The sequence below is a fragment of the Mustela putorius genome, unplaced genomic scaffold (assembly GCF_011764305.1).
Source record: "Mustela putorius furo isolate JIRA1106 unplaced genomic scaffold, ASM1176430v1.1 tig00000129_pilon_pilon_pilon, whole genome shotgun sequence".
NCBI lineage: Eukaryota > Metazoa > Chordata > Mammalia > Carnivora > Mustelidae > Mustela > Mustela putorius.
In genome coordinates, this window is record NW_025421290.1 from 22305988 (window position 1) to 22446145 (window position 140158).

General features: G+C 45.8%; 1 protein-coding gene and 1 pseudogene across 3 annotated transcripts; one reads left to right on the plus strand and one right to left on the minus strand.

Annotated features, from left to right (window-relative positions):
• The first annotated feature begins 8063 nt into the window (after positions 1 to 8063).
• SUSD6 (sushi domain containing 6) lies at positions 8064 to 102526 on the plus strand. 3 transcript variants are annotated; one of them, XM_004739019.3, is made up of 6 exons: positions 8064 to 8374; positions 51857 to 52059; positions 91258 to 91455; positions 92449 to 92587; positions 95911 to 96338; positions 98453 to 102526. In XM_004739019.3, exons 2-6 carry the CDS (start codon positions 51939 to 51941, stop codon positions 98476 to 98478), a joined length of 912 nt encoding a protein of 303 aa, XP_004739076.1. In that variant the 5' UTR covers positions 8064 to 8374; positions 51857 to 51938; the 3' UTR covers positions 98479 to 102526. The 3 variants fall into 3 exon arrangements, with proteins under 3 accessions (XP_004739076.1, XP_044926933.1, XP_044926940.1); XM_045070998.1 differs by lacking the exon at positions 8064 to 8374 and adding an exon at positions 47845 to 47910; XM_045071005.1 differs by lacking the exons at positions 8064 to 8374; positions 51857 to 52059 and adding an exon at positions 79396 to 82850.
• LOC123390531 lies at positions 40727 to 40788 on the minus strand (annotated as a pseudogene).
• Positions 102527 to 140158: the final 37632 nt, after the last annotated feature.

Here is a 140158-nt window from a genome sequence, read left to right on the forward strand (position 1 = left end):
TGTCATAGTGTGCTGTTGTCTTTTGTGGACATCTTTGTCTCCCCACTCAGCCTGGTGGCAACTGGAGGTCGAGCCTGGAAGAAAGCCGTCCTCAGCACAGACTCGGTGAAGGAATGAACACATGAACGGGTGAGTGAGTAAAGGAATGGTATTGCATAAGCTTTGGTCCAGCAGGGTCTCAAACCACGGCTCGCAATGGCAGGGTCACTCCCTAGGGGTTGTCTGGACACCTGTGGGAGTATTTTTGGTTGTTACAATGACTGACAGACCCACCGGCATTTAACGGTAGGCAGTCAGGGTGATAACAACACTGATTTTGTGCTCACTGTATGCAAGACTCTGTTCTAAGAACTTTATTGAAGTGAACTCCATGACAGTCTTACAAGATGGATACTGCCATCATCCCCATAGCACAGGCAGGGGCAGGGGCCACTGGTCAGTCTGCAATGGACAGGACAGCTCTGCAGGGCAGGAACCACCCTGTGCTCTGCACACTCTTGTATGCCCTACTGGATGTCTATGCAGGAAAAACAACCTGTTCCTAATGATCCAAATTACAACTATCATGCAAATTGCTAAAAGGGTATGTTTTATTTTTCAGCATTTTACCAAGAGCTCATCATTTCACAAGAGTCATGCACCAGGCAGATATACTACACAAGGCACTTGAGTTTCTAAAACTGCATACCTATATCCATCTGCATGTAGAGTTGCCAAAGCCATGAGGATTCTAGGTGCAAGCGTTAAACTAATGAGCTGATTTTGCTGGGTATACTTTTAAAAGAAATATTTATTTATTTATTTATTTTAGAGAGAGAGAGAAAGCACGAGCAAGGGGAGGGGCAGAAGGAGAGGAAGAGAGAATCCCAAGCAGACTCTGTTCTGGGTGTGGAGCCCAGTACAGGATCCCAGGATCATGCGATCACAATGTGAGCTGAAATCAAGAGTCAGCTGCTTAACTGACTGAACCACCCAGGTGCCCTGCTCGGTAAGTCTTTTATTGAATAACTACGTACTGCAAAAAAAGTGAGCTAATCATAATTATGTACTCTATGAACTTTTGCAAAATGAACACACCTGTGTAACCCGTACTCAGATCAAGAACCAGAACATTCTCAGTATCCTGGGAGTCCCTTCCTGCTGCCTGCCTGCATGGTTTCCCCTAAAGGTAACACCATTCTGACTTCTAACACCCTGTCCATTAATTTTGCCTCTCTTGGAACTTTATATAAGTGGAATCATATGGTGTATACTTTCTTTGTGTCTTGCTTCTTTCGATCACAATCACATTTGTGAGATTCGTCAGTGTTGTGCCTGAATTGGAAGCTTGTTCTTTCTCATGCCTCCATAGTGGTCCGCTGTACGCCTCTACCACGATGTATTTATCTGTCCTACTGTAGGTGGACTTTGGGGTTGCTTCCAGCTTCTTGCTATTGTGAATAATGGTGCTGTGAACATTCGTGCTGATGTCTTTTGGTGAACATATGCATGCATTTAGTTTTTACAGTTAATGTATTATCTGTAACTGTTATCTGTAACTGACAGTAAGGGGTGCTATAAAATATTTGCTATCCAAAGAGGCCTAAATTCTGAGCGAGTAATTGAAATCCTCTGGTCTGACGCAGGTGCCTCTTTCCATGGTCCATTTGTCTGTTCCACAAGGACTGTGCCAGTGCCTGGTGCTGGCAAGCATCAGGGCTGTGCTTGGTGGGAGGGAGAGAACCTTGTCATAAGGTAACAAAGCAGAAGCCTGCATTCTCATTCCCACCAGTAGAGGTCAGCATTCACAAGAGACTCTGATCTGCCTCTCCTAACTTCCAGGCAGGCTTCTTAGGTTCCTGCCCCTTCTTCTCCCTTGGTAAATGGAGATCCAGCTCTACCTGGGGAAATCTAAAAAAAGAAAAAAGAAATCTTCACAGTGCACCTCGGTGGAGGCAGATGGAACTGACACACTGGGGTCTGGCTGTCTCCTCAAGGTACCCACATGTTCCCTATCCTCACTCACCCTACTGGCTTTGCTGGTGAGTGTGTCTAGCCCTGGGCCACCTATGCTGGATTCTGCATTTCCACACAGTGGCTTCTGCAGACACAGGGGCTGGTTAAATGTTTAACAACTTGTTCTGGGCTGGGGGTGGTCTGATTGGTAGCTTGGCTAATTTCTGTGATGTAAAAAATTCTACCCGGTGTGATTTCAAGCTGTCAAGGAGGTGTTATTGAACATGGATTTGGGAAGAGATCCTAAGTAGCACAGTACATGGCATTCCCACCCTAAGTATATAATTGATGTAAATAAACTTGGAAACATTATTAGATAAGGATATAATGTAGTAAAGTTATTGGAAAGTGGTAAGTTTTGAGTATTTATTACTTAAGATATAATTTATTTAATTTTACATATATAATTTTATTTTTAATAAAGTCTGTATTTAATAGTTGGCTCACAAAAATCTTGGCAAGTTCGCAGTTGGTTCTTGAAAGACAGTCCAGGGAGGTTCCAGCACTGCAGGGAATGGGCTGTGGTACCTCTTTAAAAATCACATTTGGGGGCGTCTGGGTGGCTCAGTTGTTAAGCGTCTGCCTTCGACTCAGAGCATGATCCCAGGGGCCTGGGCTCAAGCCCCGCATCGGGATCCCTGCTCTTCTGGAAGCCTGCTTTTTCCTCTCTCATTCCTGCTTGTGTTTCCTCTCTTGCTGTGTCTCTGTCAAATAAAAAAATAAATAAAATCTTTTTTAAAAAATTAAAAAATTAAAAACATAAAAATCACATTTGTCTTTCCCACTGCAAATTGCGGTTGTATTCCCAAAGAGGTTAGGTAGGCCTTTCCTCCTCAGTAACTATGGTCTCGGCCTTATCTTTCCCTCTCTGTACCTCAGTTTCCTAATCCGTAAAATGGAGATCATAGAATTCATACCTCCTTTACAGGTTCCTGCAAGGATTGCATGAAATCACAGATGGAAAGCCATTCACACAGTGCCTGGCAGACGGTCTGATGTAAGTTGGCCAGAACTTTACAGCTCAGCCTCTGTCTCTTCAGAAAGTCTGAAGGAGGGGGTGCCTCCTAGTCCTTCATCCCCCTGCAGCTGGCTGAGCCAACTCACCTTGAAGTCACCTGAGAGTGGAATGCCCGGGCAGTCTGGAGGAAGAAAGTCCTGAAGGGAAGGCAGTGTCAAATGACCAGGAGCCATGTGTATGTGGTTTGTGTCTGCCAGAGCCTCAGGCCCTGGGGCTGCCCCCACTGCCTCCTTTCTTCCCAGCTGGTTGACTCCCAGAGTCACTGCCCAGCCCCGGGGCAAAGGGCAGAAAGTAGAAACAGGGAAACAGGGTGACTAGACTAGAATCTGTTGAGGGGGGAGCTGGACAGTTATCATCTGAAGACAGAGCAGGTAGACACATTCTTTGCCATATTGGCTTTTGCTTGAGTGTATAACCCAGCCAACGCTTTCATCCAGTTCACCTGATTTTTACCAGATAAAAATGTCAAAGACTTGTCAGTGCTTCAGAAAAACAGGAGGGGTTTTGGTCACTCTCTTAGACTTACTGATTGGGCAGTATTAGATGCGCACTGCCTCAGGTGTCCTTTTTCCCAGGACAGGGACTCCTTGCTTGAGCAGCCCTGCTCTGACCTCTGACCTCTGACCTCTGCAAAGCTCCATGACTAATGGCCACCAGGGCCGGGGTCACCGAGCCTGGTCACTGAGAATGACATGTCTGGGGTCATAGGCTCCCGAATATCTGAGGAAGGATGATGGCACAGGCCTATGTATTCAGACAACCAACCGCCTGACCTTAGGATCTTCCTCCCCAGGGTGGGAACTGCCCCTCAGATCTGCTGGTTCAGCCCTGTCTGGCCCACCCATCGTGGACTCTGACTCCCTGCGTGAAGATAGCTGGAAGAGTCCAGGTCCTCTGAGGTCAGGTGCGTTTACTTATTCACCGTCACGGGGCTTTGGAGACTACTCAAGGAATCTTGAATCAAAACAAGAAACCCCAAGCTAACTCCCGCGTGAGGTCAGACAAGCTGGTAACCGCTTGGTGTCTCAACTTCCTTGTCCTTCAAAATAGGGGGTTAATTAATGTCTCGTTTTATGGGAATGTTGTGCAGATAACATAAACTGGTACGCAAGAAAGCACTTTCAAAAAGATCAAGAAATATGTGAGGACAATTTCTGGCATTATTTGCTATTTTTATTGGGGGTAGAAAGGGCCATATATACATATGACGTATTTGGATAAGTACAACTTTTGGACAGACAAGAACGAATTCTTGTTTTGCAACATACATGCTTTGGAGGTTTTTTTTTTTTTTAAAAGATTTATTTATGTATTTCAGAGAAGCAGCGGGGAGGGCGTGGGGCAGAGGGAGAGAGAATCTCAAGCAGACTCCGAACTGAGTGCAGAGCCCGACACAGGGCTTGATCTCACAACACTGAGATCACAACCTGAGCAGAAACCAAGAGGGTGCTCAACCGACTATGCCACCCAGAAGACCCATGTAGTTTTTAATGTTACAAAAATCTCCATGAGACTGTTTCCTCATGTGTAAAATGGTGATGATATACTTAATTTGAAAGATTGTTGTCAAAATTAGTGGCTACATGTATAAAGTTGTGCTTACCAAGTACTTAGCACACAGTAGGTCCTAATAAATGGTAGCTGTCATTCCTGTTGTTAAACATAACAACAACAGCAACACAGATACCAAGTATTAATTCCCAACCTTTTCTCTCCTTTACTTCTTGCCCTTTCAGTAATGAAAGGGAAGCTCCTCGTTGCATTCCTGAAAGAGGGAGAAAGAAAACCATGCCCTGTGACTCATACGAGTGACCAACTCATTCCAGTTTGCTAGAACTCTCCTAGTTTTAGCACCAGAAGTCCCAAGTCCCAGGGACCCCACAGCCCCATACAAACTGGCATGATTGACTCTTCACCACCAACCTGGGTCCAACTCTAAGCCATCTTCCAATATCCAGGCTTAGAATGTTAAGATTTATACTGGAAATCTGGGAGGCCCCAGGAATACTACCAACTCCAAGAGCCAGTTTAAGTCCTTTTAGGAAAGGTAGGGTCTCGATAAATATGAAAATAAAAAATTAACTCTGGCCTTAAAAGTCATTATGGTAGCCAGAAGATACAAAAAATTAATTCTGAAGTCCACATACTATATGAGACATTTATACGAAATGTTTAGAATGGGCAAATCTCTGGATAGTAGCTTATTGGTTGTGTTTGGGGGGAGTGGGGGGGGGTAGGATGTGCCTGCATGCGTTTAGAGTTTCTTTTGGGGATCATGAAGATGTTGATTGTGGTAATGCTTGCACAACTCTGTAAATATACTAAAACTTTAAATATATAATTAGACATTTAAATTGTGATTATATGGTATGTGAACTGGACCTCAATAAAGCTGTCAAATTTTTTTTTTTAAGATTTTATTTATTTATTTGAGGGAGAATGAGTGAGAGAGAGCATGAGAAAGGAGGAGGTCAGAGGGAGAAGCAGACTCCCCAAGGAGCTGGGAGCCCAATGTGGGACTCGATCCTGGAAGTCCAGGATCATGACCTGAGCTGAAGGCAGTTGCTCAACCAACTGAGCCACACTGGCGCCTCTAAAGCTGTCAAATTTTTAAAAATTGAGAGTTTTTAATTAAAAAAAAAGACTCTTCCCAAATTAGAATTTCTACTTCTAAATGATTCTTAACCCTCATTTTAAGAATTATCTTTTCAATGGCATAAAAATATTTAACCTCGGCCAGGAAATATCACCCCAATGTTGCAGAAAAAATGAGCAAGACCCATAGCAGAATGTAAAGAGCCTTTTGCTCAGTTCTATAGGAAGCCAGTGGAATTCAGGCAGGTAGGGAAATGGGAAGAGAGGAGAGGCTGGGGAGCCAGTATTTATAAAAGGAGAAAAGTGACTCACCCCTGACCCTGCAATATAACACAGAAGGAAATAGAAGCTAAACTGAGACTTGTCCAAAATGCCACAGAAAGGAAGGAGAGCTCTGGAGAGGTTGCAAAGGGTTGTTGTTGGAGAGGACATTCCAGGCATAGGGAACAGTGTGGGCACAAGCTCTGAGATGTAAAAGTAGGTGGCATGCGAGAGGTTAGGACACAGGTGGTATGTGGGGTGTGTGGAAGGATGGAGGGGACTTGGGACAGATTTTGGAGAGCACTGGACACAGCCCTGGCTTGGGAGTTGGATTTCATTCAGTGGACACTGGGAGATCCCAGGCGAGGATTTCCAGGAAGTGAGTTGCAGACCTGCAGTGAGAGATGGTGGGTCTTGCATGAGGTCACTAAGCTGCTCAGTGACCAAACTGACTGTAGTACAAAGCCAGGGGCTCAGATACCCAGCCTAACCCCTATTCCACTACACCAACCTGCCTTTGTGGGTAATCTGCCCACCTTTTCTTCTCTCCATTTGTTTTCTTTACCCTTTCCCTTGTCCCCTTCCAGGCATTGGGTATGCCTGGGGTGTTCCTGCAGCCCACATAGGGTTACTGAGCTCTGTTGCAGACCCAGGCCAATCTAATACTTGCTTTCCAACCCCCTGGTGATCTGGGCTGTGCAGCCCCAACAGAGAGGGGAAATGAGCAGCATGGGAGGCATGCCCAACAGGAAGCCAAGGAAGAAAGAAGGCAGAGCAAGGACATACATATGGAAAAGGTAGCTAAAGCCACAGTTTCTGTGGGGTCCATGAGGGGAAGGTTCTCTTGGAGATGAATGCCTGAGCATGGGCTCTGGTTTTAGCTACCTTAAGGACATACCCTGTTAATTCACAGCACTTTTCCAAGGAACCTACTAGAACTAGGTTAGGTGAGAGGCCCTGAGAGGGGAGTATCCTGTCCGAAGGGCATCTGGGAGGAGGGGCCTGCCTGGCCTAAGCTGCAGGAAGACGAAGTCTGTGGGTCCAAGGGCAAACTCGGGCACTGATTCTCAAATAGGAGCACTTCTGAATAGGCACTGTGCAAGGTTCCTGGGCCACAAAGATAAAGTCACCATCATCGCCATCAATGGGCCACAAGCCCTGTAAATACAGAAACGGAGGACTACCTCCGAGGGCTGCAGTGAGATCACCAACAGACGGTGTAGCGATATGCTGCACAAACCATTCGCATAGTATATCCTGGAAAAACAGCCCAAAGAGGCAAGGCTCAGGATGGGAGATAAAGTTAGGAGTATGGTGTGGTCCTAGCCCCCACTCTGCCGATCCTTGCTCTTTTGCTCTTTACTATAGTTTTCTCAACCTTGAGATCAGTCCAGTGCTTTCGGTGTGCTGAAAAATCACTTTGGGGAATGCTTCTTCTTTTCTTTTTCCTTTCTTTCTTTTTCTTTTCTTCTTCTTCTTCTTTTTTTTTTTTAAGATTTTATTTATTTGACAGAGAGGGAGACAGCGAGAAATGCTTCTTAAAATAGATCCCTGAGTCCAATCCTAGTTCTCCTAAATCAGAATGGCTGGAGGCGGGATCCCGAATGTGCTTTTTTACACGCACCCACCCCCGTGGGGCAATTTCAAGCTCGGTAAACTACACTACACAGTTTGAGTACTCCTTAAAAGGGAGATGATGACCTGCATCAGTCCTAGGTCTGGCAAGCGATTCAAGAGCTAATACGGCAACATGGGTGAAAGCGCCCTGTAAACCTGAGAACAAACCAATTATTTGCAAATAATAGTAATCCCATAACCCAAAAAACATCCAAAAAATCCACAAAATAATAATAGTAAAAGAACTAGAGAGCGCACGGCAAACGCGGCGCAGGTTGAGCTGGTGCCACAGCCCGGGCCACTCAAGCGTAGTAGGCGTGACTGTCCCTTTAAACAGCCCCCCCACACACACCCCCCCGCCCCACCCTGCCCGGCCCCGCCCCGCCCCGCCCCCTCCGGGCTCCGGGCTCGCCTCCCGCGGGGCCTGCGGCCTCTCCGGCGGCGCGTGCGTGCTGGCCGCCGTCGACCGGCAGGGCCTCCCAGAGGGGCGGTCCCGGCGGCGCGACGCCGGCGCTTGTTGCGTGCGCGCCTGACCCCGCCCCTTGCCCGCCCCTTCCCCTCCCCCCTCCGCGGTTCTCCCCCGCCCGCGCGGTACAGCTGGGCCAGTGACGCGGAAGCCGCTGTTGCTGCCGCCGCCACCGCCGCCGCCGTCGCCGCTACCGCCGCCGCAGCCGCCGCCGCGTTCCATTCTCTAAGCCGGCGACAGCCTCGCCCCCCGCCTCCCGCCGCTTCCTCCCGCAGCACTAGCCAGCGCCAGCCAGACAAGGGCACTCAGGGCCTCGCCTAGACCCGAGAGGGTTGCGGGCGCGCGCAGGCGGCAGAGCGGATCCCAGCGCCGCGGAAGCTTCGAGCGCCCCCCCTCGCGGAGGTCGCCGCGCGGTTCCCCGGGTGAGTTGTCACCGCGGCTGGGGGGCGGCGAGGCCGGGCATTGTGTCACTGGCGCGGCCGACAGGCTGTCAGGGGCGCGGGGTCCGCGCGCACCTCCAGGGACTGACGCCGGGGAGCCCCGGCCGGCCGCCCAGCGTCGGCTGCTGAGTGCGCCGGCCCCGCTGTCACCCAGCCCGCAGCGCGCGGGGCCGGGAGGGCGGCCGGGGAGGCTGAGCGGGCAGCGGCGTGGGCTGTGCGCAGGCCGGGAAGAGGACCGGACGGCCGGTCTGCGGCCGCGAGCTGGTGGCCGAGACCGAGGCGCGCCGCCTGGCCTCGCCCGGCGTATGGGGTCGCGCTCCCTGGCCGGGAGTCAGAGCGGAAACCAGACTGTGCGGGTCGCGGGGGAACATGAAGGCGGAGGCCCCTTTCTTCTTACTGTTACTTTCCCCATCCGGCCGATCAAAGCTGCGGGTGCTGCGCGGGGCAGGGTGGCTTGGCGACGGTGGATTTCCTGAGGAGAGCTTGGAGTCCGTGTGTGGGAGCAGTCGGAGCTTTCTGGAGCCCCTGCGCCTCATCTGCTCTTTAATCGCAAAAACTTTACTTATTATCCGGGCTGAGACTCACCGAAATCACTTCCTGTTTATATATGTAGACTTTCTTTTTTGCTTCTGGTTTTTAGGGACTCCAAATAATAGTGTAGGTGTGACCCTCTCTCCTGGTTTGGCTGTGGGGCTGCAGAAGTGGAAAGTTACCTGTAACGAGATTAGCCGGCGGTGGGGGTGGGACTGTTAAGACCCGAGACGAAAACGACGTCAAAATCAAGTCTTGGACTCCTTAGGGGGGGAGTTCATGTCCTGGCCCGCAGGCCTAGTACTGCTGTTCCCACAGAATGTACTCTTAGTGGTCGGGAGCTCGCTGCTTTGTTGCTCTTGCTTACTGGGCTTGTGTGTGCTTTGTACAGAGGTGCAGTAGAACTACCCAGTTCAATTAACTGTGGGCCTTTCTAGATGGGCAGAGGTGGAAGTGTGTCTTTCCATCCTTTGCAGTGGTTAATTCATTTTTGCTCTTTTCATTCCTCTGGTGTAAAATGTGTGTATGAATGATACACACACACACACACACACACACACACACCTTTTCTGTTTTGGGAATTCCACACCCAAATAATTGTCACCATCTAGTAGAGGCTAGTACAGACATGTTCTTGGCGTTGAGTTCTGAATTTTCTGGGCTTTGCATTTTTAGCTAGATGTGTATTTAACCAGAAATGAAAATTTTCACAATTGGTTGGGTGGAGGGGCCAGGAGTAGGTCTACCTCCCCCTTAGTAAACGAGGTATTTAATAAAGCAACAATAGTAGCAATAATAGGAACAGTTCTTGGGGAATGTGTACCAAGCTTTATGCCAAGAAGTTTACTTTCTTGATCTCATTTAATAATAGACTTTTGTGGTGGATATTGTTATGATTTCCTTTTTTTTCCCCCAGTTGAAACCGAAACCAAATAACTTGCCTAGGGTCACAAAAATAGCTCATGGTGGAGACCACACTTCAACTGCTAGATTATACTATTAGCTTCTAATTTGCTTACCATTTAATAAAATTGAAGCTGGAGTCTTTCTAGAAGTTTTTCAAAGCACTACTTCTTCAAACTCTTTTTCAGATCTTGAGCATCCTTAATTCTCCAAGGTACACACTTTGGGCATGTTCACAATATTCAGTTGTTTATTCATTCTTTCATTCAGTATTCCCAAGTATTTAAGTGATGCGGAATGTATGTCAGGCACTGTGCTAGGTACTGGGGATACTGCAATGAATAAGACGGAACACAAATTAATTAAAAAAAAAAAAAAAAAAAAAGACCGAACACAGCCATGCCTTCATGGAGTTCAGTCTTTTAAGTCAGTGTATTTTGGTTTATGTTGTTAGTTTTAAGTGGTGACGATTTGCTGCTTAAGGACCTGCTGTCAAGTTAATTAAATTAGAAGACACTACTGGTATGAGGGACTGATACTTAGGACTTCCTGTCTGCATAGTGACTTGGATACTGTAGTACTGTGTTCTCAGAGTAGGGCGGTCTCCTACCCCACCCCGCAAATGTTTAAACCCTGATATCAAACCCAGTGTCAGTTGGCACAGTTCAACTTATTTTCCGAGGACTGGACTGCCTTCTCAAAGCCTAGAATTTAGGCAACAGAAAGGAGAAGAAATGTAGAGTGAGGTGTTGCAGATGTGGGCTGGTAGAGAAGAGACCTCAGCATTGTTTGGTTTCCTGGCAGGTCTCCATCCTGTGGTGACTGAACTTGTGCTCTTATGTAATGGTGCATTTCCTGGCAGGGGATTTCCTCCTTTGCTGTTGCTGGGGCCGCAATTTCTTCAGCTATCCTCCCACTCCATATACATTTATGCACCCTCCAAAGGTAATCATTCACCTGGCTTTTTAAAAGTAAGAACTTATTTCAGGTTTATTGCTACTAAGCATTATTTCATTCCCTCCATGATTCCATGCTTTTCTGTAGCCCAGAGAAAAACTTGCTTTATATTTTACATCATTCCTTATGCACTCTTCCCATGTCCTCAGCTGTTTTGACAACCAGGTAACTCCAGTTGGCTCTTAAAGAACACAGGGTTAGGGGCACTGACCCTTATGCAGTAAAAAATCCACATATAACTTGTGACTTCCCCAAAACTTGGCTAATAGCCTACTGTTGACAGGAATCCTTAGTGATAACATAAACTGCTGATTAGCACTTATTTTGTATGCTACATGTATTATATACTATATTCTTACAATAAAGTAAGCCAGAGAAAAGAAAATGTTCTTAAAATCACAAGACAGAGGAAATACATTTATAATACTGTACTGTAAAAAAATCTGTGTGGAAGTGGACCCACGCAGTTCAAACCTGTGTTGTTCAAGGTCAACTCCCCTGGTGTCTGACTGTGGGCTTAGAGGATTACAGAATCTTTAAAAAAATTAGTCACACAGGCTTCCTCATTTCTGTATCGAAAGAAGTGAACTGTGGAGAAGTCTTGAGCAGAGCTGCTTGTGGGTAGAGAAGGAAGACCAGAGAGCGTTAAGTGCTGTTTTTCCCTCTACTTCCTCATGTACAAGCAACAAGTTCACTGAGAGGCAGCAGGACTATAGTGCCCACTTAGAGGCCTGCAGTGCCCACTTGAAGGCCTGAATGTCAGCAGGTCCACTGGTAGTGTTTGTGTAACTGCCATGCATGAAGCATTTTACTGAGCTCCTGAATTGACATGTGATCTCCTAGCTGAAGCTGACAAGCAGGATTCATTTTCCCTCTTCTATCTTCCTGGACAGTAAGGAGGTCTTACTTAGAGATCTTCCCTTAAGTGGTAGGGGAAAGAACAAGGAGAGGAAGAAGCCCAGTGCCTTATTTTTTTTTAATATTTGAAAGCAGATATTGCACAGATGCAGACCTGAGTGGGGAGTGTTAGGACAGTTGGGTTAAGGGTAAACACTGGGACAAATGCATGTATGATAATAGAGACTCTATCCAGGTTTCTCCTCAAGATGGCTTCAATCTAGGGGCCACCCCATATCCCACCATAGTGAGATTTCATTTAGTGGAATGGTTTCTAAAAAATTAATATTCTTAAGTTATGTTGCCACATTGCAGAAGTCTTGGAAACTAGAGCAGTGAGAAACGATGCCTGTAGTGTGGGAGGGCTATTTTCATACCGGTGGGAATGAAGGATGCAGCTTGAAGTTTGGGGCGGGGGGTTTTGTGATGAGTATTTGAAGCTGCAGCAGCTGTGAATCTGAGACCAATGAAGCGATTCCAGGCCAGCGTTGGGGTGACTGTTCTTGAGCATCAAGATCTGTTCACTTCCACTCTCGCTGGAATTCAAGGCGACAGCCATTGTTCCCTTGCATGCTTGTAAGTTCTTGAGTGTCTGTGTAAAACCTTTATTTGAAAAAGTAGAGGCACTGGGGAAAGAGGTACCTCTTACAGGGCTTAGGTTTTAGCAGTAAAACCTATCGGGCATCTGTGGATGTTTCCTTTTTTTTGTCCTCATGTGTGTCTGTGATGGTGTCCTTTTTCTTTCCCTTTTAGTCCTTTGGCCTAGAAACCAGCAGGGTTCCTCTGTTTGCTCTCTCATCCTCTGAATCTTCTAAGGGTGGAAGCCTCCACTCTGCTGGTAGACCTCCAGTGGTGCTGAGCTGGGTCACTTTGGCTGTGAAAGTCCACCTGTGCTTCTGTCAGGGCTTGGGGACACTTGAATCTCTGAAGGTATTGGTATAGCAACAGCAGAAAATGCCCTAACTTGGGCAGATTTCACAGGCTCCCGTGTAGCCTGTAGTCTCCTTCCTGGGCCCTTATATCTCAGAAAAGGAAAATAGCACCCTTGAGACACCTGAAGGCTGCATGCCAAGAATTTATGTAGTATTCTAGAAACAGGATATTATTAAAGCCTTTTCTCAAGCAGAAACAGATGTAGTTCTCTGTTACTGTTGCCAGTGTTAGTAGATCCTTGAAATTACCTGATAGCAGTGTGCCCTTAAATGTACTCTCCCTCCCACACATATGTGTATGTGTTAGATTTTTTTTTTTTTTTTTTTTTTGAGGTCCCAGTTGCTTGATTTGGGGAAAGTTAGCCTGGGTTCCTGATGATAGTAATAGATTCTCAGGGATTTGCAGACAGCAGAGGTGGTGACTGACAATTCTTTATTACTCAGAAGAGGATCTTTTGTGGTGAAAAATTCAATGACTCAGGATTCTTTTCTCCTGTAGTTGGAGATTGGACATAAAACCTCAGAGAAGAGGTATAAATAGGGACTCTTTCTCAAACTCCTCTTTCTTACCATCCTTTCTTAAGGATGGGGGAAAGTCTCATCTTTCCAAATCCAACCTCCTGCCAGCAGTGACTTGCCTTCACCCACAGAAGTTTAAGATCAGAGCATAGAGTTGGCCAGTGTGTAGACTCTCTCCACTTAGACTTTTGGCTAGACTAGGCTTCAGCTTCTGACAAAGCCAGTAAAATGAAATTGGCTTCTGGGAATGGGATAGGACTGTTTATCCCATTCTTCCTTCTTTGGGCTCTTCTCAACTGATCTGAGTAAACTAAGTGGGTGGAAGTTTTAAAAAGGGAACTTGAAAAAGAGAACAAGGTGATTTTGATCATTTTGCATTTTAAGTGGTAGCCTGGTCTCTCAGAGGGAAGACTGGAGTTACTTTTTTTTTTTTTTTTTCCTTTACACAGTGGGGACAAGATTACAGAAAGCTTGGAGAATAGAGGGGGAGAAAAACTCACCATGTTCTACCATCCTACCACAAACATCATTTTCGTCTGTTCTGTGCTTTCTTTCAGTTGGAAATCCCTGTATATTAATTTTTACATATTTTTTTCATTTAGCATTATACCATCAATATTTTTCCATAATGACATATAGCCTTTATAATTATTTCTAATGGCTTTGTAATAGTCCATCACTAAATCAGCTGTAGCTGACAGCTATCACCATATTCTAATTTTGCTACATTTTCATCACCTCAAAAAGAAACTCCATTAGTAGTCATTCCCTGTTCCTCACAATCCTTGCAGCCTACAGCCACCACTAATCTACTCTGTCTCTGTAGTTTACCTATGTGAACATTTCATATAAACAGACTCATACAACATGTGGTCTTTAGAAGTTGTCTTCTTTTACTTAGCATAATGTTGTTGAAGTTTATCCATATTATAGCACGTGTCAGTACTTTATTCCACTTTGTTGCTAAATAATCTCTTGTATAGATATATCACATTTTGTTTATTCATCAGCTAATGGATGTTTGGATTATTTCGTTTTTTGTTATTATAAGTAATGTTGCTGTTAACACCCATGTGTAAAGTTTTGTGTAGAGATATGTTTTTATTTCTTAGGGAGGTATTTTAAAAACTGCATCCATATTTCTACTCTGGAGCTAACATTTTGGTTATGCAGTTTGTTTGGGAAAGAACAGTGTTAAGGCAAAAACTTTTCATTGTGTTTTGTTGAGGATATTGCCCTGAATTAAGAGAAGATACTACCAAGAAAAAGAACAAATGAAAGGAAGAATTATGTGTGTAAGAATACAATAGCATGGTTTCCAAATCTTTAGTGCCGAACTTTAAAGAGTAGTGGGAGTTTACAGATGCAGTAGTGCCTACATTCAGTGCCCATGTACTGCTGCTTTAAAAAAAAAAAAAAGATTTTCAGTATGAAGCCTCCGTTCTAAATCACGTCATTGTGTTTTATGGAGTGAACTTTACCATGAACCCCACAGAGCCTTCCTTATCAAATGTAATTTATAGTTCTCAGAAGCTTTTCCTTTTCTTATGAAACATTCCATGCCAGGGTTCTGTGCACCTGCTTAGAAGTTTTGCTAGGCTGCGATGGAGAGCCAACCATCAAGGTATGGGGTGGGGCACTGAGTGTGGTTTAAATGTAGGTTTGTGAAAAACTGCTCTTCAGAGCAGCTTTTATAGGGCTCTTACTGGTGGACTTCAGGTGCACCTGAGGTTAAAAATATAGATCATGCCAGACACAGAGAGGAACAGATGGTATTGCTGGGAGTGTCATTTCCTCTACAGGATATGCTCCTGGCTGGTTTCACACCATACCAGCCATATTACTGAAGTACAGAGCTGCCTCTTGCCCTTGTCCTAATTGGAACTACCTGCATTTGTGAGCAATAGCTGATCTTGTTTTTCTTACTCCTAGGTCACTTACCAAAAGCTCTTGAAAGTGTGTGTGTGCAGGCCACCTCATTCTTTTATTAGAGGATCAAGGTGGTTCCAGAGAAATGTGGGGTACAAGGCACATGGACTTTTGTCCAATAAGGCAGACAAAAATTGGGAACTTGAATTATCTTCTCCTGTACTTGTATTACTTTGTCTTGTAGCTGGAGCCAAGCCCAAGGATCAGTCCTTCCAGAAAGTTCCTGCCTCTCTGTGTGTGTGTGTGTGTGTGTTTATGTTCGTATAAATGTGTATGAATGCTGCCATAACTTCCCTGACAAAGTTTTAGAGTATTGGGGTGTGCTCTACCTGTTCATGCAAATTCTCTTCCCAAGTGCTAGAGGGGCTCAAAAGGCAAAGGGAGGTAAGATAAAATTCTTATCTGAAGATTCAAATTCTTGGGCATAATATACAGGTATTATTCAGACCAAGTATGTGATGAGAGAGACTCCAGGCTCATTAGATGCTAGAGTTGGAAGGTTGTAACTTTGGGGTAATTTCCTCCTACCTCCTTACTTTATGGAAAGTAAAGTATTCTTTAGGAAGAATGGGAAATGGACGCTCAGAGCTGACTTCCCTAAGGGGTGACAGGGCTAGTAGAGAAGCCAGGGCTCCTGATCCCTAGCCTAGCACTCTTTTTGCCAGTGTATGATCAACTTTTCTTTCCTCTGGTCTTGTCTCAGGGAAAGGGCATTGGAGCCCAGAACAGTGTATGGTTTATGTTAGGAACAAATTCATGTCCTTTCTGTGATTGTAGTTTTTGTGTGTGTGTGTGTGTGTGTGTGTGTGTGTTTTTAAAGATGTATTTATTTACTTATTTGACGGACAGAGATCACAAGTAGGCAGAGGGTGTGGGGGGAGTAGGCTCCCTGCTAGGCAGAGAGCCCGATTTGATCCCAGGACCCTGAGATCATGACCTGAGCTGAAGGCAGAGGCTTTACCCACTGAGCTACCCAGGCGCCCCTTGGTGATTGTAGTTTTGAATCTAATAGTGAAATTACAGGGAGGAATTAGTCTTTAAGTTCAGTTCTTCTGAGGAAGAACTGCTGTTAAAATGGGCACTGTTGTGCTTAGGCTGGACCTGCTTAACTTTTGTATCTCTGTATTGTGCTTCCTTGCAATTCATAAAACACCACCAGCTCCAGGCCAGTGGGATGTGTTCTCTGAGTCCTTTTCCCCATTGGGTCCCTCTTGCCCAGATGGGACAGTGACAGGTACTGGTAGCATCCTAGATGTAGTAGGACTAACTGATAATTGGAAACATGCTGTTAGGGAGGGCTGATGCTCCCTCCCCCCTACCCCATTAGCAGTCTACAACCCTTCATGGCTGCAGTGTGAACACACATCTGTAACTGTCTCTAATCAGTCCGGAAGGAACCAGGCTTCTTGGGCTGAGGTCATATGTGCTAGCTTTCTCCACCCTGGAGAGCCATTGAGCAGTTTTGTGCTCAGTGGATAGTGCTTTTCAGTTGGCCCACTCAAGACATTTTTAGAGAATTAGCAAGTGGTATGTTAGCTGGTCCACACCTTTATCAGTCCTTGATTCTTATCCACCTGCCAGGCGGAAACTGCTGTGGGAAGGCCATCCACCTCCTTGTTTCAGTCCTGTGGGGATTTTGCACGTTACACAGTGGGATGGCAAGAAAAACAGGCTCTGAGTTTCGTGAGAGTTCACTGGGCCGTCTTTTCCCCCCCTTTCCCTGCACCTTCAAGTCATAATAATTTGTAAGCTGATGCTCCTGTTGGACTGTGACATCAGGCTGGTGGGAGTTTAAATGGTTGGTGTAGAAACCAAAAGGAAGTAAATCTTACCATTTCTTTAGCGCAAGTATTTAGTGAATGCCTGTGGTCAGTGTTAGGTATACAGTTGTAAACAAAGAACAAAATGGACACAATTCTTGCCTTCATGGCCTTAACAGTCCAAGGAAATACCCATGGGTTATCTAACTTGAGAGTAGGATTAGAGGAATCTGTTGTATAAAGTAGACTTTCAGTTAGATACTCTGAAGGAGTTGCTCTGACATTTTCAGTGACGTCTGTGCTCTAGTCCAGCTATCACCCTGGAAGGGAGGTGGGCTGGAAAAATAATCTTGGAGAATTCTGGCCTTCCAGGCAAGAAAGCAAATTGCCTTTCTCAACAGAGTAGGCTAGATCTAGGAGTTTGGTCTGGTGTGAGAATTCCTGTTTACTGGCTTTATTTAACCAATCAGTTTTTATCGTAGAAATGTTTTCTGACCCTGAAATTTCTTTTCTTTTCTCTTTTCTTTGCTTTTAATTGAGAGAGGAAATTAGGTGCGGGTTCCACAGTGAGAAACTGGGAGAAGGGAAATAGGAACAGTAGTGTGAATTCTTTAGGGAATTTTTTTCTCCCATCTTCCCCAGGCTTTAATTTTAGATGTAAATGTTGATTTGTGATATCTCTTTTCTTGAACTGTCTGTGGCTTTTTAACCTGCTGGGGCAGCAAAGAACCAAAACAGTACTGGCACGCATAAGGCTCCCAATTTGCATACAGCCCCATATATTTTACTTCAGTGGGTAGCTATCTCTGTCGGACCAGGCTCCAGGCTGAGGTTGGGAGTCGCCTCAGGTCAGTCAGTGACAGTCTTGTCCACTTCTTTGTACTCAGCCCCAGGATTATTTGGTTGGTTGATTGACCAAGGATAGAGGATCAAAGTCAAAAGGGTGAGAGGGCAAGGCGACCTTGAGGCCATGAGCCGTGGATGACAAGGAATCAAAGAGTGGTATTAGTGATGAAATTCTAAAAAGAGGCATTTGGAGGAAAGGCCTGGGCTGAGTGAAAAACAAATATAAACAGGGTGAAAAAAAAGTGGTTAACATTCACCAGCTTCACTCTGTCTGGTAGCAGGAAAAGAAGACTGCTCAGAAACCATGGAGGCGGGGCGCCTGGGTGGCTCAGTGGGTTAAGCCTCTGCCTTCGTCTCTGGTCATGATCCCGGGGTCCTGGGATTGAGCCCCGCATTGGGCTCTCTGCTCAGCAGGGGAGCCTGCTTCCTCCTCTCCCTCTGCCTGCCTCTCTGCCTACTTGTGATCTCTTGGTCCAATAGATAAATAAAATCTTTAAATTAAAAAAAAAAAAAAAAAGAAACCATGGAGGCAGGAGGAGGTGAAGCAAAGAGAGGGTACTAGAGATTCTTCCACATGTTTTAGCAAGGCTGGTGAAAACCAAACTACAGGGCCCCTTAAAAATTTGGATTCAAGACCACAGTTCCCCTTGCTAATTTTCAGGTCCAGGTTTTTGCTTCTGGAACTCTGTCCATGTTTTAAAAACTTCAGGAGGCATCAGTCATACCCTAAATCCAACCTACAAGTGTGTATCTACAGTTTGACCTTATTTACTTAATATATTTTTAATATCTACTGTGAATCTGTTTGCAATCAAGAAAGTAGTAGTAGGATGGCTTGTTTCTGTTTGTTCTCCAGAACTGAGCTATTTTGGGAGTGGTTCTTTTGCTTCTGGAATTATAAAGTGTAATTGTGTGGGTCATCTCCTTTGAAGGTCTATGCATGCTTTTGAAAAATCTCATCTTTGAAAGAAGGGCAGCTCTCTACAAATGCTCACTGCTTTTCTTGGATATATGTGAGCAACAGCAGAATGAACAGATTTCAGAGCCTCTGGTGTTAGTAAAATTTTCTGTGAGTAGCAACAAGGTATGTATTTTTCAAGCAGTGCATCTGAATTCATTTATTAATTGAACAAGTATTTATTGAATGCTCTTTCCTGTTTAATCATCGCCCCACAGGGATTCTTTGCCTTGCACAGCCTAACAAATGTTCTCCAGTATTTATTTTGGTTTGTCTTTTCCACTCATGGATTTTAAAGCCCTTGAGGATGGAAGGGCTGGTTTAAGTCTCTGATGTGTTTACTATGCAGGCTGGGCATCCATATTAAAGCAGTACAGATTGCTCCATTTTACAGAGTGCTTTCATGTAAGATGTCATGTCATACTGTGAGGAAGATTTTAGTGGGAAAGCCATGGCCTTTGGTAACCAGTAGACATTTAGCAGCCACTGTGCTTGTAGATAGTAACACTGAGTCAGCCCAGGGCTGGCTGAATCAAACACTGGTACTGCATGCTGGAAATAGGAAACCTCCTGGAATTGCAGACTTGATAAATCTTAACTTTCTCATGAAAAACAATACAACAACCCTTCCTGTTTCCCCACCCCATCTCAGTGTAGGTACTCTAAAGGTCAGTACGTTTTTGTATACAGTTGGGACAGGAATGTGGAAGTGTACAAAATCTGAAAGGCAGCTTTCATCTCCTAACTGAGGAAAAGTATTCTGTCCGAGGGGCTTTTATTTTTATTTTTGGAGGAGGGGAGTGGCTGTAGGGTCAAAACCTTTGTATCTAGAAATCCATGCAGTTTGGGGATTATTAGAAGGTCCAGTTGGGGATAAGCCAGAGAAGAACTTCCAAGTTCTCTGGGTCTTAAGGACTTGGTGGTGGGGATTCAGAGCAACTCTGTAAACCCTGTTTCTAAAAGGGGACTGTCTTTGACTGAGACCTCATGAGGACTCCTTTAGGAACATCCTTCCTTTTTTTGCAGACAAGGGAACCTCGAGTCTCCTGTAGGCGAGGCTTGACCTCCTCTTCCCCATTGTCCCGCTCTTGTTTTCAGAGGAAGTTGGAAGTGAAGGTCCTGTCTCACCCACGACAGCTTAGATTTGGAGAAACATGAAGCAGTGCTGATGTTACTGGGGCAGGGTGTGCTTAGAGGGCCCTGCTTTTTCCATGTAGTTGGGAAAGTGGAGGAGTAAGATTGGCTGTGGGCCAGGCACAGTTTCCCCCTTTCCTGTGGTGAATGAAAATGGATGATTGTTTTACGAAGCCGGTACTGAGTGGGAGGCAAGTAGAAGATAGCAGGCCTTGGACTCAGATTAACTCTGCTTCCACTGTCAGCTCAGCCATTTTTCAGCTCTATGCCGTGAGCAGTTTTAACCTCTCTGGTCCTCATTTTTGTCATTTGTAAAATGGAGATGATACTTTTTAACACTGCCTGTCTCCAGAAAGGTGGCTACCAAAATATCAATGATTACTTGCTACGGGGGATTTGGGGGTGATGAAGGGTAACAGGAAAACTATAACTTCTTAAACTTTTTTTTTATGTCATTTGAATTTTTGACTGTTGGCATGTATAACTTAAAAGTACCCCCTAGTGGGATTATTATGAAGATCAAATAAAATGGAATATTTAAAACCAGGTACAGTACCTGACAACTAAAATATATGCAATTGGTAGTTTATTTGGGGAAGAAATGATATATATATATATTTTTTAATGATATATATTTTTTAAAGATTTATTTATTTGACAGACAGAGATCACAAGTAGGCAGAGAGGCAGACAGAGAGAGAGGAGGAAGCAGGCTCCCCGCTGAGCAGAGAGCCCTATGTGGGGCTAGATCCCAGGACCCTGGGATCATAACCCGAGCTGAAAGCAGGGGCTCTAACCCACCGAGCCACCCAGGCGCCCCGGAAGAAGTGATATTAATATTAATTCATGATCAGCCCTTGCTTTTGTAGTGTTAAATTTTCAGTCTGCTTTGAGTGGTTTGGGTAAGTCTCTTCATTAAGCCCCAGTTTCTTGAGCTGAAAATGGGGGTTTATGGTAGTATCTACTACATACATGGGGTTTGGAGGAGACATAGCAAGCCGTTAGCCTGGTATCTGGCATGTGGTTAGTGCTCAGTAAATAGTAACTGTTACCAGCTGTTATCCTCACAGCTATGCTGGAAGCAAGGTGGAGTTATGCCCACTTCACAGTTACAGGGAGTGAGGCACAGAGTGGTCTAGTGCCTTGTGTTGAGGCTGTGTTGAATCAGCAGCAGAAATGGCCTTCTCTGTTAACTGCCCTTCTGCAGTTCACACCAGCAGCCTCACAGCCTGGAGTCTGCTCACCTCTCCTTCCTTCATCCTGGAAGAACTGCTCAAGGATGGGCTCAGCCTCTCCAGGGGAAGGCCTCGTTCCATACCACTTTGGTACTGCCTGTGACTTCCACCTGCTCTATAAATAACTCTCTTCTGCCTGTTTGTGGGACTGAATGGTTGTGCTGAAGTTAGGCTTGGTGGGAAATAGGTTTTGAGCTTTGTGCTGTGGGCTTCTGCTCTGTATATTCACATTTCCCCCCCTTTTTTTTCAAAGATTCTATTTCACACAGAGAGATCACAAGCAGGCAGAGAAACAGGCAGAGAGAGAGGGGGAAGCAGGCTCCCTACCAAGCAGAGAGCCTGACATGGGGCTCGATCTCAGGACCCCGAGATCATGACCAGAGCCGAAGGCAGAGGCTTAACCCACTGAGCCACCCAGGCACCCCTCTGTATATTCACATTTAGCGGGGGGGGGGGGGGGAGCAGGGGAAACCCTGAGTGGTTTCTACCCAGAGTTGTTTCCAGAAAGTGGGAGATCCTCCTCATCAAACTTAAGGGGTCAGAGCTGATGCCACCAGTTTCTCCCCTTGGGTTTGTACAGTACAGGTCTCACCGTTGCCTTTTTGGTTCTCTTCATCAGACTTTACAACATTTGTCTTGCCGCCTTCTTCATAGGAGTCATGAGGTACTTACCATCTGGTGAAAAATACTGGCAATGCAATGTCAAAAGTTATACCCATCTAAATTTGCCTAGTGGCCTGGAAGGAATATAAGTATTTATACAGATTCTTGCACTCCATAGTTTTTTTTTTTTTTTTTCATGTGTTTCAAATACACCCTTTTCCAAATTTGCATTTAGTGCCGGCTGGCAAACCTTGTATTCCTTTTTTTGGGAATATATACTTGCTGTAGTATTGCATTTACATTGTACAATTCCACATCAGGATCTGAAGGGCCCTGCTATTGAGGCAGTCATTTTTCAGTACTTAATACCAGTCAAGTCTGTGCACCTCTAGACGAGTCTGCTCTGATTCCCAGCCGGCTTTCTTTTCCTTATTTGTGGCTGCCTAAAGACCTCTACTGAAGCACATCAAAGTGGTTCCTGTTGGCTTGACAAAAGGAAGATCTTGGAGGAGCTTAAAGACCTCGTGGAAAGGACCCTCTTAATCTTAGCTAATCGCAAAATGAGATTCTATAGTGGAGAAGCCACCCTTGCACCCACTTTATGGAAACTCCTCTAAAATACAAGTTGTTCAGGCTGTTTGTTATGTTTCTGTAGTATTTTTCTGGTTTTTGAAAGCAGACCTGCTTAAATTAATTCTGGCTGGTATCTGGAAGTGAGGTGACTGTATGCCCACTTCAGAGTTACAGGAAGTGAGGCACAGAGTAATTTGATGACTTATCTTAAGTCCATATGTTGAGTTAGCCAGGGTGATGCCTGGAAGATTTGAAGGAGATATTTATAAAAGAACGAAGCTCTGGGTTTATTTCAGGCCTAATTGTGAACTTGCAGGAGCAGCTTCCGAGCACTGGGGAGAGAGGAATGGCACACTGCCTTGGAGCTGTCATCTAGGATGCCACCTTTTGGGAACCATATTGTAGGCAGTCTCTGGCCTATGTGAAGTCGTGCCTGGGCCTTATCAGAAATGAACCAGATGGTGTTTCTAGTGAAACTGGCAGCTGTTCTTGCTGACAGAATTAATTAAACATTTTTACATGTAAATGTGGAATTATGGGAAGCTTTCTTTTGGAGTTTTAGTTGAATATGAGAGTGCTGTCCTTACCTTCCAGAGGCCTTAAATTTTTTTTTTTTAATTTAGATTCAATTAATTAACATATAATGCATTATTAGTTGTAGAGGTAGAGATCAGTGATTCATCAGTTGCATATAACACCCAGTGCTCATTACATCACTGGCCCTCTTTTATGTCCATCACCCTTTTACCCCATCCTCCCTGCCCCAACCCCTCCAGCAACTTTCAGTTTCTTTCCTGTGATTAAGAGTCTCTTATGGGGGATGCCTGGGTGGCTCAGTCAGTTAAGTGTCTGCCTTTGGCTCAGGTCATGATCCCAGGATCCTGGGATTGAGTCCCACATCAGGCTCCTTGCTCTGCAGGGAGCCTGCTTCTCTCCCTACTTTTGCTAGCATGCTCTGTCTCTCTCTGACAAATAAGTAAATAAAATCTTTTTTAGAAAGTTTAGAAACATTTTTTAAAAAGTCTCTTGGGGCACCTGGGTGGCTCAGTAGGTTAAAGCCTCCACCTTCGGTTCAGGTCATGATCCCAGGTCCTGGATCCCAGCCCTGCATCGGGCTCTCTGTTCGATGGGGAGCCTGCTTCCCCCTCTTTCTCTGCCTGCCTCTCTGCCTATTTGTGATCTCTGTCTGTCAAATAAATAAATAAAATCTTTTTTAAAAAAAATTAAAAGTCTCTTATTGTCTCCCTCTCTGATTTCATCTTGTTTTATTTTTTCCTCTCTTCCCCTATGGTCCTCTGTTTTGTTTGTTAAATTTCACATATGAGTGAAATCACTTGATAATTATCTTTCTCTGATTGACTTACTTTGCTTAGCATAATACCCTCTACTTCCATCCATGTCATTGCAAATGGCAAGTTACCATTTTTTCTGATGACTGAGTACTATTCCATTGTGTATGTATGTGTGTATAATACATGCACACAAATACATACACCACATCTTCTTTATCCATTCATCTGTCGACGGACATCTGGGCTCTTTCCATAGTTTGGCTATGGTGCCCCTTCGAATCACTACATTTGTACCTTTGGGATAGATACCCAGTAATGCAATTGCTGGGTCGTAGGGTAGCTCTGTGTTCAACAGAAGTCTTTATTTATACTTTGCTTCTGGCCGTAAGTGACCCTCAGCTCTGTGTCTTTCCCCTCTGGTTACTTTCTTCACCAAATGGGCCATTGATTGTGGGGAGGTATAAGGTAACCAGTCTTCTCTCTAGTGTAATTTGAAGGTTGCTGATGGGATCTTGTCCCAGAATGTACCTGCTACATGGATAACCTTGGTGACTAAAATGTTCATCATTTGAGTCCCTCCTTTGGGTTAAGACATTTGGATGTAGCACATATGATACCTGGGAACAGTGACTGAGTACGAGACCCAGAAAGGAAAGAAGAAAAATGTGGAGTCGGACAAGGCAGGAAGTACTGAGTGCGTGCTGTGCGCCAGGTTCGTTGCTAGGTGCTGTGCTAGGTGCTGTAGTCTGGTGGGCTTGTCTTTACGTCCCAGATCAGAAAAGCTCTCAGAAGTTAAGGGCTGTAAATTACTCTGTTGGGGGTAGAACCAAGGTTGGAGTGATAACAAAGCCTGTGTTTTTCAGGGCAGATGTAATATATGTGGGTTAGGAAGTTAGTTAGGGTGGAGGATGAGGTGGTGAGGGAGACAGAGAACAAATCCTCAGAGAGGAGGTCAGGGCCAGGTGGGGGCTGCAGTGGTGGGGTACACGGGAGTGGGTGGTCCTCAGGGAAGGTCTGGGAAGGAGGGGTCGGGGAGCAAAAATAAACTGAAGTGGAAAGAAAAAAACGGTTAAGGTATCACTTGGTGGGGGGTCTATACTGTTGGATGATGGCAGCTTTTCCCTCAGGGAAACTGGGGGGTTTGTTTAGGGTAGTCTCTGCATTTAGGCAGGTGGCAGTTGGCCCCACAGGAAACCTTTTAATCCATGGTATTTATAGACTGTCCTATACTCCACTGAAAGGCAATTCCCATTTCATTTAGGGAAGACAGCATTATCTGCTTTGAGATGCCACATTTATAGATCTCCCTTTGGCCCAGCAGGAGGGGCTGGGTAATTAATGCCCAGTACTATTATCCTGGTTCCCTGCTGACTCACAGGTTGTGCAGGACAGTTCTGCCATTTACCTCTAAGTGACCTCTGGCTGCTCCTTATTCTATAGTTGCTGCTTTTCTTCTCAAAGTTGAGTTGGAATCAGGACTGGGAAAGGTAGCCCTCTTGTCTCTGTGTTTAGGGTAGCCAGGAATTCCCTAGAATAGTGATTCTGACTTGTTCCCTAGCCCTTATCATAAGGCTAAGATGGCTCTGTTGATAGCATGGCCAAACCCTACATTCAGTCCAGTTCACCATTGATTTTTTGATTCGTGCTAGTATGTATGGGGGTAGAGTACAAAGATGACTGAGACAGGTCTCCAGCTGCAAATCTAGGGGGATAATGAGTAATGAACTCCCATTTGGGATCAAGCTAGTTCTTCCTTATAGTAGGAAATGCTCATACACTTGCAGTCTTGTCTGACTTAAATCATTATTGTGAGGAGTAATTGTAGCAATAATCAATTGAAATTTATATATATATATGTATATATATATATATAGATGTACATACACAAACACGTATATGTGTGTATATACATATATACCTAGATTCATGTAAAACTTTCTTAATATTACAAGGTAGACTCATAATAAAAGGTAAGGTGTATGGAGTGCTTTTTACATGGGCACTGTTCTAAGTGCTTCGTTTGTATTAGCTTATTTGATCTTCACAGCTACTTTGAAGTAGGTTGCTTATACCCATTTTATAGTTGTGAGAATTAAGGCCAAATTGGATTAAAAAAAAAAAAAAACTTTCTAGGATGGCATGGCTTGTAAGTAGCAGAACCAGCTTCTGGTCAGACCCTGAAGAAATCCAGGAAGACAGGGCTTCCCACCCCAGGGGGAGGCCATAGCCAGGGCTTAACCCTCAGAGACTAGAATGGAACAGGGTGAGGTCAGCCTGGTGCCCAAAAAATCATTAGCATTTCTATACAACTTAATTAAATTACTGAACCGTTCTGAACTTGGAGCTGTGGATCTTGTATAGTAATGCAATTGAAAAAGATAATATAAGCTAAGGAGAAAGGACAAAATTGGTAGCTTACATATTTGGATGGGCATTTAACTGACAGATTAAAACACAGAGAGGCCAACCCTAACGCCTGTATATCTTTATTCAGTTTACAAATGAGTGCAAAGACCTAGGCAACATGCTTTGTGTAGGGACTTTTAAAGAACAAACATTAAAAAAAAAAAAAAAATTCTTCCCCTCTCAGCCTTTTTCTGTTGAAGTTTCTATTGAAGATACCTGAATTTGATCACTAAGACGCACTGTATCCATCTTTGGCCATTATTTTCCAGAGAAATCAAGCTCATTTTTGAGGCATCTTCAGGCCAGTTTATCTCAGCTGTGGAAGATTGGGAACAAACATATATGCACATTGTGGAGAGGACAATCTCTCCATTAGATGCAAGTCTATAAAGGGAGCTCTGGGAGTTAATGTCTCAGAATTCCTGTTGCAGTCCACTCCACTCTTTAAACGGCTTTTTTAACGTGCGGTGGGTGCCTGTCTCATTAGCAGTTCAGGGGAATTAGCCTTCAACAACTAATGACCTAGTTCCCAAATTTGCAGCAGCTTCAGAAGTTTCTAGAATGCCCCGATGCCATGTTTCTCAAAGTGTGCTTAATTAGAATCACCTGACCCACCTTGCATGTTGGGAGTCGGCTCCTTTGTGGGTGGGGTCCTGGCATTCATGTGTAAAACTCATCCTTCTGCTCAGGTTCTGAAGTAGAGCTTCGAGGCCAAATCTAAGACCACCTTGAGAGGCTATAGAGCTGCCAGCTGCAGCGTTGAACAGTCTTCAAGGCTTCCTGTTTTCTTTTATAATGAGTGGGAATTTTGCCTCCTATTCCATAATACATCCAGGATCATTTTAACATTTAAAATGAATTACATTAATCTAATATGGAATAAATGTGAACTCCTGTGCTTTGGGATGAGACTGCTTAGTTTGTAATCTTGGTGTCATGAATTGCTAACCGTAATGACCTTGGGCAAGTTATTTATCTTCTCTATGTCTTGTCTAAAAATGGAGATAGTCATAATACCTACCTTTTAAGGTTGTTGTGAGGATTAAATCAAATATTAGATAGAAAATGCTTAGATCCGTGCACAATGCTTAAGCAGTCAAGTACCAGTTAATAATAGTGATGCTATTATTACAGTTCTGAGTGTCCATGTCACTGGGAGTCTGACTAATCCCCACCCCTCGACGTAGCTATAGAAACTGTTATTTCAGATTGACAAAACATCCCTGTCCCCATTGACACAGCCAGGCCACAGGCTTATAAAAAGGCCTTTTGCCATCCATAAGAAGCCTAAACAGAACACTGGGAAAACGCTTTGCCATAACAGATCTCAGGTCACACCCTAGTTTTATTTTAGTTGTTTGAGGTCCCTGTGTGAAGCATGACTGTGCTCAAGCTGTCAGAATCTGGTACGGGTGGGAGGGAAGTGCTTGTTTAGAAAATGTCAGAGAATCCACCAAGTTGCTTTAACCAACAAGTGTTCTTCATTCAGTTTGCACTTTACCCCTTTATTCTTGTTTAATAGGAAAGAGGACTAGATTGCACTTTTCCTTTGTAAAGTACACATCTCAGATTTCCTCTGTTAACTTACTTGTTTTTTAAAAAATTGAGAAATCTCAAGTTGTACTTGTTTCTTTTTTTTTTTTAAGATTTTATTTATTTATTTGACAGAGATCAGAAGTAGGCAGAGAGAGAGAGGAGGAAGCAGGCTCCCTGCTGAGCAGAGAGCCCGATGCGGGGCTCCATCCCAGGACCCTGCGATCATGACCTGAGCTGAAGGCAGAGGCTTAACCCACTGAACCACCCAGGCACCCCAAGCTGTACTTGTTTATTTTTTTAAATTTATTTTTATTTTTATTTATTTGTCAGAGAGAGAGAGAGCGCGCGAGCGCACAGGCAGACAGAGTGGCAGGCAGAGGGAGAAGCAGGCTCCCCGCTGAGCATGGAGCCCGATGTGGGACTCAATCCTGGGACACTGGGATCATGACTTGAGCCGAAGGCAGCTGCTTAACCAACTGAGCCACCCAGGCGTCCCTGCACTTGTTTCTTGAAGAAAGTTCATGAAGTGCTGGTCTAGCAGTCATGGAGGGAGAAAATCACCTGTGATTTCCCTTCCTCCTCTCACCGTTGTTTACCTGTTTAACTGTGCTGCTTCTATCTAGGATATCTAGGGATGGCAGAATGGCCAGCAGAGTCTTGGGGAGAAGGGCCACATTTCTGGGAGCCAAGGTGGCCCTCCCCTGGCTCATCCTTACAGTAGGCAGCCCCACTTTGGGGCAAGCACTTGGCCGCACCCTCATCCCCAAGTGTCCTCTCCCCTTCAGAGCAGTTATGTGGAAGTCCAGGTCCTTGTTTCCAGAGTGCCGTGTGTTCAGGCGTTTGTGGCCTGGTTTATGTTGATTCTGCTCTCCTGATCTTATGCTCATTTTTCACATAGCTAGGTGCTGAGGGTTCTTGGGCCTCTTTCCTTTGTAGGAACTAATATTGGCCCTCAGGGCAAATGCTTCTGTCTCATCCCTGTCTCTCACTAAATGCAGGTAGAAAGATGTGTTTTACACTTGAGTTCCTCTAGGAGGAGAACTCAGTTGGGTAAAGAGAACACTGCCCCAGGGCTTTTTTTTTTTTCTTTTCTTTTAGAGCTTCTTAAACACTAGACTTCCTCCTCCTTTTCTCCTCTTCCCAGAAGAAGAGCTGCCAGTAAAATTTTAGTGCCTGACTGTTGAGATATATTTATCACCATTGTGATGGATAAAGGACTTAACTCCTTTCCTTATTGATCCCCTTCACCTCCTTGTAAATGGGAATTACAGGAAATCACAACTAGTTTAAAAGACTGTGGGCAGATGGGAAGGATAGAATGTGTAATCCCCATTCCCAGAAATAGGAGAATAGCTGAGCTGATTGACCTTAGCATTTGGTGGTCAGGAGGAGGGTGAAAGCATGGCTTGAAATAATGTCACCATCTGGGAATTGAAACCTAAGTCTTCCTTCCTGGCTCTGACTTCTTATCATCATGATTCCCCTCTCCGATCCCTTCTTTTCTAGTCAGTAACCAGCCCCTGCCATTCTTTTTTCTGTAGGTCTTTGTCACCACCATCCTGACCAGACCCCCTCATCCTGTCTGACCTTTTAGGCTGCTTTAGTCTCTTGGGCCAGGTTCATCTCCCATGAACATTGTTCTTTTGTCGTGAGATTAGGTGAGAGAATGAAGCTCTGTGTGTGTGGGAGGTGGTATTAACCATCTCTTTCCATGGTGACAGTGCCCTTTCAGGGCAAGGAGTCAGTGTTCTGGTGCCCCTCACATAGTAGGCTTTTATTAAATACTTGTTCATTTGGCTTAGGTCATGTTTCCTGCTCAAGCAGTTACTTTCATTGGCTCCCACTACCCACTCATCAAAGCAGAATCTCTCTGCCTGTTTTTCATGGCTGTACAAACTGGCTTTACTAGAAGTATTCAGCTGAGTATACGTAACACTGTGGAATAATGAGTCTGCGAGGGATAGATCTAGGAATGCTCTAAGAATTGTCCCATGCCCTGGAGGATCTTAAACAGGGTTTTTTTTTTCCTGTTTTTCCCTGATTCTTGGCCTCTTTCCCTCTCCTTTCCCCACCTCCTCCTCCACCCCCCAATTTATATATTGCTTACTTCAGCCTTTCAGGCTGAGAAATTCCTTCTTTCTCCATACTTGTATTCAGCTCTCCAACTTTTCAGGTCACATCTCCTTACCTTTTTTCTTTCTTTTTCTCTTTGTTCCTCTCTCTCTCTTTCTCTTTCTCTCTCTTTTTTGTTTAAGATTTATTTATTTTTAGAGAGAGTACACCTGTGCAGGAGAGGCAGAAGGAGAAAAACAGACTCCCTGCTGAGTGTAGAGCCCCACGTGGGGCTCAGGGCTCCATCTCATGATCCTGAGCTCTTGACCTGAGCTGAAGTCAGAAGTTGGATGCTTAATGGACTGAGCCACCCAGGCGCCTCTCCCTTCCTTCCTTCCTCTTGAGGTCCTCTTTGACTATCTTGGTTCAGACCCTTCCTGGTTTTTGTTTGTTTTCATTATTTTGTTCTTACAAGTAGCTACTGCTTGTTCTTCCTTATTTTCTAGTTATTCATACCTTGGGATTTAGCATCTTATTGCACCCACATGGAATACTGAAATAGATACTCCTGCCTTCCTGTGTGCCCTGATTGTTTGCTGTCTGTGTTTGCAGCCTCCCCAGCTATCCTGAAGGTTTCAGGTGGGGGTGGGGCCTTGCCTCCTGTGCTTTTTGCAAGCTGTAGATGAAGGACTGACAGGAAATGATGCTGCATGGGGTAGACACTAGAGGTGTCTACCTTTAGACACCATTAGAGGTGAAAGGTGATCTGACAGTGCTTTGAGAATTCTACAGGTTCTGGAGCAGAATAGGGATTGGAGGCTCAAAGACCATCCAGTAGGTCTAGGGCTCTGGAAACCAAGACCTGGTAGGGTCAGGCTTGTCCCACAAGAGTTTGTCTCATTCTGAGATTCACTTGAAATCCTGGTTCACATGGAAAATGTGCTCATACTAGAAGGTTACTAGGGTTCTTGGGGAGTTGTGAGGCCAGATTGCCTGTGTGTTGTATCTTCCCAAAAGGAGAATGAAAGGGACCTGACTATAGGAAAGCTTATGGCTTAAGAAGACAGACGGTGAGGGGCAACAGTGAACAGACCTGTTGGACTCAGGATTTGATATATTTGTGTTAATGACACATGTATTGATTTCTCTGGGAAATTTGGAGGAGTATGAATGTATCCTGTAAGTATAAGTAAGCATTTTCTTTGCTTTGCTTTGTCACTGATGGGGCTTATAGCTTATGTTGCAGTTGTCCTTCTGACAATAGAATCTTACATGAAATTAAAGGCAGTGTTTTCCTTTTCTGCCTTTGTCAGAATTTTAAGCATCGTGCTTTCTCTCTTCTCAATCCCCCTTTTATTTCTCAGACCCACCTAGGACTCTGAAACAGTTAGTTACTAATATGGCTGTGGGCTGGGACCAGTTTTAGCCAGTTGAATGCCCTGCAATCCAGTTTAAGTCTATGGGACACATCTAAACTTACTGGAATTCGAGGTAGGAAGTGCGGTTGCAAAGGCAACGCCATTTAATTGTAGCTTGTATGAAAATAAAACGAGTTTGAATTTTCTTCTCACAAACTTTCTCTGAAACACCTCTTTAGAGCTTTTATTTTTGGCAAATGGGTTTCAAGGTGACAGCCTCATTACTGTTGGGTGGAGGGATATAATAAGCCAGTGGGTGATTTCCCAGAATTCTGAGCCTTTGAAAAATGCTATTCTTTTTGGAAAGTAATAAGTGCAGAAGCCAGGATGCCTGTTTCAGATTTATTCCTTCTTATCCTGTTCTCAGCTAGTAAATACTGTGGTCTCGGTATGCCTAAAAACAATGGCTTACATTTGCTTAAATTTCTCTAGCAGCTTGGAAACGAAGTTTAGCCCTTTGATGATGACAGTGACGATGATGATGGTGATGATGATAGGCTCTTAAGAGTGGATACACTGAATTGTGAGCTAGTTCTTTCCAAGATCCTGGGAAGAAAATCACTAACCCATTTTATATGTGAAGGTTATGGCGTTGGTGGAGGAAGAAACAGCTTTGGAGTACAGAGAAATCATCCGCCCAAAGGTTATACTTTAGAGAAATACTTTGAACAAAGTTGTTTGTTTTCTATTTGGATTGGGTGTTTTTTTTGTTTTTTGTTTTTGTTTTTGAGAACGCTTTTTACAATGGTATAAATGGTTCCTCTGGAACTCATAGCAGGATTCTTTTTCTATCCTCTCCTGTATTTACAGCTGCTTTTTCCCTAGGGGAACATTCATCTGTTTTAAAAAGCAGAGAGAGAAAACAAGAAGTTCTCTCAGTGATGTTTGGAAATGAACTGCATTTGTCTTTCAGGAAGGCAAGTTCTTAAGGGTTGCTGTTTGGATGAAAGAAAAGGAAGTCTGGCTACAGTGTTATCCCCCAGTACACCAAGCGCATGGGCATGCACACACACATGCATAGAAACCCCTCCTCTCAGAGGCTCCTTGTGGCAGGTACTAAGGGATTTAGGATGCAAGGTCCCCATTATGGTCCCTTTGTTATATTAGACGAAAACATTGCTTTTCAGCCCCTGAGTAAGTCAGTTTTTCTGGCAGGCCACTTCTTTGCCCTGAGTATCCTTGTGTAGGGTCCTGGGCTGGCACTGGCACTCAAGCCCGGGACTGTACTTGGATGTGAGGTCAGAGGCAGTATCCAAGGGCATTTAGGACAGGAAAGGGTTCTGATGTTGAGGATGTTTTCATCATACTGATGTTTTAACGCCTTGGAGTAGAGGTTTTCCGGGCATCTAGATGAAGTTTAGTAAATGGGCTTAACTAAGTGCCCCTTAGCCCTTTTCCACAGTTTCTACCAGCTAGCTGGTTGTTGGCATGCACCTTTGTTTTGTTATGAGAAGAAGAGGAATTCTGTTTTGCAAATAAGTTACTGTGCCTTCCATTCGGATTCTGTGGATGGTTACACTAGAAAAGCGGCACACACTGATGCAGAGTGGGTGGATGGCAGGCTGGAGGCTGGGTGACCTTCATAGAGCACTGTGCTGTTGAAGGCAGATACTGAGATGACACTAAGGTCAGATGTGCCCTGAAGTTCCGGTGGCTTGGCCCCCTGTCTGCTGGTGCATTCCCCAAGGCTAAGCCAACAGAGTCCTTTAGCTTTTCTGAAATGACTGCTTCTCACAGCTCCTTTAGTGTCATCAGCCAGAGGAGGGACGTTAAAGGTAGGACAGTCTTAATTAAGCTTGCCTGGTTTGGCAGTCACTCAGACTCATCTCCTGTTTCTGTGTTGACTGATAGTCCCCTCCAGTTTTCCAAACAACTCTTCCTTATTTCCAAGGGGGGAGGCATTTTTCCTAAACCTTCCTTCAAAAAAACACAAAACACAAAAAACAAAAAACCCACAAAAAAGCTATAGCCTACCTTGATTATTGGTGTGTGTGTGCCTTCTGTCTCTTTCTGGCAGTGGCGGGTGGCCACTCTTGCTTTTTCATGAGTTGCTTCTACCCCCTTGGAGTTCCTGGAGGTTAATGCTATGCTGAACTTCCTTGTCAGGCAGAGGCCTGGACATGAGCCCATTCTTGGGTTCTCCGAATGGACAGAGCACAGTGGAGAACAGGGCTGGGGCTGGCACTAGGTCTGAGGGAGCTCAGTGGTTAGATTCTGATTGGGGGATATTTGAGGGAACTCTGTTTAGTGAAGAGGTGGGAAAACTGAGTTCTGGTTCAGCCACCAGCAAGCCATGTCCTTGGGCAAGTCATGGCCCCTTTCTGGACCTTTGTTCCCCTCTAAAATGGGTAGATTGGACTTTACAAGATGACCCAAGACCCAAAGTTCCTTTAGACAGTAATGTGTTAACGATCCCCACACAGATCCCTGAGTCTGCTTGTGGTCAGGGTGACCAGAGGCTAAAAAGGCAGAAAAACTTGCTCTTTCCAGTTCTCTTTTGCCTCCAGGCTTTTTGCACAGGCTGCTCCTCTCCCTGGAATGCCTCTTCTTACAGTCAGTGTCCATTTAGATCACTCCTTGCCCTCGTGCTGATGGGGTGCCCCTGCTCTGTGCTGCTGTATCACTCAGTGCTCAGCACTTATTCCACTGTGTTAATGTCTGTTAACTTGTGCTTCCTGAGGACAGAGACTGTCTGCTGTCACCACTGTACCCCCAGTTGGCCGGTGCTGTGTCTGGAATGTGGTATATGCCCGCGAATGACCCCTCCTGGGCCACCACACCCAGTGCTCTCAGAGTTGTTCTGGGTTTTCCTCGCCTTACCAAGCAAGCCCTCTTTCTGATGAGTTATATGTGGGTGCAGGAGAACTTTGGATAATGCTGAGAATTGTTTTCAAGGTTCAACTCAGAGTGCTAAAGTGTGGAGTGACGTTGCCACCCCGCCCTGGGGGTGCTCTTTCTAGGTGTTGCTTTGACCTGGGAAGAATCTGGACTTTGCCCTGCTCTTCCCCATCTGCAGCTGTGAGGGAGGAGCAGGCTGGCACCTGCAGATTACTTTTCCTGCCAGGTGTCTGGGGCTGGGCCATCTGCTGCTGGTGACAGTGGGTAGGGTGAGGGGTGAGCAGCAACCTAATCTCCTTCACTGCACAGACTACTCAGCAGAGTCCAGACCCCTTTCTCCCCACATTTTCTCTTCTGTTCCAGTGCTCTGTAATGCTACTCTTCATTTCTGTCTTGCTTTTGTTCCACTGCTGCTCCCCCACCACTCTGCTAGGAGAACCCTTGCTGCGGTTTTGTTTACTCTGTGTGTGTGCCTTGCCCTTTAGCCTGAGCTCCCAAGAATCTTGATGTGATGTAAGACAGCAGCAGCAAAAAGAAAAAAGCAAAAAAAGCAAAAACCAAACTTCAGAAATGAAACTTTGGACCCCTGTTGGTCTCTGTCTGGATGTTAATGATGAGACTCTTCCCATCAGAGTTTGTACCTTTGGGTTCACCACTCCATTTTCTATTCCTCCTCCCAGGGAATCTTTGAACAGCAGGGGTGGGCTGAGTCACTTACAAAAGCTCTAATTTTGCTTGTGTTTTAAGTCTTGCCTTTTTTCTGGCCTTGTGAGGACACAGGAAAGAGCCAAAGAGAAAGTAAGTAACCTTTCCCGTCACTCTTGATGACTCTGGGTTTGGAGGTTTTGAACTGGGGTGTGTGCATGCACATTCGTATGTGCTCCTGTGTGTGTGTGTGTGTGTGTGTGTGTGTACATGTGCACAAGCTATGCCAGGAGGTGGGATTAGGGGGGAATGCAGACAGAGTCGTAAAGTCATCTTTACCAAGTGAAGTCATGACAGTGCAGAGAACAGAAGGGCAGGACTTCTCAAACTTTAACAAACATAGGATTCACCGGTGGAATTTTATTATGATGCAGATTATGATTCAGGAGATCAGGGATTCCATGCAAGTTTGTAATAAGCTCCCAGCTGATTGCTGGTGCTGCTGTTCAATGATCCATAGTTTGAATAGTAAGAACAGTAAGCCTCCTTCTTCCTCCTCCTCCTCCTCTTAAAACTGATTAAAGATTGACCTGGGGAGGGCAGGAGGGAGACTAGTAAAGGACTTTCATATTTTAAACCTGAGAGCCTGGCCTGGCCTTTCAGCCAGTGTTTACAAAGCCCTTTCTCATGTCCCTTCCTCCTGCCTGAGTTCCTGGCTTTTCTGGAGCTCCCCTTGGCCCAGTTTGGTTTCCATAATATAAGAACCTCTGTCCTTCAGATGTGGGTGTGCATACAGTAAGACTGGATCTTTCCCCTTTCTCTTTGACTTACTGTAAATAGATAAGGCCAAAACTAGTGTTTAAAATAGAACTTTTAGAACTGGAGGAATTCTTAAATTATCTTTTCTAATCCCTCTAGTTTACTGAGGAGAAAACGGGCCCAGAAAAGTTTTGTAACATGTTCAAAATTAGTGGCAGAGCTGGAGTTAAAAGCCAGATGCCTGAAAGCCCAAGTTCTTCTCTCAAAGGGACTCTAAGGGACTCTAGCCCTATTTAGGGACTATGGGAGGATCAGTGTTGTTTTGGGGTCAGGTGTTAGGACAACAGGCCTTCTAGTAGTAGTGTGAGGGAATTGTACACAACATGGGACACTCCGGTGGATCTGCTGTAGCTCAGCAGCCATTCACTTATGCCAGGGTTCTCAACTGCAGCACTATTGACATTTGGGGCCAAATAATTCTTTGTTACGAATTCTTTGCTTTCTTTAATTCTTTGTGAAACATCATAGGGTGTTTAGTGGCCTCCCAGCCTCTTCCTACTAGATTTCAGTAGCATCCCCTCCCCTGATGTTATAGCAATTAAAATCACTCTAGCCATTGTCAGATACCAGGGGAGAGGATAAAATTGCCTCTGGTTTAGAACCTGTAGTTCAGGCAAAAAGTATTTTGGGGAAGAAGGTTGCTCTTGGGTACCTGTGCTGGGGTTTTTTTATGTGTGATTTGGTTTTTTTTGTTGTTGTTGTTTTTAGTGTACTTCAGTCTCAGGGTTACAAAGAAAGCATATGGCCGATGAGGGGGCCCCAGCCTTCCTGGGCACTTACAGTTTTGTTTACAGTTGAGTGGGGAGACCCGAGCAGCCAGTGCATGGGACAGACAAATTGCCATCTTAATGGTCCTTCCAGGATGCAGAGCTGCAGGATGGACTCTGAAGAATGTGGTGCCAGCCCAGGGTACTTAATGAGGAGGTTTTGCTACCTGGGCTGGATTGCATGGCTAAGAATTGAGTAATTCTCATTAATATCTTTAGGTATTCTTACCTACTTACCTACTTCTGTGCAAGCTGCACTCTTTCATTCTGAAAAAACATTTCATCTGAATCAGGTACATTAACCAGCAGATATGTATGCTTGAAGGTAGGGGAACCTACTCAGGCCTGATGCTGGTAAGGCTAATTCATTCCTTAATGAGATTTACTTTTTACTTCTAACTTGATTTTTTTTTTTTTTTTTTTGCTATGGGTGAATCCTTAGATAGACCTTTCTTATCTCTTTACCATCGTGTTCAGCAATATTGACATAAGACTACAAAAGAACTACAGACTGAAATGTTCTGAATATATAGATACAAAAAACATGGTTAAGTGCCCCTCTGTGTGAACCTAAGAAAGGGTCCTTTACTTCTTTTTATTCTTCACAGGATACCCTCTCCATCTTATGCTCAACACAGGCCTCCATGACAAATGTTACTTCAGAGCACAAAAAGCAGTAGTGATGGGAGCTTCATAGTTCTTGTCAATTTTTCCTTAACCAGTGCCAGACTGTCGCCTTTCCCCAAGACTTCCAACATGATGCTCCATTGCCTCCTGGGTTGCATTGTTTCTAATAATAAGCCCACTGTAACCCTTTGGTCTTTTGAATACAGTATGTCTCTCCTTCCCCCCACCTATTGTGGGTGCTTTTAACATTTTCTCTATCACCCATTTTCAGCATTTTGACTACGGTGTGCCTTGTGCTCTCTTTTTGTCCTTCTTGGGGTTTGATGAGCTCTTGAATCTGTGGGTTTATAGTTTTCATCAAATTCGGAAGATTTTCTGCCATTATTTCTTGAAAAATTTTTTTGTGTCTACCTACTCCACCCCCAGTACACACACACATACACATACAAACACATTATGTGTATATATAACATATATACGTATATGTAAGGCGCTTGATATTGTCCCACTGCTGACTGATGTTCTGTGTATATCCTTTTGGATAGTTTTTGCTGTGTTTTCAAGTTCATGAATTTTTTCTTCTACAGTGTCTAATCTGTTAATCCTATCATATATATTTTCCCTTAAGATACTTGTATTTTTCCTTTTAGAAATTCAGTTTGGGTCTTTACTATCTCTTCATTTCTTTCCTCATCATGCTCATGCCTTCCTCTTCTCTCTTGAACACATGGAGTATATTTATAATAGAGATTTTAACATCCTTGTCCAGTAATTCTGTCACTGGGTCAGTTTTATTCCTGTTTCTATTGTTTCATTATTCTTCTAGTTATGATCATATTTTTCTTCCTATTTGCATTCCTGTTATTTTTTTTATTCGAACCTAGATATAGTGAGTTTTATTTTTCTGGGTGCTAGAACTTTTTGTATTCCTTTCCATACTTTTGGGCTTTGTTGTCAGAAGCAGTTCAGTTACTTGGAATTTGTTTGATTCTTTGTTTTCAGGGCTTGTTTTCTTGCTTTGTTAGGGTAGGGCCAGAACAGCCTGTAGTCTAGGGTGGGGATGGTCCCACTACTAAGGCCAAAGCCTTCTGAAGATTGCATCTGATGCCCTGTGTATTAGGAGATTTTTCCACTTTGGCCAGTGGGAACATAAATATTTCTGGCTCTGTGTGAACTCTGGGGGTTATGCCATCTACTTCTTTCCTTTCATTCTTGCCCCATCATTGCTAATTTCCTCACACATATGCACAGATGAGTACTCAGCTAAAGGCTCAAGGGGATCTCTACAGATCGCTGTTTTTTTTTCTCTTTGTGCCTTCTTTTCAGTTTTTTTGCTCTGTAAAGCTAGCCACGTTGGTGTCCTCAAATTCCCAACTCTTTTTATCAGACGCAGTGAGATTGTTTAACTCTTTCAGATTTCTCCTCTCTACTCTGTGTCCTGGTGGTAGGGCACTAGTAGGGTTCAGTGCGTTTCTTTCCTTTTAGTCAAGGATCACTGCCCTCTGCTGCCTGTTGTTGAATGTCTGAAAACTATTATTTAATATATTATATCTGGCTTTCTAGTTCTTTAAGGAGAGAGAATAAATCTAGTCCCTGTTACTCCACCATGACTGGAGGCAGAAGTCCCTCAGATTGTCAACCTCAGACCAGTTTTTAACCTTGGATGTCTTTTTCCTCCTGTGTTCACTTGTCAAAAGATGGATCCATTGAGACAGATTTTGAGAATTCAGCCAGATTCAGGTCATGTCAATTTGCCACACAGTTACTGGACTCCTGTGTCCCCAAAAAATAGCATCGTTCAGTATCATGCTATATATGGTACATTCTGTAATTTTACCTGTATTGTAATGCTACACTTCCTCCAGAAGGCTGGGTGTGTGCTTCCAGGTGTTATCCTAACATGAACATGCACATAGGCACACACTTTGAGTCTCCTCCTTGCACCTCCTGACCATGTTCCCATTTAACCTGGGCAGCTGACTGAACTGATAGGCACAGTGGATGAACAAAGAGCAGGGGCCCAGCTGTCTGAGCATGAGTTAGGCCCAGATAGCCTTCTGTGGGGAAGGCAAGAGCATTAACTCTCCATGTGCAGTGCCCTTCCACTTTACCTAATCAGACTTTTCTGGATACTGTAGTACACTCTTCAGAAACATGTGAATCATGGACTCTTTGGAATTCTACGAAACAGGTATTGTTACCTCCATGGTATATGTGACAAAACAGAGGCTCACAGCAGTTAGAGCAGTATACCTGGCATCTATAGGAACCCAGAGGCAGAATCAGGATTTGAAGTCCTTTTTGTGTAACTCTAAAACCCACAATGAATGATCCAGAAAGTTACAGTTTTATTTCCCTCTTCTGGGATCCAGCTTAATATGTTTTGTCTTCAGCATTTTGGCTATATATCACCCATGTGTTTTCACTTTCTACCTCATATTTTGGTTATTTCTATATATGTCTTATCTCCCCCAGTAGACTGTAATCTCTTGTAGGGCATATGCTTTTCTCCACCTTTGTACCTTTCATGGAATCTAGAATATGTAGGTGCCAATGTAAGTGTTGAATGAAGCCAGTAAGTTCTTTAAGAAAGATATTTTTGAGGAATGAGTCCAGATGCCTTGTCTGGAGGGAAATACCAGATTTCCTCATTAATTTATGGTCTTTCTTTCTCATCTGCTGTGTTTATCATACTCCCTCTTAACATCTTCCAGGATGTATTCTGGACTTTATGAAGTTCTTCATTTGTTATCTCTCCCTGAACTTTGACTAATTTGAGGTTACTTTTAGAGTGTGTGTTCAGAGATTTAAGGGAATATCTGTTGTGAATTACATTCCTTTCTTCTCAGGTCCTGATTTAGAGACCCACAGCTGGAGAACCAGAAGTGTGATTGGAGCTAGAACTGGAGCTTGTAGGCCTTGGTAGAAGGTATAGGTGGAGGCAAGGGTGTGGGACTAATCAAAGGGGAAGGAACAATAGGCAAGTTCCTATTTCTTATTTTTTGCTTGGGGCCTCACAGTCCAACCTTGATGGCTTACAGGAAGTTTGGGTAATTTGCAAGGAAGAGGACAGGAAGAGTCATGGTTTGGTTATAGATTCACAGGCTTCTTGGAATTTACGCAAGATGGAGGAGAGCACTTGGCGCCAGAAGATGGTGTCTTGTTTGGCTTAAGTGCATACCTGATTTCACCTATTGCTGTTAAGCTTCAGGAGATGGAGGTAAAGAAATACTTCTAGAATTCTGAGCCTGAACCAGAACCTCAGAGGAAAATACTCAGGTAGATATTTGAGTAGAAAGGAGGAAAATGGCTGGAAGAGGGACCATATTTATGGAGAATCTTAAGGCCTGAGAGACACAGGAAAGGTCACTTCTGGCCCTGCTACTAGGCTGACCATTTCTTCTCACTCACGAATCTTACAGATGTAACAGTTTTGGGGTAGGGGTGATGGGATGGAGCGGCTTTTTTGTTGCTGTTGAACACTAAGGAAGCAGGCAGCTCTTTGATACTCATCCCCATCTTCTCCCTAGCTTTGGCCAACCACAGCATGTGGGAGTGTCAGTTCAGAGCGACTCTCCAAGCTCTCTGGGCAGTTTAGGAATCTTAACTAAAATCCTTGGGTTAACTGAGCAGGTGCAGCTTATAAGATACAAATGCTTTCTAGCCACCCTCTAGTCTTTCTTCTCCCTTCTTTTCCAATCCCTTGCCCCCAATAGTTTTGGCCTTTATGGTAGCCACTTTCTCACTTTGAATTCGTGTTAAAAGATCAGTATGATCTACCCTCACCACTCAGATGAAACTGCCCTTGATAGGTCATTAATGTTCTTATGACCAGAGCAGTCTTCATTGTACTGGACTTTCACTGTCAACTCCCCCTACATTCACCTTCACTGTCTCTGTCTGTCCCTCAACATCTTTGATGCACAAGGCCTGGTTTCCTTGTACTTTTTGGAGTGTCTTTCATAGGCTCGCCCTCCTTGACATGCTCCTTTAAAAAGTTATTGCTCTTCCCAGGATTCTGTCCTTGACTTTCTTCTCTTCCCACTCTAACTCTCTTAGGTGAGTCCATCTATAGTACACTGTTTCAGCCATTGCTTATAGGCTGCAAACTCCAAGCTCAAAGTGCTCTGCAGAACTTCATACTCATTTCTTATTTCGGGCCATGCTAATCTTCTCTGGATTGTTCTAATTTTAATATATGTGCTGCCAAAGCGAGCACCATACTTATTTCTGATTTGCCTGTTAGACCTTTCTACCTGAATATCCTTCAAGTATTCGTCCCAAGAATAACCTGAACTCATTTGATTACATTCTTCAATAAAATCTGCTGGTCCACCTGGGTTCTTTCTCCTTTGGTAGCTTTCACCATTTACGCTATCACTTAGGCCAAAAACCTCGGCACCACCCACTATTGTTTTGACTCATTCCATCCTATTAGTTTTTGGCATCTTCTGCAGCATTTGGCACATCATGGACATCAAATGAATAAATAAGAGGAAAAGTTTATTAATTTCATCTGAATTTAATTATAGTTTAGCTAGCACTGTGGCTTTGATAAAGTAGAATAGCTATGGTTTCACTGTAACTTTAGGGAAGGGCATTTGACTTTTGGCAACATTCATATTATATTAAGGAGAAGGCACTTTTTTATTTAAAACAGGAACACTTTGTGGAGGGATTGGTCATTATTAGAAATGAATGGATTGGGGGCTTCTGGGTAGCTCAGTTGGTTGGGTGTCTGCCTTCCAACTGCCAGGGTCCTGGGATCAAATTCCGAGTTGGGCTCCTTGCTCAGTGGGGAGCCTGCTCCTCCCTCTGCCTGCTGCTTCCCCTGCTTGTGCTCACTCTCTGTCAAATAAATAAATAAAATCTTTTTTTTTTTTTAAGATTTTATTTGACAGACAGAGATCACAAGCAGGCAGAGGCAGGCAGAGAGAGAGGAAGGGAAAGCGGGCTCCATGCTGAGCAGAGAGCCCGATGTGGGGCTCAATCCCAGGGCCCTGGGATCATGACCTGAGCCGAAGGCAGAGGCCCTAACCCACTGAGCCACCCAGGCACCCCTAAATAAATAAAATCTTAAAAAAGAAATGAATGGATTGGATTGACCACTGTGCTATCTTTCAGGGCTGGTCTAAGGAGCTGCTGACAGTTATAGAGAGGTGGGTGAAGTCAGATTGTACTGGCCCAGAGGGCCTTGTCCTTGGTGTTCATGGGAGTAGAGGCAGTGTGTCAAGGGTGAACTTGCCACATGCTGTGGGTTTAATGCAGGAATAGGGAAGACGTTTCCATTGGGGTGGGTAGTGTGCCTTTTATTCACTGATGGATTTCGTAGTTGTATCCTCATATTTGTAAATGCTGAGAGGAGGTGTTTGTAACTGTCATGTTTTGCCAAGTTTATTTTCCTTCCTTTCTATTTAGCCCCTTAAAAAAAAGGAGATGGTGACTTAAAATCATAGGATTTTGGAGCCAGGGAAGCTCTTCAGGTAGTAGTCTTCTAGCTCAACCCTTACATATTCAGAAAATAATGATAATACTAGGGATAGGTGGTACTAGTTCGAATACATACCATGTTCGATGACTCATTAAGTGCCAGGTGTTATGTTAAATGCTTTATATGTGTTTCCTGGTATAATACTTACCCATGAGGTATCTTTTATTAGTGCTATTTTAAAGATAAAGAAATTGAGGTCCAGAACGATTGGATAACCGCATTGGAGTTAGGTTTGCTGAAACAGCTATTGTGCAGAAAGATGAATTGTCTTGCTTGCTCAAGGTCAAGTTTTCCAGTTAGAGGCAGAATATGAGTAGAATCCAGATCTCCTGACCCTGAACTCAGCATATATTTTTGTTTTGAGCTGAGAATTCATTCTTTGTGGTCATTTGTGTCTCATTTCTTGCTCAGTCCCTTTTAATTTTAGTGAAATTGAATGAAGTAGAGGAAAGGGTGGTTTAGAGTTGGGGTTTTGGGTGAGTTTTTTAAAGTTTATTTTTAAATAGGCAACCTTCCCAGACTGACTGGGAATGTAGCAGAAGGCCTGAGAACCAGGAAGTGACACAGACCTGTTTATACCATCCCATTTGGGGGCTTTTGGGAAGCCATCCACAGAGATGGTAAAAAGTAAACATAAGTGCATCAGCCAGTTCTCTTGGGTTTGCTATTTTTGACCTGGAGGAGGTGTTTCCTGCATAGCTCTGAGTACTTTGGAAACCAAAACCTAGCACCTAAACATCTTGATTGAAGGTATATAGATAGATATTTATTTCTTGTTACCAGACACAGCATTCAGTGGTGCCTCGCAGACAAAATTACCACTTTTTTTTTCTTTCTCTCTGCCATCCTTTTGGTGAATTGCTTTTCTCCATTTCTTTTTCTTTCTTTGTAATTAGCACTATGCATGCAAATCTATCCTGAGAGCCCACTAGGTCTGTGCATGATTTTGAAGGTCCAGTTCAACATTTCTCTTTCACTTCCCGCTAATCCCACTCAGAAGTCTTTGTTCCCGTCTCCTCTACATTCTCAGAGCACTTAAAAACAAAAACAACTCTTTTGTTGTACCCTCCTAACACTTTCACAGTGTTATATGGATAAACATATAATTCCTCTCACGTAGGTTGTGAATTCCTTGAGAATAAGGAATTCATGTCTGTGCTGAACTTCATCTCCGTGATCACCCAAGCCTTGCACTGAAGACAGTCAGTAAATATTTGCTGAACTGCAGCGTAGTCACTGCAAACACAGAGCCCTAAAAAGTCAGATTTAGCAAATCAGCTTCCCAGACTTTATTTGCCCAGTGGGTATTGAAGCCTGCTCAGCTCAGCTCTGATGGGAACCAAGCAGAGGGATGTGATGACACGTAGATATATCTCTCGGGTCTAGGAACCAATTACAGCCCCTTCTGCCTAGCACGTATTGCTACCTGGCCAAAACTTCAGGATTTATGCCCTTTTCCTCTCCTGTTTTATGTCTGCTGCAACTTCGCTTTCTTGCATTTCCTACACAAATTATGTCTTTTGGGTTTATCTCTTTTCCCCCTTCAGTGAACAAGTAAATGTTGAGCACTTTGAGGTGTAGAAAGAGGCAGAGTTGGTGGTCTCTGCCAGAATTTACTACCTGCAGTAAATGCAGCATACAGCAGTTAAGTAACCGTGAGCAGGCCCTAGGGAGGGACATGATTGGTTGCCCCATTCATGGTCCAGGGAGTAATGCTTTGGGTTCAGAAGGGCCTTCTGTGCTTATGGGCTGAATTGATGAGTTTTCTCAGAAGAGAAGTGGCTAAACTTGACCTTGTATTTGGAAAAAAAAGATCAGGAAGCCCTTTGCAGTAGGAGAGCAGGAGAAGAATAGACTTTGGTCCCTTGGATTTCATTTATCTGTAAAAGGGGGTAATGACACCTATTTAATGAGGTAATAAGTGTGTGTGTGTGTGTGTGTGTGTGTACACACATATATGTATCAAACATGTAAGCTGTGTGCCTCATCCTTTCCTACAACATGTTCAGACTAGAAAACCTCCTAGGTCTCTCTGAATACAAATATTGCCTTAGTATAGTCAACATAATTATAATTTGGGGGGAGGGAATGTGAAGTTCCTTTAAAAAATACATTTTTAGAATGTCATAGGGAGAACCTTGGATGTTTACTTATTTGACCTATTGGCTGTTTTTTCATTTAAACTGTGTTTTGAGCCTCGGCTCAGGGCATATGTTTCTAGCCCAGCTGAAACAGTGCCCTTCAGGAATCCAGTGGGTGCTCAATTACAGCCTTTTAGAGCAGGAAAGGGCCTTAGTCAACATTGATTTGAGTACCCATTGCCCCATACACCATCCTGCGTCCTTCATGTTTATCTCATTTCCACCTCACGACAACCCAATGAAGAGTGGGTATTGTGTGTCCAGTTTATAGATGGGAACTGAAAATAATTTACCCTAGACTACCCAGCTCATACTATCCAAGCAGAGCAGAGATTCTGGCCCAGTCTGCTAGAATCTTTTCACGATCCCAGCCTCCCTTAGGAACAATTGGTTGAACTGTTTCATTTTACTGATGAGGAAACAGAGGCCCAGGAAGGCGGTGTGATTTGTCTCAGCCCATCAGTCATTGGTGAAGCTGGGACTTAGGGAAGAAGTGGTTTCCTGCCTTCAGGGTCGGAAATTTATGGCCTGAGCCAAGTTCCTGCTCACAGCCACTCTGCCTTCATTCTCCTTTTTTTCTGTCCTGTCTTGAGTCTGTGTTGTTTTGTTCTCTTCTGTCCTCTCTTGTGTGTTTTCTCTTTCCTTCTGGGCCTACAGCTCTGCAGTGATCTGTGTGGTGTGCGCATGCGCATGCACAGAGGCAAGGGTTTTTTGTTAGATGTTTATTATTTTTGGAAAGCACTTTAGGAACACTGTGTACGGATGGCCTATACAAATGGTGCTGATGGATTGATTAAGCTCTAAATGGGAAAGTGGAGTTCCCTGAGTTTGCTGCAGTGCAGAGGGAGATGGATGCTGAGATGGGTCTTGAGAGAAGAAGGGGTAGAGGACTGCTCATGCAGAACAAAGAGGATGGGTTTAACATTTCTTCCTTCCAGTTAGAACTTTTGTTGACTTGTGTTTTCAGAGGAAATATTTCTGGGCCCCTCCTATTCCCTAGAAGACATTCCAGATTCCTTAGAACTGAAAGGGCATTTGGGGATCATCCAGGCCCACCCCTTGAGGACCAGGAAGAATAATTGACTTGCCTGAAGCCAGTCCACTGTTGATTGGTGGAGCTGGGACTTAGAGCTGTCTTGTGCATTTAGGTCCATGCTGCAGTCATCCTGCTGTTAGGTTCTAGAAGAGATATTGGAGACTTAGAAGCTTAGGTGTGGGGCTGGGGTAGTGTCTCTGCTGCAGTCCCTGCTGTCTGAAGCTTGAGGACTATGGTAGGGGTAAAGTGTGACAACGGGAGGATGTGGGGAGCAGTTCTGGGGAAACCAGACAAAGATACAAAGAATATCAAAGCAATTAAAAAAAAATAAATACTCTTAACACCTGCCCTACTCTGACTTAGGTGGCTTATGAGGAAAGCTGAAGGTTATTTTGGGATTTCTAGGAGCTGAATTTTAACAAGAATTTGACTTTTTCTTTTGGGCTTTGGACCTGGAGATAAAAAGAAAATGGATAAGGCGTCATTCTGGCTGTTGAGGATCTCCAAGTCCAGTAGAACACTTTGTGCCTGTTGAAGCCCTCGCAGGTTAGTGGTACAAAAGAAAGGGGAAGATACAGAGGAAGGAGTCACAAGGGGAGAAAAAAGGAAACTGAAGATGTCTAGAAGTAACTTCATTTTTTCATTTTGGAGGGAAGAGTAGGAGGCATTAAGATCTGATTAACGTTTAGATATCTTTTGCTGCTTTGGCCAAGCTGTTTCAGAGTGAGTAGGAGGGAAGTGGAGGAGACATGGAAGGGAAGAAAGGGAGCAGTAAGGGAGGCCTTCCTGGCATGTTAGCCACTTCTCTTATCATACCCTCTGGGAGACTTATCACATCCTCACAGAGTTAAGACTTCTTATCTTTACATTCTGAAAGGTAATTAACTGGTTAAATTCTGGTCACATTTCACAAACTGTTCTTTGTCTTCTCCTATCACATGGCAGCATTGGGGTTGGTGAAGATGACTAATCAAAGGAACAGACTTTCTTGTTCTAGATTCTCTACTACTACCATCCCCTTTCTGGACTAGGTCTGAAGCAAGAAAAGGACTTATGTTGGTTTTACCCATCCAGTTCCTTCTCTTAACTAACAGAGAGATGGGTCATTGTTTAGGAAATAATCTGTCCTGAAAATTACATGTAGACTGAGGCTGATCTCACAGAACTGGAGAGAAACCTACTTTGTACCTGGGAGCCGAGTTTGACAGAGTCAGGACTCTTGCCCCCGCAGAGGAGAGCTCAGTAGAATGCTACATGACCCTGTTTCTCCAGCAGGACCGAGGCAGCCAGGCACGTGGGCTGAGGAGATCTGGGCCCTGAGCTGTCTCAGGGGCAGGGTGCCCTAGGTGTTTCATAGCTGGCCCCACCTGCTGCTGCTGCTACCCTAAGCTATGAGCCATTTTTGAAGGTGACTCCCAGTGATGAGGGAGCAGGAGGCTGGCTGAGGACAAAGCAAGAGCTGGCGCCTTGCACCCCCCCCCCTTCATCCGCTCCCCTCCATATGGACTTCATCACCAGGATACCTTTAATCTTTTCAGGCTCTTTGGTTAACCTGGAAGCATCTGTGGCAACAATAAGCAAGCAAACCATTTGGACTTTGGGCTTGTGTTACAAGTTGTCCTTTACTCCAGAAGCGTGTCATGTTTGCATCATCATTTTTTATGGGCAGATAAAGAATGCCCATAGATAGGTCTCTGCTGTCTTGGCTCCTAGGCCAAACTGTATATAGAAGGACCCGAGTCTTGCCAGTTTATAGAGCTTTCCTTTGTATTTTGTCCTTTTTGAACCTCACTACAGAGTAGGGAGATAGTTAAAGCAAGCAACAACCCCATTTTATAGACAAGGGTATAGAGGCAGAGGTGAGGTAAGTGGCTTCCCCAAAATCAGAGCCATGGGGCCTCATAGAGGATTGTTCTGAAAGGAAATGACTGTTCATGACGTTTAGCAGAGCACAGTCACCCAGCTTTTAATGTTCCGAGTTCACAGAGGTGTGAGACCAGATGCTGACCTTGAGGGCCAGACATTCTAGCTCATGGAGACTCTCTTTACCACATGCTATTGGGGCAGCAGCACCAGTCCCAAGGAAGAATATCAGGATGAATCTAGATTTTCCATGACTCCTCCTGACCTCATATTTTAGAGGGGGAGGCAGGCAGAGTTGTATTATATGCAGAGAAGCTCGGATGTTGTGGTGAATTCTCTGGCTGAGAGAGACCTTCAAGCCTTTTTTAGATATGGAAATGGAAGCCAGGGAGCCTTTGTGATCAGCCAGCTGTTTGGTGGCAGAGAGGGGACTGACTTGCAGCCCTGGACCCTTTCCCCATTGTACCTCTAAGTTTAAATGTTCCATGCCTTGTGAGGATGGATGAGTGCCAACTTTGAACATGAGGCCAGGCTCCTCTTTAATCATAATTTTTCCCCAAAATTTTTTGTGGTAAAATACACATAAAATGAAATCGATCGTCTTAACCAGTTTTAAGTGTGCAGTTCAGTGGCATTAAGTGCATTCACACTATTGTACAGCTGTCACCTCCATCCGTCCATCTCCAGAGCTCTTCTGGCAAATTTGAAACTCTGTACTTACTAAACACTAACTGTTGTTTCTTCCCCCAGCCCCTGCCAACCAGCATCTACTTTCTGTCTGGAGAAGAAAGGTACCAAAGGAATACTCAAGTGAGATAGATTCTTCTCCTTCCCCTCCTCCTCCAAGTTTTTGTCTGTGTGTTTCTCTAGGGGTAATGAATAGTTAATTTGTTCTGAAGTGTTTTTCTTTTCACTTAATCTAAAGTCACAATTCAAGGATAGGTTTTATTTTTTAAATTCTGTGTTCAGAGCAGATCCCTTCTTAAAATGAAGAGATGTACATAGGTAACCCTTTCTCTACAATAACTGGGTTCTCCCATTCTGAGCAATACCTGGGGTTGTAGGTCTTCCCTTTTCTCTGTGTTACTTCTGAAGCACTAACTCTTGGCCTGGCCTTGCATGTAAACACTCCACTGACTACCCTCTGTTCATCTTTTTTTCTTTGTAGAGCTCCCATCGTCATTACCCCCATCTGTTCTTCCCTTAATCTGGTCTTAGGCTTCATGGTGGAATTGGTCCTTTGGCCCAGGTAGCTGCTTAAACAATAAGGGAGGAGTCCGTTGTTTCTTTAAAACAGAACAGGAGTTCATCTGTATGCATTTTCTTCCCAGTACTAAATGGGCTCCTCCCCACAGTATTCGTGAATTTGGCAAGCATTTGTTTCCTGCCTGTCAGGTGCCAGGCCCTGTTGCCCTCTCTTTTCCTAAGTACCCTGTTGAGTCTGATGAGGCGAAACAGATAAACATGTAGATATATTAACCTATTAGAGGTATAGTCATAGCAGGGTGCTCAGGATACTTGGGATGTAAGGGGGTTAGTTCTACTGGAGGTGGGCATGGTAGGAAGTGTCAGAACTCCCCCAGGAGATGCCCCCTTGTGCTGAGCCCTGGAAGTGACTGTATTCCTGGCAGGAGGGGTAGTCAGTTTTATTTGAATGTCAAGTTTGTTGAGGGAGGAGACAGGCGGTGTGCAAGAAGACCTTGCTACTTTAATTTTATTTTACATTTTTACCCATATGAATATGTAATACATGTACACGGTACACGGCTCAAGGAGATTAAAGGGGAATATGTACAGTGAAAAATGAGTTCTTTTCCTGTTAATCACTCATTTCTCCTCCCCGAAGGCAGTCGTTAGCTACCAATTTTTTATGCATCATTCCAGAGAGAGATTTTCCAGGCATGCATGTGTGTATATGTGTATCCCCTTTAAAAATACATGCATACTCACAAGTGGTTTTTTTCACGTGCTAATTTTGGAAGTGATTCCATATATGAGTACAGACTGACCTGCCTAGTTCTTTTCAAACCAGTGCATAGTATTCCATTACATGTGTGTATGACAACTTGTTAAACTCGTTTCACTTCAATCTTTTGCCGGTACAAAGGATGCAGTGATTATCTTACATCTACATCATTGCTCATGTGATTTTTGAGGACAGGTTCTAAAAGTAGAACTGATAGGTTAGAGAATATATGCATTTTGGGGACAGATGTCAAATTGCCCTCAAAAGAGCTCCACGTTAATTATAAAATACTAAATTTAAGATCCTTTACCACTTGGTGCCCCCTACACCCGACTCCAAAATCCTTGCCAGAGTATTTTCCTAAATGAATTTGGTCTTATAAATTCTCTGTTTATAATCCTGTAAGTGCTACATAGTTTTCATGGTAAAGTTTAAATTTCTTAGCCTAGCCCTTAACTCTGCCTCTGCCAAGAGTACTGTGCTCTCATTGTTCTGTTCCACTTGTATTTGGTACTTTTTTTCTCCTTTTTCACTAACACTAGCAGTCAGCATCATTTCTTCCGGGTAATCTTTCTTGATTGCCTTCACTTGTGCACAGAACATCTAAGCACCACTCTGATCCGGTGCCATCCATTCACTACAGAAGTATTTGTGCACGTGCTGTGATGGGGCACAACCAGGTATTATTATTCTCAGTGATCTGTGGGCTATTGCCTTGAGGGAATGATGACTACTTGGTAGAGCTTCCTGCTGTCAATGAACCAAAATTGGCAGCACCAAAGGGCCTTTTGCTAACTGGCCATATTCTTCAACCTCTTCTGATCTTGGTTGTGGCATCTGTCGAATGAAGAGGTGAAACCTTATGACCTCTAAGGTCTTATCAAGCTCAGTCCTTATTAATAATTACAACAGCAATAGCAGGCAGTGTTCACTGAGGACTTGCAAAGTGCCAGGGACTTGCCAAGTGTTTTGCCTGATAATCTTTACATCAAACCTATGAAGACCTATGGTTAGTATTCCCATTTTACAGATGAGGAAGCTGAGGCTAAGAGAATGATTTGGTCACATGGTCATAATAGAGTAAACAGATTTGAATTTTGGCATTCTAACTCCATTGTTCTTAGCCACCTAAATGTGTATACGTTCCACATATTTACATGTACACAGTTTTGTGTACTGATTTGGGTCACTTACTGACTCTACCCCCAGACTTCTTCAGGAACCATCCGTTTTTTACAGCTTTAAAGGCTCAAGTTGGAGCCTGTGTAAAAGCTGTGGAGAGAAGACTGCTACATTCACAGCTATTTGGTGGTAGTGAGTAAAGTTAGCTCTGTTTTTGAACCCCTGGCTCATGCTCATTGAAGACTTTCATAGCTGCTTTTCCTTCATACTGAGACAACTCATGCTGCTGTTTGGAATAACTCTCTTTAGCAGGGGATGTAGGCGTCAGTCAAGGCTTCAGACATAGATAGAAGGCAGGGCTGGTTAATATCCCTGGCAGAATCTCAGGGGTATCCTTTATTAGGGTTGTAGATGGCCGGCTCCCTTATCTATTTACATGAAACCTTATTAATGGAGAAGGAGATATGTGTATGGAATTTAAAAAGGGAGTGTAATCTTATTTGGAATACCTGTTATAAACAAGGATAAATGAAATCAGATGAGTTAACTAAAGTATAATTGGCCTGTATCAACTCTTCAGCTTCTCTGAAGGCAGGTAGAAAAGTAATCCCTGAAATTCTTGACCCCTGATTTTTTTTTTTTTTTTAAGACTGGTTCCTAGTTGTCTTAAGTCATAGTCTGAACAGGGTGGAGAGGGGCAGTTAACAATTACAGACCGTCGGGGTGCCTGGGTGGCTCAGTGGGTTAAAGCCTCTGCCTTCAGCTCGGGTCATGATCCCAGAGACCTGGGATCGAGCCCCGCATTGGGCTCTCTGCTCCGCAGGGAGCCTGCATCTCCCTCTCTCTCTGCTTGCCTCTCTGCCTACTTGTGATCTCTGTTTGTCAAATAAGTAAATAAAATCTTTAAAAAAAACCCAACCAAACAAAAAATAATTACAGACTGTCCTCCCTCTAGAGATGGTCCTCCCTCTAGTTGTTGTCAGGTGCAATCAACAAGTGTGGCCTCTGGGGTCACAGGTGTGTTGGGTGAGCCTGGATTAATTGGTCCATTTTTGAGAGTCATGGCTGTGGAGTCAGTGTCAGATCCTCAGGGGCTCATCCAGCCTCTGGCAGTTGAACAAGCCTGGCCAGGGCTCTTGGCTTCCACTGCTGCATTCCTTCTCTAGGCGGTGTATTTCTCCCTTTAAGACACGTGTTCTCTAATTTTTTTTTTTTTTTTTTTCCTTTTGGTTGGTTGAACTTGCTATGAGTCCAGGTGGCAAAGGCAAAGCCTGACTCAGGGGTGTAGCACTATGTCAACAGCCGCCTCTCCCCTCCTCTCTGCTGGAGGCTGGGAGGTGGTGGGGCAGAGCCGGGGCAGTTTCTGAAAGCTCTGCTGTGCCCGACAGATCTTCAGATGAGCCTGTGCTTGTGTCCTTGTCCTGTTGCAAGGATCTGACTCCTGGCTGTGGATGCTCGTGGCACTCTGCTGCAGGCCTCAGCATTTCCCCCAGATACAAGTTGAAAAGCCACTTAGGCGGCTGTCCTTTCTTGGCAGCAGGAATTCATTTACTAGAATTCTTGAACTTTGTGACTATAGCTTCCTTATCAAAGTGTCTACGTACAACAAACTTAAGGCTGAAGCTTTCACTTATGTCTTTGTTTTGTTTTGTTTTGTTTTTTTTATAGGTAAATCTACCCGTGGCTGACTTTAGAATTCTTACTTCTGGCTTTAAAAAATTTTTTTTTAAATACCTTGGACGGATAAAAGATGTGCCATGGCAGGATAGCACCAAAGAGCACTGCAGCGTTGGCCGTGGCCTCCGTGGGACATGGAGTGTTCCTTCCGCTGGTGATCCTTAGTACCCTCCTTGGAGAGAGCCTTGCCTCAGGTGGGTTTGGGCCTGCCTTTCTGTGGGGGAGGGAAAAGGCTCATACCTTTCTTTCTCCCGAAGCTGGGATAGGGGACTCTCCACCTAGAGGCCAGTTGCAGGGAGTCTTTTGTGCTGTGGTAAAGCAGGGGGCCAGTCAAGGGGAGTGGCAGTAAGGGGCCTCCTGAGCCAGCTGAAGGGAGGGGTGTGTAGGAACGTCCAGGGGATGTTGTTATGGGCTCTCTCCCTACAGCTGGAGTCACCAGGGAGGATGGAGCTGTAGCCTTCAGAGCATGATAGGCAGCAGGTTTGGGAATCAGACTGCTGGTGTTCTGAGTCCAGTGCTGCTGTTGCTGGCTCTGGGATTTGAGCAGATCTCACTTCTCTAAGCCTCAGTTTCCTCAGCGACAGAATGGGGTGATACTAGTCCCTACCTGGGGACTAGTCTAACACAATTGGTGCTTCATGATTGTTAGTTCATTATTGTTTGTTTCTTGTCTCTTTATGTTTTCTCTCAGAATAAGTAGAGTTGAGGTCTTGTAATTTAGTGAAACCAGGACCTGGTCACTGACACTCTAAACTTCGTGATCTCAGACATGCCATTTCGCCATTCCTTGGCTCAGTTTCTCCATTTATGAAACGAAGGAGTTGACCTAGGTACCTTTAAGGTCATATTCAGTTCCCTCCTTCTGTATTTTCATGATTCTGAGGACTTTCTGATTGAATCTGGTGAGGTGTAGGGGTCCTAGCAGCAGCTGAAAATGCAGCCGTGAGCCTTTTTGAGTTTGTATGATCCTTATTGCCTTCCACAGTGCTCTGAAGACCTTTCCAGCTTCTATTCATGTGGTCCTCTACACCCGGCGTTCTTCTAGGAAAGGGCGTATTTGGGTTTGTACCATAGGCCTCTGGGTGATGCTAGAGAACCTCCATAGAGCCTCTGTATTTGCAAGCACCAGTAGGGGTCTCAACTGATGATGATTTTTAAAAAAAAATATTTTATTAATTTATTTGACAGATCACAAGTAGGCATGGAGGCAGGCAGAGAGAGAGAGTAAGGGAAACAGGTTCCCCGCTGAGCAGAGAGCACAATTTGGGGCTTGATCCCAGGAACCAAGGCTCATGACCAGAGCGGAAGGCAGAGGCCTAACCCACTGAGACACCCAGGTGCCCCTGATGATGATTTTTTAAAAAGATTCTATGTATTTATTTACTAGAGAGAGCATGCATGCACACAAGTTGGGGAGGAACAGAGGGACAGTGACAAACATACTGTGCTGAGTGGGGAGCCCAATGTGGGACCTGATCCCACGACTCTGAGATCACGATCCAAGCTGAAATCAAGAGTTGGACGCCCAACCGACTGAGCTGCATGCACCCCTCAACTAATTATGATAGTAATGTGGCCCCTACCAGACTTCATTAGATATATACAGATGGTAGTTTTCTTTGGACAGCGTTCCGTAGAGAGGGATCTTAGTTAGATTCTGGAAGGGGACTTCAGAAGGATAGGGGCAGTGTGGTATAGTGCAGTGTATAGAGTCCCCATAGCTCAGTGCTCTCTCTCATTCTCTGTCATCTCCCACCACCCACTTACCCAACACATACAGATAATGGTGCAGTCTCATCTACGATTTTTCTTTTGAGCTGCTGGGAGAAATAGTGATGCGTCTCTTGTTGCACTGTAGCCTTCTCCACCACCCACGTACTGATCTTCTCGTCCATTGCCTTCTCTTCACCCTGCTCTGACACTTAATTTAAACCTTTGCCATAAAGCCTAAGATCTCTCTGGTTGTGAGGAGCTCTTATTTAGCACAGTCAAGGAAGCCGCTAATGATTGGGACCCCACAGTCTGGGCATTGTGGCTATATGAAGTTCCAGAGGAAAAAGTGGCCAGGATCCACCAACATACAGCCAGGTGAAGCAGGGCTTATGTTCCCAGGGCTTGCAGCCCAAGCCAGAGACGCTCTCTAGAAGTGGTAGTCACAGAGCCACAGGATATGAAGACCCTGTCTTGTTCACCACTGTATGTCTAGAGTAGAAGTTGGCAAGCTATGGTCCCTGGACCAAGTCCTCTATGCTGCTTTTGTATGGCCTGTGAGCCAAGAATGGTTTTATATTTTTAAATGATCGGGAAAAAATCAAAATATTATTTCATGTATATATAAAAATTGTAAGTTCATATTTCAGTGTCCATAAATAAAGTTTTATTGGAACATAGCAATATTCATTCATAATATATTTTTTCTGTGTCTGTTTGTATTATAGTGGCAGTGTTGGGTAGTTGTGACATAAACTGTGTCACCCCCAAAACCTAAAGTATTTAGACTTTAAAACATTTAGCCCTTTATTGAAGAGATTTGCCGCCCTGCCCCTAGCCCAGAACAAATGGTGCTCAATAAGTATGTGCATAAGTGGAATGACTGTCGGAGCTAGGATTTTAGAGGTCATGTACTCGCCTAGGGTCCTACGGCTAGGGTCCTACCGTCTTACTCAGGATCAGAACTTGGCTTAGTGCCTGGTATGCTACCAAGACCGTCTTCTTCCCAGGCTGCATTAGGGGAGCTGTCCCTTTGTGTGACCTGGCAATAGTAGGGTAGAATGTCTGCCTTTGGTTTCTGAAGTCTTTAGCCTCTTTAGCTTCATTAAGCCATTCCACCTACTGCCACCCTCTTTTTTATGGGCTCCACCCTTGCCTCCTCCCATTTCCCACCCCATTTTCCAACTACGCACACCTTCCCAACTTTCCATCCAAGGTCTGAATTCAATTATCAGGGACTGATGGTTTCAGACTGGCTGGATAAAGGGATTATTATTCTCCAATGTGGAAAAACGTTTGTCTGTAGTGTGGGCTCAGAGCAGGATGGAAAAGTTGGCTCTGTAGTTTTTTCCCTCCCCCATCTGCACAGAATCCTCCCTCCCCTGCCACCCCACCCCCAGGTCTTTTCTGCTCCCCGTAAAATGTGTACTGGCACAGAGCAGGATGCAGGCAGGGGAAGGGGTGGCCCCATTACTTAGATCCAGTGTATCATGGCGCTGCCAGTGCGTTTCCCTTTCTGCAGTGGCTTCTTAGGGAGGAAGGTACCCACTCCTTGGCCTGAAACCCGAGCACACCTGTATGGCTGTGCCTGCCATAAGCAGCTTGCCAGATAGGCTTGACAAGAAACCTAGACTTTCAGATACTCTGAGGTCAAGGAAAGGCAGTTCAGTTCAGGAAAGGTCCCCTTTTCCTCTTGGTATGTATCTTACCAGCTCCTGTAGCTGCACCTGAACACCCACTCTGGAAGCATTTTAAAAGGAGGTGCTTGTAAATTACACAGTCTTTGTTACCCAGTAGGCTCTAGTAGACTTTGAATGTGCTTCTGTGAGAGTCCCACTGGACATAGGGAAGTGGGCATCCTGTAGGGGGGCAGTTCATCAGTGTGGTCTCTGGTTATAAAATACCACAGTCACCTTTAGTCTTGGTCATAATTGCTCAGGTGTAGAAAAGAATCATGTAGGACGGGCACTAGAGAATTCTGGTGCAGAGTTATGCCATGATCGAGGTTCAGTTTTCCATCTTGGTTTCCAGAGGCAGTAGGTCCAGCTTCCCCTTTGGTCATTCCTTAAACAGATAGAGAAGATTATTAGAAGTCTCCTTTTGGGGAGTGACAAAAGGAAGATTTTTTTTTTTAGATTTTTATTTATTTGACGGGGGGGTGAGCAGGCTCCCCGCCAAGCAGACAGCCCAATGTGGGACTCGATCCCAGGACCCTGAGATCATGACCTGAGCTAAAGACAGAGGCTTAACCCACTGAGCCACCCAGGTGCCCCAAGGAAGCATATTTTATCTTCACACCTGGTTCACACTGTGTAGGCAGACCAGAATTAAAAAAAAAAAAAATACACACACACACACATATGTATATGTATATATATATATTTTTATATATATACATATGTATATATATGTATATATGTGTGTATGTATATATATGCAGAGTACCCAGCTTCCCTCTCTTCTTGGGCTAGAGAAGAATTAGGGTCCCGACTGTGTAGCAGCCTTTTTCAGATCTCACAACTCCTTCCCTTTACCTGTGATTTAAAAAAATATATTTTATATATTTATTTGAGAAAGAGCACGAGCAGCAGGGGGAAGGTCAGAGGGAGAGGGAGAAACAGAGTCTTTGCTGAGCAGGGAGCCCAGTGTGGGACTCAATCCCAGACTCTGGGTGGGATCACGACCTGAGCTGAAGGCAGATGCGTAACTGACTGAGCCCCCTAGGTGCCTTTACCTATGATTTCAAGAAACTTTATCTAAAAAAAAAGAAAGAAAAGAAGCATGTTTTATGACCTTAGGCAAATCATTTGATCTCTTTGTGTCTCCTTCAAAACAGAAACAAAATCCTTAAGGATGTGAGGTTGGTGTTGTGTAGCCTAATAAAAATGATTGGAGGATACTTGGCCTATAAAATGTGTGCTGTAATTCCCAAATAATGATAACAACAGAGTTGGTATGTGACCCGCTGTTGAGTCATGCTGGGCAGGAGATTTTTATGCAGATGACATTTTTTGCTGTCTTTAAAAAAACAAAACTAAAGATGCAAAGTCATTTTTTGTGTTCAGGGTAAGGAAGTGGGACTAGGTGTCTGACTTGACCAGTTGAGGAAGGACTGGTCTTTTTGAAACCCCTTTGCCTTCCGGAAAGGTCTAGTGTGATGGTCTCAACCCGCCTGCTCGCTGACTCATGTGAAAAGCTTTTGATTTTCATTCTCTCCCTTTCCTGAGGGGATTTACTGGAAAAAACTCTGTATTTTACTTGTTTCTGACTTTTAATTTTTTTAAGATTTTATTTTGAGAGAGAGAAGAGCGAGGAGGGGAGGAGCAGAGGGAGAGAGAGAAGCAGAATTCCCAATGTTGGGGAGAAGCAGGGAGCCCAATGTGGAGCTTGATCCCAGCTCTCTGGGATTATGACCCGAGCCAAAGGCAGACTTAACTGACCGAGCTACCCAGGTGCTCCTGTTTCTGATTTTTTCCCCCCTTAAAGTGTTTCCATGACACTCTAGGCCATGTTAAATATCACACAAGCACCTAAACCAATTTTAAAATAGCAGGGAAAACAGCCATCTATGTTTCTATGCAGTAGGGTGAGAAAGCCTGGCAGTTAGTGTTCACTGAAGATGGAAAATGCTGAGAACAAGGCTCTCAGGGATAGGATGTGGCTTTGGCCCTTGACTTTGCTGTAGCGGAGGGGGGTTGACAGGTGGCCCTGGCTCACCATCGCCATCTCTGAAGGGATCTGGGGTCAGAGGTAATGTGCACTGAGCTGCGGGGAGAGGACAAGCTGGAAGCTGATGCATACAGAGCATCATTTATGTGTCAGGCTCTCTGTGTATCATCCCATTTGAAGCTTTCGGAAAGGTTGTGTGCTGGGTGGTCATGTAACCATTTTATAGATGAGAAACTGAGGCTGAGAGAGGTTACATAACCCACTCAGAGACAGGCAGCAGTCAGTAGAGAAGCTGACTGGGATTTGTGTCCAGTCTGTCTTAACTCTGCTGCCCAGGGTCTGCTGAGAACCACACTGCCTGTGCTGAGTGGTAGGCTTCTCTGAGACCCATTTCTTGTGTCACCCTTTTGGAGCACTCCGGGCAATCTTCAGAGTTTTCTTTTGACAGAAAGAAAGACGCCGTCTGTGTTTCCTCCCGTGGATAAAGGATGAAGGAGTCATCACTGGGTTACCATGTTTGCCTCTGTGGTGATTTCTGTTCTCATCTACAATGGCCCTTAGTTGTTTGGTTCCCAGTTTAGGCACAAAGTTTGCCAAGGCGGTTCTATTCTTGGAAAAGAACAATAGGAACCACAGCAAATTGTTTGCTAAATGAGGATGTAGTTCCCAAAACATCCGCACAGCATCTTCCTGTCAGTTGTAAACACTGCCGATGAAGTGATGTAATCTCTCCATGGTGTAATTACCTGTGACTATAAAAAGACTTGAGGATTGTGGGAGGCGGCTGGATGGGTCATTATGTGGCTTGCTGAAGGGTGGCATCAGGAAAAGATATTGAGAAATTACCTTCCTCAGGCTGATTGTTGTGCCATGTTGAGAACATTTCAGACGCATGGCATCAGCCTTGCACTGTAAGTTTTGAGGAACAGAAACCAGGAGTCCAGTGAACTGAACATCTGAGTGGGTCTCACTTTGGTTAAAGCCCTGAGTCAACACAGATTCCACCTTCTAAGCAAAGGTGCCCTAACTACCCAGGCCTAATTTGTGAGCGAGGATGATATCCTTAGATGCCCAACTCCTTCTGCAAAAAGGGCCACAGGATGCTTTACAAACAAAACCGAAAAACCTAGGGCCTGCTTTCAAAGTTCTTAATTATTCTAGTTGGTTTGCAGGTTGATTCTTTTCCTCACCTCTTACCCTCTGGGAGATTCCTTTCCTCTACCTCACTCAGGAGGGTGAGCCTGTGGAGGGTCTGAGCCTCCACTTCCATTCTGGGTGGCTGGCTGCCTGGAGTGTGGCCAGGTCAGGAGTGACCTTGGTCTGACTTGTGTTAGCTTTGAGGCCCAGAGGGACAGCCGTATTTAGAGACAACCTTTCTATGCTGCTGCATGAAAAAGGGTTGCTGGCTGCTGATCTCTCCTAGCCTTGTTTACCTGCCTCACCTGAAGCCAGCCTAATGCATGAAATCTGAATGTACTGGAAGATAGGGTGAGATTATAACTGTTTCTTTTTTTAAAGATTTTATTTATTTATTTGACAGAGATCACAAGTAGTCAGAGAGGCAGGCACAGAGAGAGGAGGAAGCAGGCTCCCTAGTGAGCAGAGAGCCCGATGTGGGGCTCGATTCCAGGACCCTGGGACCATGACCTGAGCTGACGGCAGAGGTTTTAACCCACTGAGCCACCCAGGCACCCTGATTATACTATTTCTTTAAAAAGTTAATTTATTTGTTTATTTAAATAATCTCTATGCCCAACGTGGGGCCCAGAGGTCAAGAGTTGTATGCTCTTCCAGGTGCCTGGGTGGCTCAGTCAGTTAAGTGTCTGCCTTCAGCTCAGGTCATGATCCCGGGGTCCTGGGATCGAATTCTGCATCAAGTTCCTTGCTCAGTGGGAAGTCTGCTTCTCCTTTTCCCTCGCTATTGCCACTGTTTGTGCTCTTTGACTCTCTCTCTCTCTCTCTCTTTCTCTCTCTCTGTGTCAAATAAATAAAACCTTAAAAAAAAAAAGTCGTATGCTCTGCCAACCAAGTCAGCCAGGTGCCCCTAGGTTCCCCTAGATTATAACTATTAAAAAAACATTGTCCCCTAGCATTTTTTCACAGAGCTGTCTCTTGTTAGGTGGGATAGGATTCAACTCATAAACACCTTAAAATAGTAAATACCACCCACAGCTCTCATGGGGCCATTGAGGTCACTAGTACAGCTCAGTGTGACATCCGGCTGTCATTATTCTTCAGGCATGCCCCTTGCGTGTTGTTTTTAATTCCAGTGTAATAAACGTATGAGGTTATATTAGTTTCAGGTGTACAGTATAGTGATTCAACAATTCTGTATATTAGTCAGTGATCATTACGGTTAAGTGTACTCTTAATCCCTTTCACCCAATTCACCCATCCCTCCACCCCCCACCCCCCTGTAACCATCAGTGCATTCTCTGTGGCTGAGAGTCTGCGTTTTTTGTCTCTTTTTTTTCTTTGTTCATTAGTTTTGTTTCTTAAGTTCCACTGATGAGTGAAATCACATTGAATTTGGCTTTCTCTGACCCCTGCCTTATTTCACTTATGTCATGTGCTTCACTAAGCATTATTATTTTTTTTTTAAAGATTTTATTTATTTGACAGAGAGAGATCACAGTAGACAGAGAGGCAGGCAGAGAGAGAGGAGGAAGCAGGCTCCCCGCTGAGCAGAGAGCCCGATGCGGGACTCGATCCCAGGACCCTGAGATCATGACCTGAGCCAAAGGCAGCGGCTTAACCCACTGAGCCACCCAGGCGCCCCTTGACTAAGCATTATATCCTCTAGATCCATCCATATTGCTGTGGATGGCAAGATTCTTTCTTTTTTATGGACTTCTTGTTTTTGGAGAGGCAGTGTATTCTGATTAAAAGCATGGACCTTGAAGTCCACTTGCCTCAGTTTGAATGTGGCCCCTACTCGTAGCTATCTGTGTTACCTTGGATAAAGTTCTGACCATACTTTCTTTGTTTCGCTAGAATGGGGATGATAATAATGCCTACTTCATAAGATGATTGTGAGAATTAAATGAGGTTGTATATGTAAAACATGGCCTGGCATACAAAGAAATAATTCCCAGGTTGAAAGAATGGGTTTGGCTCCCCTTTTTTCCCACCCATAATTCCCTCTATTCATCTCTCAAGTCAAGGCCAAGAGGACTCCTTTTTCTGAACATTAACACCTTCAAAGCCTGTTCTCACTATTCTTCCAGTGGCTAGATTCCTGTGGCTGGAATTGTGCCTCTTCCCCTTCCTCCTAAACCTGACTCTTCATCCTTCAGAATCCAATTCCAAGTCACATCCTTTATGAGACCCCGCTCATACCCTTACTACTAGAATTAATAAGGTCTGGAGGGAGGAGAGTAGGCTTTGTGTGTATTTCTTGCATGGAATTAGTAGGAGCTCCTAGTCTTTTTTCTTGAGGTTGTCAGAGGTTTCCCAAAGAACAAGTTTCCAGTTCTGGGAACCTTGACTATTTTTGATGGAAAGGAATCAGACAGCTTGTTAAGACTTCTGGGAATTGAAGGGAGTGGATGGGTGGTCAGTCGGTAAAGTATCTGCCTTTGGCTCAGGTTATGACCCAGGGTCCTGGGATTGAGTCCTGCATTGGGCTCCCTGCTCAGTGGGGAGTCTGCTTCTGCCTCTACCTCCCCCAACCTCCCTGGCCCCACCACTGCTCATGCTTTCTCTCTGGCGTGCGCGCACACTCTCTCTCTCTCTCTCTCTCTTAAATAAATAAACAAAACATTAAAAAAAAAAAGACTTCTCAGAATTGCAGCTTTGGGAAACCTGAACCCCTTGTTCTGCAGACCATGATACACACACCCTATAGACTTGCTCCAAGACCTAATGACTCGGGGTGGCCAGGGTTGCTGTGGTACCTACTGGGTTTAGTATTTTCCTCAGCAGCATTACCTCATTTAGCAAGTGAGTGTTGACATAAGGTGGGCAGGGAGGACAGCGGGAAGTATATAATGCCATGGAGGGCTTTCTGGGGCCAGGCACTGGACTGAATTGTGGTGGAAGGTCTCTGCTGTAGTTGGGTCCTTGTGGTATGTCTGTGAGAGGCCCCAGCTGCAGCCAGGGCCAGTGCTGTACCCCAGAAGAAGCGCAGAGCAGACGGCTCCTCTGATCCTCTGATGTACTTGGTCACTTGCTGACACCCCTGCTGCACGCCAAGATTGCACCTGCTGCGTTTCTGCGTGACTCATGCTGGGGTCAGGGCAGGCCCTGGACTAGAGGACTGCATGTAAGAGGGGTTCCTGACTCAGATAGGGAGGGCCCTGGTAGCTTTTTCTGAGGGAGAGAAGTCTATACCCAGAGCTGAGAGGCAAGTAGGAGCCAGCGAGTAGGGGAGACGAGATTTCATAGTAGGGTTAAGAATGCAGTCTTTATAGGATCTCTCTGATATGAGGAATTGAGAGGCAGAGTGGGGGTCTTGGGGGGGAGGGAAGGAAAAAATGAAACAGGATGGGATCGGGAGGGAGACAAACCCTAAGAGACTCTTAATCTCACAAAACAAACTGAGGGTGGCTGGGGGGTGGGGGGGGTATGGAGAGGGTGGCTGGGTGATGGACACTGGGGAGGGTATGTGCTATGGTGAGTGCTGTGAAATGTGGAAGACTGAGGATTCACAGACCTGTACCCCTGGAGCAAATAATACATTATATGTTAATTTTAAAAAAAAAAAAAAAGAGAGAGAGAGAGAATACAGTCTTTGGGGCCAGACAGGCTGGTTTGAATCCTAATTCTGCCACTAACACGTAGTATCACTTTGAGCAGGTTTCTCAGAATTGATGTCCTTCAGTTTTCCTGTGTGCGATATCAGGATGATAACACACTGGCCATGTAGGGTCGTGGTGTTCTCTCATTATTGTTGTTCTGTGGCACCTCAGCAGTGGCAGGGACAGGCAGCATGGTGGGGGCAAGTGTACGGGGGACAGGGAGAGAGTGGAATGTAGTGTCTGCTCTGCTTCCTTGACCCTTCCTTTCGAACTTGCTGTGCTACTTGTGTTGAAACCTTGGAAGTCCTATGCACGCTGTCCCCTAAACTGGTGTGCCTCTCGCCATGCTGGATGAAGGGGTGGTCTCTGTCTTGGTGGAGCAGGATCGGAAGCTGAGATTTTAGAACAAAAATAAAGTCAAGCCTTAGTTTGAGAGTTCAGAGATGGGGCTGAAGATCACCAACAGCGCAGTGTTGGGGAAGCTTCTGGGAGGTGAGAAGCTGCTGGTGCAGCCAGTGCCTTTCCTGCTGAGTTGTTCCAGTCGAGGAGGAGAGGAGAGGGAGTTAGGAGGAAGAGAAACAAGGTCTGGGCTGGAGTGTCTCAAGGATCAAAGGGTTTAAGAGAAAGCAAACACCAGCTAATGGATTCAGGGTTGGATGAGTCTAAACTGGAAATAAAGCGGGCTGGAGGAGGGTGTTGGTTTTGGTACAAGTTGTAGGAAAGGTTGGGGCTGAGAAGAATTGGTAGTTGTGCCCCTATTTGCCTGTGGGAACTCAAAGTGACCAGCTAAGTGAGATCCCTTCCAGCCTGCTGGAGGGGACAGGGTCACTCAGGAAAGGCCCCTCATGCTATGCCTCAGCCCAGCCAGCCCGTGGGAGGAGTTTCTGACAACGACTCCTTCTTTCAGCCAGTCTGACTCATAGCACAGGGTCCCATGGGGGTCTAGCTCAAGTCCGGAATCCCACGGGAGGCTGAAGGGTGGAGGAGGCTCCTAATTGATTTGGAAGGGAGAGGAGTGGAGGAGCAGCCGGTATCTGGGGTGTGCAGATATATTCCAGGAGTCTTCAGCTTGGATTGGCGCTGGGGTAATCGGAGACGCTGGGGTGAGGACTGTCTGTGATTTGATGTGTTTGGGGCGTAGAGAGCTTTTGTGACTGCCAGTCCAGATATGTCTCGGATTTCTTGAGAGTGGCTCTCGGCAGAGGAACTCATTGTCCACGCTCTTGTTCTCTCTATCTTGTGGTTAGGCAGGGCAGAGGTTTTGAGGTCCCTCTCTCTGGTATTCAGAAATTCTGTTAGCAGTAATGGCAGACCTGGCCTTGCAGGAATAATTAAGACTGTGGATAATAGGATTAGATGAGGTCATATATGTAGAAGTGCTGGGTGAACAATAAAAGTCTATTCTAATGGAAAGGATTATTATAATATTCCTTTTTTTTTTAGTTGGCGTCTCTTTTCCAAATTGCTCAAAGCACTTGGTTAACAGTAACTGGTTAATCCTTCATTTATCCCTGGGTGGGAGGCTGGCATTTAGTGGCCCCTTTTTATACAAGATCAAACTAAATTTGCCAACAGAGCCCCAAATCTTGAGTTTGAAGCCCAAATCTGTGGAGTGGAAATCTAAAGCTTGGATCTCTGAATGTGATGATGCTTCATTTCTGGGAATAAAGAAGGTGGATGGAGAAAGGGAGACATCATTTAAAAAATTTTTGTTTTTCTTCACCGTCAGGTTAGACAAGGTTGTCATAGTCAGGGCTTTAAGAGACGTGGAAGTCCAACATCCATTTTTCTCTAAGAAGCCACAGAGTCCCTCTTGAGATTAGGCCCCAGGATAAGCTAGAGAAGAGGAAGGCTAATCAGTGTAGATTTGGGACAAGGACAGAGAGTGGGAGCTGGTGGGGTTGTTAATGCTGTTCTCTTAAGGCTGTGGTTGGCAGTGTCTGCAGTGCCAGTTTGGCACCCCAGTCCCACCTTCCTGACACACACCCCTGGAGCCTCACATGCTGCTCCGTTGTGTCCCAGGAAGTGTCAAGGGACCCATAGTAGGTGCTTGTTGTCGGTCTCAGGGTGAAACCCCATGGAGGGGGTTCAAAAACCTCCCTGAGTGTCTGGCCCAGGCCAGTTTTACTGCAGAACAAGTACCTGCAGTTTGCATTTGGTGGGATGGTGTCTGGGCAGATCAACCTCAAGTCAGTGCCACAGTCAGGGAGAGGTCTAGGCCCACTGAGCCACCTTTCTCCCTTCTGAAAGGCTTCACTAGTCGGGAGTTGGTGAAGAGAGGTCCTGCTTTACAGTTCGCATTGCAGGGTCACCTTTCTCCCCATGCCCATGCTTTCCTGCCTCTGGTTAAGGCTTGAAGGACAGTTGATGTATTTTCTTGCATAAGGTTTTGGACCCTGGAAGCAAGAGAAGAATATGCTGAGTTGGGAAGTTTCTCCTTCCAGTGGCAGCTACATGGACTCCTAGGCTTGAGATTCTAGAGATCATTCAGGTGTGTTATTTAAGAGTCACATATTGGGAGAGAAGCAACAGGTTGAACCTTACAGGTTATACGCTCCATTGGGTCTCAAATTTGAGCATGCGTTAGAATCCCCTGGAGGGCCCAGATTGCTGGGCTTGCCTCCAGAGTTTCTGAGTCAGCAGGCCTAAGAATTTGCATTTCTGCTAAATTCTTGCATGCTGCTGCTGGTGATCTGGGGATCACATTTTGGAAACCACCAGTTTACACTTGAGGTGAATAAGCCCATCTGATCTTTTCAGAGCAATTTTTGGTAAGGTGGGGACAGAGGGCTAGAGAGGTCTTGAACCCACTATGGGGAGAAGTGGTTCAGAAATAGGATGTTGCAGGCAGGCCCATGTAATTTGGAAACTAGGAAAAAGTTAAGTGAGTAAGGGAAGAAGCTCACAGGTCTGTCTCTGACCTTCTGTGGGCTGGTTCTGGTCCTTGCCCACCGTCTCGCAGAGAGAGCGCAGGAGTGGGTGTAGGGTGGACCTTGCGAGCCTCTGGCTAGGTCATCCTGGACATCCTCTCCTCACCCACTTCTTACTCTGCCCTCTTAGGCAGTAGTCAGTCCTGGAAGTCCGCATTTTAGGAAGTCTTTCCACAGCTCAAGGTCTGGGGTGTAAAGAGTATGAAGAGCAGAGCCCCGAGCCGGGGATCCCGGGCACCGGCACCAGCACCGGCACCAGCACCAGCACCAGCACTGCTTCTAAAGAGCAGTAACTGAAGGCCCCTTATTTGCTCACCGGTGGGGGAGAGGTGGACAAGCTTTCCAGGGCCCTTTGAGTTCTGACACCTGGGATTCGCTAATGCCTCTTTTGATAGCTTCCCCCACCATGCTCAGGAACTTCTGCATACTTGTTACCTGCTTCTAATGTTCTACGTACGGGAAAACTTCTGTTGATAAGCAGTACTGATCAGAGTCCTGTCCAGAGACTGCCTTGCCCAAAGTGAAACTAGAGAACAGTTTGGGAATTGGAGTAACTTTTCTTTCTAGAGAGTCTCTGGCCTGTGCCATTATGCTGCTTCCATACAACCTGTGTCCAGAGAGGAATGACTTAGCATGGTCGTCGGGCCCCAGGCCCATTACTGCACATCGTCACACTTGACTGCAAGGTTTCACAGGCTTTTTGTTCCCTTCTCGCTTCCAGGGTGCTCAGGATTGTTATTCCACTTCCTCCACTGCCAGGCCTGGTGCTCCTGGTAGGCCTGGTAAATATTTGCTGGGTGAATGGCATAGAGGCTTGTATCCCTGTACCTCTTTTCCTTTCCTTCAGTTTCTCCCTTCCTTTTTCCAGCTTGGCATAACTGTGCTCCTTTGCCCTCCCGCCTTCCCTCTCTCCAGACATGTTTCATCTCACCTGTGCGCTGGTGAAGCTAGCCTGCCCTGTTGGTGTATTGAGTGTGGTGGGGTTTGGGAGTGTCTGAGGACATCACGAAAGGCCCTACTCAAGCCGTCTGTGTGAGGGGGCACCTCCTGAGCTCCCTGGTCTTTACCTTTTTTTTCTAAGGTGCCTATAAGTTACAGAATGTTTTCCCCATCCTAGAGGGATTTGCTGTTCTTCAGTTTGAGTTTGACCCCGTTTTCCACCTTTATTTCCTGATGTTTGTATTGGTAGGCTAAGAGACTCCTGGCTTGGAAAAATTAGCTTGTTTGCCTCAGAACTATTGTCTGGCCCTGTCTCTCCAGCCTGGCTGTAGGGGCAAACAGAAGATTTCCCAGCCTTGGCTAATTGTCACTTAGCCCCTCTGATCCTGCCTGGGCGGCTTTCAGGAAGCTCAAGAACTGAACAGCCCAAGGTTTTTATTGAAACAGGGGAAGATTGAGATTGATTTAATTCATTTTAAGTCAAATCATCAGCCTTTTGATGATTCCATTAATTTCCTCCCTTCTGAAAACCCTCCTGTTAGTGGTAATTGGAAATCTTGACTCTGTTTCTCATTTTCCCCCACTACCCTACTTTAATCAGAGGCAGCTGGATACTGAATTCTGCTTTTCATTTGCTGGAAGAGTGGTTTGAAGATGATTTTAATGACAGGCTTCGACAGAGACTGTGGCTACACTGAAGTTCACACACACTTGGAGGCCTCAGTCTAGTTCACCTGCTCCTATAAAATTTTACTTAGTTCTTTCTGTACAGATGGGAAGGATTCCCCATAGCCTCTCATCCCAGGCAGTAATGCAAACTCTCCTGTGGTGTGCCAGACACCGTTCTGGTTGCCGAGGGTTTCCCTGGCACCTCCTCCCTGCCCAGTTGGGGTGCAAAGGCCCAAGTAGGTGAGGTCTGGCTGGCCAGTGGCTGCCCACAGTCCTTGGGAACTGTGGCCTCTGAGGCTTTATTTCTCTGTATTCTCTGTATTCTTATGGTTTCAATCCTTGTTTCTGTGCTTTTCCTTCGTGGGTTGGAAAGAGGAATAAATAATACAAATCAGCTCTTGAAATCAGAGAAATAACGGTAGCAGTAGCTGCAAGAGCTTATACTGTTGGCAGGTGACAATATGCAAAACACTTTCTCATGTATCATGTCATGTTGGTGTCCTCACAATAATGAACTGCTCACAGCCAATCAAGGATAAAGCGGGGATCTGAGCCCAGGTCCCAAAAAGCAGATCCCAAAAAGCAGATACTTCTTATACCGATTTTGTGTGTATGTGCATATGTGTGTGTTTTAGTATTGACTTCCCTATGCCATTGTCTTTAGCTTTAAGTCAGCCATTTAAGTGTTAAAAAGCTCTTATATATACACTGGGCCCTCTTCCGGGAACTGAGGCCCTCACATCTAACTGGGGGAAAGGTAAGAATACATTTTCATCCCCCTTAAGTGGTTCAGGTACTGAATGCTATTAAAAGGAAGAGAATTCATGCTGACATTGTCCAGGAAAGTTCTTAGAAGAGCGGGGATTTCCACTGGGGCTGGTGGGAAGGGATTTCTGGGAAAGGGAGTTTGGTTGGTATTTAGCTGCCTGAGACTCTGGGATACAGTGAACATGGTACAGTTTTGGTCCCTTTATCAGATTTAGGAAACCAACATCTGCTGGGGTGATGCTTTTCCAGCGTTACTGTGCTTTTAAAAATTGATTTGGGCTCCCCGCGCCCACAAAGAATCGTGTGGTTGGTCTGGGATGCAGCCCTACAGTCTTCATTCTCTGGGAGTTTTTCGACAAGACAAGCAGTCTTAACAGCCTTTCAGTTCTCCTCAGGGAAGAAACCAAGGGTGCAGTTATTTCATTATTTCCCTGCCAGAGGCAGAAGCTGTTTAACCAGTTGCCCGTCGTTCTGTCACAGGTTGTGGGGGGGGCACACTTTGAAAAACACTGTACCCTAAAGGCATGCTCATGCCTTCCATGTTGCACGAAGGAGACCTGGGTTTGGACATCATAGAGATCCCTCTCCTATGGACTAAGCCTTTAGGCTAAAGTAAGGAAGAATGGGTGGAGTGGAGGTTAAATGATGAAAATTAACTCTGGAAGCAGCCCGGGCAATCTGGCTGCTCCCTTGTCTTGAAGGCAGGTGGTGGGGCGGTTGAGGCTGAGCAGCCTGAAAATGAAGTCCATGCCCAGAATTACTGCATGTTCCTCTGACTGTCGAGAAAAGCATTTTTACAGATGCTATTTGGTAGCTTAGCTTTCAGATGAGTGTGCTGGGGTCGGGGGTGGTGGTCAGGGGTCAGTCATTGGGCGCAAACAGGTCTGGGATTCGGGGTCCTATACACTGAGAGCCCAGGAAAAGGTAATCCCAGGTCTTCCATAGGATTTACCAGGCTTGGTGAATCTTGGGATTTCTGTTTGTATTTGGGGACCAAATGGGACTTCTCGTGGTTAGGAGGATTAGATAAATTACCAAGTTACCAAATACCCCTGTTAAGAAATGATATATATGCCTTAGTTTGGGATTGTAAAATATTGACACTTAAGTGTGCAGTAGGTTCCAGGAGGTAGCCACTTGAAATCTATTATCTCATTTTCAGTGTTTCAGTGAAAAATTTCAAATGTTAAAAACATTAAAAAACTATGGAGACCAATATCATACCTGGGGCCTTGCTGCCCAGATGTATTATTTTGCCATATTTGCTTGAGAAGTGTCCTAAATTCACGTGTATCCTTCCAACCATGTTTGTGTTTTTGCATACTTACATGTGTATTTACATGTGTTTTATATATTACATAGACAGGTTTTGCATATTTATACTTAGATTCTTAAGCAATATGGAATATTGTCTTATATGTTTTTAAATGTTTTTAATTTCCCATAGCCCTCCCTGCCTTCACTCAGCATTGTTTCTAAGATTTAGCCATATTGATATGTTCATTTTACCTGCAGTATTCCATTGCATTGTGTTAATATACCAAAATATTTGTAACCATCCTCTCATTGATAGATATATAGGTGACTTCAGTTTTTCACTGTTAGGAACAGTACTGCAAGGAACATTTTTTTTTTTTTTAAGATATTATTTATTTGACAGGCACAGCAAGAGAGGGAACCCAAGCAGGGGGAGTGGGAGATGGAGAAGCAGGCTTCCTGCTGAGCAGGGAGCCCGATGCCGGGCTCGATCCCAGGACCCTGGGATCACAACCTGAGCTAAAGGCACACTCTTAAATGACTGAGCCACCCAGGCACCCCAACAAGGAGCATCTTGTACATGTGTCATAAGCATGTATATAAGATTTTCTCTAGCATAGATATCTAGCAGCAGGGCTGCTGGATTAACAGAGGTATACAGCTCCAGCTTTCTACATGTTGCCACATGGGTTTCCAAAGTAGTTGTATGCATTTCCACCACTACTGATGTATAGGAACATCCTTAGTTCTCCACTTGCTCTGCAATACCTGATATTGTTAGATACGAATTTTTGCCAGTTGATGGGCATGAATCCACATGTGGCTTTAATTTTGTATTTCTTAACTTCTCTTATTTTGTAGATGTTTTAAAAGATTTTATTATCGTGGGGCTCAAAACAACCTGGGATCAAGAGTCACATGCTCTACCAACTGAGCCAGCTAGGCCCCTCCCTTTCTCTATGGCTGAGGTTCTTGAGGGTCCTTAAGATCCTTTCAGCAGGTTGACAAGGTTTGAAACTGTTTTCATATCAATTCTAAGATGCTATTTGCCTTTTCTCTGTACTCATTCATTCTTTCACAGGTGTGGGGTAGAGTTTCTGGAGGCTACATGACATGAGTTAACATGATTGCTGTGACATTTTTTGTTGTTGTTTTTTTAAAGATTTTATTTATTTATTTGACAGAGATCACAAGTAGGCAGAGAGGCAGGCAGAGAGAGAGGGAAGCAGGCTCCCTGCTGAGCGGAGACCCCCCCCCCCCCATGCAGGATGCAGGGCTAGATCCCAGGGATCATGACCTGAGCCGAGCAGAAGGCAGAGGCTTTAACCATTGAGCCTCCCACGTGCCCCTTTTGTTTTTATTTTTTAAATTTATGAATACACAATACAGATTTTTTTAGTTTCATTTTTGTCTGTGATATACATTGATAGATGTAGCACATAGATAAATCTTTGGGGGATCTTCAATTTTTAATAGTATAAAGGGGCCTATAACAAAGAGTTTGAGAACCATTGCTGCTTTCAATGACAACTTTATTAATATTTTTTCCCTTCTGGAATGTAGTGGGTTTTTAAAAATTATTTAAGAAATTCTTTCCAATTTTCATAAAGATGGGCTCTTATATTTTCTTCTAGAAGTTTTGGAATATATTTTTGTGAGTGGCATCTGCTGTTTCCCAGGCTCTTCAGCCATGAGGAATAGTTTTTAAATTTCACACCCTCCTAAGAAACTTTTACATAGGTTGAATAGAACATTTCCCACAAAGATCCTCACAATGGAATTTATTTATTTATTTATTTATGAGGGGGGAGGTGAGGGAGGGGATGGGGGGAGAAGGATCAGCAGGGATTTAGGCACCTTCTTCATATCCCTTTCATTCAAGAGAGTTTCCTAGCATTTTGCAAAATATAGTAGTCTCTTGTCGAGATGGTGTACACCCTCATTTTGGATCCTTACATTCATTAGTTCATTGTAGCTTGCTGCCCAGGGGACCAGAACTTCCCAGTGACTGGGATTCTGGAAGCATACCTCCTTTTCAAAACCCCCACTTTCCACTGGACACTTGAGTTTGTTTAGCATGGAAGCACCAGAGCTCTTCGTCCTGGTTGTGTCTGCGCTGGGCAGGTGGGCAGGCAGCTGGTGTGTTAACTATAGTCTGGGGTATGAATGATGGCCCCTTACAAGAGAAAACACTGCTGACATCCAAGGCCTCATCATCTCTCTCCACACTCGTACTGTCTCCCCCCACTTCCCTCCCCTCAGGTCTGCCTTCTACCCTGCTACCAGAGTAACTCTGAGAATTTCAGACTTAGAACCAGCCTTCTCTCCTTAAAACAAAAGAAGTCAAACTCAGGGCTCACTCAAGGACGTACATTAAGGTGCATATGCCTTAGCAACGTAATCCTCATCTGTGCTTTCAGCTTCCTTTCTAGCCACTTCCCTATCTTGTGCTCTAGACTGCACTTTGTCATTCCCATAATAAAAGTCCTGTGGTGCCTTGCTCTATTCCCTCCATCTCAAGTGCTGCTCTCCTTTCTTGTGTTAGAGGAGAGCCTGTTTGACTCTCAGACCACACAAAACTCAACAAGTATGAATTTGGAGAGGATGCTTTCATTTTCATCTTTGTCTCCCCACTGACTCAGTCTTTCCAATTAAAACGAACACTCGAGGTTAATTTCGGTTAAGTCTTTGTTTCACTTGTGGCTTTGTTAAGGTACAGCAGCTCAGTCTCCATCTCTTCCCCACAAGTTCCTTCCCCATAAATTCTGATACAGGATTGGCCCCTGTCATTTTGCAACCCAGTTGTTCAGTAGCTGCAAGAGAAGGGGATTTCTTTTGTGGTTAAGGAGCCCATGTAGACATCCTAGTAAATCTTCACATCCTGCCTGCATGAAGAGGATGCACTGAATGAAGAGGTTGGAAACAGCTCGTCTTCACTCTCCCCACCACTCATTCAGCCGTTGCTTATTTTGAAGTGTAGTAAATTGACTGGTATATTTAAAAAGTGCTACATGAATTGCGTGTATGTGTTATGCTGCTGGCAGAAGGGCTGTCCTCGGAGATGGTACTGGGTGGTGCTGCTTTTCCCATTTAGACACACCCAGCCTCCCACCTCCCCTTCAAAGCCTAAAAAATATAATTTCATGACCCCTGGAAATCTGTTAGAGATGCAAATTAGGAAGATCAACTTTTTATTTCCTGAAAGAGCTTTATGAGGGGAGTCCACAAGGTACCAAGAAAAGGGGCTCCTTCTGCTTTGAAAGACTGCCGGCCTAAGTGGCCTTGCTAGAAGAGGGGTGGGGGTGGCAGTTAAGGCAGGGAAGGCCCTGCGGGGGAGCTCAAGGCAGAGGCTAGCAGGTGGCAGGCACCTTCTTCACCTTGTTACTGCATCTGAAAGGAGTTGACTTTCTTTGGTAGTTTGTAGTTTATTGTAGTTCTGGAGAGTGTTCTCTAGGTAAGTGGGGAAAGTAAGACAGCACAAGGGGAGGAGTTATTATTCCTTGGGTTATGTTGCTGATAAGGGCAAAGCTAAGATTTGCTCTGTTGCACACTGCCTTCTAATTTATGCAGACAGGCTAGGTGGATATGAATTCTCAAGTTCAGGAGAAGGGGCTTACGCCACAGGAGTGAGGTCTCAAGGCTTACAAATGCTGTGTTGCTAGGTCTTCATATGGACCTGGGCCTAAGAGGTTTCCTTTGTGGTTAATGCTTTTCTTGCTTGCTACTTAAGGAGCAGTGCTAATGTTGCTGTCATGTTTGAGTACTAGTAGCTACAAAAGTGAAATATTAGGAGTACCTAGATAAGGCTTGCAGATCAAGCAAATGATAGGGGTTCTCTCCTTCTACCCCAGTTTGTCCACGCCTCCTTGCCTGAAACCCAGGCACTCTGGAATACATAAGAAAACAATCCTTAATGTAATCAAATCAATGTATGAAATACAAAATCACCACCCCCACCACTTCCGACAAAAGTGGTTATTGCCAGAAGATTTGCCAACCACTGAAGGTGTCTCTGTGCAGCTGTTTTCAATAGCAGGTGTCTCTGGTGGATGTAAAATACGATTGCATTCGCACCCAGCCTTTTAGGGTCACATTTGGTGTTGAAGGCACATGAGGGAAAGAGGAGGTAGGGGAGCTCCCAGTGGCACTTCGGGCAGTATCAAGTGAAGCATTAGGTTGGGCCTCTGGCTCTGAACACAGTGCTGAGTCCCACGTCTGCCCATTAGGATCTGCCTCCTTTTTCTCCCTGCAGCTCCCGTTTCCTGTTCGCTGCACAGCCGGCTCCTTTGCCAAACATGAAGAGACTAGATGTCAAATCCTTTCTCTCTGTCCTGGCAGGAATGCTGTTCTGTTGGTTTTCCAAGAAGCCTTTTTACACTTGGGGGATTTTTTTTCTTTTCTCTTATGGGAAGTTGCTTCATCATTTCCCAAAAATACACCGCACCTCTTGTTTAAACAGGGTGCCCTTGAAGAGCTTTGGAGCCTGGAGGGGGTGGGGATGTTGTGAAATCCTTTGTTCGAAGCTTTGATGCAAGCCAGAATACTGGCTGTTTGCAGGCAGAAGTCTCGGAGTTTGCCAGGACTGCGTCCAGCAGTGGGGTGTGGGCAGGAGAGACTCTCAGGGAAGCAAGAGCTAGGGTCTTCTAAAGCAATGAATCAGTCCGTGTTGTAAGAGGTCTCAGCCCTTCCAGATACAGCATCCATCAGATGTTTGTCCAGTGCCTTAAACGTGCCCAGGCAGGTAAAGGCAGGTTCTGTGTCCTTTTGGGATATTCACAGTACCCTGGAGAGACAGTATCAACTCACGTGTAGCAACAGACGGTATGTAACTGTGTGCTAGGTTGTGTGGCCGTGGATGTTTTAGCCCAGAGGAAGGAAGTTCCTTTAGGAGGGAGCACTGAGATCAGCCCTGCACAGGATGTTGGGTTTGAATTGATGGAGGGAAAAGTGGAGGATAGTGAGGAGACGGGAAGTTGAGAAGAACCAGAGGGCTGATCTGAGGCCATGGTCATGGGTGAGTAAGGCCAGCGCAGGTAACCTCGTGGGGCTTGGTATTGGAGAAATGGGACGAGAAGTTTGTGGAGAGCCTTGCATATCCAGCAGAAACATTTCTACTTGTAGAAAGAAATTGGCAGGCTTTCGAAGATTCTAAGAAGAGACCATTGGACAAACGTGGGTTTTGTTTTGTTTTTTTGGAAGATTAGTTTACTAGGGCAAATTGGAGTATTCTTCTAGGTGCGCAGTGGGAGGGGTTCCCAACTCTATCCATAGTTCTGGGATGAAGTCATGCAGTTAGGTTCTGGCGGGGAAGGTATGGCCTGGTGGAAGTCTCTTATGAGCATGGTCCCAGGGGCCTGTGCCAATAGCCCTTTGCATCTCCCCTAGGAGGGCACAACAACTCTAGCCATGAGGTCGTTGCTGTCTGAGTAAGTAGGACTTAGCTGTTGAGTGCCACCCTGAGTAAAGCTTTTTCCAACCAGGCCCTGTTCGGTGTAGAAGGGATGTCCCCTGATAGGCCCTGTGGGACCAGGCATAATGTGCTGCAGGTTTCAAGCCTCTGGCATCATTGTAGAATGTGAGTTACCAGGGATTACTGCTCAGGTCCAGTTGGCGCGAGTCACATCATGCCTAACGAGCAGTAAAAGTGCTGTTTCCACATCCTTTGCCAGTGTTGCGTATTGTTACCTTCCCCTGGACCTGTACCCCCTTAACAATGTTAAATAAGGAATTTGGGTAACTTTGAATTATAAGGACCAGTGAAAACATGCTCTTCCTAATAGAGCATCTATCTAGTTCGAGTACCTATCTAGTAGTTGCTCTTAGTGAAAAATGAAACTAGGGAAAATAAATTTTTGTTGAGAGATTGTAGCAGTTGAGGACAAACAAGCATAAGCAGGTTATGCTTATCACAAGATCTATTAATTTCCAGTGGGAGGGGAAAGTGAGTGGTTGCCAAGGGAGGTACTGCTCAGTTCTCTTAAGTCAGGAAATGAATGACAGTTTCAATAGCAGCTGCTGGGCCTGGACCGGGCCTGCCACTCCCAGCCAACACAGCCCAAGCTCCCTGGCACAGACCCACAGCATGGCCAGGGTAGGCATTGTGGATGCAGCCCTGGGCGGCAAGCAGTTCCTCTTTGAGGATCACCCCAGCCTGTTGCCAGACCAGGGTGTAGGCCAGGCAGAGGTTCCACTGCCAGCCTTGGTTCTCTCTGTCTAGGGGTCTGCGTCCCTGGCCCAAGGAGAGGTCCTGGAGGGACACTTGGCTGGAGCCTTGTGTCTTCAGCTGCCACTTCGTATTACGGTCTTGTAAGACCAGTGCTTTCTTCCTGTTTTTCCCAAGTGCTCTGCTCTGGATTGCTGGTAGATAAACTGCTAAACCCATTCTGAGTAACCACTTTATTATAGTTACTGGGAGAGGGTCTCCTTATGGTTGTGGGAGAGGGTGCTCCCTAAAACAGGGCTTGATGTTCAGGGGCCCTGCCCCACATTTGGGGAGGGTCTGGTAGTCTTTATGTTTGTTTTTCTCTGTCCTTCTGAGAGGTGAGGCTAGATGGAAAGATTGAGGGAGACGGGGAAGAGGTGAAAGCAGCAGGCCTGGAGTTCAGAATCAGTTGCTCTGCAGTTTTGGGGTGCATGGTTTCATTTGATTTTGCAGAAGGGCTGCAGATACACGTGGGCTAGCCTGAGAGGACAATACTCACTGGCATGGAGATTGTGAGGCACACTGATTCCATTACTCACAGGCCAAGTTGCTCCCTGTTGGGGAAGGAACCATTGTTCTACTAACTTGTTCCACTGCAGGGTCTGGCCAGAGACATCTGCCAAGATTGTAAGGCTCCCTGATTGCATATGTGACAAGCATTTTCTCTCAACAACGCATGGAGGCTGGGGAAGCCCGGGATGAGCTGTCATCCTGAGGAACAGGCTTGGGGCAGGTGCTGATGAGCATGACTAATCCTGGTGCAGCGCAGACCTCCGCCTTGGATATGCAGCCCTGGCTTCTTATAGAATGCAGGTGTGTGTGTTGCTGGGCCCAGAGAGCCTGAATCCTAGGCACACTTCTCTTTTGTATCTGGGCCTACCTAAGAATTTACTTTCTCTGAGTTCACTGATATGATTGTGGGCCTCTGGGGCCTGGGGAACGAGGAGGCAAAGAATGCAAATTTGACACCTTGTGAGATGATTCTAAAGCAACACTGAGCCACCAGCTTTTAAACATTTGTCTTTGGCACTGCCTGTTCTTTGGTCTATTGGAAGCTGATACCAGTTGCCTTTGTGTGATGAATTTGGACTTCTGTGCAGCAGTTGAGGAAGAAACTCTTGAGCAGCCGCGGGTTGTGGCTACGTGCCCTGAGTGCCGTGCCCTGAGCACGAACCCTGAGTGTGTGTTCTGAGTGCTGTGCCCTGAGCCAGCCCCAGGTGTGCAGCCATGTATGCTGGAGCAGGGCCTTGAGTGTTTGGGACCTTTATTTTGCAAGGGTGAGTTGAAAATGGAAAAAAGACATTGCTAATTGTAGTTAGAAGAAGGGTAGCTCTTCTAACATTGATATAATTAAGGAAAAGCTTTTAAAAATTCAGTGGGCATGCCAGAAGTGGGGAATTGTTCGTGTCAGGTGAACACTCGCTGACTGAGTCAACAGCCCTGCGTAATTGTGAAGATGAATAAACAGAATTAAAGAATAATATATAAAACGCCAAACTGTATTGACCAAGATCGTATCTAAAAGGCAGAGTATAATTAGGCATTTTACAATCTTGTTTGGCTTAGAGGACATGACTTCCTTATAATACATGTAAATCTATTATTTGACTTTGGGGGGCCCTTTTAGGGAAATCGGGGGACTACCTATAACCAGCTTCTGGAATAGCAAAGAGTTATGCAAAAATAAAAGCTTCTCTGTAAGTGTGCAAGGCCCTTCCAGAACTGAGAGCCCGTCCTTTAGAATTCATTCTGTGTTGACCTACTCTCTGATGAATTAATGCCTTTACCCCTCATTGTATTCATTTATATGCTAATGTCTACCATCTCTTTTCCATTTAGATACATTATGATTTTAAGCTGTCAGGTAGACTTCTGTTTTAAAAGACCTGGCTGCTCAAACATTGCCAGCCTCCTCTCACTGGAAAAGCCCCAAGTTTAGGGGGCAGGGTGGAGGTAAGAAGAAAACCACCACCAGAATAAACCAGCTAGCTCCTAGGCTGTGAGCTTTTTCATATTCTCCGGTCTCCGCCTCTGTCTTTCCATGTGGAGTTGCACGTGTGTGCTTGAAGCAGTATAAGCGACACCCCACCTCAGTGCACTATAGTAGAAAGAGAAGAACTCTTTAATTACCGCAGTGTTGCAGGCTTCTCCCACGGCCGGCTGGCCACAGCATGGAGTTGGTAAGCATACAGTGTCTTTCATACTTGCCATTACAACATGTTAATTAAGAGAATTCAGCTGTGGCACCAGCTGGGGATGTCTGGCTTTGTGGAAGATTGCAATTAGATGCTTTATTTTCTATTTTCTTTTTCCCCTTTCAACTTTGGTGGAATGCCTTTGAGTAGGGGCTTTTCGTCTCAGCAGTATAAATATTTTAATGTGCCTAATTATGTAATCGTACACTTACGCTCCTCTGTGTACACACACATGGTTTTATGGATTTTTATCCCCTTTTCTCGTACATGAAACACCTGCCTGCTTTTCGGTTGGTATAGGAGAGCCAGATTCCTCCGTGCACGTCAGTCGGAAGAAGGAGAGATGAGCTGAGCGGCGGTTGTGACTTTCCTCCACTTATAATCCATCCCTCCTGCCCCCCTCCTTGACCCATTGACCCTTTTATGGGCAAGTCCTTTATCTCTCAAATAGTTAGCATCTCAATAGTTTCCTAGCAAAGTCAAGGTAATTTAAATAAAATTGAACTTTATAATACTGTGTCTTTCCATTAATTTGCAAGTGCCGGCTCCCAAAGCGCGTAGTGTTATTTTTCCCAGTCCTCTTTTCCAGGCAGGCATAGGGCATTAGCCTGGACATGAGAGCGCATGCATGAAGGCACAATGGAGCCCATTGATTTCTAGCATGCAGCCTGTGCAAAGAGGTCCTGTAACCCCAGCTGTTAGAATCAGGACCTGGGAGCAGCTGCTTTCTGAGATCCACTCCTCTGTGGATAGGCCATCTGCTGCCATGTGAGTGAACCCTGGGAAAGAAACTGACCACAGGACACCTTTGTGTTCCTTTTCTCTTCTCCAATCCCTCCATTTCTTTCCTAGCATTCTACCCCCCACCACACACTCACACACACACACACGCATGCACGCACACACACACGCATGCACGCACACACACACACACAAACGCACATGCACACACACACCTAGGCAAACTTAGGCAGCATGATGAATCTGCACCAGAAAACTCACATGGTTTTCCTCTCTGTCCTTCCCTGTTCCGACTCCACCACAGCAGCATACCCTGCTCCCTTGAAAAATAGTTTCGAGAGGAGGAAGGGACGTTTATATGGCTGGCTTTTTCTGCTGGATTAGTTCTAGAGAGCAGGCTTTCATTTTATTATTAGCAACATCACTTTGCATTTTAGAACTGGAAAGGTACTTAAAATCTCATTTTATGGAAAAGGAACCCAGTATTTTTTAATTCTCAGCTTCGTATTCAGGATCTTCCCGTTGTGGTGCCAGCCTGATTTTCTAAATGCCAGCTGTCTCCGGTTAAACATGGGAGCTTCTGCTGCTTTCCATACAGACCTCTTCTTACTTCTCTGCCTGTGATGGCGCTCTCATCTCCCCCTTAGATGTTCTTCCTGCTCTCCTTTATCCCATGGTCATAATCCTGCTTGCCTCAAAAGTCAGAGTTCTAATACCATTTGTTGCATCCTTTCTGATCTCTTCCTCATTAGATTAGTCCTTCTTCAGAACTTCCTGTTGATTTCTAATGTGTGTCCATTATGGTTACGTACTACACAGTAAGCTTTCAGGGAGGGGAGTCTACGTCTTTTTCATCTGCCCCTCTTCTTCTCCCCTTGCCTGCAACAGTGCTTTGGAACTTAGTGTAAAGACTTGTGGAAAGAATTAATGGATAAATGTAATCCTTATATGAACTCTAGGAGATAAGCAGAGTAAATATTACTATTACCTCGTTGGGGATCCTTATCGATGTCCTCAAAGAGTCTAAAGTCTTTAGGGACAGAACCGTGTATTATTTACTCTTGAATTTCTAGCACCAACCTGGCGCCTTGGTAGGTGGGTGTTTAATAGATACTTGTTAAATTACTGAAGTGTAATTCCTATTAGGAAAGTGAAACCCAGGGATATTAAGAATCAACACTTGTGGGACGCCTGGGTGGCTCAGTGGGTTAAGCCTCTGCCTTCGGCTCAGGTCATGATCCCAGATGATCCTCATCTCTCTCTGTCTGTCTCTCTGCCTATTTGTGATCTCTCTCTCTCTGTCAAATAAATAAATAAAATATTTAAAAAAAAAAAAGAATCAACACTTGTAAATGTTTTTCACTCTCTTCTGGGTGAAAGTTATTAAACCCACTTTTTGAAAGACAAAAAGTTAAAGGGTATTTTCTGTTTACCTGTGTGACATCTGAGCATAATTACCTACTGACACATAGAATGGGCGAGGCTGCAACGGGCAATATGTTCTTTTTTTTTTTTTTAAAGATTTTATTTATTTATTTGACAGACAGATCACAAGCAGGCAGAGAGGCAGGCAGAGAGAAAGGAGGAAGCAGGCTCCCTGCTGAGCAGAGAGCCCGATGTGGGGCTCGATCCCAGGACTCTGAGATCATGACCTGAGCCGAAGCAGCGGCTTAACCCACTGAGCCACCCAGGCGCCCCCGGGCAATATGTTCTGACCAGGGATCTTGGACTGGTTAGTCAGAAATGACTTGGCAGAGTCAGGGGTCCAAAGACCAGGACAGATGGGGCGGTGGGAGAATGGTGACAGGAGCACAGGCCTCAGCATGATTAGTAAGAGCACAGTTGACATCCTACTGTGACTCTGACCTGGTCTGGGCCCAGCCTTTACTAATCTGTTCTGAGGATGCTCTGCTTAGTTATTTAGGAGTTTCCACACTGTGCTGGAGCCAGGATGGTAAATACACAGGCTAAATCAAAGGGGAGGCAAGTCTTAGTCTTCTGGAAAAGTGCCTTGAGAGCCATGTGCCCTGCCTTGGACCTCACAGTGGATTTTAATGGATCCCTGCTGTTTTTAAAGTTTCTTAAAAGAGGCATAAATAGGCCTCAGAGAAAAGCAATTGGGAAGGATTGCCTCCCGTGCTTGGGAGAAGGAACAGAGTACCCTGTGGCAGGCCACCTCTCCATTGACCTCAGTGGCCCCCTCTGGTCCAGAATTTTAGAAAGACCCAAATGTTAAAAGGTAGAGAAGAACAACAAAAACCCTTGGGAGAGTGTGACTCCTCATTATCCTTGATCAGCTGATGGTGGCACAGGGTGGTAAGTTCACTTTCTAGGAGGTACAAAGGAAATCAAGAAGTCTTGATAAGCTGCGTTTTCTGTGGTGGCCGTGTGAGACAGAGTGGTTTAAGATCAAGTGTTTCAAGAAGAGAATCCCATCCCCCATGAGATAGAGGAGGAAGAATACCCAGATCAGTGGACTTCATAACTGTGGATTCCCAACTGCCTATATGTCCATTGTCACCGTGTGCCTTATACCTATTGGTTCAAAGGTTGTAAGGGCTTCATTACCCCCACTCGCCCTAAACAACAGCAACAACAACAGCAACAAATAAAAAAACCTTTTCCTTTTATATTTCCTGTCCCTGACTTATGGTAAAGTCAGGCCCGACTTGAGCCCCCACAGAATGTACAAGGCTTACTTCATGGCGTGCCTTTGTGTTAACCTTAAAAATAAAAGTCCTTTGTTTTACCAGCAGAAATGGGTTTACTTAGAAATAGCAGAGAATTGCAATTTGGGACATGCAAAGTCCAACAGACAAAATAGAGGAACTTTATTTTATGGAGGAGGAAGTTGGGAGGGGTTGATTTGAACCAAAGTCCGTTGGAGAAAAGCAGCACTTCATGGTGATGACGATTTCTCATTGATTGAGTTGTAGGGATAATCAGTTTCTTGTAGGAGATGCAGTATGCATATTTCCCTCTGGGGCCTATAAATGAGGATTCTTTCCACTGAGATGCTCTGCTAGGGGTCTGTGACTGATAGTTCTTTGGGTAGTAGACATTGAGTGGTGTGGCTGTCCATTTTATCCACCCTTCTGAGTCTGCTTCAGTGGAATTTCCTTTAATTCATGTTTACAGCTCAGACTGTCTGTTCATTACAGTTTATACATCATGAGGAGACCCAGTCACATCTTTCTTCAGAAAGACCATTCAAATCTTTGCCCCTCAGTTACTGGTGATTGGTTTTCAGGGAACTATGGTGTTTTGTTGGTTGATTTAGTCCACACCTGCTCTCTGTCACCATCTGTAGTCAGAGTTTATACCGATTCTTTCCTTTTATTCTTTGAAGTTGGGTAGGGCCTCAGTGAGTAACAGTGTTCTGTTGAGCACCTTGGAGAAGCAGAACACTGCCCGAGTCACTGTTTGGTGGCACATGGCAGAGGCTGATTATTTGGGGCTTTGGCAGAGATGCCCCAGCGACCCTTTGTGTTCCAGGAGCTGGCCCAGAAATCAGCCCACTGTCTAATTCTAATTCACCTCCCCATTCTGCGTTTAGTGACAACCTTCCTTTCATAAATCCTTCTAGGAAGACTGCTTAGGAAGACTTTCCTAGCTGAAAATGCCCCCATACGTTCTCCTCTTGCAGCTTTGGTAACGGCAGTCCCTAAATAGCTTGTTTGTCACTCTCAGGGGTTAGTGAAGGAACCCCCCCCCCACCATTGCTCCTGAAAAATGTGGGCCCACTTGAGATTTGAGCTGAGTCCTCTGGGCACAGGTAAACTCGCCTGTTCACATTCTTCTCCAGACAGGACACTGCAACTTTTGTCAGTCCTACCCCACCCCGTGTTATACCTTTGTAGGTCTTGGGGTAAATTTTTTCTGCTCACATCTGTAATCAAGGAGCTTCTGTGTAAGAGGGAGAAGGGCAAACTAGAGTTTGAATCCAGACTTGTAATGCTTAGTAGCCAGGTAACCTCAGACATTACTAAATTCTTCAAAGCTTTTGTTTGTCTGAGCAAACGGAGTATTCTACTGCCTTCCTGGTAGGAGGGAGAATTAAATGGGTTGGCAGCTTGGAAGCGCCCAGGGCGGCAGCTGGTGATACGTGTTCATTCTCCTCCTCTCTTCTGCTTCCATCCTGCTGGACAAGAGAAATCACTGAATCGGTCTTAAATTTAAATTTATGTTTCTTGAGGGCCTACTGTGTATGCGTGGCACTGGCCTTGGCATTAGGAGTTACGAGTAGAGTGGGAAATGAAACCCCAACCCTGATCTTCACGCCTGAGTTCAGCCTTGCTTCAGACGCCAAGCCAGAGTGCTCATTATTACCTGCTTATCAGTGACCCTTCTGGAGCTGAACAGTGCGCTAGGCCGCAGAAGGGGACCTTTCTCAGAGGACTAGCCTGCATCCTCTTGGAGATGGGGGATTCTGAGCGGGGAGAGCAAACACATGTACAACTTAGTTAGATGGTAGGGTGAAGGAGGTGAGACCAGAAAGTAGCAGTTGGTGAAAAAAAAGAAAAATAAACATCATCTTCTTTCCCTTAACCCTTTCATCACTACCACTGTCAAAGGATGCGTAGTAACATTTGTTTGTGCACATGGAATGGCTTGGCTTGTCAGCTCTGCTGTCATCCCACTGTCGTGTGGGCTTTGCTCTGTAGGTCACTGCACTGGGTGACGCTCCAGGCCTGGAGGGAATAGGATGAAGGCCAGTGGTCCTCCTGGCCACCCTTCCTTTAGCACTCATGACAGAAGGAGGGGGAGTGGTGGGGGCACAGCCATAGCTGGCAGCCTGTTCCCCTGAGTCCCTGAGCTGCAAGAATGGGAGGAGGTAAAAGGGTAACAGGCCATATGGAGGCCATTTGTCAGTCAAGAGAGCAGCCCAGACTGCTCTGCTGAGAAGGCAAGTGGGGGAAGGGGCTGGTGTCAGTGAGCTGGAGCAAGGGGAAAGCAAAGCAACACACCCCCTGACCAAAGGCTCATCCTGCTCTATTCTTGGCCTGTCCTGTCTCCAGATAGCCAGACAGTCCTCCAACAACCTGTTTTCTTATTTTTGCCAAAGCCTTTGCCCTACTCCATTCCAAAAACCAGAAGTAAAGGTCTGCTTTGCTACGTGAAAATGAATGTAAAGTTTATCAGTTCCTGATATGTGCCAGACATCATGTGAGTATCGTTTAGGTCTCGTTTTTATCCTTCCTCTTAAACACTGCTTGCGGGTGGGAATGACTATCAAGAAGTAATAATACTCAAAACAGTTCAGGCCATTGACAGAGTTGCAGATTGGGCCCCTGAGTCAAACCGAAACTCTTCTGGCTGACATCCAAGACCATGCTCTGCCCTGACCTGGCCCTGATCCTGTCAGGTCAGGAGGATGTTTTCATACCAGATTTAAAGAACGTGAGCTGTACCTTGCAGGGGGATTCTCTTGGCTGTTACTTGTCCTTGCCTCATGTCGAATCAGGAACATGACAGTGCCTTGAAATGTGGGCAGAATTTTGCCCACACAATCAAAGCAGTTTTCTACCAAATATCTTCTGTCCTCCAGATTTTGTGCCAAGATCTGGGGATAAGAAATGAGCAGAACAAATACTTGCCCCGGGGGTTGGGTGGGTAGGTGTGGGGGCGGGGGACTGACCTGTGAGAAGTGATTGTTGCAGAGCCAACCACACAGTGACAGTTGATAGAGAAGAATGCAGGTGTTATGGGAACACAAAGGAGGAATAATAAAGCTGCAGTTTGTTGAGCACTTAGTATATGACAGACCTGGTACCAGGTACCAGGCGCTTTACCTGTGTACTTGTGACTCACACGCACAGCCGCCCTGTAGGTAGACACTGCTTTAGGATCCCTACTTTACTTACTTAGCAAGGGCACAGGAATGAGAAGATGGCGCCCAGCCCATACAGGGGTAATGGTTAGCAGTGTGACTCCAGTGCTCTCATTCTAGACCTGTGCTGGTGAGCGCTACCCTGTGCTGCTCTGTTCTCCCTGACAGTGCTCTTTGGAATGGTTTTCTGGAGCTGGTGACTTGGGACTCAATCTCCAACGATGGGTGGGAGTCCAGATGATCCATGTGCTTTCAGGTCAGGGTTCCCAGGAGGGGAGCCCTTCTTTCAAAACAGCTGGGGGCTTTGCTGGCTGCTTCCAGGTTCTAGGAGTTTCCTCTCTGCAGCAGGGTACCGTGAAGATGGTCCTCCTCTCTGGCTCTGAACCCATGACTTGCATCTCCCCTTTGCTGTGAGGTGGAGGGAGAGAGAGAGAGGTGGGGAGGGACCCAGATTGACAGACTGACAGACTGACAAGACTGACAGACTCTGAAACCAGTCCCACTTCCCTAGGCCTCTGTCGGGGAAAATGGGGGTGGGGGGCTGGGAGGAGCATTAGAGGCAGCCTAAACCATGGGTGGGTCCCCCCTTCTCTCCGGTGCCCCAGCCCTGGGGCCACACCCTGAGAAAGGCCTGAGCTGTGTCAGTCTGGCCCTCCCCCAGCGCGTGGGAAGTTCTCATGAGAAAAGGGATCCCAGCTGGACAATGGCTTCCTGTCTGAGTGCTGAGGTTTGTCTTCCAGGAGAGGAAGGTTGCAAATGGCATGAGAAATTGTCTCTTCCCTCTCGCTGCCATCGTTTGAGACTTTTGACTGTTTGCTGGGGGTGGTCAGGAAGGCAGAAAGCTGGGGGATGCCAGGGACAGAAGCAGCCCTTGGGTATCACTTGAGTAAGAGAACTCCTCTTGCTGTTTTCCTGTTCCCACTACACACTCGAGGCAGGAATCTGCCCAGAGGGGTGCAGAGGTTTCTTTGGGAGAAGCACCTCACACCTCGTGCTTGCCTGAAAACCACCCCGGCTACAGGACTTTGACTAAGGAATCTTGGGTAGGGGTGAGGCCAGCCACTCAGCCAACTTCAGACAAGTTTGCAAATGTCAGAAGAGACCTCAGAGGACATCTGGTTCACTCCTGTTGTGTCATAGAGCTCACTGTCCACAGGCAGTACCCAAATTGTCTTTGTCACTGAGCTCCCTTTCCAAGACGTGGGTATGGGAGGAGAAGCTGGGCTCGGAGACCCTCTCTTTCTGCCTGGTGCCGTGCAAAGGGAAGTCAGCCTTCCTGGGTTCAAATCCTGACTCTGCCCCTTTCTGCTTGGTGCCCTTGAGCAAGTAATAATAATCTGTATAGTAATTATATTTCTTACAAGGTCTCTTTGTGAAATTAAATGAGTTACATATGTAAAGTGTTTGGACTGGTGCTTGGCATTTAGTAGTTGGTCAATAAATGTTAGTACTGAGATGTTTAAGGGCAGCCTCAGAAGAAAGCTTTTAACTATAGTCAGATGTGATCACTACCCCCCCCACCCCTGCCTCTACATTCGTCCTGAATGTCCACTCCCAGCTTTCTTGGGAGGTTTTCATGGCACCTCTGTGTGAGCTAGCCTTTTCACACTATAGGATGACTTGTCCTGTCACATACAATGTTAGCAGGACGTTCCAAAAGCTTGGGCTTAGTGTGTCGGGACGAGCCTCAGTACAGCGCGCAGGAACGAGAGTGCCTGTTGAGCCCACCGTTGTCATTTACAAATGTGTGATCTGTGGCAGATTTCTCAACTCAGCTGAGCCCCATTGTTCTTAGGAAATAATATAGCACCTGCTTCATGTTAAGAGACAGCTCACAAGAGTGCCTGGCACATGTAATAGGCTATCTGTTTGCAGTAATTATTACCTTCCTTGTTTTATGTCCAAAAAAAAAAAAAAAAACCACACAAAAAACAAACAAACAAAAAAACCAAAACACCAGACTGCACATCTGAACACCTTTTTGTCTGTTTTTGCCTTGATTTTTCTCTGGCTCCTCAGTGCCCAGGGCTCCCTTCATATCTGCTGCATCACCTCTTATCCCCTACACTGGGGTGTGGCTCCGGACCCTCCCCACAGCTTGCCCATCCCCAGACACCTCCTCTGACTCTCAGACACAGACTCTCCTCCACGATCTGTGCTGTACAGGCTCCGATCCCCATATGGCTACTGAGAGCTTGAAGTGTGGCTAGTCTGACTTGAGATGGGCTGTAAGTGTGGACTTAATAATGAAAAAAAATTAAATATCTCAATATATTTGTGTATCGATCACATGTTGAGATGTAATCACTAATGTATTTTTTATATAGTAGGTTAAATAAAATAGATTATTAAAATTCATTTCATGTGTTTCCTTTTAGTTTTTCAATGTGGCTAGCAGAAAATTTTTAATTACCTACGTGGCTCCATTATATTTCTGTTCGTGGTGTCCATCTGGTCCTTCCTCCCCTCCTTATTTTTTTGATCCTGTTTCTCTTTGCCCTGGGGTCTCACCAGTGCTCAGATGAGTAAGAGGTGTCAGGCTAGTAGAAAAGCTAACCTTTTAACACTTCCTTCTTTGATTTACATTAGAGTTGGATATATGTGAGTCTGTCTTCTCTAAATTATAAACCTTTTGTGGGTCTCAGAAGTCTGTCACATGGTCCTGTGACATGGGTGGCCCTCCTTGGATGACTTGGGGAGAGGCGAGCTCCAGTCCTTTGATGGAATCACAACCAAATAGGGACATTTACAGTACTGCTTCCAGTGGTGTCCCTGATGATTGCAGCTGCTGGGTTTGTGTGCTGGATTTGGGGGAGCCTTTTTCTTGTCCCCTGAATTCCCAGGAAAGCTTTTCTCTGGCCATCCTTTCTTTGGATACCTTGATTAAGCAGCTGCTTCTCTGTGCTCAATTGTATTCTCAATGTTACTCCTCTGATTTAGTCTAAACCTGGAAGTGAACACTGACAGTTTCTTAAGCCCTCAGTCCCAGTGTTTGGGAGTAGGGTGTTTTCTTGAGAACTGACATCAGCCAGAAACCTCTTTTGTTGAGTCTTAAAATGCACGTCTCTTTCCCCTCCTCAGGCTGGCGGTAGTACTCCTTCCTCCCTACACCGCCCTTTGCAGGGGCTCAAGTGCTTGTTCAGTTTGTTAAACTGAACAGTTTGATCCTGGGCCCCTTCCTGGAGCTCCCTTTGATTTTCTTTTTACAGAATCTTACAGAGTTTGCTTTGTTTATTGCCTCTTCCTCCTCTGGTCCCCACAACAACAAAAACAAAACCCATTTAGAAGGGCTGATGGAGGGTTCTTGTTTTCTACCAAGTGTTTGAGGCTACAGTGACTTGGAGTGGAAGATCAGCCAGCTTCCTGTGCGTCTACTGCATCTGTCCCCTCCCCAGCCGGTTGGATGGCCTTTCCCTGAAAGACTGCTGTGCGCCAGGCACTCTGCAGCCCCTGAAGAATTACCTCGCTGCTTCCTGTGCTCACTGGAGGCCTAAGTGGCTGTAGGAGATAATGGAAAGCAGAGAAGGAAGCTAAGGAGAATTAATTGATTTTTTTCTGTAAAATTTCTATCTTCTGGCTTTCTCGCTCTTTTAAAAATTATGCAGCTTTGCCAAATCAGATGAGTTCATTTTCTTCTTGCGGTTGAGAACAGAGCTTGAAACTCCCTCTGTGGACCAAGGGTTGTTAGAGAGAGAGCCTGATGCATAGAGTAAGTCAGCCTCTTGCCCAGAAGGGTGGCTTCCAGAAGACTCTGGATGATTATTTGCTCTTCCCGATGCTCTTCCCTTTCTTGTTAACCCAGGCATCACTGAGAGGGTCCTCTGGAACATCTGCTCTTTGCCATGACTCTCCTGCTCTGATGTTTGACTGGGCAGCAGGGCAATATTTTTTTCTTGTGTTCCTGGTGTCTTAAAATGACCTTGCCTCCACCTACCCACCCCTTTTCGTTTTTACTTCCACAGCCTCCTTACTTCCTTGGACCCAGGACAGCCTCTTTGCAATGCTGAGCCCTATGCATTTAGCTTGTCCCCTTTGTCTGACCGTCATAGGAAACATAAAACAAGTGCGTGCACTTAACCTTACCGTGCTAGCGTTGCTCTACTGTTGACTTACTCTAAGGCTCCCTCGAGCTCTGTCCGTCTTTGATCAGATTCAGCTTCTCTTATAATTCTGCCCTCTCAAGACCCCTCAAAATCTCCCTTTGTCCTTTGAACATAGTACAAACACCTGTTGCAGTCAAGGCCCTCTGCAAGATGGTTCCATTGGTTGTCACTTTTTTCTGAATTTTGTTGTATTATGCAACCTAGCTAACCAGGGCTGCTTGCTATTATCTAGGTTTTACCTATACTTTCCTATCTCTCTGCATTTGCTTAAACCTTCTTCTGATGAGATAAAGCCCCACTTGAAATGCTGCCCCCTTCCTGAACCTCGCCTACTCTATCCTGCACAAGATGTGTTCTCTCCTGTATTGTGCTTCCTGTCTTGTGGCACTAATCATGTTTTTTGAGGTGTATTAGAATGTCTGTGTGTGGAGTATCTTTGGAAGAATATGAAAGAAATGGGAGCAGTGCCTTCAAAGAGAGGAACTGAGTGACTCAGAGGCAGGAGAGGGTTTACATATCATGTGTATTTCTGACGATTGTTTTTCCTCATAAAATTATTATTTACATAACAAAGACCCACTCTAAAAAAACTCTGAGGGGTACGTGTATAACCTCAGAGAAGGGAAAATGTCCTTTAGACACAAAACCCAGAAGCCATAAAGAAAACAATTTTTAAAATATATGTGAGGGCGCCTGGGTGGCTCAGTGCGTTAAGCCGCTGCCTTCGGCTCAGGTCATGATCTCAGGGTGCTGGGATCGAGTCCCGCATCGGGCTCTCTGCTCAGCAGGGAGCCTGCTTCCCTCTCTCTCTCTCTGCCTGCCTCTCCGCCTACTTGTGATTTCTTTCAAATAAATAAATAAAATCTTAAAAATAATAAAATAATAAAATAAAATATATGTGAATACTCGGGCGCCTGGGTGGCTCAGTGGGTTAAGCCTCTGCCTTCGGCTCAGGTCATGATCTCAGGGTCCTGGGATCGAGCCCCGCATCTGGCTCTCTGCTCAGCAGGAAGCCTACTTCCTCCTTTCTCTCTGGCTGCCTCTCTGCCTACTTGTGATCTCTGTCAAATAAATAAATAAAATCTTTAAAAAAAAAAATAAATAAATAAAATATATGTGTATACTTATTTGTCATATCCTTATTTGGCTCCAGGTACCTGAAGTGCTTATCTTTAACCTTTTTCAGAGTGTAGCACAATGACCCCTACGTAATAATCAATAAATACTAGTTGAATTGAAATGAAATGAAATTGCAAGTCACTTCTTTGTAGACCTCATTCTTTTTCACTGATCAAATGAATGCTCGGTGGTCTCCAGGGTTCCTCGCAAAGATTCGTGCAGATGTGGGCTTTATGGGCAGGAATACCAGCAAAGCTGGAGCGGCTTCAGAATGAGCCGTTCTTCCTCTGAGACCACCTTTCCCAGCACACTGGACCTGTGAGTGGGTCCTGCCTGCTTCATGGAGCCGCCCTGCAGTGCTCAGCTTTAATTATGCCTCGGAAATGCCCCAATTAGACACAGTGCTAGGAGAGCCGGGGGATCTGTGGCAGGCTTGTTGCCCTGAACAAAAGAAGGAGAGTGTAAAGAGTAAAGCCATTTGTAGAGGTTTCTTTGGAAATCCAGTTGGCCACCTTCTTTGAACCAGTTGGCTAGAGTTGGAGGAGGCATCAGAAGGGGTGTGGTAGGTCTATCCTCCTCCTGTTCAAGACTTCGGGTGAGGTGGGTGGCGTGGGAAGAAGGCGTGTCCCTGGCTTATTTAGTCTCATCTGTTAGTTTCAGAAAACAGAGAAGCTGCCCACACCTCTCCTGTGGATCCCCGGGCCACCCACCCTGGCCTTATCTTCTAGTGAATCTTGGCAAATGAGTCTTTTCTCCCCACCTCAGCAATAAGGCACTTGTAGTCAGGGAGCTATCAGCTCTTCTTTGACAGGACCACCCCCCACCCTACCCCCACGCCCGGCTGGCAGTCAGTGTGCTTACTAGCAGTTTGCAGGTTGAAGGGAAGTGGTATTTGGTGAGAGACTGTGAGGGCATGTGTGTGCGAGGGAGTGGTGGGCAGGCCAGTGAACAGGGTGGGGCACAGTCAGACTCCAGATCTGTTAGAGGAAGTGGGGGGATAAAAAAAACCAAAAAACCAAAAACAGAAAAACCAGCAGTTCTTATTTTCATACAGATGTTCTTGTGATAGTCAGGATAGGGGCAGGGTATCTGTCAGCAAAATCAGATGTCCTTTGAAAACCTTTATCTTTTTTTTTTTTAAGCATTTAAAAAATATTTTTATTTATTTATTGACAGAGAGAGAGATCACAGGTAGGCAGAGAGGCAGGCAGAGAGAGGGAAGCAAGTTCCCTGCTGAGCAGAGAGCCCAATGCGGAGCTTGATCCCAGGACTCTGAGATCATGACCTGAAGGCAGAGGCTTAACCCACTGAGCCCCCCAGGCACCCTGCCTTTATCTTTCTTGTATTAGTATGGCTTTTGGAAAGTTGAAGTTCATGGTACCCGGCTATCCTGCCTGCACATCTTCTCCCGCAGCCCAGCCTTCCAAACAGCACTTCCTTTTGTGCCCTTGCTATGTCTCTCCTATCATAGCAAGGGACACCCCGTAATCCATTCTGCAGCATCTGTCCAGGATTGGAAGGGCAGGCCATGGCATGAGAGTCCCCTTCTTCTCGAGCTACTCTGACAGAGTCGACTGGGTAGGTCTGCCCTTATACACTGCCTTACGCTTGGCTACAAGTCATTCAGCTTCTGTGGGCCAGTGTGCTCATCGACAAAGGGGCGTGATGATCCCCTTCTCCTGGAGCTGTCAGCGTAAATAGGATGGGAGGGGAAGGTATTTCTAAAGCTAAGTAGTCCTACCTGAACAAAACATGTGGCTTTTACTGTGGGGCAGAGACAAGTGCTGGCAGTGACTACTCCAGTCAGAAGGTGGGGGCTTGGGGCGCCTGGGTGGCTCAGTGGGTTAAAGCCTCTGCTTTCGGCTCAGGTCATGATCCCAGGGTCCTGGAATCGAGCCCCACATCGGGCTCTCTGCTCAGCAGGGAGCCTGCTTCCACTTCTCTCTCTGCCTGCCTCTCTGCCTACTTGTGATCTCTGTCTGTCAAATAAATAAATAAAATATTAAAAAAAAAAAAAGGTGGGGGCTTGAGAGAGGGCCTAGGAATCCATCAGATATCCCCTCTCAGGCCATGAAGGCACATTTTTTCACACAATGGACTCCTCGCTCGTATTGATGCTGGAAACAGGGGTACTGTGTCTCCTTCCCAGGCTGACCATATTTTACCACCTTTCACTCTGATTCTTTGTGTGTCACAGTAGGTTTTATCAAAACCATATTATGTGCTAGATCTCTGTGAGTTCACAACTTTGTCAGAGTCTGTCACTCCCTCATGGATACAGTCCTCTCCAGGCACGTGCCAAGGGAAAGGGGCAATGTTGCAAGCAGCCAGACTTTTTCCCTGTGGCCAGCGTGCTTCCCTGTGTCCTTGGCAACCTGAATTTCCAGAGTTTGGCCAACAGCCTTCCCAAGGGAATGGCTCTTAGTTCCTCCTGTGGAACTGTCTGGCTCAGTGTCGCGGACGGGATTCCCACTGGAAGACCCCAGCACTGTAGCACCATGCACTCTCTCTGTCTTTGCAGTGTGTTCGCTGCCCCCAGAGCCAGAGAATGGTGGCTACATCTGCCACCCCCGGCCTTGCAGAGACCCCCTGAACGCGGGCAGCGTCATTGAGTACCTGTGTGCCGAAGGCTACATGTTGAAAGGCGACTACAAGTACCTGACCTGTAAGAATGGAGAGTGGAAGCCAGCCATGGAGATCAGCTGCCGTCTCAACGAAGGTCAGTCTGGCAGATGGGAAGGGGGGCTGCTGGGGTTCTGCTTCCTGTAAACTGAAAGGCAGTGGTGCCCACTTCCTCCAGAGCACCTGTGCCACGGGGCAGTGTAGCTCCTTTGATGCCCTGCGGCCTCCCTTCCTTTGGGATTTCATGTCTTTGTGCAGGACATCTGGGGTTGCTGGTGTGTGTCCTGCTGCATTTCAGCTGAGCCACCGAGGGGCTCTGTAGCTTTACTGAGGCCTCTGTTCTGCTATGTAAAGTCCCTTTGATGCTCAGCATCTCCTGTTTGCCCAGCCAAGTGCTGGTGACCTTTGACCGTGTTCTGCTAACACCTTCTGGAGTGTCTCTTTTACATTATTTTACTTTGAATGGAAATGGACTGTTTTGTTATAGAGCTATAGTCCAGCTGGACAGAAGACCTCTCCCCCTCCTGCCTCCACCTGTCGTGCATGACAGGAAACTCCAGCTGCCTGCAGGAAAGTGTGTGTCAGACAGCCATCTTTGTGCTTCACACTCGGGCCCCAAGACCATGACACACCCAGAGAAGGCTGGGGACCAGCCTGAGATTTACAGCTGAAGTCACAGGATCTTAGAACAGGAGGTTATACAGCCCCGTTCTTACCAGTTTTCCTGCCACGTGCGGGAAACATGGTTAGGACCTCAGACTGTGGAAGGCCAGGGACATGGAAGTGGTAGATGTCTACCAGCCTGATGGCCCTGAGGGCAGCCTCAGAAGGAGTTCGTAAAGGCCAGATCTTGGGGGGTTGGGGAAGGTAGGCGTGAGATGGCCCACACAGGTCTGAAATGAATTTTAGATTTAGAAACAGGATGGGGAAGTGGCCCCTTTCCTTGTATGTAAACACTGTTCTGCATATCAACTTCTAAAGTGGCCCGAGCTGTGGTACCAGGCAGGGGACCTTGGATGAGTTCAGCTGTGGGAATTCTGTGTTCCGGGTCTGGGTATAACCTAATCCTGGCGATGGTTTATTTCTGTAGACAAAGATGCCCACACGTCCCTGGGGGTCCCCACACTATCCATAGTGGCTTCCACTGCCAGCTCCGTGGCGCTTATTCTCCTCCTCGTGGTGCTGTTTGTGCTACTGCAGCCGAAGCTGAAGTCGTTCCATCACAGCAGGTGAGTCCTTGTGGGGTGGAGGGGGGGCGGCGCACATCATGGGGTCTGGCCTCTGACTGCACAGGGGTGCTTGTGAGACCAGCAGCCTCTTCTGCCGTATGTGCCCTGTGAAAGGGGACGCCCTCCTGTGTGTTTGACTCCTGGATGTGGCTGGCCCTGTGCTTATCACTTTGCCTGCATTAGATTTATCTTCACAGGAACTTTGTAGATCAGGAAGCTCAGGCTCAGAGAGGTTAAGTCAAGGTCATCCCTCTAGATGATGACTGCCTGGAGAATTAAACATAAATATGTCCAATCCCTGAGCCACGTCATTTGCCCTACATTGGTGGTTCTCAAAGTGTGGTTCCAGTTGCATTGGCATCACATGGGGACTTATTAGGCACGGAGATTTTCAGACCCCACCCAGACCAACTGAATGAGAAACTGGGGCTGAGACCTAGTGACTGAGTTTCTTAAGTGCTGCAGGTGATTCTGATGTAGACTCATGTTTGCCAGCCACTGCCCTGTCCCTCTAGTTCCTAATCCTGGCTGCACGTAGAGGCATCTGCTGGGAGTTAAACACAAATACCAACACCTGGGCCCCTACCCCCAGACATTCTGATTAATTTGGTTTGGAGTGGGAGCCTGGCATTAGTGTTTTTCTTTTTTGTAAACTTCCCCAGTGGTCCTAACATGCAGCTAGGATTGGCAACCACTGCACTATACCGCACTAGAAATAGGGGGTTTTTTTGCCTGCCTTTGTTACTTTTCTTTTTCCATGAGTGCATTAGCCACAAGTCATCCTAGATGAGGTAGATGAGATGGCGGGTGGGTGGCAGATGGTTAGGGGCTGACCCTGTGTGTATCCCTTAGGAGGGACTCCTCTTCAGGCCTGTCCTGGCCTCTGGGGTTGCCTGGCTTGGCCCGGCAGCCCCTCTTTCCCCTGAGAATGGTTTGTGTGCACTCACAGCCGTTCATCAGTCACTTTCGCCATCCACAGGCCCAGAGGAGCAAACAAAACTGTTTAAAATTTTTGCTTCCTGGTCTGGAATTTACAGACCAGGCCCAGGCTAAGTCCTGATGTTCTAGGTGTGATTTTTCTGTCTCCTTTTTATGTTTTGTTTGGGAGAGCAGGTTGCAGCTTTTTCTTTTTTTTCCCAAGATTTTATTTGTTTGTTTGAGAGAGAGAGAGAGAGAGATTGAGAGAACAGGTGGGGGGGGGGCAGGGGAAGAAGCAGGCTGTCCCCAGAGCTGGGAGCCTGATTTAGGGCTCAATCCCAGGACCCTGGGAACAGTAGCTGGAAGGCCGGGAAGGCCGCAGTTTAGCCTTAACCTATTGAGCCCCCAGGCACCCTGCAGCTATTTTTTTTTTTTTAAGGTTGTTAAACAATTAGTAAAATAAAGAGGATCTGGAGGGTACTGTTTACTTGAAGGAATCAGGTATTTCCACATAAAGTCAAGGTGATCTGCTTGTCAAGTCATTCAAATTAGAGAATATTTTCCTCTTGTAGTTATCTGGTAAGTGTGTTAAAAGTAATGGGCTGATTTTTCCTGACTTGAGTAGAAGAATGATTTGGTTTTTAATAGGGACTCTGTTTAAATTTTGTGCTGTGTGCACATACTAGGTTTTAAGCAAACAAACAAAAAGCATTTTAAGTAACAGGAGTTAAGCACATAGCAGAATGCACACTGCTTTCTCTGCCCGCTTGCCATTAGTTTCCCTTCCAGAAACCCCACACATTTCTGAGTACCACTTCTGTCCTCCTCACAGAGTCTGCACCATTTGAATTGGGCGCCACAGATTTTGTTTGCAGGTACAGATGAGGAAATCCAGAGCTAATGACAACAGTCCAGCCATTAACCTTCTGTGTCTCTGACATAATGTACTGAGAAGGACATGCATCACAGATGACTCAGTGTTCCAGGCAAACACTGACTTGGGATCTTCATCCCAAGGAAACAGTTCAGTCCAGATTGTGGAATATTCTAGGAGAAACCAGCCTGGACCCTACAAAAAGTGTCAGTGTCATGAAAGAAACTCTAGAGTGGACTATTCTAGAAGAAAGGAGATGAAATAAGACTAACTGCAATGCATCATCCATAATTGGATCCTCAAAAAAAACAGACAAGACAGCAGCTGAAACATCTCTTTTGGGGTAGTTAGAAAAGTGTATTACAGTCTTAGACCATTGTTCAATTTCAGGACTGTAATGATGGTGCAGTTACATAGGAGAAGATGTTCTTGGGAGGACTGTGCCAAATAATGTTTTATGAGAAAAAAATAACATACTTTCAAAATATCGGGGGCGGGGGGGGGTGGGGTGGAAAGTGTATATGTATTAAAAAGTGATCCCAAGAAAGGTGCTTGTGTGAATAAATCTCATACACATCAAGCTGAATAAAAGGAGCCAGACACATGTACACGTGTACCTGTACACATGTACACACACATTCATCGTATGTCCCACTCACATCAAGATCGAAAATATGCAGAACTTAGTTGCAGTTTTGAAGAGTTCAAGTTTAGGCAGTAAAACTATTAAGATAGAAAGCAAAGGAATGATTTTCGTGAAAGGGTAGTGATTAATTTCGGTGTGAGGAGGTAGGAGATCAGAGGGACAGTGGGAACAAGGGTGTCTGGGGGTGCTGGCAGCATTCTCTGTCTTGACCTTAGTAGGGGTTATACTCCAGTTACCTCTGGGATAAAGCAAGAAGCTGTATATTTTTTCTATTTTTGTGTGTTGTTTGTGTTACAATTTACATACAATTAAGTTTTTTTAAAAAGGACAAAGTAACTGAGTCAAAAGAACAAAATTCCTTAGATTTCAACTCCAGTGTCTCACAGTGCTTCTTCTCCCTCCTTTTTTTAAAAAACTGCTTTATGGAGCTTTAATTCCCATGCCATAGAGTGTATCTACTTCCAAGTCTTCAGACAGTATATCCGCAGATAGATGCGGGCATTGTGCTCTTACATCTACAACTGTGCTGAATGATGGCGTTATTTTCAGGTCTCTAGATTCCTAGTTTCTGCACAGGTCAAAAGGGCTGGGTACCTGTGCCCAGAGGGTAAGAACAGAGTCTCTGGAAGCAGACGGAACTGGATTCACATCCCAGCTTCCTCCCTTACCTGCTGTGTGACTAGGCAGGTTACTTGACTTCTCTGAGCCTCCTCTGCACTCTTAGTGAATTTGTCCCCGACAGGGCTCAGGTGAGGGTTCAGTGGGATAAAGCGCTTAGTGCTGTGCCTGGCACACTGTACGTGCTCAGAAATGGTTGGTGCTGTTGGTGCCGTGGTATCTAGTTGTGTGTTTTAATTCTTCGTCTCTCTTTTCCTTTGGCTGCAGGCGCGACCAGGGAGTATCTGGCGACCAGGTGTCCATCATGGTGGATGGAGTCCAGGTTGCGCTCCCGTCCTATGAGGAAGCTGTGTATGGCAGTTCCGGTCACTGTGTGCCACCTGCTGACCCCAGGGTGCAGATCGTGCTGTCAGAAGGGTCTGGGCCCAGTGGGAGGAACGGGCCAAGGGAGCCGCAGTTGCAGGACCAGGGGGCCTGTTCCTCTGCCGGTGGAGAGGAGGAGGCCCCGGGCCAGTCTGGACTGTGTGAAGCCTGGGGTTCTCAAGGCTCTGAGACTGTGATGGTGCATCAGGCGACCACCTCTTCCTGGGTGGCCGGCTCAGGGAACAGCCGAGCGGCATACAAAGAAGCCCCAGATTCAGAGAACAGTGACATACAAAGCCTTTTATCCCTCACATCGGAGGACTACACAGATGGTAGGTGGTCTGTACTGAGCATGAATTAGGAGCTGCTTGGGGGCCTTGTGGGGAGTGAGGAAGGATTGTGAGCCTCTCTAATAATGGGGTACTGGGGGCAAAGGAAGCTAATACCTGGGGGGCTAGGCTATAAAATAAGGTCTCACCCTCAGCTCCTGCTGGGGCTTTGGGCTCTGTATAGGAGACTTTTGACTGTTTGTGAATCTTGATAGTTTGGAGTTTCCAAAATTATTTGTGGCTACAAGGCTGTGCTAAATCAAAGGGAGGACAGCTGGTTGGAGGCGGGAGTGGGGTCTGTTCTTCTGTTATAATTTCTATGTTCCCGAAAGGCTAGGAGTGACAAGGAGGTATGGGGTCATATTACAGTGAAAATTGGAGCTGGTCTCTCTTCAGGGCTTTCAGCAGTTTCATTTGAAACAGGAGTATGCCTCTCCTGTGTGATCGTTCTCTTGCCCTATTTCAGTTAAACCTCTCATAAACCTCACAGTGATCGTGACAAGTAGGTGTTACTACCAATCCTACTTTACCGATGAGGAAACTGAGGCCAAAACATACATCACTTTCCCGTCGATTCGTGACTGAGCTGGCATTTGGAGCCAGATGGATCTGGCTCTGAAGCCTATGTTTATAACCCACAGTGCCATGCTGCCTCGCAGGTGACTTGCACTTCTCTGTGGCAGGCCATCTGTAGAGGGAAATTGCCACTTCCTGACCTTTTTTTGGAACCTGAAGGGTTGAATATCAGGATTGACTCAGTCACTTTAAACAATATCTTTACATGAAACCCCAGTGTGGTTCAGGATGAGGCCTAAACCTAGCCGTTTCCCTTTGGACAGGGTGGCTTCTGCACTAACCAGGCTCCTCTGAAAGCCAGCGAGGAAACTGTGCCCTGGGAGTCCTGGGCCCAGTTAATGTCTGAGGCTTAGAGTATCCTAAAGCAAAGAAGTTGGAAATTCTTGAATGCAGATCATGTTTAGGAGTTTCCTGAAATCAGCAGCATGCCCTTTCTCTTGGTGGGATAGAGAACTGAAGAAGGGGTCGCTAGACCTGACTCTAAAGGTGGAAGCCAGTAACCCCTTGGAGAGCCAGCTATACACGTATCGTGTGTCTGCACTTATGGACGCCTGTCCCCAGTGCACTTCTCGGCCCTCACCTTTCCTCAGGAGCCTGGACAGGGCCTATTCTTCCCCCTTCTTCTCCTTGCTGCCTTTCTTTGTTCCATTTATTTAACAAGCATTTTTGAGAACCCATCTACACCGGTGCTAGTTAGGTTTCTGAGAGGATAGAAAGTCTTGTGAAACCTGCTGTCTGCCTGCATGGATGGTCAATCTTTTGGAGAGATCTGGCCTATATTTGCGAAATAATGGAACCAAGAGTTTTAGTGCCCATGTCGTAGTGAGTGGTGCACAGTTTATCCAGCTTGTTGCTGGTGGACTGAGCTGTCAGGACCTGATGGCACCATAGGAAATCAGGACCTCGAGGCATTGGTGGAACCCAGTGAACATAAAAGGAGACCAAGACCCAGAGAGGGGAGTGAGTTACTCAGTATCACACAGCTGGTGGGTGGCCTGAAGGAGGAGGTGGGACCTGAGCAGGGGTCTGCAGCCTCTTAGGGTGAGATTAAGGACCAGCAGAGTCAAGGCAGAGAGGAGGTCCAAGGTGGTGAGACCAGAGGGGATTTGAGTACTAGACTGAATATTCAGATTTTGTTAAGCAGGTATAGAGGGAAAGATGAACAAGGAAGGCCTGGAGAAAGGGCGAGGGGTTTAGAGTTGTTGGAAGGGTATGCATGGGGCTTTTTTTCCTTAAATTTTAAAATTTGTTTTAGGGAGAGAGAGAAAACGTGAGTGGGGGGAGAGGGAGAGGGAAAGCAGCAGACTTGCCATTGAGTGCAGAGTCCCACGTGGGGCTCAGTCTCCTGACTCTGAGATCATGACCTGAGCAGAAATCAAGAGTTGGGAGACGTTTAACTGTCAGAGCCACTCAGACGCCCCTGAGTGAAGCTTTTCATGTCTTCAAACCAGGCCTGCATGGAGACCCTGAAGTGGGGTCAGGTGTGCTGCCGAGAGCCCCAGGGCGGTAACTCCTGTGCTTTCCAATCTTTCTTCCTGCAGATATCCCACTGTTGAAAGAAGCATGAGCGCTGCCATGGGCCTCTCCTCTCTGCGACGGTCCTCTCTGCCCTTCGTCCCTCTCCCTGTGGGTTTGAGCACCCTGTACTCCAGCCACCCTACCCGGATACCTGAGCCGCCACCTGTGTATCTGTGTATCTCTGTATCTCTGAGGGCCTCCACGCCCACCTTGCTGGAAACTCAAGGAAGATTCTCGCCATCTGCCTGCTGGACAGCTGGAGGAGCTGGCATTTTGCCTAGCCCGGCCTTCCCATCTGTGTCGGGGACATATTTGAATGTGCTGGACAGAACTCTTCCTCTCCCTGAGCCCTCTGGATCCCCTGCGGCCAGCTCTTTGGCGGCAGACCCCACCAGCCCGCGCGGGCCTGAGAGCCGCTGTGTTTACTTGTGCCTTCCCCCACCCCCGGCCCCTCCAGTCCTCCTGTCACGCAGACTGGTTGCTCTCCTGCAGGCCTCAGTGGCTGCACTGCTGCCCTCTGCCGCACAGGGTACCGGGCCTGGGGCTGGGGCTGGCCTGGTGCCACTGCCCTTAGCAGGAGCAGATCCAAAGGTGGCTCTGATTAGGGCGAGAATGTGGGTCCCTGGCCTGCCCTTGGTTGATAACTGGTGGCACATGTCTTTGGCTGAGGATGCAGGATGTGGAAAATCATGCCAAAGCTCCCCTAGCGCCCAGCCATCCAGCTCGGAGGTGCTGGATCCTGGCCCTGCTGAGTTTCCAAGAAGCATGGAGAAGATGCTGAGGGAGGGAAGGAAGGTGGCTGAGAATGACTGTCTTCCTAATACGCAAGTCCTCACTTCCTACTTCCAGCATCGGCCTTCCTGGCCTTGGTTTTCTCTGTTTCACTGGAGTGTAAGGGGAAGTGGCCTGCTGCCTCCTGGGTTGGATCCTTGGCAACCTCCGCCTCCTTGCTGCCCACAGGGGCCTGCGTGAATCATCGCTGGGACGGGAGAGTTGCTGAGGTGCTGCGGAATGCCCGCGAGGCCCCATTGGGGGCAGTTGCCCCATTCTGGGTTCGTGGTGACGAAGGAAGCTTGAGAGGCACAGACCGAGTCTCCAGGCAGCTGCAGGCAGCTCCGCCCCAGTCCTGAGGGTCCTCGTCACCACAGTCACGTGCCTTAGTAACTGTGCCCAGGAAGCCTGCCGCTGCTTGCTGCGCCGCTGCTTTTCCTCGTCGTGTTTCCCCTCCCGCCCTTCCACGTGTCGCAGCTAACGGACGACTCCCTGCTCTCCCCGCGCACCTGGAGAGGGGCTGACTGTGCTAGACACCCCGCCTTCTAGACACCCCGCCTTGCTGCTCTGCGGTGGGTGAAAGCTTGCCAGGCAGCCTGGCCCCAGGGCTCTGCCGTCGAAGGGGGTGGGCTCCGTGCTCCCCGGTGCTTCTGCGGGGGGCTCCCGCTCGGCCGCCTGTGGCTGCTGACCAAGGCCGGGGTGGCAGAGCTCAGCCAGGCTGCGGCCATCTGCAGATGTGGCACGGAGGAGTGCTTAGTTCTGTTCTGTTTTTGAAGCACTGGGGCTGAGACACTTGTCACTGACCCCTTCTGCACCTCTGCTCGTCCCCGAGCCGCTCTGTTGGGGTAGTGAAAACAATAAAGAACCCCTGTATTTTCAGTACCTGACAGAACAGGGTAGCTCCAGGCATGAGCCGCTACAAAAATGAGGGGAATGGCCTCCTCTCAGCCTCCTGCATCCCTCTCACACGCACTTTACTACCCGCTCGTTCCCAGCCTCCTGGCACCACTGTAGTCTTCCTTCGCTCAGGGTAAGGGCAGTGCCTGCTGGGCCTGCGGGCACCCCACGTCTCTCCCCTTCCCCACCCAGGAGCCTTCACATGCTGTGTGTAAAGCCCTGGCCGGCGTGGTTCATCTGGAGCAGGTTGGCAGGGGTGCTGGGACGCAGGCCTCTGAGGGACCCGCAGAAGACGGGGGGGCCTGTCCTTGGCCTCCAAAGAGGCCGTTTCCGGAGACGTGCCTGCCAGCAGGGGCTGGCACGGGGCCCATCCGGAGGGTGGGGTCCCGACGGACCCTAGTGGCCTCATCACACATGGGCTCTCCTTTACCCACAGGGGTGCCCTTGTCTTCCTCCAGAAAAGAAAGCAGGGACAAATGGTGGAGGGATCCAAAGTCTCACTGTTGGGCTCACAGCCAGAATAATGGTCTAGAATATTTTTTAAAATGGAAGCTCTTACCCTTTTTTATATCATTACTCTGGGTTTTCTCGCCTAAGAGATTGTGCTGTTTGTTTTGGGTTTATTCAGCCACATGGGTGACTGGCTTAACCCTTGGGGGGGGCGGGGGGAGGAAAGCCTTCTTCCACCTTGGCTGCCATTCACACCATCCTGGGGATCACAAGCCCAGATTGGCCTGCCTGGTAGGAAAGAAAGTCTGGATAAATGGGAAGTTAGTGTAAGCACTCTCCATCCACCCCACACCCCCCCCCCGCCGCGCCGCCGCACGTCATTGGCTTTGCCCAGGCCTCCCATTCATCTTGCACTTCTCTGAAGCAGTTTCTCAGCCATCAGCCAGGTGCTGATGTTTCTAGGCTTCCAGGCTTTGTGGATTAGGGATTCCACAGCTGCCTCAAGGTGGAACCTGGAGGAAAAACAAGGGTGGTGGCAGGTGGCAGGCTAAGCCTAGAGTGGGTGGGAGAAACTGCCCAGGGCCGGCTTTCCAGAGCTCACATCTAGGGGAGTCCAGCAGAGGGCTTGTCCAGGAGAATGGCCCACACCAAAGGACTAAAAGTGTCTTTTTGCACACATGAGCTGACTCACTGCAGGTTTTATATCCTGATGACTTGCTGTCACAGGCCAGCGACTTTCAAGGGCCAGTATGTGGTAAAAATCACTTAAGATTTCCGTCCCTTTCAATGCCTTAGTTTAGCAGATAGGCTCTCTGTTTTGCCATTTCTGAATTTTGTGTGCTGTGTTCCTGTTTCACTGGCGTGAACTGTGAAATGGGCTGAGTCCTAGCCACTTTGCAAGTTCTTTTGGCTTTGCAAGGCATTTCAATGTGCATTCTACTAACACTCCATTTGCAAATAGAACTTAAGCTCATGTTGTCTTCCCCATTCATCCTTTCCTCCTCCTCCTCCCCCTCCCCTCTTTCCCCCCAGCTTTCAAGTTCTGTGGAGAAGCCTGATGGCAAGACAAGGGTAGACTTTTCCTGCTTCTTTAGTGCTGGCATAGGATCCACAGGCACTCAGCCTCTCCCTTCCTAGGTCTGCCTGAGCTCTCAAAGCACCTGCTCGCCACACAGCAGTGTCTCTTCCACTCGCAGGGAACATTGGCACATGAAGAATGGGATATGCTGCAAACACTTCTATATCCTTGCCTTTCTTTCCTCCTCACAGAGAATAAAGGACCCAGAAGGGAAGTGGTACACAGGCTTTATATTTATAGCTTAATTCCAGATGTGCTTGCTGAGGACAGTGATTCTGGGGGCTTCTCTCGGGGGTGCTGCTGGGGCCCCTGGCTCTCAGCAGAAGGCCAGTCATTACCGGTGCCCACGGAGGGGCTGGAAGAGATTTTGCTTGGCGGAAGCATGGACCGAGTGGTAGAGTAGCTGGTTCCCTGGACAGGGAAAGGCAGCAGGCTCAGCTTTGCTGAGAAGCAGCTCCTCTCAGTCTCCAGTTGAAAACCTAATCAAATTTTTGAATGAAAGCCTCCAGGTTGAGGCTTCTGTCGGGCAGCAGATCTAGCTGGAGGGCATGTAGGGGCCAAGCACTCAGATTGCCAGGCAGGAGGAGAGAGGGACACGGGTTGCATGGCAGCCCACCACACCCTGCCCTGGCTTCTTATCACACCACTATGGAATCCTTTGCAGAATGGTACTCCTATATAATGGTTTCAAACGACACGTGCATCATTGACTGTGCAGGATGTCACTCAATCAGTTTGGGTTTGCTTTATTTTATTTTATATATATATTTTTTGGTATCCTGTACATTGCAGTGGGTGTGAAGATAGTATTTTAATATTTGTACAAAGTTTAATTTAATTTTAATTGTTCTATGTATATAACTGCATTTCTAAATAATAATTAAACAAAGGTTCTTATGAAGGCAGTTGTGAGAGATGTGATCCTTCCAGACAGTCTTTGCAGAAACCTGATATGGAAAAGAGAGTATGTGGTGAGAGCTCATGATGGGACGAAGCCCCAGCTCTAGGCAGGGGTCCCTAGCAAGAAGAGACGGGACAGGGAGTGTGCTGTTCAGAGACGGGAGAGCACAGGCCTTGCTGGAAACAGATTCCATGTCTCTTCAGACATCCTCAGTGCCAGCCACTGTGCTGCACTGGGATTCTGCGGAACCTGTGGCGGGAAGGCGGGCAGTTGCAACAGCGTGCCTCCACGATGAGGGAAGCTATGCCCAGGCACGGTCAGGGGACATCCTTTAGATGGAAAGGGCCACACAGCCAGGCTAAGGGGCGGGACATGACACATGCTTGTGGGTGCCGAGGCAGCAGAAAGCAGGTGCGGGGTTGGGGATAGAAGAAAAAGAGTGGGGCCCAGGGCTGAGGGGAGGAGGGGGCAGAGGCCGGGCGGCCCAGGCCCTGCGAGTGAGGAGTGGGGAGGTTTGGCAGTCTTCTGTGTGGCTGCAAGTGCTCTGACAGTGTTAACAAACAATAAGTGAGCTCCCCTTTTCTGGGGGACATGCTGTCCATCTCCTAAGAGGAATGTCGGGGGATAAAACATATTGTACCTGGAGACCATGTAAGAAGCTGTCGGTCTCAGGAGGAAGGCAGTGCGAACAGCTAGCAACCCTTCTCTGAGACAGGGAGATGGAAGCCATGGTCTGGGGAGGGAAAATGATGGGAGATCCTAGGACCGGAGGGCAGAGCACATGGAGGCGAAGAAGCCGACTGGATCAGAGCAGCTACCACAGGTGGTAAGGGAGTGAAAAGAGGGAATGATGGAGAACTTGGGGATAAAAAATCACTCTTGAATTGGCTCTGGGTTGGTAATTGATGGGCAGGATGTGTTTTTGTAATACTTAGTGTCAGGTGGGAAAACCTTTTAGGAGCATCCGTGCCAAGTCTCCCCACTTAGTAGCCCCAGTCCTCAGGTTGGGTCCACACAAGCATCACTGCCCTTTGCTGCACGGAGGTGAAGGGAAGAGCATTTCACCAGCTTCTCAAAGTCGTGGTGATACCGGCGGATCTGTCCAGGTGTTCACCCCGTACCAGACAGAGCTCTGGCACTCTGTGTGTGTATCACTCAGCACTCCAACACCACCTATAATGAAACAGGCATAAAGAGATGCATTAACCTGCCCGAGATGGGGCTGGGATTGAACTTGAACTCAGGTAGTTCTGCGCAAGTGATCCTCCCTTCCATGTGCCATCTCCCAGCCCTGCAGATGCTGCCTGCCTCCCCAGGCCCTCACCGCCCTCCCTCTGCCTTTCAGTCTCTGTTCCAACCAGGGAGCTGCAGGCACAGGAAAAACCAGTGTCCTGGCAGGGAAATCACACCATTCACTAGGGGAACAAAGAACTCGAATCTCGAATCTCTCGAAGAATGGGAAGTGCCCAGCACGTGTAGGACAGGAGGCATTTCAGACCATGATAAGAAAATTCACAAAGCAGCAGGAGTTGCTCCCCCACAAGGAAAAATGTATATAAAAAGGAAAGACTGCTTATTTCCGCAAGAGGTAAATCGTCTTTTTCGTTGGAGAACAGGCAGAAGCGTGTCCTATCAGGTAAGGAATGCTGGGGAAGGCAGCCTTGTCAACTTGGGGTCAACCATGGGCTTGTTACCTTTCTCTTGACGACTGATCAGGGGAGGAAGAAGGAACAATTGCGGGGGAGGGGGGCAGGGCTGGCTTTGAAGTGCTCCCCTCAGGTGGGGAAGGGTGGAGGGGAGGAGAGAAAAGGAATTTCCTCGCCCTGTGGCTGGACCCCCACCTCCTAGTTTGGAAAGTGGAGGCCACACGCCTAGACAACAGAAGTAGTCATCTCTCTGGGAAGTCTCTCAGACCACTTAAAAATATTGTTTAATACACCAAAGTAACACGAAATGAGTAACATTTCCTCATTTCAGGAAATTTAGAAAACTAAAATCTTTCATAATACCACCTCCTACTGGTAATGTTGGTCTTTTTCCTATGCCTAAATATAGCCTCCTCTTTAAAAACATCATTTGTAGATAGCATTTGGGTTTTTAAAAGTTTATAATCCATTACAATCTCACAGAACATCAATCTACATCATTTTTAATAGTTGCATGGTTTTCTATTGGTAATTTGGGCTTGTAGATTGCCAAAAAAAATTTTTTTTTACATTCTTATGTAAAAAAACAAGGGTTTGACAGTATTTTAAATTATTTCCTTGGGATAAATGACTGGAAGTGGAATGCTAGATCAAAAGAAACACATATTTTAGTGGCTTTTGCTGTATCTCAAATCTCCCACCAAGAAAGTTAATCCAAATTGTACCCTCATTCCCACAGCCCCACCAGCATAGAGAATTATTAAAAAAAAAAAAAAAATAGGCCAGTTGAAAGAAAATGGTATTGTTTTGATTCACACTTGTGTCATTATTTCTGAAGTTGAATTCTGAGGAAGTATGGTTTGTCTACTATTTATAACAAAAGACATATTGAAAATTGGGCAAGTTGGATGTTTAGGATGTCCATGTTTGAGATGAAAAGTCATAACTGTGATTTCCCCTCTAGATCCAATAACGCATGATAGATGGATACACTGATACATTGATAGTTCACTCATGTCGGCTCCTGGGTGGTAGAGGAACATCTCAGGGCTTGGGGACCTTCCCATCCCAAGCCACTCACGGGGTGAACAACTGTTGGGCGTTTCAGATTTTCCATGATTGCCCCAGTGCCCTCAGAAAAGAAAATTTCATAACCTAGGATTGTCCGGAATAGCCCCATCTGGAGCAGCTTGAACTGTTCGTGACCTAGGGTAGTAGATGACTCTCAAGTTGGCAGGGCACTGTGGAGGCTTTGGCAAGGATGGGCTTCCTCACACACAGCCTCCCTGGAGGAGCAAGTAAGCAGCCCCCAGCAAGGGCAGCCTGTTTGCAGGTGAAGCCTGTGCCGGCCAGGGCTGACCATCTGGGGTGATTTGGGGTGTGTGAAGGAAGGTCTAGGACTTGACACAAACACCAAGCATGCAGCCCGCTCTGACTTCTGGGGTGGTCTCTAAGCCCTTGAGCCTCTGGGTTCCAGAGACTTAGAGGGACTTCCCATGCAGTAGCCTGACTATGGGATGGAAGGCCATCCCCACTCCTGCTCCAAGCACTTATTTGTTCATTCATTCAACCAAGTTTCTTTTCTTTTCTTTCTTTCTTTCTTCTTTCTTTCTTTCTTTCTTTCTTTCTTTCTTTCTTTCTTTCTTCCTTTTTTTTAAAGATCTAGATCCACTTTATACAAAGCCTGGTATTGGATTTCAATGGCACAAAAGGGAATAAGACTTGGTCTTTGACCTCAAATAGTTTGCAGGCGAATAGAGAGAAAGAGATTAAGCAGCAACCTAAAACTTAAGGCAGAATTTAAAGAATGTCTAACACAGTACCAGCTCAGTGCCTGGGTAGTGAAGAGGAAGAGTTCATTTCTTAGGGGTCAGATGTGGGCAATTTCAACCTAATACATAGTGGTTTTAAGAGCTACCAAAATAAAAAATGCTTTTCTTCTTCTTCTACTAAACTTTATTTTAATCACAAGAAAGCAATTTCAGCACACCCACAGACAAGTGGTCTGTGGAGACTGGAGACTTGAGACTTGAGACTGGAGACTTGCGGTCCCAGAGTCTAAATGAACACTGAATGGAGGGGACTTTCTGGTCGAAATCCACCAGTGCCTGGCCCCTGCCAGCAGGGGGCGTCTTCAGAAATCGCAGGATTGATCCAAGTCTCCAGCACATGGGCCAGTTGGCTTGCTCTTTGGGGTGGACAACGGGAGACTGGCTTCTTGCAAACAAGTTTCAACCAGCAACAGCCAGGTAGCGATTCCAAAATTAAGAAGTGTTTTTGGCTTTGGTGGTGTTTTATTTGTTTTTTTTTTTTTTACCCTTTTCAATTGTTTCCTTTAAGACAGAGGTTGAAGAACAGCAGTAGCATCCAAATACAACACTCCTTTCTTGTCAAGTGCCTCTATCTGTCATTAGAAACATTAAAAAATGACCAAGCTGGGGCACCTGGGTGGCTCAACTTAAGGCAGGTGGCTCTAACTTTGGCTCAGGTCATGATCTCAGGTTCCTGGGATCGAGCCCCATATCGGGCTCACTGCTCAGCAGGGAGCCTGCTTCCTCCTCTCTCTCTGCCTGCCTCTCTGCCTTCTTGGGATCTCTGTCAAATAAATAAATAAAATCTTTTAAAAAGATGATCAAGCTATCTTATAATGAAAGTAATACATGTTAAAACGTCAGAGATGGGGGCACCTGGGTGGCTCAGTGGGTTAAGCCGCTGCCTTCGGCTCGGGTCATGATCTCAGGGTCCTGGGATTGAGCCCCGCATCGGGCTCTCTGCTCCGCAGGGAGCCTGCTTCCCTCTCCCTCTCTCTCTCTCTCTCTCTCTGCCTGCCTCCTGCCTCTCTGCCTACTTGTGATCTCTGTCTGTCAAATAAATAAATAAAATCTTAAAAAAAAAAAAGAAAAGAAAAGTAAAACATTAAAAAATAAAATTAAAAAAAAAAGTCAGAGATGACATTTCCCACCTATGATATTGTACTAGCAGAAGAAAAAGTTTAAAGTGTATATTCTCTTTGAGTATAGAGAGTATGAAGTGTACATTCTCTTTGCAAGGCAATTTGGCAATGACCATGGAGTTACAGTGCAGTTCCTGGCCCTTCTCTTGCTGAAGTCTGTTCTAAAGCCATTTGGTGGGGGCAGAGTTACAACCTCAGAAAGAGCCACAAAACAAACCCTTCAGGAGCAGTTTGGAATCGTAGGTATGTGTGTGCACTCCTGGTTTTCGGTCTACTTAAACAGATGCAGAAATTAATAGAGGTGTACTGCATGCTCACATGTACACATACACACAGAGATTCCCTAGTTCTCCCTGGAGGGCTTGGGAGCACACCTAGAATTCGGATCTTAGCTTTATACTATTTTCCACTAAAAGGAACCAGGGGTCCTTGGACAAATGTCTCAATTCGGAGCTAAGGCAGGAAGATCACGTGAAGGGCCTGAAAGCAAGAAAGTCTTCAAAGAATGATGAGTATAGACCCAAAAGACTCCCACTTGAAGTTTCTTCTACTGACTAAATGAGGAGCAACATGAGCACCAAGGTAAATAGGGATGGTAATGGATTATAATCCGTCGAATAAAACAGAGGCCACGAGACCATACCGATCAACAGAAGCCTGGTAGACATTACTTTAATCAAATGCGAACAAATCAAAATCACGCACTGCCTGATGGGATGCAAGGAGAGAAACCAGCAACCTTTTCGTGATGTCCCCATTGAAATGCAACGAAAATCGAAATGTGAAAAAAATGAGACAACCCAAACTGAGTGATATGAAAGAACTGGCCTATAATCTTTAAAATGTCAGGGGCATGAAAGTCAAGGAAAGACAGAGGAATTGTTCCAGAAGGAAGGACACAGAAGAGACATGCATAAAAAGAAATTCAAGGCATCACTAACCTAGACAAACGGTATTATCGGAACTATTGGCAAAACTGAAATGGGGTGTGAAAGTAACACAACCATGTTAATTTCCTGACTTGTTGCTTATATTGTGGTTATGTAGGAGAACGTCATTGTTTGTAGGAAATACATGTTAAAGTCCCAAATGGTTCAAGAAACATACTCCCAAATGGTTCAAGAAACGAAGCTGGTGATTGTTTCTAAACAAAATTATTTACTTTTAAATATATTGCAAAACACCTCTGACCTAGAAATTCTCATTTCAGGAATTTTTTCTACAGATTTTCTTGTTCATATATCAAATATCTTATGTGTAAAGCTAGTCACTGCAAGTGTCTAATAAAGCCAGAATTAAAAAAAAAAAACACCCTAAATAATCACCAATATGGAGTTAAACACGTATGATATGTCCAAGCACAAAACAGATACGGAGAAGAGAACAATATAGCTCTGGACCAATCTACACAATACATTGTTGTATGGAAAAGGCCAAGTGCAGAAGTGTATGAATGCTATCTTTGTGTACAAGAAAGTGATACAAATAAATGTGTCCAAGTGCATGTTTTTCTACATACAGAGGGTCGGTCCTGATCCACACAGCAGAGGTGCCCCTTGTGAAGAGAGAGTCCCTGGAAGAAGGGTTATCTTTTACAGCTTTTGTAATTTTGAACTTTGTAGCAAGTGAATACATTACTTGCTTAATACATTATTTCTAAAAATGCTAAATGTATGTTACCTGGTATCGGAAGGAATATTCACAAAAAAATTTGCAAATTTATCTCATCTTTTCTCTTGTTCTAAATCAGTAATCTGCCTTCTGGAAAGGAACACCCAGCTCCCCGCAGTGCCAAGTTTAAGGACAACAAGCAGTATGCATTACCTGTTATTTCCATCTTCTTTCCCTGATAAAACAAAAATGATTTCTTGGGATCTTTGGTGTTCTGCATTGAACTGTCTTCCCCTAAAATGCATATGTGGAAATCCTATTCGGAGGAAGTGTTTTTAAAGAAGAAAGTGAGTTCAAATAAGGTCATTGGGGAGGTTCCTCTTCCAAAATGCCTGGTGTCCTTATAAGAATAGGGAATTGGGACACAAACACGTTCAGAGGGAAGGTGATGTGAAGACACAGGGAGAAGATGGCTGTCCACAAGCCCAGGAGACAGGCCGGAGACACCGCCCTCTGTTGGAACAGTCCCTGCTGGCTTCTTGATCTGGACTTCTGGCCTCCAGATCTGTGAAAAAAAAAAAAAAACAAATCTGTTGTTTAAGCCCCCTGGTCTTTGGTACCTTGCTACTGCAGCCCTAGCAAACTAGCACATCCAGTCTAAAATAGGGGTTTGACCAAGACTCTCCCCAGCAACGGTGACTTCTCCAGGCAAGGGACATGAGTCCAGCATGGAGGGAGCCAGGGAGGTAAGCAGTGAGGGAGGTACGCCAGCGCCCAGCTGGAGCAGGACTTTCTCTTTTAAGATTTTTAATTTATTTATTTGCTGGAGAGAGAGAGAGCACAAGCAGGAGGAGAGGCAGGCAGAGGGAGAAGCAGGCTCCCCACTGAGCAGGGAGCCTGAAGAGGGCTTGACCCCAGGACCTGAGCCCAAGGCAGACGCTTCACCCACTGAGCCATCCAGGAGCAGGACTTCGAATGTCATACTAGGGATGTGAATGTGATTCCATAGGCAAGTGAGGGCTTTGGAAGGATCTGAAGACCAAATGTTGGCTCTGAACATAGTACATTAGAAAAGAACTCAATGGACCGCGAGTTGGAGTGAGAGCCAAGCTAGAGACCACTGCGGGCATCCTGGTGAGTGAGGAGGAGGGGCAGGCCTTGGGTGGTTAGAGCACAGGGGGCTTGAGTCCGTCTGGGAAGATTGCTCACGTGTTTGGGGAGCTCATTCGGGTGAAAAGCTCTGAGCTCTGTGTTTGACTGTATGAAGAGAAATGGACAAAAGGGTCAAGAAGACTATACATCTCTATGGTGAGGAGAGGAAGAGGGGAGCCAGAGAAATGAAGGAAAGCTCTGATTGAAAATAGCATGTCAGAGGCCAGTGCAGAAGGTCAAGGAATATGGGACTGAGGGGCCAGGACCCAGGGAAGTTTCCTTACCCTCGTTTGGGGGTAGGAAACACAGCCAGGGGGTGGCTTCTTGGGTGAAAATAGAAGTAGCTGCTCCCCACAGGAAGTTGTAGAAGGAGCTGAAGGATTTAGGAAAGCCTGCCTTTGAGGGCAGAACCCGGTAAGCAGTGACCCAGCCCCCCCTACTTCTCCCAGTAGCAACTGGAACACTGAGGCTGCAAACACAAATTGGGGTCAGCGGGACAGTGTACAGAAAGAGGTTCTGGTCTCTTGGGGACACAGCCTCAGGCTTGACCGGGTCTGGATGCTGGCTTGGTTCTTATAATCCTGGGATGGAGAGTCACAGTATTTCTGGAAACACAAACACTCACTCACTCATGGGCCTACTCTGACACATCCGTAATTAACAGTGTGTGTTGAGCACCTACTGTGGGCCAAGGTCTGTGCCGGGCCCTAGGAATACAGAGGGGCACAGATCCACACGGTCCCTGGCTGTGAGAACTGCTCTGGTCAGCGGGATCAGGAAGAGCTCCCTTTTAGGAAGCCATAAGATGCAAAAATGCACAGGGGTGAGCTAGGCAAGGAGGGTGCCACGTAAAAGGCCCAAGGCGCCAGGAGCTCTGAAGTAGTAGGCAAGGCTCGGAGCCAGGAGAGTGGTGCGAGACCATGCTGCAGGGCTAGGCAAGTCAGCTAGGCCATGATCAAGACCTTGTCCATTGCCTAAGAGCACTGAAGCCATGGAAGGAGTTTCTCAAGGAACTGAAATAATCTGGCGTCATCTCTAAAAGGTTCTTCTTACTCTGCTGTAGATAGATGGAGGAGGGTGAGGGCAGGTGCAGAGAGATGAGCCTCGAGAATCCTCGGGTCACCGCAGCTTACAAAAATGTAGATCAGGATCCCACAGACCGGGAGTGGGGACCTGAGACTCCACGTTTCCATGTTCCTGGTCGGTGCCCATGCTGCTGGTTCACAGACCACACTCAGCAGCAAGTGGCTTGTCTAGGTGAGCTGGTCCCTGGACCAGCTGTGTGGTCCCTGTGTGGTGGCCTGGACTAGAGCGGGGCAGGAGAAATGGAGATTAATGGAGACATCTCAGACATCCGTTGGAGGCAAACTCTTCAGTACTTGGCAACGCATAACACTCAGGGGCAAAGAGAGAGCAAAGTGTCAAAACAGGCTCTCAGACGCGGGCTTCTCTGAGAGGAGGAGACCGCAGAAGGAGCTGATGGGCCGGAAGGACGTCAGCCACTGCAGATGTCAAGCCGGGAGGAGAAAGACACCCTGTCTTCCCTCCCGCAGCCTCCCCGTGTGCTGAGATAGCAGTCCTCACACCCAGAGCACCCCGGCCGGCCTGCCCCAAATCACCATCTCGAGGCCTGTACTTGGGGGCAGGAAAGCCCTGCCCATCCCGGGCAGGGCCTGCGCTTGGCTCCCAGCCCGGGGCCCCACCAGCCTCACCCTCAACAGGCCGCTCAAACTCGGGGGCCGGGCGTGGGGAAGGGCGAGTTGGGGTTGGCAGGACAGTTTGCAGGGGAGAGGATCCGATTTCCTCTGTGCCTGAACAAAAGCCGCTTTCTCTGGAAAGAACTTAAAGGAGTTGGGCGTCTGATGGGCTCGGATTTGCAGAGTCCCTTCCGCAGCCCTCGGTGCGCCAGGAGCGGCCACGGCTCAGTCCGCTGGCGCCATCTAGTGTGGATGGGGCGGCGGTGCTGTGCGGGTCGGAGCCGGGAGGCTGAGGCCGGCGTCGGGTCGGGGGAGATGGACTGGAAGAGCCTGGGACAGCTGCGGCCTCCCGGGACAGCGGAGGGGGCAGGCGACTCCGGAGTTTCTGAGCAATGAGTCTTGGGCTCTGTATGGAGGTTTTAAAGTCGGCTCCTAGGGCTGCCCAAACAGGGTAGCTTAAAGCAACAGAAATTTATTCTCACAGTTTTGGAGGATAGAAGTTCAAAATCAAGGGGTCATTCATCCTCAGAAGGCTCCCGAGGGGGACATCTTTCCTTGGCTCGCCCTGCTGCTGGTGCTGCCAGCAGTCTTTCCTGTCTGACGGTTGGTTCACAGATCACTCCAATGCCTGCATCTGCCTTCAGTCTCCCCTGTGTGCCTGTGTCCAAATGTCCCTCCATTATGAGGACACCAGTATTCGGATTAAAGCCTACCCAACCCAGCATAACCTCATCCGAACCTGATCACATCTGCAAAGACCGTATTTCCAAATAAGGTCACACTCACGGGAACTGGGGGTTCAGGCTAGAGGGGATCCCTTGGGGGACACACGTCAATGTAGAAGTGACTCCTGTCATCCAACAGCCGTTCCCTGAGCATCAGCAAAGTCCCCCCCACTCCCCGCCGCCCCCGGCGCTGGGGGCTGGTCTGTCCAAGCTGACGAGCAGACCTGCTCCTCCTCCCTTGAGGTTTTCACAGGGGGCTCTCTAAGTCTCCTCACTGATCTGCCCCCTCCCGGTTCACCCGTGACTCCTCAGCACCCAGAGGAAAAAGATGTTGGAAAGGAGGACGAGGAAGGGTAAGAGAGAGGCAGGAAAGGTGGCCGGAATGATGAGGAGGTGACGACACAGGGGGACAGGCGTGCGGAGCAAGAGCCTAGAGCTTTGCTGAGCGCATGACATTGGAGTTGGGTCTTGAAGCCATAGGAGTTTGCCAGGAAGGAAAAAGATAAACAAGGGTGGGGGACTTGTAGGCAGAGCTGACGGTGTGGGCCATGGCCTAGAGGGGTGTCAGAGGCTGTGATGTTGGGGAGCGCGGAGGAGTCTGGTGTGGCTGGAAATGAGGGTGTGTGGTTGGAGGGGTGCTGCCTGAGGGCATAGCTTGGAAGACAGTGGCTCTGTGGGGAAGGGTTTTGAGGACTGTCCTCAGGGCTTTAACTATTATCCTGTAGGTGGAGAGGTACTTGGAAGTTTCCTGTTTCTTTGTATCTTCATGTACTACAACATTTTTTAATAGAACATGAGAACATAAATTACCAAAAAACAAACCCAGCCATCCTCCTTTAACTATAAAATGAAACGAAATACTATGCAGCTGTTATAAATGAGGGACTACAAACTTACATAGGGGTACCTACATGCTACATTTTTCAAAGTAATTTATTCATGTGACCACATTATAAAAAAAACACCACACCCACAACTATACATGCATATATCCTCAAGCAAATGGGTGCAAACATTCAGAAATAACTAGACCCAGTAAATGCTTTAATAACTTTATGTAATTTTATGTTCTGTGAGCATTTTGTATGCTAGAAGCAGGCATTCATGTTTTTTATCTTATTTTATTTTTTTAAGTCTATTTTTTTTTAAAGATTTTAATTTAGAGAGAGAGAAAAGGAGAGAGAGGTGGTGTGGGGGGTTGCAGAGAGACGCAGGGAGAGAAGGAAAGAGAATCTTAGGCAAACTCCCCACGGAGCCCAGAGCCCCACACGGGGCTCGATCTCATGACTCTGAGATCATGACCTGAGCCAAACCAAGAGTTGGATGCTTAACTGACTGAGCCACCCAGGCAATACTTTTGTTAAGTTTATTTTTATTTGTTTATTTAATTTCTATACCCAATGTGGGGCTTGAACTCAGGACCCTGAGATCGAGAGTCATATGCTCCGGAGCGCCTGGGTGGCTCAGTGGGTTAAAGCCACTGCCTCCGGCTTGGGTCATGATCCCAGGGTCCTGGAATCGAGCCCTGCATCGGACTCTCTGCTCAGCAGGGAGCCTGCTTCTACCTCTCTCTCTCTGCCTGCCTCTCTGCCTACTTGGGATCTTTGTCTGTCAAATAAATAAAGTCTTAAAAAAAAGAGTCATATGCTCCACCAACTGAGCCAGCCAGCAGCCCCCCACCTTGGAGGTTTTAAAGTCTGCTCTAGGTGTCATAATTACCAGGGGTAGAGACTGTGTAGCAGGCAGAGAGCCATGACAAAGGTCCAGAGGGTCTCCTAGGTAAAAATTGAAATATAGTATTACCCCCACTTTATGGTAGCGCTTAGTCCAGAATAAAACCATGTTGCCTTGAAACTTCCCCAAAATACTTCCCACAAGCCCCTGGTCGCACTTCACTGAGGTGTGCAAGCTTCACTGGTGGCCAGTACCAGGAAACCTGATCTGTGTTAGTTTAGGTCAGTCCCTCATAGTCTGGATCTGGGCATCACCATAGTAAAGGAAGTGTCTTTTAATCTCCAGTTTGCTGAGTGTTGTTAAAAATAAATGAATGTTTTGCAGGTGCCTGTATGGCTCAGTGGGTTGGGCCTCTGCCTTCGGCTCAGGTCATGGTCCCGGGGTCCTGGGATGGAGCCCCAGGAGCCCCAGGAGCCCCAGGAGCCCCAGGGGCCCCAGGGGCCCCACGTCTGGGGGGGGTTGTCTCTGCTCAGCAGGGGGCCTACTTCTCCCTCCCCCTCTGCCTGCTTGTGATTTCTCTCTGTCAAATAAATAAAATCTTTAAAAATAAATGAATGAATGTTTAATTGTATCAAATGCCTCTTCTGCATCTATTAAGATGGCAACACGTTTTTCTTTAATTGTTAATTATTTATTAACAATTAACAATTGTTAATGTAATGTACTGAATATTGATAGAATTTATTATTAAATTATCTAAATTAATTTATTATTATTAAACTATCCTTATAGGGGCACCTGGTTGGGTCATTTGGTTATGCCACTGCCTTCGGCTCAGGTCACGATCCCAGGATCCTGGGATCAAGTCCCACATCTGGCTCCTTGCTCAGTGGGGAGTCTGCTTCTCTCTCTGCCTCTGCCTCTGCCTGCTGCTCTGCCTGCTTGTGCTCTCTCTCTCTCTGACAAATAAGTAAATAAATAAATAAAATCTTAAAAAAAAAGAAAATCACAAGAGAAAAATACATTTATAGTATTGTACTGTATTTATATATATTAAAAAAACCTTTGTGTAAGTGGGCTCACGAAATTCAAACCTGTGTTTTTCAAGGGTCAACTGTACTTCCATTGCTCACTTCTAAATAAGTGTCATTTCACCTTTAACCATGAGCTATTTGGGAATAAATTGCTAAGTTCTCAAATGTGGATTAAAAATACTTTTTAAAAAAATTATTGCTTTTTTTCGGGTGCCTGGGTGGCACAGTGGGTTAAGCCTCTGCCTTTGACTCAGGTCATGATCTCAGGGTCCTGGGATTGAGCCCCGCATAGAGCCCCGCATCGGGCTTTCTGCTCAGCGGGGAGCCTGCTTCCTCCTCTCTCTCTCTGCCTGCATCTCTGCCTACTTGTGATCTCTCTCTCTTTGTGTCAAATAAATAAATAAAACCTTTAAAAAAAACTGTTGCTTTTTAACTTAGTTGCATCGCTAGTAGAGACAGTGATTAGTATGACAGATTATTTGAACCACACTGAGATTTTCTTTGTGATCTTCTAACTGGTCAATATTTGTGATGCTCCTTTCACATTTGAAGGAATGTTTGCTTTCTATTTTTTATATGTGTAAGTGTTTATATCCACGCACACAGTACTTTGAACGGTGCCTGGCAGGTAGGTTCTTAGTAACTATGAGCTAAGAGTATTATTATCTTCTATTTTCCCATTTTTTTTCTGCATGATCTGCCCATTTATGATAGAATAGAGGCTATTAAAATCTCCCACGAGGCCTAGGCATTTGTCTATTTCTTTTGGTCATTATGGCCCTTCTCACTTTCTACAACTTGAAGCCATTTTATCATCTGTTACTATATAACAAATTACCCCCCCATCCCTAAACTTAATGGCTTAAAACAACACTACACTTGCATAGTTTTCACAGCTTCTGAGTCTGAGATTCAGAAATGGCTTAGCTCGGTGGTTCTGGTTTGGAGTCTGTCTGTGGGGACACTGTCCTCTGAGGGTATACCTGGGGCTGGAGGACTGGTTCCAAGTTCACTCACACGGTTGGGAGCTTGATGCAGGCTCTCTCCCTGCCAACCTCTCTCGGGCTGCTGGAGTGTCCACATGGTCATGGAAGCTGGCTTTCCCCGGAGCAAGTGATTCAAGAGGGCATGAGGCAGAATCTGTGATGTCTTTTATGATTAGTTTGGATAAGCTCAGCCCATATTCAAGGCCCGGGAGTTAATCTCCATCTTTTGAAGGAGAAGGGGTTCAAGAATCTGTGTGCATATTTTATTTTATTTATTTTTTTTTTAAAAGATCTTATTTATTTATTCGACAGAGAGAGATCACAAGTAGGCAGAGAGGAAGGCAGAGAGAGAGGAGGAAGCAGGCTCCCTGCTGAGCAGAGAGCCCAATGCGGGACTCGATCCCAGGACCCTGAGATCATGACCTGAGCCGAAGGCAGCGGCTTAACCCACTGAGCCACCCAGGCGCCCCTGTGTGCATATTTTAAAAAGGGACTCGGCTCTGTTATTCTATCTACCAAGATTTTTGCCCTCTTCTCTTTTTTTTTTTTTTTTAAAGATTTTTTATTTATTTATCAGAGAGAGAGAGGGGGAGAGAGCGAGCACAGGCAGAGGCAGAGGGAGAAGCAGGCTCCCTGCTGAGCAAGGAGCCCGATGTGGGACTCGATCCCAGGACGCTGGGATCACGACCCGAGCCGAAGGCAGCTGCTTAACCAACTGAGCCACCCAGGCGTCCCATTTTGCCCTCTTCTCTTAACGGCGTATTCCTTTATTATGTACTGTTCCTCTTCATTATATTAATTTTTTAAATACCATATGGTTTATTTGCCTATGTTATGTGGTTAAGCCAGTCTTTCATCCCTTTATTTTCAATTTCTTTTTGCGGTTTTGTTATAGGTCTCTCTCATAAGCAGTGTTTTATTGGATTTTTAGGACTTTGATCTGATACATTCTTTTAATATCTGAGTTTATTATGTTTATCTTTCTTATAATTATTAATACATTTGGATTTATTTCCACAATCTCATTTTGTATTATCTTTTTAATATTCGTCCCTTTTACTTTGTCCTATTTTTGTCTGGATTGAAAATATTACCAATTTTCTATAATCTCTTTTTTTTTTTCTTGACTAGTTGGGAAGCCACGAGATGATATTTCCATTCTTTTAGCGGTCACCACGCTTTGCTTTCAAAAATTGAAATTATTATTTCCATTGCCCCAAATATTTCATAGAACTTTGCTTGTCTTGAGATTTTAAAAAACTCTAGTTATAAATGTCTAATTTTATTGCTCTGTCGTCAAAGACTACAGTTCGAATGGTATGGATCCTTTGGGATTTGTAGCTTTACGGCTTACTATATTGTTTTAAATGTTGCATCCCTCAAAAGGAATGTGTATTTATTTTTTCCAGGTATGGGAAGTTATAGATTGCTAATAGCCCAGTCTTATTAATTATGCTGCTTGACTACAGAGGAATGTGGTAATACTTCAAACTACAATTGTTTACCTACTAATTTCTCTCTGAATTTTTGTCATTTATTGCTTAACCAGTGTCAAGATGCTCCCCTGTGCTATCACAGACACATGACACATTGATTTTTCAGTGCATTTATTTAACTTTAATGTCAAACTCTGTTCTCACTTGTTCCATTGGGATAGTTTGTTGCTCGGGTATATTGCCCTCTTTCAAATTGCAATAAAAACGCTGGCTAAGGTTGGAAATAGGTTTGGGTTTATTAATCGGTGGTCAGGAACTGATAATGGATTTGGTAATGAGGAACAACCTGTTTGAAGAACGTTTGAAGAGCTTCCTAACTTTTGGGATCTAGGTCAGCTGTGGAGAGACTACGTCCACTAGGCGGCGCACCAAACACAGATTTCAGAGCTCACTCATCCTCATCCAACCTGGGCGAGAAAAAGATTCCCCCCAAGAATTATAAGGATTATCCTGAGTGAAATAAGTTAAGCAGAGAGAGTCAATTATCATATGGTTTCACTTATTTGTGGAGCATAACAAATAGCATGGAGGACAAGGGGTGTTAGAGAGGAGAAGGGAGTCGGGGGAAATTGGAAGGGGAGGTGAATCATGAGAGACTATGGACTCTGAAAAACAGTCTGAGGGGTTTGAAGTGGCGTGGGTGTAGGAGGTTGGGGTACCAGGTGGTGGGTATTATAGAGAGCACGGATTGCATGGAGCACTGGGTGTGGTGAAAGAATAATGAATACTGTTTTTCTGAAAATAAATAAATTGAAAAAATTTAAAAAAAATTATAAGGAATGGGGAATGGGGGATTTTTCAGTGAAAACGAGAGGCCTAAATCCAACAGTGTGTGCGCGTGCATGCGTGTGTGTGTGTGTGTGTGTGTGTCTGCAGGATAGAAACTTAACAATAACAGAATGTGTGATTATTATTATTCTTTTTAGCAGCGACAATTGATTGAGAGAATAAAACAAATGATTTGGCTCATTGGCTCATGAGTTTGCTCATTCATTCATTCATTTGGAAACATTTCTTCATGTGTTTTTTCCCTTCTTGTAAAAAAAAAAAACAAAAAAACAAAAAACCCAAACCCCTACCCCAACGTTGATATAATTAAAAAGTACTTAATCTATTACTTCTTTCTGTAATGGAGTATTTGTGGGGTTTTTTCCAAGGTTTTATTTATTTATTTGACACAGAGAGAGAGATCACAAGTAGGCAGAAAGGCAGGCAGAGAGAGAGAGGAGGAAGCAGGCTCCCTGCTGAGCAGAGAGCCCGATGTGGGACTCGATTCCAGGACCCTGAGATTATGACCTGAGCCGAAGGCAGAGTCTTTAACCACTGAACCACCCAGGCACCCATAGTATTTGTGTTTTAACAGAGATGACTTTGTATTTCTGCCCCTGAGAAATGTCTTGCATTGCCTTAGTTGTTGAAACAAAAAAATACCGAGTTGTTATGTTTATCTTGTCGCCCCCCCGCCCCCCGCTTGCACTGATGTTCATCTGGTGGACTTCTCATTTGTCCCCTGCAGCCGCTTCGAACCATAATTATAAAGATTTTATTACCATGTTGGAAATGCTTATAATATGGCAGGCAACAAAAAGAAAGCATAAAAATAGAAGATTTTCTGTCATTAAAGCCATGGAGAGATATGTGCACATATGGTTGTAGGCTGTAAGTGGATGATGGAGAAATAAACACGTGATTTTTCTTAGGAGACTGGAGTTGTGTATGGTTTTTCTCTGTTACAAGTCATATGCTGTTGTTATAATAATTTGATAAGGAATAAAAAAGGGAAGCCAAAAAATATATGTTTTGATATGTTTTTTCTTTTAAAAAGATTTATTATTTATTTATTTGACAGACAGAGATCGCAAGTAGGCAGAGAGGCAGGCAGAGAGAGAGGAGGAAGTAGGCTCCCTGCCGAGCAGAGAGCCCGATGCGGCACTCGATCCCAGGACCCTGGGATCTTGTCCCGAGCCGAAGGCAGAGGCCTTAACCCACGGAGCCACCCAGGTGCCCCTTGATATAAGTTTTTTTAAAAGATTTAAATTCAGTTAATTAACATATAATGTATTATTTGTTTCAAGGGCACAGGTCTGTGATTCATCAGTCTTATATGACACCCGGTTGTCAGGACCTCACGTGGCCTCCCCAATGTCCATCCCCGCCGTTACCTCATCCCCCGACCCCCCTCCCCTCCAGCAACCCTCAGTTTGTTTCCTATGATAAAGAGTCTCTTATGGTTGATATACAAAGTTGAATACAAGAAACACTTCCCTGTGTTTCTTTTTTGGCCCTTTTTATGATTTGTTTCATTCCATGATTCTTTTTTTTTTTTTTAAAGATTTTATTTATTTATTTGACAGACAGAGATCACAAGTAGGCAGAGAGGCAGGCAGAGAGAGAGAGAGAGAGGGAAGCAGGCTTCCTGCTGAGCAGAGAGCCCGATGCGGGGCTTGATCCCAGGACCCTGAGATCATGACCGGAGCCGAAGGCAGCAGCCCAAACCACTGAGCCACCCAGGCGCCCCTCATTCCATGATTCTTAATGGAAATAATTTTGTTGTGGAGAGGAGGATGTTGTGAAAAACCAAGCTGCTCTGACGGTCCGATGTCCTGGGTCGGCTACCCTCGGCCACCTGGGTTTCTCCTCTCACAATTGAGACTAATAAGAACAGGACTGTTGGAGGGTCAAGTTAATGATTTGCATGAATTAGCTGAAGTAATCGCTTCACATGTATTTAAACTTTGATGCAGTAAATTAAGAAAGCCTGGCAAAGCAGAGGGGCGCATCTCCCGTTTGAAAGTGTGAGCCAGACTTTTCTCTGAACAGCGTCCCCGTAGCCGAAACCGCTTATAGCGGGGTGGAAACAGGGTCGACTTTGTTGCTGGGGCCAGGGTGGCTGTTGGGGGCGGCACCTCCTGGCCTCCCTCTCTTGCCTCTCTGCAGCTGTCCCAGCAAAGGTGCTACTTTTTCTGTCACCTGCGGCCTAGAAACAACAGGAGAACTAACTCTCTGTGTCCATTCAGCTTGGAAGTTGAAGCTGGAAAGGAAAAAGAAAGTTGAAGGCTTCGTCGGAGGGACGGCTCAGGGTAGCCTCTCCCTTCTGGACAGAGACGGGTCTGGGCAGGCAAGAGCTCTGCAGGTGTTGGCCAGGTGGGCTGGGCGGCGCCTTGGGGTTTCCCACCTCATTGGTTTCATTGGCCATGGTGCCCTCTCTCTCAGCCAGGTCCCGTGGGCTTCTCCTGAGGGGCTTCTCCTGAGGGGAGGCCCACGTGGGGGTCTGCTCCCAGGACTTCTTGTCCCTGTCAGTACGGCTTTCTCAGAGAGCTCCCCAGGCCTCTGCACGTGACCCAGATATGCTTGTCTTCCTCACCCTGAGGATGGAGAAAGCCCATCTTACAGATGAGGAAACTGAGGAGGGTTATTACCTTCAGGGTGAGAGAATGCCCTCAACCAGCATGGGGTTCCTTTCTGTGGTACAAATAGCTTCTTGTTCTGGAAAAAGCAAACAACACAGTCCTCATTGAATCATTAAGAGTGGGAGCCTTGGTTTGAAGAGGAAGGACTCATTGTGTCAGCGGTTAGACTGTGAGCTCCCTAAGGAGGAGGACTGGCAGGGTCATCTCTGTCCCCCGGGGTTCAACACAATGACTGTCTTGTCGTCCTTGGGAATTAAGAGGGAACAGTAGCCACCATTATGTCGGAAATTGTATGGGAGCTCTTCCATGCATTTCTGTGAAGCGATGCTCTGTTTCCTTCCTAGATGGGCAGCTGGGGTCTAGAGAAGTCAGATAATTCGTCTAAGGTTGGTGAAGGGCTGAGACCGGAACTGCATCTTTCACAGGCATCTGGACCGGTTCTGGAACAGGTGGTCCCATACTTGGACAAATACCGTCTTCAGGGAGGGGGCCGGGGGAACCGGGGAGTTTCCTTTCTAGTAAGTCAAGAAGATGGACTTGGTTGGGTCTAGTGGTCCCAACCCTTAGGCAAGGCAGGTGGCCTGGGGTCAGGAACTGCAGCTCTTCCTTCTAGCCCTTACTAGCTAGCTGTGTGACTTTGGGTCACTCACTCACCTTCTCTGGCCCTGAGTTTCTTTAGTAAAATGAGAGGATTAGGCAAGGTCAGCCATTCTTTAGGTGTATTTATTTATTTATTTTTTAAAGATTTTATTTATTTATTTGAGAGAGGGAGAGAATGAATGGGGGGAGGGTAGAAGGACAAGCAGACTCAGAGCTTGATGCGGGGCTCTGTCCCGGGACCCCGAGATCATGCCCTGAGCTGAAGGCAGATGCTTAACTGCCTGAGCCAACCAAGATTTTATTTTATTTTTTTTAAAAGATTTTATTTATTTATTTGACAGTCAGAGATCACAAGTAGGCAGAGAGGCAGGCAGAGAGAGAGAGAGAGAGAGGAGGAAGCAGGCTCCCTGCGGAGCAGAGAGCCTGATGTGGGGCTCGATCCCAGGACCCTGGGATCATGACCTGAGCCGAAAGCAGAGGCTTAACCCACTGAGCCACCCAGGCACCCCCCTCCAGGTGCTTTTAAGCAAGTCCCCAAATACAAATTTTTAGGGGAAAGCCCCAATTAAGAATTACTAACAGGAATAACTTTGGTCTTAGACCCAATATTAGACATTTATTATCCTGGTTTTTATGATTATGTTTTAAATATTGCACAAGCAAAATAGAATGGAGAGAAACAAAAACAAAACACACACCAAAAGGCTTGTAAAGCCAGAAATTTCAGTTTTCCCTGTAAATGATTAATCCTTGCTCTCATTGCCGCTGCCATTTGGCTGTTTGCTGGTTCTCACCTGCGCTGGCCTGTCCTAGGACAAAGCAGCACAGCCGAGCTGCATGGCCAGGAAGGCCCGCACGCAGAAGAAGTGGCACGTGACTTCATTCACCAGCGGCTCGCCAAGAGCCCAAGCGCCTCTCACTCAGGTCTTATGGGGCAATCCCATGCTCAGGAGGCGGGGGCAGGGACCAAAGGCTGCCTAAGGCAGGAGTAAGCGGAAAACGCTCCTACTGTGGAGCAAGGAGCATCGTGGGGGCACTCGGATCGTGCTTCTAGAAGTGGAAGAAGGAGTTTCTCCCACAAGGCTCAGGTGCTAATGAAGGGCTAGGGCCCTCAAAGCCTGAGCAAGAGGCAGGAAAGGGACTAGGCTGGTGCCCAGAACAGTGGGCTCCCCCTTTGCTTCCCCTCCACAGCACTCTTTACCACCACCCCCCAGGCCTATCACCTTGTAGTAGCTTTTCTAGAGTGAGGACCACCTGCCCTAAATCTCCCTATTAGTCTTCTTTTCCAAGCAGGCCATTGACCTCAAATGAACTCGAGGATTTGTTCATCTCCCTAGCCCTGGGGTGCGGTCTCAACTCAGGTCAGAGGGTGAGAGCACGTGAGAGACTGTTTTTACCCACTACCATGGGCGATTTCAAATAGGCTCACAATGAGAGAGTCGTTCGACAGACCTCCAGGTACCTATTCCTGTGCTGCAGCAGTGATCAGTATTCTATCAATTTTGTATGATTTGTATGAAAATGTACTGTTTTTTACAATGAGCAGTTGAAACTATATTTACTGATGGGAAAAAAAGATATTCCTGGTTTACAGAAAAAGACATTTTCTTTGTTTGTTTGTTTGTTTTCCCAAAGATTTTACTTATTTATTTGAGACAGTGACAGAGCATGAGAGAGGAGGGGGAAGCAGACTCCCCTCAGAGCTGGGAGCCCGATGCGGGACTCAATCCCAGGACTCCAGGATCATGACCTGAGCCAAAGGCAGTTGCTTAACCAACTGAGCCACTCAGGCGCCCTGGAAAAAGATATTTTCTAAAGAATTAGTAGCCAGTGCAACACGTTCCCAATCACAGTGAAATGCATCTTCAGACTTTGAGAATTGCAGATTACCACAAGATATATTTGTCCTGCTGACTCTTGCTGTGCCCTTGGTGGTCTGTGTGGCCTGTCCTGGTGGCTTATTTTCAGAAAGATCTTGTCCCATTTAGAGGGACAGGGTGAGGCAGGCTCCTGTCCGGTTTGGAGAGACACATAGCTGTCAAGTCTGATGACCACACTCAGAGGAGGAAGGTCACAGAGCTGGAAGAACCAGTCGGACAAAGCCACTGCACACTACGGCGTTTCCTCGGGTGTAAAGGAGAGTGGAGGTGGGGGTACAGCGCTGGGCGGTGCCCAGGAATCAAAAGAGCCCACGGTACCTGGGGCACCTCGGATGTTCCGTGTGCCCATGCGTGCGGACACACAAGTGACATTCTCTAGCACAGCTGGGCTGACACATGCGGCGGACTCCTGATAACATAGGATCCCTTCCCCAAGGAGCCGAGGAGATCTGTTCATGAAAAACCAAACAAAGTCCAGAAGTGACACCCAGACGGCAAAGCAGAATTCTAAGGAGAGGAAGGCCGTGCTCCTGAGGAAAAGAGAGCCTCTGGCTGAGGACAGTGTTAGAACCCGGGGGCTGCTCCAGGAGCCTCTGCCGGACTTCTTTAATGAGCAATCCAGGGTGGGCTGAGATTTCCATGAAAAACCATTGTCCACCTTTCAACTGGTAGTGGCCCGTGCAGCAGGAGGAAAGGAATCTTTTTGTTTTTTTGGTTTTTTTCTTTTTAAAGATTTTATTTATTTATTTGACAGAGATCACATGTAGGCAGAGAGGCAGGCAGAGAGAGAGGAGGAAGCAGGCTCCATGCAGAGCAGGGAGCCCAATGCGGGACTCGATCCCAGGACCCTGGGATCATGACCTGAGCCACAGGCAGAGGCTTTAACCCACTGAGCCACCCAGGCACCCCATGGACACATTTCTTCACCTCAGGATTTCATCTTTAAATATGGGGATAATAATGCTTAAGTCCATTGGACCATCTCTATATGTGACAAGGGTAGAGGTTAAGGGAGCACACAGACCATGGCAAGCCATGGGCATCTCAAATAAACAGAGTAGGAAGGGGTTTTCATACAGGTTGGGGCTTTTGCGGGATGATTCGGGGAAAAAAACAGGGCGTAAGCAGGACCAGCTGCTTATCATCAGGAAGTAAGAACAGTGTGGTGGTTGGGTTTTTCGGGAATCTTTGTCTGAGGCAGGAGGAACGATGCTGTTACTGGTAAGAAAGTAGTAACGATTCAAAGGAAGAGGGGTTTTATGGCCTTGGCCACACCTCCTTAGAAACTGGCTTAGGCTCTGTTAGAAACTTTAAGTCTGGGGCTCCTGGGTGGCTCAGTTGTTAAGTGTCTGCCTTCAGCTCAGTCATGATCTCAAGGTTCTGGGATCGAGCCCCACATCGGGCTCCCTGCTCGGCAGGAAGCCTGCTTCTCACTCTCCCACTGCCCCTGCTTATGTTGCCTCTCTTGCTCTCTCTCTCTGTCAAATAAACAACAAAAATTGGAAAAAAAGAAAAAAGAAACTCAAAGTCTGATGACATCCAGGCTAGGGAGTGAATTCAGGACGCTTGTCTCCTCACTCTGAAATCAAATAACTGTGGAATGTCACATCCCCAAACCCTCTATCAGAAGCTCCGCACCAAGGCTGGAAACCAAAGTTGCCATGTGTCATAGGGTCATGCATCGCTCAGAACCTTCAGTATCTTTAAGGGAAAAGATTTCAAGCAGGGAAGTTTTTCATAGTTTATGATTCTGAAGAATAAGATTTTTCGGCCCTATGCCATTGGTGTTCAGTAATATTACAAATCAATTTTTAAAAAGACTTTATTTATTTATTTGAGAGAGAGAGCATGAGCGGGGGTAGGGGAAGAGGGAGAAGCAGACTCCCCGCTGAGCAGAGAGCCTGACATGGGGCTCAATCCCAGGACCCCAGGATCATGACCTGAGCCAAAGGCAGACACTTAACTGACTGAACCACCCAGGTGCCTCTTGCAATCACTCTTTATGGTTCTTAGTTGTAACAAGAGTTAAGCGCGTGGTGCCTAGTAAGGGCCCAATAAATGGCAACTGCTCTTACTAGTTTTAGGGTTAGTGATGGTATTAGTGTTAGCACTAGTTTGTTCTTTCAGGTTTCTTGTTAAAACATTCCTTTCCTTCTGCCGCACGGGCCGCTGCCAATTTAAAGGTGGACGACGGTTTTTCATGGAAATCTTAGCCCACTCTGGATTGCTCATTAAAGAAGTCTGGCAGATGGGGCACCTGGGTGGCTCAGTGGGTTAAAGCCTCTGCGTTCGGCTTGGGTCATGATCCAGGGTCCTGGGATCAAGTTCTGCATCGGGCTCTCTACTCAGCAGGGAGCCTGCTTCCCTTCCTCTCTCTCTGCCTGCCTCTCTGCCTACTTGTGATCTCTCTTTGTCAAATAAATAAATAAAATCTTAAAGAAAGAAAAAAGAAGGGGCGCCTGGGTGGCTCAGTTGATTGGGCCACTGCCTTTGGCTCAGGTCATGATCCCCGAGTCCTGGGATCAAGTCCCGCATCAGGCTCCTTGCTTGGTGGGGAGCCTGCTTCTCCCTCTGCCTGCTCTGCCTGCTGCTCCCCCTACTTGTGTGCTCTCTCTCTCTCTCTCTGACAAATAAATAAATCTTAAAAAAAAAAAAAAAGAAAGAAAAAAGAAATGTGTCCAAATCACATGGTTTCTAGATGGCAGGACTTGGTTCTAAAGCCAGGTGACCTGAAAACAGCAGTCACCATTACTGAGCCTTTCCAGGTACAAAGCACATGCTTAAGGCCACTATGTCTGGGACACGTAGCAGGGTCTAGAGCCAGGAGTCTGCTGTCCCTCTCTTGAGGTCCATACCTCAAGAGAAGTACATTCAGCAGCTCTCCAAGCCATTCCTTCTAGAGTATGAGAGAATTTGGCCAACAGACAGGTTCCCACAAAGGTGACTAGGGAAGGACTGGCCTGGAGTAGTTAGAAGAGTGATCCAAAAACCAAAGTGTACCCAAGAGTCACCAGCAGCTGTTAAAATGCAGATTTCCCGACACCTCCCTTTGGTTAAATAAACTCTTCAGACACATTAATTACAAACATGTTCAAGTTTCTTTTCAAACTTGCTGCAAGGGTGAAGTCTTAAACAAAAACAAAAACAAAAACAAAAACAAAAACACAACTGAATTCAAAGATTTCCTTCTTGGCAGGGACATTTTAAGAGGAAGTCATGAGAGTGTTTAAATCTCTGCTGCTTAGCCTGGGAGTCACAAGCCACACGTGGCGGTTGAGCACAGGCCACGGCACAGGTCTGGCAGAGGTGGTCTGTACCGGTAAAATATCCACCAGACTGTGAAGACTTAACATGGTAAAAATTGTAAAATAGTACATTAAGAATTTGTATATTGATTGCACATTGAAATGATAATAGTTTGGATTTCTTGAGTTAAAAAAAGTAATGAAAATTAATTTCACCTCTTTTATTTTACTTTTTATTTATTTATTTATTTTTTTAAAGATTTTATTTATTTATCAGAGAGAGAGAGAGGGAGAGAGAGCGAGCACAGGCAGACAGAATGGCAGGCAGAGGCAGAAGCAGGCTCCCTGCTGAGCAAGGAGCCCGATGTGGGACTCGATCCCAGGACACTGGGATCATGACCCGAGCCAAAGGCAGCTGCACAACCAACTGAGCCACCCAGGCGTCCCTATTTTACTTTTTAAAAGACGCGGCCACTAGCGTTATATTTCTATCGGACGTGTGGGTTTAGATAGTCATTGTCAGACTGTGGACAAAAAGAGGGAGGAAGAGTGTCAAGCTAAAGACTGTCAGAGCGACCTTGGTTTAACATTGATTAAAGCCCTCTGGCTTCTCCCGTGCCTGTTACAGGCTGGGTAAAGTTCCCAGAAAAGATTCTAAGGCCAGTTAAAATCTGTCCAAAATTGCTCAAGTGTTTTCTCCGCAACGCAGTTTTTCTAGGAAGGAACAACTCTTCATACCAGACAGCACCATTCACACCAGCTTGGGCTGGGGACAGTTTCTTTCTCAGAGACCATGATTCCACGGGTCTGAGGAGGACCCAGAAATCACACTGTCATCCAGGCCCTTCGATGAGTCTGATACTGAGTTTTAGAGCTGCTGACTCCAATGGTGTTTTGGTTTTTGTTTTAAGATTTTATTTATTTGAGAAAGAGAGACAGTGAGAGAGAGCATGAGAGGCGAGAAGGTCAGAGGGAGAAGCCAGGGAGCCCGATGCGGGACTCAATCCTAGGACTCCGGGATCATGACCTGAGCTGAAGGTAGTTGCTTAACCGTCTGAGCCACCCAGACGCCCTCTAATAGTGTTTATATAGGCTTGGAGCCCCACAAGAAGGGAGGGGAAATGGCCTTTGGGAGCAGCCCTCTGCTTCCCAGAATGTCACCCGATGGAGAAGCAGGGAACAGAATTCATAGTGTGGCCAGGTCTCCAGTCTCTCCCTGAGGTGAGGTCATTCCCCCTACACTTGCCCTTTTGAATCTACCTCCTTGAGTTCATGTGTGGAGTTCCGTGGCTCAGACCTGCGGTCTTCTGACCTCACTGTTCATCTTGCCTTTACAAGAACTTGGGAGGCGCCTGGGTGGCTCAGTGGGTTAAGCCACTGCCTTCAGCTCAGGTCATGATCTCAGGGTCCTGGGATCGAGTCCCGTATTGGGCTCTCTGCTCAGCAGGGAGACTGCTTCCCTCTCTCTCTCTCTGGCTGCCTCTCTGTCTACTTGTGATTTCTCTCTGTCAAATTAATAAATAAAATCTTTAAAAAAAAAAAGAACTTGGAAAGATGATGGACTTTTCACCACATTTTTAAGGTGACAGCTAAAACTTTTCATCATTGATTGACATAGTTATAAAGGACGTGATTTCTAATGCATTTTCTTTAGCAACATTCTGGAACAAAACTATGACAAATCCATTGAGATCTGCATACCGTTGCAATTTGATACTATCCTGGTCATTTTATTTTAAGATTTTATTTACTCATTTGAGAGAATGAAAGAGAGAGGGAGAGCATGAGAGGGGAGAAGGTCAGAGGTAAAAGCAGACTCCCTATAGAGCTGGGGGCCCGATGCAGAATTCGATCCCAGGACTCCAGGATCATGACCTGAGCTTCATGAAGGTAGTTGCTTAACCAACAGAGCCATCCAGGTGCCCTATCCTGGTTATTTTATTTTTTTTTTAATTTATTTTATTTTTTAAAAATATTTTATTCATTTATTTGACAGAAGTAGATCACAAGTAGGCAGAGAGGCAGGCAGAGAGAGGAAGGGAAGCAGGTTCCCTGCTGAGCAGAGAGCCCGATGTGGAGCTCGATCCCAGGACCCTGGGATCATGACCTGAGCCGAAGGCAGAGGCTTAACCCACTGAGCCACCCAGGCATCCGTCCTGGTTATTTTAAAACAAGGAAACTGGTTCTCCTCTCCCCTCTTCTTCCTCCTCCTTCTAAAATATTTATTTATTTATTTATTTATTTATTTATTTATTTGAGAGAGAGAGCACGTGCGCGTGAGCAAGCTCACTGGGGTGCGGGGGGGCGGGAAGGGCAGAAGAAAGAGTCTTAAGCAGGCTCTAGGCTGAGCACCGAGCTAGATGTGGGGCTTGATTGAGATCACAACCTGAGCCTAAATCAAGCGTCAGATGCTTAACCAAATGTGCCACCCAGGTACTTCCCAGTTCTTCGAAGACAGAAATTTTTATCATTCCTTTTCTTTTTAAGACCCTTTCCATTCCTCCGCCCCCACAGACTTTAACCCTATTATGTTTTTATACCTGAAAGTATTTTTAAGCACTTTCTTATTTCTATGCATCAACATTGTGTATATAAATGGAAAATTTCAGGGCGCCTGGGTGGCTCAGTCAGTGAAGTGTCTTCCTTCAGCTCAGGTCGTGATCCCAGGTTCCAGGGATCCAGCCCCACACTGGGAGTCTGCTCCTCCCTCTCTCCGCTCATGCTTGCTCACTGTCTCTCTCTCTCTCTCTCTCTCTCTCTCTCTGAGTCTCTCAAATAAATAAATAAAATCTTTAAATGGAAATTTCAAAATGTTCAATTGCCTGTCATCAATACAACATAAAGGTAGAGGCTGCTTTTAGGCAACAGGCTTGAGGGAATAGAAACTTGAGCAAGGCTAAAGGGCCCACAGTGACCGCGGAGCTGAGGCATACAGGTTCATTAAGCTATAGGCTCAAAAGGGTCAGTGGGCTACTTCCAGCCAGGTGCAGTTCTCAAGATTACCAAAAAAAGGGAAATTCCATCTGTGCCTGTGTTCCCTCACTCTATCCCGTAAATACAGCCCCTCCCCACCCCCTCATGGCCGTCTCTCCTTTGCTGTCCTGCCTGCTGCTCCCTTGCAGTGTACTCAATAAAATTCTATTTCTTTTGTCCTACCTCAGGTGAATTCTTTCACCTTCTATACCCCGCAATAAATATATTACAATTTTGGATAGTTATTCCATTTTGAAAGTAACTTTACTGGAAAGACATCTTTGAATGAGGTGGATCAGGCTATTTTTCCCCATATAACCTTGAATGAATATCATTTATTCATTTATATTTAATGAATATTATTAAATAATATTCATTGCAAGAAGGAGGCATTTACATATGTAAGTGCTGAGAAATGTTTACATAAACATATGTAAACATATGGTTACACAAACGTATTTATGTAAACATAAATGTTTATATAAACAAGTAGATGGGAATGGAGTTTTGTTAAAGTGATGTCACACAATTTGTAAAATTCCTTGTGAGTTATATGTCCAAAATGATTTTATGGCTGATTAAAACTACACTCTTTTTAGATTTATTTATTTGAGAGAAAAAGAGAGAAAGAGCACATGCACATGGGAAGGGGAGGAGCCAGAGTGAGAGGGAGAGAGAGAATCCCAAGCAGACTCCTCAGCCAGTGCAAAGCCCAACTCCGGGCTCAATCTCACGGACCTGAGATCATGACCTGAGCCCAAACCAAGAGTCAGACACTTAACCAATTGTGCCACCCAGGTGCCCCAAAATTACATTTAATAAGGTGTTGGCTGGCGACTTGGTTATAACCTCCTCCAATTTAGTTAAAAGCAAAAGATTGGAAAGGAGGGTTGTTAGGGACTGAATGTCTGTATCTCCCCCCCCCCCAATATGTAGAGATCCTAATCCACAATGAGATTGTGTTTGGAAGTGGGGCTTTGGGGAGATGATCAGGTAAAGGGATTAGCGCCCTAATAAAGGAGATCCAGACAGCGCTATCACTCCTTCATCCATGTGAGGGGACATGGAGAAGATGGCTGGCTCCTCTATGAACCAGAAGGTGGGCTCTCATCTGATAAGGCACTCCTGGAGATTTGATCTTAAATTTCATCTCCAGAACCGTCAGAAATCAATGTTACTGCTTATAAGCCACCCAGTTTAAGGTGTTCTGTTACAGCAGCTCAGACTGGCTAAGACAAGCATCTAGAATTACAGGTGGGTCCCTTAACTTGGACTTGAATGCAGACATCCCTTAGAAAGTAATGATGTGTCCCCAGGGGTTTATATACTGGGAAGCTCTGTGCAGGCCTGCTGGATGGAGCCGCTGCTGCAGCTTCCGACTCCAAGTAAGATAACCTTGACCGGGCACTGGGAGGTGGAAGCTGCCTTCTCACAGGGTGTGCTTCCTGGCCAGTCACACTCGGAGCTGATGCCCCTGGTCTTGTCTTCCCTCTTGTATGACCACTTGTTTTCTGAAACTCCTCTCTCTCTCTTTCTAACTCCCTTTTTTTGAGCAGGCTCCATGCCCAGCATAAAGCCCAGCAGGGCTTGAACTCACAACTCAGATCATGACCTGAGCTAAAATCAAGAGTCGGACGCTGAACCGACTGAGCCACCCAGGTATCCCTGACACTTCTCTCTGGTCCTCAAGTTGTCCTTGTAGACTTACCCTGTATTTACTTTTCGTCATAGCAGTGTCACTTAGAGCCCTGTGAGATGACAGGCTCGGGTACCCATGCTCACTTGTTGGGTGATCCCTGGAAGTTGCTTCCTTTTAGGTCTCTGTCTCAGTCACCTCTAATGAAAACTTGGTTTGTTTTCAAATTTAAAAGGTCTGGGCAGCACAGCGTCAGGAACAGTAAGCACTCGACACGTGTAAGCGGTTATTATTATTATTGGCATTGCCCTAAATTTGGCCTCTTTCAAATCTTCCTGGGATAAGCAATACTCATAAAATGCTTTGAAACCCAAAAGACAAATCACCACACAGGACATCAAACCCTGCTGTTAGCATCATATTATTGTGTTCCTTTTTAGCCCCATCTTCCTGGAGGAGGTTGGCTCAAAGAGGCAGTGTGCTGAGGAGGTCTGGGGGAGGCCAGGACAGCCCCTGAGCCAGCGCTCTGTTCCACTCTCAGCCTGTTTTCCAAGACTCCACTCTGCCCACCTCTCCATTCCATACTGAAATTGACCTTGGCCCAGTGGAAAGAGCAAACTGACCTTGGCCCAGTGGAAAGAGCAATATGTCCTGCCCGAATTGTAAAGTGAGTTACTCATATTCCTGGAACCCTTGGTCCTGCCCAGATTGTAAGCCTCTGGTCGGCCTACCTCCCCGCAACTCTCGTCCCCATAGTGTTCATGCTTGGGGTCCCCTGGACTCAAAGCCCTTCTTCCATTGGTCCCTGGAAGCCTCCTTCCAAGGCAAATACAGTATATATGGATGTATGGATGTATTTAAGATTTTATTTATTTATTTGCCAAAGAGAGAGAGCAAGAAAGAGAGCACACAAGAGGGGGGGTGGCAGGCAGAGGGAGAAGCAGGCTCCCCACTGAGCAGGGAGCTCCACGTGGGGCTCCATTCCAAGACCCTGGGATCATGACCTGAGCTGAAGGCAGATGGCTTAATGAGTAAGCCACCCAGGCACCCAAAATACAGTTTTTAAAAAATTTATTTTTATTGATATATAACTGACACTCAACATTATATTAGTTTCAGGTATATAATGTAATGATTTGATATTTGTATATATTGCTAAATGATCACAGTTCATCTGCTCACCACACTTAGCTATGATTTTTTCATCTTGTGATTAAAACTTTTAAAATCTGTTCTCTTAGCAACTATCAAATATCCAATACTGTATTTTTAACTGTGGCCTCCATGCTGTACATGACATCTGCAGAACTGATTCATTTTATGGTAAATACATTTTCTTAAAGATTTTATTTATTTGAGAGGTGGGGGGAGCGTGTGTGGGAATGTGCATGCACAAGAGCAGAGGGGAGATGCAGAGGGAGAGATACAAGCAGACTCCCTGCTAATCCCGGAAACCAGGGCAAGGCTGGGTCCCAGGACCCAAAGATCATATCATGACCTGAGCCGAAGTAAATCACTTAGCTGACTGAGCCACCCAGGCACCCTGCGCCAAATACATTCTTAATCTGTCCTCAGAATGCTCTCTCCCCATCTTGGCCTCAACAAAAACCTGGGTGACTTCATCTATTTTCACTGTCCAGCTGTCACATCTCTGGGGAACCCTTTCAACTGGATCTTAAAAACTGCTCTGGGGGTGCCCAGCTGGCTCAGTCAGAAGGGCACACAACTCTTGATCTCTGGGATGTGAGTTCGAGCTCCATGTTGGGTATAGAGATTACCAAAAAATAAAAATAAAATAAAAACTTAAAACAAAAAAAACCTCAAACCTGCTCTGGCTTAAACTGCCCCCTCTGTTTCAGACCCTGTGCACCCCACTGCCTGCTGGCATCTCCTCCCAGCGATTCCAGTATGTGGCTGTCCCGTGGACTTCCAACTCCAAGAAGCCCAGGTAATTCATGGGCATTACCCCTCAATCCTGTACTCCGTGTCATGCACATACTACAGCCTGGAGGTGAAATCTGATGCTTACCTCCCCCTTACCTACCCTGTCATATCCCTCACCAACGGGGTGGAACTTGCCTTCTCAGCATTTCTCTAATTCGTCCCCTGCCTTTACCACTACCCCCGTCAATCCCATGACTGACAATTGTTGCTTCGCCATCTCTCTTCGTGACCTGCTGCTGTGTGACAGGTCACCCCAAAACTCAATAGTTGGAAACAAGTATGTATCGTGTCCCACAGTTTCTGAGGGCTAGGAATCTGGAAGTGGCTTAGCTGGGTGGTTCTGACTTAGCATCACTAAGGGGGGCTGCACTCCTGCTGTCGGCTAGGGCTGTGGTTATCTCAAGAGTCAGTGGGGCTGGAGAATCTGCTTCAAGCCTGCTTGTGTGGTTGTTGTCTGGGCTCCCTTCCTTGCGGGCTGTTGGCTGGATGCTTCAGTCAGCCTCTCCTTAGGTTACAGGAGTGTCACCACTCTGCGGCTGGCTTTTCTCTGAGGTGGTGGTGGTGGTGGTGGTGGTGGTGGGGGGGTGTGTGTGTGTGTGTATGTGACAGAGAGAGAGAGAGAGAGAGAGAGAAAGAGATTACTCAGTATGGAAGCTGTAGTCTCTTAAGCCTAATTTCCAATGTTTTCGCTTCTGTCGATCACATTCTACTGATGCTACTGATTTACTGATCTATTGATCTACACATTCTTTTGATATTCTACTGATCACATAGACCAAGCTTGGTATGCATTGGAGAGAATGTGTGAAAACCAGAATGTGAGGATCCTTGGGGGTCATCTTGGGAGTTGGTTACCACAACATCAATTTATCCCTTTTTTAAAAAAAATGATTTTATTTACTCATTTGACAGAAAGGTAGAAAGCACAAGTAAGCAGAGCGGCAGGTAGAAGGAGAGAGAGAGAAGCAGGCTCTTAACTATGTGCTGGCTGACTGGATTAAAAAAAAAATAAATATATTGGCTTAGGAAAGGTGAGATGGGGCAGTTTGACAAGTAACAGAGGTTAAGAGGAGGGTTTCTTTAAAAAAAAAAAAAAAGTTTTTAGGGCACCTGGGTGGCTCAGTGGGTTAAGCATCTGCCTTTGGCTCATGTCCTGATCCCAGGGTCCTTGGATCAAGTCCTGTATTGGGCTGCCTGCTCAGCAGGCAGTCTGCTTCTCCCCCTCCCTCTGCCCCTCCCCCCTGCTCATGTTCTCTCTCAAATAAATAACTAAAATCTTTTTTTTTTAAGATTTTGTTTATTTGACAGACAGAGATCACAAGTAGGCAAAGAGACAGGCAGAGAGAGAAAGGAGGAAGCTGGCTCCTCGCTGAGCAGAGAGCCCCATGTGGGGCTCGATCCCAGGACCTCGGGATCATGACCTGAGCCAAAGGCAGAGGCTTTAACCCACTAAGCCACCCAGGCGCCCCAATAACTAAAATCTTTAAAAAAATGTTTTAAAGGGGGAAACCGTTAAGGATCAAAGACATAGTGGAGAGGATGGAACTTAAGATAGAAAGAAAAAGGAGAGAGAAAAATGATGCACAGAGCAAGGTCTGGAATCTGGTACACAAAGAACCAAAAGGCTTGGGCAGAAATTAAACCCCTTGTTTTTCTGGATGGGAAGAAGATGGGTGAAAATACACGTAATCTGAAGATGGAGGGGGAGAGATGGAAGCAGTGGCAGCCTGATAACTTCAATTCTTTTTTCTTTATTCCCAGATAATGGAAGATAATGTCTAGGGACAAATGAGTAGTTCAGTCAGTTGACCATCTGCCTTTGACTCAGGTCATGATCCCAGGGTCCTATGATAGAGTCCTGCATTGTCTCTCTTTTCAGCAGGGGAGCCTGCTTCTCTTTCTCCCTTTCCCTCTATTTACTGCCCTGCCTACTTGTGCTCTCTTCTCTCTCTTTGAATAGATAGATAAAATCTTAAAAAAAAAAAAAGTAATGTCTATTTCCTTTTTTTAAAAGATTTTATTTATTTGACAGAGATCACAAGTAGGCAGAGAAGCAGGCAGAGAGTGAGGAGGAAGCAGGCTCCCTGCTGAGCCGAGAGCCTGATGCGGGGCTTGATCCCAGGACCCTGGGATCATGACCTGAGCCGAAAGCAGAGGCTTAACCCACTCAGCCTCTCAGGTGCCCCAATAATGTCTATTTTCTGTGTGACATAGGAAGTATTGTGGTAGTTAGTCTTTGATGACCCCTGTCATGCCCTCCCCCTGGTTCTGCCCTCCCTCATGGCCTGTGCAGCTCCCTCCCACACTGTCTACACTGTACCGGGGTTGGGCTCTGTGACCAACAGCATATGGCAGAAGCTCTGTGTTCTGGGTTGAATTGTGTCTTCTGCAGAAAGGTGTGTTGAAGTTCTAACCCCCAGCGCCCCAGGATGCAATCTTAGTTGGGAATAGGGCCTTTATAGACATAATTAAGTTAAAATGAAATCATTAGGGCAGACCATAATCCAGTGTGATTGGTGTCCTTATCACAAAGGGGAAATTCGGACACAAGTGTGAACAGACAAACACGCAAGGAGGGACAATGATGAAGACACACAGGAGGAGATAGCCATGTGATTGGAGTGGTGCATCTGCAAGCCAGGAACCCCAAGGACGCCTGACAAACACCAAATATTAGGAAGATGCAAGACGAATCCTCCCCTAGAGCTTCTGGACGAAGCACAGCCCTGCTCACACATTGAGCTGGGACTTCTAGCCTCCAGAACTGTGATACAATACATTTTCTATTGTTGTAATCCACCCAGTTATTGGTATTTTGTGATGGCAGCCTTAGCAAACTAATAACACTATGGTATGCCATTTCCAAGATCAGATTATAAAAAGACTGTAGCTTCCTCTTTGGTGCACTTTCTCAGATCCCTCTCTCTCGGGATACTCAGCCGCACTGTCATGAGGACATTCAGGCAGCCTATGGAGAGACCCCCATGGGAAAGAACCAAAGTTTTCCATCAATGGCCAGCAAGGGCCTGAGGCATGTCAGGAGTTATGGAAGTGAACTTGGAAGTAGACCCCCCCCCCCCCCGCTGAGGCCTCAGATAAGACCGCAGCCCCAGTCAACAGCCTGACTGCAGTTTCATGAGAGACTCAACGCTGAACCACCCAGTCAAGCCATTCCTGGATTCCCGAATCACAGAAACTATGAGATCATAAATCCTTTTGTTTCAAGTTGTTAACTTTGGGGGTACTTTGTTATCCAGTAACAGATAACTAATACACTGGCTAACAATGAAAGAGACAAGGTTGCTTGAGAAGAGGAGAGAGAATATGGACTGGGTGCTGAGATCATGAGAAAGGGAGCCACAAACCAACAACACAGGTCTGATTAGTGGATGCAAACTATAGTTCAGAACCACTTGATGAAGGTGCCAGTTATATATTTAGATTCCTGAGTATCACATTTCTGAATCAGGCTTTTCTCTGGGAAAATGGCACTGTGGATCTACTATTGGAAAAGTGCCCAGATGATTCTTTTTAGAAGAACCATTGAGTTAGGAGTGCCTCGGTGGCTCAGTCAGTTAAGCGTCTGCCTTCTGCTCAGGTCATGATCCCAGAGTCCTGGCATTGAGTTCCTGTTCAGCAGGGAGCCTGCCTCTTCCTCCTCCTCATCCCCCACCTCATGTTCTCTCTCTCTGTCTCTCCCAAATAAATAAAATCTTGAAAAAGAAAAAAAGGAACCATTGAGTTAGAGGATAATCAAGAACAGAGGTAAAGAAGATGGAGCTAGATGATAGATGGATTTTATGAAGAACAAAAAAGTGAGCTCCTCGACCTCGTTCAGCATTCCTCTCAGACTCCTGGTTGAGTATCAGAAGCACCTGCAGCTCTTACTAACACACTCGGTAGGGTTCCAGCCCAGACAACTGAATCAGAATTTCTGCCAGTAGGGACCCAGGCAACAGAACATTATAAACACTTCCCATATGATTTTAGTGTATGGCTGGTGTTGAGAAATATTGCTCTAGGTACTTAAATTAAAGTTGTGGGTTCACAGGTCTTTTAACTACTATGCACTAAATTAAAAAATGATAAAAAACCACGATGTAGCAATAAAAAGAAGTCAGATAGGGCTGTAGGGATAAATCAGTCAAAAAATGGAACATTTTTAAAAGCCATAAATTTCCAAGAAAGATTAAGGATACCCTTTCAAAAAAATCTTTGGAATTATTAGCTAGAAGCAAGGAAGCAGATTTTTTCTTTGTGATGGAAGTTTTGGATAGGAATTTTTAAACATCTGGTGTTATTTAGTACATTTTCAGAAAAACAGAGTTATTGATTGGGATGAGAATTTTCCCCAGTCATGTGCTTGTGTCATGTTAAGAGGAAAAACAGACACAAATTTGAATATATACTTTTGTTCATAAACATATTAAAGAAACATGAAAAATGCCTGTGATTATGTTTTCTGAATAAAAACCCCTCATGAAACCAAATTCTATATATGAGGATAATTCATATTTTGGAAATGCAACTGTGCTTTTGAGAGGAACACTACAGAGAAATTATTTAAAAGGCCAAATAGGTATCCTTCAGGGTTGGGAATAAGGATAGCATTTTAACATCTTTTAAAAATCTCTGTGGGGGTGCCTGGGTGGCTCAGTGTGTTAAAGCCTCTGCCTTCAGCTCAGGTCATGATCCCAGAGTTCTGGGATTGATCCCCGAATCGGGCTCTCTGCTCAGCAGGGAGCCTGCTTCCTCCTCTCTCTCTGCCGCCTCTCTGCCTACTTGTGATCTCTGTCTGTCAAATGAATAAATACAATCTTTTAAAAAAATAAAAATAAATTTAAAAAATTAAAAAAATCTCTATGTTTTTTGAAAATGATGATGTATTATTTTTGAATTAGAAAATAAAATATGTATTAAACACTCAGGAAAGAAAACATAAGAAAGAAAAACAGCGAACCATAATCTGAGGTTCTCTGGGTGAGCTGGCTTCACAAGTGTTTTCTTCTTTCAATTATCTCCCCTGTTGCACATTTTTGCGATAATGAGCATATAGATATTTTTGTAATTGGAAAATTATGAACTCTATTTAAAAATAAAGATCGGGGACGCCTGGGTGGCTCAGTTGGTTAAGCAGCTGCCTTCAGCTCAGGTCATGATCCCAGCGTCCTGGGATCGAGTCCCACATCGGGCTCCTTGCTCAGCAGGGAGCCTGCTTCTCCCTCTGCCTCTGCCTGCCATTCTGTCTGCCTGTGCTCACTCTCTCCCCCTCTCTCTCTCTGATAAATAAATAAAAATTAAAAAAAAAAAGATCGAATTCTCTGTCCTTTACAGTTTTATCTCACAAAGGGAGTTGGCTGGAGCATTCACGAAACTGTTTAAAGTTTAGCAATCAGTTAGCTCAGGGGTTGGCAGATGTTTTCTGTAAAGGGCCGGATAGTCAATATTTTAGGTATTGTGGTCCATATGGCCTCTATTGCAACTATGCAGCCCTGCTTTTGTGGCAAGACAAACAGATGTAGACAGTAAGTAAATGAACAGGAGTGGCTGTGTTCAAAAAAAGCTTTATGGATACTGACCTTTGAATTTCATCTCATTTTCATTTGTCACGAAATCTTCCTTTGCTCACCTTCTCTCAACTCCAACCATTAAAAATGTAAAACCATCCTCAGGCCACACAAAAACAAGTGACAGGCTGGATTAGGTCCACAGGTCATAATTTGCTGACCCCTGTGTTGGATGAAATTAGGAACGTGATGAATGAAATATCTCATGGTTGTGTTGAAAGACCCCAACAGAAATGGCCCATAAATTGTGTTAATATTTTAATTTAATTTAATTTTTTTAAGAGTTTTAAAAAATTTATTTGACAGACAGAGGTCACAAGCAGGCAGAGAGAAAGGGAGAAGCAGGCTCCCCGCTGAGCAGAAAGCCTGACGCGGGGCTCGACCCCAGGACCCTGGGATCACGACCCGAGCTGAAGGCAAAGGCTTTAACCCAGTGAGCCACCCAGGCACCCCAAATATTTTAATTTTATTTTATTGTGTTTATTTTAATCTGTGATTTCCCTGCATCTTTTTTCTCCCTTTTCTAAAATTTGCAACTCACTTGGATATCTTGGGAAAAAGATGCTATGCCATTCTGTTGAAACATTAATATAGGAGGAGGATGACTTGGGGGAAAAAAAGATGCTAATGTGAATCCAAGTTTACAGATACCAAACCTTTTCTGTGCTAGGCATTTCAGGGGAAAAAAAAAAAAAACCCAACACATACCCATATGCAGGAATTGTAGATTAAGTCACTAGGCACACTAATGAAAAATTACCTTTGTGGAAATCAAACCTTTTAACAGTAAACAAATCAAGGAAAAGGCTTTGTAAAAAACTAATGAAGAGAAAACTTACTAGAGTCTGGAAGCTCTAGTGGGAGCTAAACCACACATCTGCAGTTACAGGAATAAGTGTCAGTTAACAGACCCCAAAAGAAGAAACCTCGAGAAGAAAGAATCATCCCAGTCTCCAACATGGAAAAGGTATACACTGCATTTCCTATGAGAGAATGTCTATCCCTGGGGCCTCTCAGTACATCTGACTTGGTTTTGGCTCAAGCAAGATCTCATGGGTTGTGAGATTGAATCCCTTAATGGGTGCTGGCTTCAGCAGGGAGTCTGTGTGGGATTCTTCCCCCACTGCCTTTGTCCCTCCCCACTAGCACGCTCTATTTCTTTCTCTTAGATAAATAAGTAAATCTTTAAAGAAAAAAAAAAGAAAGAAAATGACCACTCTTGTACTGAACAAATGAGAAAACATGCTTTTCTCCAGCAACCTTTGGACTTTCCTTCAAAACAAGCCCTCTAATCTCCTCCTTCTCCCTAACATGTTCCTTTCCTTGTAGGACTTGCCTATGGTTTTTCTGCAGCTTATATGTCTTGAATTATAGTTCTCTACTATTCCTGAATAAACTCATTT

Excerpts from the sequence above, each read along its gene's own strand:
- SUSD6 (XM_004739019.3), top strand. The coding sequence starts at position 51,939 with ATGTGCCATGGCAGGATAGCACCAAAGAGCACTGCAGCGTTGGCCGTG. Across the intron at positions 92,588-95,910 it reads AAGTCGTTCCATCACAGCAG|GCGCGACCAGGGAGTATCTG; the intron begins GTGAGTCCTTGT and ends CTTTGGCTGCAG. Across the intron at positions 96,339-98,452 it reads ATCGGAGGACTACACAGATG|ATATCCCACTGTTGAAAGAA; the intron begins GTAGGTGGTCTG and ends TTCTTCCTGCAG.